Source organism: Oryza glaberrima, chromosome 9 (assembly GCF_000147395.1).
Source record: "Oryza glaberrima chromosome 9, OglaRS2, whole genome shotgun sequence".
In the NCBI taxonomy this organism is placed as follows: Eukaryota; Viridiplantae; Streptophyta; class Magnoliopsida; order Poales; family Poaceae; genus Oryza; species Oryza glaberrima.
Window position 1 is genome coordinate 16,103,568 of NC_068334.1, and position 129,387 is coordinate 16,232,954.

General features: G+C 43.7%; 10 protein-coding genes across 11 annotated transcripts; 5 read left to right on the forward strand and 5 right to left on the reverse strand.

The window, feature by feature from the left end:
- Positions 1 to 2,568: 2,568 nt before the first annotated feature.
- On the reverse strand, positions 2,569 to 4,607 carry LOC127784013 (heat stress transcription factor B-4c). Its single transcript, XM_052311186.1, has 2 exons — positions 4,129 to 4,607; positions 2,569 to 4,040 (listed from the first exon to the last, which is right to left on the reverse strand). The coding sequence occupies exons 1-2, from the start codon at positions 4,378 to 4,380 to the stop codon at positions 3,108 to 3,110; spliced, it is 1,185 nt and encodes a 394-aa protein (XP_052167146.1). The 5' UTR covers positions 4,381 to 4,607; the 3' UTR covers positions 2,569 to 3,107.
- A 17,340-nt stretch (positions 4,608 to 21,947) lies between these two features.
- On the forward strand, positions 21,948 to 23,197 carry LOC127784904 (transcription factor HEC2-like). Its single transcript, XM_052312317.1, has one exon. It carries the CDS (start codon positions 22,119 to 22,121, stop codon positions 22,827 to 22,829), a length of 711 nt encoding a protein of 236 aa, XP_052168277.1. The 5' UTR covers positions 21,948 to 22,118; the 3' UTR covers positions 22,830 to 23,197.
- Positions 23,198 to 31,045: 7,848 nt separating this feature from the next.
- LOC127784767 (uncharacterized) lies at positions 31,046 to 32,860 on the forward strand. The gene has a single exon (XM_052312136.1). The coding sequence runs from the start codon at positions 31,137 to 31,139 to the stop codon at positions 32,661 to 32,663; it is 1,527 nt and encodes a 508-aa protein (XP_052168096.1). The 5' UTR covers positions 31,046 to 31,136; the 3' UTR covers positions 32,664 to 32,860.
- Positions 32,861 to 35,222: 2,362 nt separating this feature from the next.
- Positions 35,223 to 36,835, reverse strand: LOC127784768 (2-hydroxyisoflavanone dehydratase-like). Its single transcript, XM_052312137.1, has one exon. It carries the CDS (start codon positions 36,663 to 36,665, stop codon positions 35,703 to 35,705), a length of 963 nt encoding a protein of 320 aa, XP_052168097.1. The 5' UTR covers positions 36,666 to 36,835; the 3' UTR covers positions 35,223 to 35,702.
- Positions 36,836 to 51,331: 14,496 nt separating this feature from the next.
- On the reverse strand, positions 51,332 to 52,520 carry LOC127784906 (tuliposide A-converting enzyme b1, amyloplastic-like). Its single transcript, XM_052312319.1, has one exon. The coding sequence runs from the start codon at positions 52,409 to 52,411 to the stop codon at positions 51,452 to 51,454; it is 960 nt and encodes a 319-aa protein (XP_052168279.1). The 5' UTR covers positions 52,412 to 52,520; the 3' UTR covers positions 51,332 to 51,451.
- A 9,710-nt stretch (positions 52,521 to 62,230) lies between these two features.
- Positions 62,231 to 67,940, forward strand: LOC127783982 (uncharacterized). Of its 2 annotated transcripts, none has more exons than XM_052311149.1 (8): positions 62,231 to 62,660; positions 63,256 to 63,337; positions 63,445 to 63,570; positions 63,652 to 64,437; positions 64,749 to 65,100; positions 65,473 to 65,554; positions 65,763 to 65,991; positions 66,918 to 67,940. In XM_052311149.1, the coding sequence occupies exons 1-7, from the start codon at positions 62,433 to 62,435 to the stop codon at positions 65,967 to 65,969; spliced, it is 1,863 nt and encodes a 620-aa protein (XP_052167109.1). In that variant the 5' UTR covers positions 62,231 to 62,432; the 3' UTR covers positions 65,970 to 65,991; positions 66,918 to 67,940. The 2 variants fall into 2 exon arrangements, with proteins under 2 accessions (XP_052167109.1, XP_052167108.1); XM_052311148.1 differs by having other exon boundaries at positions 62,234 to 62,660; positions 65,763 to 65,987; positions 66,918 to 67,936.
- Positions 67,941 to 69,324: 1,384 nt separating this feature from the next.
- LOC127783983 (bZIP transcription factor TRAB1-like) lies at positions 69,325 to 73,354 on the forward strand. The gene is made up of 4 exons (XM_052311150.1): positions 69,325 to 70,461; positions 70,755 to 70,826; positions 71,668 to 71,697; positions 72,736 to 73,354. The coding sequence occupies exons 1-4, from the start codon at positions 69,511 to 69,513 to the stop codon at positions 72,811 to 72,813; spliced, it is 1,131 nt and encodes a 376-aa protein (XP_052167110.1). The 5' UTR covers positions 69,325 to 69,510; the 3' UTR covers positions 72,814 to 73,354.
- Positions 73,355 to 81,059: 7,705 nt separating this feature from the next.
- Positions 81,060 to 82,559, reverse strand: LOC127784185 (uncharacterized). The gene has a single exon (XM_052311377.1). It carries the CDS (start codon positions 82,436 to 82,438, stop codon positions 81,248 to 81,250), a length of 1,191 nt encoding a protein of 396 aa, XP_052167337.1. The 5' UTR covers positions 82,439 to 82,559; the 3' UTR covers positions 81,060 to 81,247.
- Positions 82,560 to 95,429: 12,870 nt separating this feature from the next.
- Positions 95,430 to 102,970, forward strand: LOC127784792 (heat stress transcription factor B-1). Its single transcript, XM_052312168.1, has 2 exons — positions 95,430 to 96,111; positions 101,986 to 102,970. Exons 1-2 carry the CDS (start codon positions 95,845 to 95,847, stop codon positions 102,625 to 102,627), a joined length of 909 nt encoding a protein of 302 aa, XP_052168128.1. The 5' UTR covers positions 95,430 to 95,844; the 3' UTR covers positions 102,628 to 102,970.
- A 10,927-nt stretch (positions 102,971 to 113,897) lies between these two features.
- LOC127783664 (abscisic acid 8'-hydroxylase 3) lies at positions 113,898 to 117,322 on the reverse strand. Its single transcript, XM_052310858.1, has 8 exons — positions 116,935 to 117,322; positions 116,427 to 116,745; positions 116,173 to 116,325; positions 115,688 to 116,029; positions 115,478 to 115,556; positions 115,229 to 115,335; positions 114,574 to 114,692; positions 113,898 to 114,264 (listed from the first exon to the last, which is right to left on the reverse strand). Exons 1-8 carry the CDS (start codon positions 117,156 to 117,158, stop codon positions 114,105 to 114,107), a joined length of 1,503 nt encoding a protein of 500 aa, XP_052166818.1. The 5' UTR covers positions 117,159 to 117,322; the 3' UTR covers positions 113,898 to 114,104.
- Positions 117,323 to 129,387: the final 12,065 nt, after the last annotated feature.

The following is a 129,387-nucleotide window of genomic DNA, read 5'->3' on the forward strand; positions in this document are numbered from 1 at the left end:
TTTATTTCAAATATATCAACTTTATGTACTTACTCTCTAAAGTAATTATAATTATTTTTTAATCTCAAACTTAGTTTCAGTTCAAACTTAAAAAATAACTATATTTCGGGTATATTTTGGGATAGACGAGTAATCTATTGTTGAATTCCAAAGCCACACGGAAGACCCTCGTGCCGCTCAGCCCTAGGGTGGCACGGGCGGCGACCAGGCGAGCGCCGCCGCCAACCACTTCTCTTCCCCACCGCCTCGCCGCCGCCCGAGCGGCCACCCAGCAAAGCTGGGCTGGCGCAAGGACGGCGGCGGCAGGGCTCCTTGCCTCCTCTCGCGAGCGCGATGGCTCGGGGCGCTGCCAAGACGGAGGGAGGACTCCAGGTGGTGGTCGTCGTCGGCCAGCTCCGACGTCGGCCCCCTCTTGGCCGGATCTGGCGTCCCAGCCGGTGGATCCAGGCGGAGGAGACCGGCAGCGTGCGGAGAGGAGGTCGATGGTGCGACGGGAATGCCGATGGCGCGACAGGAAGGCCGGCGGCGCCCGGGGAGGTGGTCGCCGGGGTTGTGGTCGGCGGCATGCAAGGAGGAGGCCGTCCGCGCCCTGGGAGAAGGTCGACCATGACGGGAAGGCCAGCGGCGCGCGGGGAGGCGGTCGCCGGTGTTGTGGCAGCGACCAGGCGACCGCGCCACCGCCAACTTCTCCCCCTCCTCCCCTCCACCTCGCTGAAGCTCGGCCTCCTCTCACAGGTGTGGTGGCCTGGGAGGAGGCGCGGCGCCCAACGAGAAGTGCGGAGGTGGCCGACGTGGGTAGTGGGAAAGAAGGCCGGCAGTGTGCAAGGCCACGACAGGTGGCGCACGAGGACGTTGGCGGCATGCAGGTGGCGCGAGGCCATGGGGAACGCGGAGGCGACAACGCGCAAAGGGGGGCACGATGCCGCCCCACACGGCGACTTGTGGGACGACTGCCCTCCCACGCGACGACGATGCGCAGCGGGGCGAGCCTGCCTGAGCTGTGTGTGGTGGGCTAGCCTTGGCGGCTAGAGGGACGACGTGGTTGTCCGACGACGTACGTTGTGTGGGTGGGTTGTGTGGTTTTGGATGAAATCGCTGGTGAAAGCCTTGGATAGCCTTTGGTTGGCTTGACGACGGCCGCCCTTAGGCGTGCGTCGTTCCCCTCCTTAGAGGTGTCGTTATGGCATTTTTTCTCCCTCACTACCAAGAACCCTGCCTGTGCAACGATGGTCGTTAGTGGACTCTCGCGTCGAACCTCTGTAAGCCTAGTTGTTCAGCGAGGCCTTCGTCTCCTGGGATTCGTTCTTGGATGTGGCGAGCGTCCAGCTTTCTTCGTTTTCTACTAGGTGAAGTCAGAGCTGCTTCGTTGGGTGCGATGAAGCTCGGCAACAATAACACATTGCAGTTTTTGAGGAGTGTTGATGTTAGCTGTGTACAAGAAGTGGTGCTCTGGCGGCTTGGGCTGATGTTCAAAGTGGACAATCGGTGTCTTGCTCGTTTCTGCGATGTCTTTGGCAATGATGATCTGATAGCCGTGGAGTTGGAGCTGCTGTGTCGCTAGTCGACAAGCTCGGCAACGATAACACTTGCCTCATGAAGTCGAAGCCTTTGTATCGCTTACAACAAGCTTTTTGTCGATGGCTGCTTTGGGCTCCGCCTTTGTCCTTTTTTCTTGGTCTTGGTAGCTTAGGTTAGCTAAGTGTGTTGTAGTTGTGGTTTTCGCATAAATTTTTCTAATTAACTGTGCATTGTAAGGTTTGGTTCTGTTTTTTTTTAAAATGAGATACCTTCTTCTTTATATAAAACGTCGGCAACGGCCTGACCATTCAAAAAAAAAAAAACATTACTCCGGCCGGTGACCGTCCTGAACAAAAACACAGAACGCTTGAAGGAATGTGTACACTTCGGCCGGTGACCGTAGAGAAACCGGCGTGGAGAAGAGAAGGGTGGAACTAGACATGTGGGACCGAGGCCTGCATGCTGCGGACCGGGGGAATCTGGCAGAACTATCACGTTCCGAGGGAACGGAAGGTGGTCAGAGTCCGGACTACTCCCCTCTTGGATTTACGCGAATATCCGTGGGAAACCAAAAAAACCCAACCCGCTCTGGTGAGGTTGGCTTGGCTTGCTGCCGCTATCCACGGCAGCACAGCGCTCGCCCGCGAGGTACGACTAGCTGCAGAAGAAACAGCGCCCAATGCCCACACATGATGAGCGTTGCAGAAGCAGAGAGAGATCGAGAGAGAGAGAGAGAGAGAAGAGATCAGAAGATCTCTTGCCCGTTCTCTACGCTTTCGGCTCCGGATTAGACCTCTGATGAGCATATCTCGTCCACAGCTCTCCTAATCATGACGCTGCGCCGTTCTCGGTTCTCCCGATCGGACAGATAGTCTACATTACCGTAGCTTCCTCTTCTTTCACTTGTCTACTCGTAGCTGCCTGGTATACCTACGAGTAGTCCAGTAGGAGTACAGTACTAGTACTGCTCCAGCTACTGTTACGTGTACAGCATCCCGGAAACAAAGACTGTGCCGGGCTCGCTGGTTCGCTCCATCCCGGCCGATCTCTTCCCTTGCATGTGAGCAAAAGGACCTGCATAGCTGTAACTGCCTTTCACATCTTTGACCCTGAGAGATCACGCACGAGAGGTGGCAACAAGCAGCAGGAGTAGTACTACTACTACAAAAGAAGAACGGGGAAAGAGATCACACGCGAGCGAAAGGCTTCCCTTTCCGGACTTGTCGTCCAAAAGATCGTTGGATTCTTGAAGCATTATCACGGTCCAGGGGTCAGCCTCTCGGCTGCTGCTACGCACCGTACTATACTCCAGTACCGAGTATGTACGTTATGTGGTGGCAGTGGCGACGCTGCGTTACATCTGTACAGAAAACCTGATTTGCTTGTTCGATTAGTTGGGCACACGGTGGCTTGCACCAAGGTTTAACCCACTTGGGCTTTTGCACCGCTGCGGAATTAGAACCCTAACCTTGACCGCGAGAACAGAAGAGGTGAGCTAACTAGGAAGCTAAACGCGTCGGATTAGAACAGCAAAATGGTCGTCGTCGTTGCATGGAGTCGCGTTGGCGTTTGCATGCGTGCTGACTTGACTAGCTGGTGCTTGTTGGAGAAGAGGCGGCTGACAGCTGCTGCTGCGACGACGACGACGGCGCGACGGTCAGGCTTAGGTCGTCGCACTCCAGCACGAGGCGAGGCTTCGTGGCCGGCGACGTGGGCGGGTGCTCCTCCGGCGAAGACGCTCTCTTGCTGCCGGCGCCGCACGGGGCGGCGCTTAGGTGCACGCCGAAGAGCTTGGTCGGCGCCGATGACCGAGCGGCGCTGCTGCTGCCTGCCTCCCCGCCGCTCTTCTCGCCGGCTAGATGCTGCTGCTGCGGCGGAGGGGAAGGCTCCTCGGCGATGGTGAGCGAGCTGCTCGACGTTGTGCTCCCGCCTGAGTTGTTGAGCACGTTGGCGGCGGCGGGCTTCTTGCGCGCCTGCATGCCGAGGCCCTGCAGGAACGCGGCCGCCGCCGGGCTCGGCGCCACGGGACGAACGTGGTTCTGCACGAAGTAGATGATGTCGTTGTACAGCTTGCGCATGTGCGCAAGCTCCTGCAGCAGCGCCGTGTTGCTCCGCCGCAGGCGCTCGTTCTCCTCCATCAGCACCGCGGCGGTGGCGGCGCGCCCGGCGCCGCCGGCCTCCGCCGACGACGGCGACGGCGCGGGCCCGCCTAGCGCGAGCAGGCGCGTCGCGACCGGCAAGTTCGGCTCCCGCCAATGCGGCTGCGGGAACGGCATGCCGATGCCATGCGCCGCCACAACCCCGTCGTCGCCGACGAACGCGTGGTGGTGCTGAGCCGCCGCGACGCCGGGGTGGTGGAACAGAGGGAAGTGCGGCGGCGCGAAGAACGGCGGCGGAGACGGCGACGCCGTCGATGCGGACGACGTCTTCCTGCGGTGGATCTCGGTGAGCAGCTGCTTCTCCCCCTTCCTGAAGAACTCGTTCGCGAACTCCCACCTCTCCGGCACGACCTTCCTGAACCCCTGCATTGCAACGACGTCGTTACTTACACGCATCAAAACGCACGAGAGAACAGAACTACAGAAGGTGGCGGCATGGCGCTTTGCTTACGTAGGTGTTGAGCTGGCGGACGAACGACGAGAAGTTGTTGTGCTTGAAGTAGTTGGGGAGGATGTCGCGCGCGAACTCCGGCGGCCGCCACACGACGAAGGTGGACACCCGGTCGTCCCCCCACGAGACGATGTGGTCAGTGGCCGGGTCATCCACCAGCTGATACGTCTTGGTCAAGAACGGCGCCGGCACCGCCTTCTGCGCCGCCGCCGCCGCCGCCTCGCAGTCCGACCAGCTCCCGCACCGCTCCATCTACCAAGAAGATCTACGAGCTCGCTACCACTACACTACTCCACTACAGTATCAACCGGAGAGACGAGGAGTCGGCCAAGCCGCCAAGGTTTCTCGGGGTTTACGAGTGGCCGGGGTGGAGTGAGTGAGAGTGACTCCTATTTTAACCGGGAGGAGAGCGTGGCCGGGTGGGTGGTGAATACGGTGGAATCGGGGGCGAGGTGTGTGGGGTGTGGCCTTGTGGGATGGATGTGCCCGCCTCGGGGAGCGTGTGGGCGGTGGGGGTGGTGGGAGGGAATATGTGTCGCTCTGTCTGTCTGGGTGTTTTGGAGAGAGGGATTGGAAGTTTTGAGATTCAACTTTCAAGGTAGACCCGTGACGCTTGCGCCAGCATGCAGCGTCGCCTCCGCAAACAAAAAACCATCCGATGCATCCAGTGATCCACCAGCCCAGCAGCACCCGCTCTTCTCTCCTCTCCTCTACCTGCACTGCCCGGCTGTTTTCTGGACTTTCTCGGCGATCTTTTGCGGCCTCTTTTAACCTTTTCTTCGCCACTTTCTCCTCTTTTCACCCGGAACGTTTTTACGGACTCGTAGTAACAGCGTGAGAAACGGTGAAGTGAAGGGGATCGATCTTTACCGGTCCACGCCCCGGCTCCTCGTGCAATTCAGGAAAGGTCCCTGCCGGACAAGCCCTGCTACAGTTTTGGAAGCATCTCAAATCCGATTTCTTTTTTCCGTTACAGAGAAACGAGAGGGAAGCCGTGCCAGCCATCCCTATTGGCCGGTCAATGCATCTTGCACTGTTCTGCAGTTCAACAAGAATAATACGGAGATACTACACCGTGACTAGAATTAGATCAAGTTTAATAGTATAGCCAACTACTAACTTCAATTCATTTATAACTAATTTAATAGCCAATTCATACAATAGTTGCTTACTATACTATTAATATGTGGTCCCACTTATCATACACACATTGCGTCTTGGAGTTTGTGCTGCAGGTGGCTATAGATCTGTAGCCCGCTGCTCTTCTCTCTCATCGTTTATATTATTAAAATATGTTTATAGCTGACTAAATAGCCTACTATTGTACCTGCTCTTATTCTGCGACGCGTGACCTCAACTTGCATTGAGATGACAGAAATCATCGTTCGAGAGGAGATATTTGGAGCGGTTAATCAAGATCACTCATCGTGAGGTATGAAAGGCACATAGAGAGTGAATTTTAAACTCTCGAGGGGATGTCCTATAGCCGACGCTTTTAACCAAAGAAAGAAACAATCTTTCAACAGACAAAAATAATATAATGTTGATTACTAGGAGTAAAGATGAAAAAAAATATGCAATATGCATGCTTTACTGCTATATCTTTACTAGGAGTGTAAGGGCATGTTTAATTTGATGCGAAAAAAAAACTTACCAAATTTTGGCAACTTACCAAAATTTTGGTAGGAATTCTTATATAGTTACCAAAATTTGGCAGCAAACTAAATGTAGCCACTTTTTTTGGCAACTTTACCAAAATTTGGTAAGGTTGAAAATGGCATCAAAGTGAATAGGCCCTAAGTTTTCATCCATCAATAAAGCACCAGTTAATTAATTTAGATTATTACAAAGATTATTAATTTAGTTATAAGGATAAATTAAATATTTTAATAAATAAATTTAACAAATGATTTAAAACAATTGGTCTTAGCAAAGCAGTAGCAAATGAAAGAATTTTGAGAAAACATATTTTTTTCAAACCATGGAATAAATAATATTTATTCATTCTCAACTTATTCACTGGTTTACTGAAACGATTTTTTTTTAAATCTAGATAATAACACCCTCAACTCAATAGCGAGTTTGTACATGTTTTCTCATTTGAAAAAACTAGTAATAGTACTTCCTAAGCCAATTATCAAAAATAATTTGGACATTATAGGATGGAGGGATATTAAAAACAAGAAACACATATCCAGGTAAAATGAGTAAAGTAGCGCACAATAAAAAAACATACTACTATTGAATTCTCTCGTGTGCTACTTTAGTTAGTCGTCTAAATTTCTATAATGTTATCTATTCATAGGCAACATATTACGTACTTGCCAAACACAGAAATGATAGCCACATGCACAATACGTCTACCCACACTACTATAAACTCAATCACCGGAAGTCCTTTTCGCTGTTGTCGTTGCCGAGCCCTTTTCACAGCTCCTCTGGTTGCTACCGCCCCTCTCCCTTCACTGTCATAGATGAGCTCGGAGCTCACCTTGGGTGGGGTAAAGAAGGAAGGGAGGGAGGGAGGGCAGAGGCAGGTAATACCGTCGGTCCATGACCCTCCACGACGATGGGTGGTAGCCTTCACGAAGGGATTGAGGAGGGAGAGAGAGGATCTAGGAGGGACTTAGTCGCCGCCAAATGGGGAGGGTTTTTTTGGGCGATTGAATTTTTACGGACGGCGCACTTTAGCTAATTTTTACAAGCAAACCATTTTTACGGGATGATTTTAATTTTTAATTGACCCGCTTAAAAAAATAAAACCACAGTGCTTGAAAGAAATCGTTTGTAGTGGGGTGCCAACAGCCTCACTCAAGAATGGCCACCTGAAATGAGAGGTGGCTCCCCACAATAGCCATGCGTTATTCCTATCCATTGACGAAAATACAACGTTTCGCGTCGCATACCGTAAGAACGAGCTGATCTAAGCTAGAGACATAGATATACTCCATCTCACTAGCGCTGGTTTCTTTTTGTTTAGCAACAAACATCGTATAATGATCGAGCCCAAGACAAAACCAGATGTCTTCTACGATCCCGTTTCTACACATATGTATAGCGTGCCTCCGGTGCATATATATCGATCGATCCATCATCCTGGATGCATCTTATTGGTCACAGCTAGCTGTCGCGCCCAGGGCTCGGTGAGCCTCGAGTGTACGCATGACGCATCTCGCGCATGCATCACCCGATCTCTCGCCGCGCGCGTATGGGATTCATTAACGCGAAACGGCACGGGCAAGTGCAACGCCAGCGTGCGCAGGCTGCAGCCAAGGCAAAGCCCGCGGCACTAAGACGCACCTGGCGCACGCCATAAATACGTGTTTCCGTTTGTGGGGGTCTGGGCGCGCTCCTTTCAGTTTCAGCCGTGACGAACCGCGCGAGCGCACCGGCCGGCCGGCCTGCGCTCTCGCACGCGACTGGATATGTGGGTGTATATCGCACACTACTACGATCTTAGGCATGCGCGGGTGGCAGCAGAACGCAGCTAGCTGGCCGTGGGCGCGCGAGCGTTTATGGTCGGCCCCTGCCGTGTTCTCGTGCCGGGATTCAGCAGGGGCGCGGGCGCCGCAGCGGGTGTCTTTTTCGTTGTTCGCTCTGCTGGCTTTGGCCACGTAGCGCGCCGGGCGTAATCCGCAGGCGATATATGGACGCCTCACGCCTCCTTTCCCTGTTCACACTGGTCAGGATCCTTATTTGGATATTTGTGGGACGTACATATTCAAATGTTGCAAAAACGATTATCCTATTGTTTGCTAATTCGTTATTTGGCTCTACAAAATATCACATAATCTTTTATTTGCCACCACTCTTGGTCCACGTATTAGTAAGACAATGATCGTACCCTGGTATTTCATCTATCTTTTTAATATTGACGCATAGCGTGATGTTTGATTATTTGTTTTATTTAAAAGTCATAAATATTATTTATTTTGTTGTAACTTGTTTAATTATCAAATAAACTCTAATATTACCTTATAATTTTTTTTTGCATATTTACACTAATTAAATGTTCGAATAAGACGAACATTTATATGAAAAATCAAAGGTGTTATATATAAAATCACGAGGAACGAAAATTCCATTAATTTCTATATGTGAACGTTCACCCAAGGAACGAAAATTCCATTAATTGAGCGCTCGTCAATGGGTGCGCCTAGTGCACAACCAATCTCACGCGGCTGAGTCCACGCGAGTACGCGACAGTGCCTTGCCTCTCGCTGAGTATATAGTCCATCTATTGTTTGCCAGTTGGTTTCAATCGAATTTTAAATAAATAATTTCAAAAAAGAAAAAAATAACTAAATAAAAAATTATTGTACATAGAAATATTGTATATGTATAAACTTTATACATAAATATATGCATTGAAAATTTATTTATATAAAGTTTATTTATGTATATGAACTTTTAATCCAAATCCAAATCTAATTTAGTTGTATAAACTATTAACTTATCAAAAAATGGAAAAAATGTGGCGCAAAAAAAGGAAATGTGATTCAAAACGTGAGGGATAGGCATGCGAATAAGTCTTTTTGCTTGACAATAAGCCCAAATGGCCATCCAAGGTCATATATGATACATGGATCCGCCTTTGTTGCCTCATGCTAAAGCTTCGACAATAGTCCACAAGCGTCAAAAGTCTAAGAATACTCTTATAGGCGAAGAATTGAAATTGATACCTATCGGGTCATATATTTTTCCCCCTCTGCATGTCCACAATTTTACTACAACAAATCGAGTCTAATGAAAGAAGCACCCAAGCCGAGAGCTATGCGTGTAACAGTTGTGCATGTGACCAAAAGTGAAACAAAAACATTTAAGAGTAGGACTCAACTCGCTTATGTACACCTTGAATGCTACAATTCATGCATACCTCATCCGTTCCAAAACATAACATATTACAATCTAGAATCGGATGGGAATTTAGGGATGGCAGTCGGCACGGGTAGTGACTACCCATACCCGTGCCCGTGAGGTAATTCATGCCCGCGGGCATACCCGTTACTACATGAGTACATGACGGGCAAGGAACACTACCCATGCCCGTTGCTCGTGGGCGCCATGTACCCGCGGGTATGCCCGTTTACCCGTCACAAACTCATAGTTCAACATTTCAACCATAAATCTCCACAAGCAAAGAGACATTATCACAATTTAAAGAAAGTGTACAGTTGTACCAAGTTCAACAATACAAGCGTTACAAGTACATCAATACTTGATGGTGGCATTTATACTAATTTGATTGAGGGACCACATTGTCAGTTGATTTTTGCGGGTAAACGGGCGAAGCAGGCATATGTAGTGACTACCCATGCCCGAGCCCGTATGCCCGTTGGGTATAGGTTTTGACCCAATAAAAACCCATGGGGTACTAAATAGAGAACAAACCCAACTCTATTAGGGTTTTTACCCATGGGTAAACGGGCAAACGGGTTAAATTGCCATCCCTAGATGGGATATATCCTAAATTTATGAATCTGAATAGCAAGTCTATCCACATTAATGGGTGTGTTTGCAAGAGCAAGTTCTCAACACTCCCCTCTCTTTTTTTTCGTGCGCACGCTTTTCAAACTGCTAAACGGTGGATTTTTTACAAAAAGTTTCTATACAAAAGTTGTTTAAAAAAATCATATTGATCCATTTTTGAAAAAAAAAGCTAATACTCAATTAATTATACGCTAATGGACCGCTCCGTTTTTCGTGCATAGGAGATGGGTTCCCAACACCCACCTTCAAACACAGAGTACTAGGATAAGTCACAATCAGGTTTTAAATTGTTATATTATATTAGATGGGGCGATTAAAATTTATGAGACATTTATCAACTCGATAAATATGAATTTTCAACTCTAAATTTAGAGTTGATTTTTAGGTTTTTTTTCTACAAAATTTATTATTCAGACTTTGTTTTTATAGATCATTAAAAACACGTATATAACATTAAAAATTTTATTTGAAAATTATTTTCCGTTCGTGAATAGACGAAACGATGGGTCGTACGAATGACAACGCCACCTCCTGTCATCCAGCTTTTCCAAACGTACTAGTACGTCGGTTACAGGCCACAGCAAATTCACTGAGGAGACTGACATCAGACATTAACATCTGAAACGATTTTATAAGCATGGCGACACGTCTAGAACTTCGCGTTCCACTGCAGCCCCTGCAAACTGTTTTTCTCCGTGAATGTGCTGAATGGCGTTAATGTCGATCAGATAGCAAAATGACCTTGTTGGACATCACGTACACTTTGCATAAAAAACACTAATTAGTCCGCTACTAGTGATTAGAGTACTAAAATAACTTGTCCATGCACGTAGTAGCGCCTGATGAAGAAGAGAAGCATCTGCAGTAGTAGATCGCACATGCATATGTTAGCTAGGGTATACTCCCTCCATCTCAAAAAAAGATAAACTATGGATTCTTGTGCCAACGTTTGACTGTCCGTCTTATATAAAATTTTTTTATAGTTAGTATTTTCATTGTTGTTAGATGAAAAAACATAATTAATATTTTATACGTGACTTATCTTTTTAATTTTTTTATAATTTTTTTAAATAAGACGGACGGTTAAACGTTGGACACGTACACCAGGGTTTGTCTTTTTTTTTTTTTTTTGACTGAGGGAGTACAGGCAGTACAAAAAGCAATGGTAAACGTGCCACGGGAACGAATCTTTGCTTATTAGAAGTTCTTTAGTTAGCAGTAGCACAAGCGGAGGGGAATATAGCCATCGATCGCCGCGACCGAGTCGACAAAGCATGGTTTAAAATGCATGGAAAGCTTCGCTAAGACCGAGAAGAAACAAAAAGAATACAAGAAACTTCTGCAAAGCGGCGAGTTTTCTATGGCAAAGCTACTCCGGCAGCCGAGTGAGATCCAGTGGCGACGTGGTGGGGGCTGGCCGTGTGCGCGCGAAAGGCTGCCCCCGGCTCGCAATATTCTACGCCTCGCCTCGTCGCGGCGGAGGGTAGGGATCGGGAGGCGACCGGGGAAAACGACGGGAGCCGGGCGCCGGGGCACGGGACGGGACGGGCGCGTGAGGCAGCGTACATGTGGATGCATGCAGATTGCAGATGCGTCGCGTGGGCATGCACGGGGCATGGGTGGTGGTGGCTGGGCTGCTGCTTTGGCTACTAGCTGCAGGGCATGCATGCCCCCTCTCTTCTTCAAAGGTTCCTTCCCTTGTCCATTTCCTCCACTGGCCAGTCCCCCCCACCCTTCCCCTTTCCCGAGAATAGATCCAGAAGCTAAAGCACGTACTGTTTATATACTGTACTCCCTATACTACCTAAAAAACTAAAAATGCCACGATACTACTACCATGCATGCAGCGAGACCCGTATGTATGACCTTATCCGTACTGTACGCGCACGTATATACGCGGTGCGTACGTACATGTAGCTGGTCAGAGGCGTCACGTGGCGAGTATGGCTTGGCTCGCCGGGCCCGGCGGGAGAGGGTGGCTGGACCACGCCGTCCGGCCGGCAAGCGGCAAGCTCGCCCTGCATCCGCATGCCCCCTGCTGTCCTGCGGCGACGACGACGTAGCCCCCGTCGCTGCTGCGCCTGTGCGCCGTGGACCGGGGTCTGGTCGGATCTGGCCGGCCCGGCCGGTTTTGGGGGGTTTCGAACGGTGTCACGCGTGGACCACCGTTTGTGTGTGCGGATAGATCGATCGATCGGTCCATGCATCGCGGCAGGCACTATGATGATCGCTACGAGTCAGATTAGGCCTGACAGGAATATGTTGGTCGCTAGCTAGAGCTACCCTCTATCGCCAAGTTTTTATCACGGTCACACGTACGTTTTTACCATGTTAGGACCGCGGGTATGTGTGTTCGCTGGCCGCCGGCCCGTCCGGCCGATCCATCGAATGCGTGGGGGTGAGCACGTACGGTTTCTGGGCAAAGTACGGATCGGATCCGGTTGCGATGATGAACTGAACTGATAATATGCTTCCGGCCGGGCACACCGAGTTCAGTTGGAATGTTGGATTATTTTGCGTACTCTTTAGATAATTTGACAATGATTATAGGAATCGCCCACGGAAAGGCGAAGATGATTGGAGTTCGCAGGAATATAATGCTGCTTCGGCATATACCGTGTGCCCCGCTCTAACTAATTGCTGCGGTTTGCTTCATTGATTTGATCATCACTCGATTTTGTGCCTCTCTGAAATGGCATGCTCTCTCCGTACGGGTCGCTGATTATGGGACACGCTGTTCATATGGATCTTGCAAGGCAGATCAAGGTGTGAAAAGTCATGCATGTAGTTTAGTGGTTGTAATGACCTAAATAACATCTTAATGTTATAAGTTTAAATTTTCACAATAGTGATATTTAGTTTTTTTAGAGTGAATTTTTGCACCTACTAATACTAGAGGTATTTTTTACCTCTTAATACCAGAGGTACCGGGAGATATTGAATTTTGTCCTAGAAAATATGGTAACTTCTGGTATCTCCTCAAGAACTCAAAATAAGGCTGAGTTTAGTTCCAAACTTTTTCTTCAAACTTTCAACTTTTCCATCACATCAAAACTTTCCTACACACACAAACTTCCAACTTTTCCGTCACATCGTTCTAATTTTAACCAAACTTTTAATTTTGACGTGAACTAAACACACCCTTAACTCTAAGAGCAAATATATACCTGCATGCTCCCATCGTTTGCATATGAATGAAAATTTGAAGTGGATTTACTGAGAGGAAAGATACTACTACTACAAGAATACAGCAAGTTTGAAACTGTTTTCGTACAAAGTACAAACGCATTTTCAATTTTCTCTGACTCTCTCGAGTCACCAGGAGTACTGGACTACGATGTACGAGTAGTACGCACCAAAATGCTCAGATAGTCAGGTCCCATATTTTACCAAGTTACCCTAGTCTGACTGGTCTGCCTCATACGACATATATGCACGTTGAATTGAATGATTGAAATTATGAGGGCCAACTGCTCGATAGGGGAACAAATCTACCCTTAGCTAGAAGCTGAGAATTACTTCAGCTCAGAATCATCAAGATATGTTGCAGGGACCAATCACTACGAAGAACAGTCGACTTCCACAGCTCCGGACTCACACAGCATCTGACACAAGATTCCCTGTGGCTTTTCAATGCAAGTTTTCAGTGAGCAATTATCAGCCAAAACTGTGACTACTTGTCATTAAAATTACTGGAAAAAGGAGCTGTTCTTTGTTTAGCATAGATCTCGAGGGAAATGGTATACCCTGGAATGCACAAGCAGGGAAAAAGCCTGGATAAAGTGTAGCCCTACGCACACATGAAAAGTAGCAGGAAGGAGTCTTTTCTTCTAATCTGTCCCTGATGCAGCTCCTGAATGCTTTTCCTAGAGAAACAAAATGAAGGAAATAATGACAGGAGAATTGACTTGCACTTATTCTATAAAAGCAGTGACTTTTTACCTTGTGGCATCGGTACTTTGGTCTTCAAGACAAAAAAGTATATAGATAACGTATCTCCAAAATGTTTAAAAGATCTTGGGGCGCCAAGTAAACAGGAACTTCCCCACTTTTTTTCCCCTTTAACCTGACTTTCAACTATCAGTACAAACCTTTATTCCTGCGCCCCACCTTCCACATTGTATTTTCAGCGTAAATCTTGCATGGAATTATCAACTAGCTTTCCATCATTTCCAAATGGTTGCCACTGAGCTGAACAGAAGTTGTTATTGATAGAGGTGGTGATACTTTCCATATGATAATGATATAGGAGTATTCATCTGCAACCAATATGGAAGAAGACAGACAAGAATACCTATTTTGTCAGAACGAATTTGGAGTGTTGAGACACTAGTCCAAAGATTCTTGTCGCAGAACAGCACCAAATCAGGGATCCTAGAAGCAATAGCTGCGGACAAGACTTTCAGCTCTCTCGTTATTTTAGGTAGAAAGTGCACGTCTAGTCTACAAGAGAAGTGATACTAGTAGCATGGTTCCATTTACTCTCAACCAGAAAATGCATTTTCTTTTATCAGCTATCTTCAGAGTATATACTGGTAACAGCTAGCAGTCAGGAATTCAAGATATCTGACTGTCTGATCTATGTCCAATGAGCTACTCCACCAATACACCATCCATCTATCTATCTTCCTTGCCACCATCCAAATTAGCAGGTACATCCAAATCATAGTAGTTCATACTCCTACATGATTGTCCAATAATACTTGCCACTGCCACTGCTTCATTTTGCGCTTAATTTGAGCAAAGCTACCCAGGAAAATGAGCTGAAAGTGAAACTGAACGGTAGAAGAACTGAAACTTGGGCTGTGTTTATTTCCTGAAAAAAGTTGAAAGTTTGGAGAAAGTTCCTAGTTTGGAAAAAAAGTTGAGAGTTTATGTGTGTAGAAAAATTTTGGATGTGATGTGATGGAAAGTTGGGAATTTAAGGGTGAACTAAACACACACGGCCTTGAGGGAGCTTTTTTTCAACAGACATCATCTTCAACGCAAGGACGGACGGGGCGCACGCATCCGTGGACCGTGGGGGCAGGCTGCCACACAAAAGCTGTTGCTCATCACATGCCACTCGCTCGCCGCTGCCTCCCCTATCCATCCATCCATCCAACCATCCATGAGACCATCCATGATCCATCCGTGTAGTACGCACGCAGCCGCAGAGCAGAGGGAGGAGGTGTTCCTTTCCTCCTTTTCTCGCTTCTCTTTTCTTCTCTCTTTCTTCCTCTCCGGCCCGCAGCGTCTCGATCGCTCGCCTCGCCCCCGCTACTTTTGTTCTCTTCTCTTCTTTTCATTCTGCTCCATCAAAAGGAGCTCTCTTTTTCTATCTCCTCTCTACCCCACACCAACCTAAAGCCTGCAAGCTAGCGCAACACATGCGAGCAGGCAGTCAGGCTCAGGCAGGCAGGTTTAATGGTTGCAATCAGCGCCCAAAGCAAGCAAAGCGAAGCAATCTCTGGTGCAGGCGCTGCCGCTAGCTCCCCCCCATCTCTTCGATCTCCTAGCTGAGCTGATCAGATCAGCTGATACTGCTAGCTTCCTCGCCATGATTGTGCAGTGCTGCTTACACGTGAGGCCTCCACAGGGCACCGGCGCTGATTGGAGGCCCGAAAGCAAGCATGAGAGATGAGAGACGTACTGTATATGATTACGGTACTGAGTCTCCGGGCAGCCGGTATATAAAGACTCATTTTTGAGTTTGGGTTACTTTACGTTTTTAAGCAGTGAGTTATAGTTCAAAATATCTTGACCGTTTTTAGACGTGTTAGGATTTTAACGCTTTACAAAGCACTTGTATTTTCATGTACGTATGTATGGGCTTGTTAGGGTATAGTACCAAAGTCTTGGTAAATTATGGTACTACTCCCTCCATTTCACAATATAAATCATTCTAGCATTTCCCACATTCATATTGATGTTAATGAATCTAGACATATATATCTATTTAGATTCATTAACATCAATATGAATGTGAGAAATGCTAAAATGACTTACATTATGAAACGGAGGAAGTACCAATTTTTGGGTAAGGTAGAGTTCATACCATATACGATTTGCTACCAATATAGGAGTATTTGCTATATTGAAGAACGTCCTAGAGTGGCATTACCAATGCTTTAGCTCTATGTCCCCTATCCAAATCAATCACTGAATCACACTACTATTTAAGTTACCAAATAGTTAGTAGGGTATATTTTGGCACCAATCCAAAATGATCCTATATGAACTAGAATAAGGATGAGCCGAAATTCATCTGCGTTAGCAGGGCCCCTATATTGGGACATTGCTATTGTGATAGCCTAAATCCTTAACATCTTCTGAATTCTAGGGCTTATTTGGTTTGGAGTCAATTTTTGCCCTACCAAAATCTTGGTAGTGTCAAAACATTGGCAAATTTTGGCACTACCAAATTGGGTAGTATTCAATTTGAACTATTGTGGGTAAAATTTAGTAGCAAACCAAATATACACTTGCTACTATTGAAGTTACCAAAATTTTGGTAGGGTAATAAATTGGTACCAAACTAAACAAGCCCCTAGTTATCTTTTTATGGGCCTTTTTTTTTCTCGACGAGTGATCGAAACTGCACAGGCTATGTTTTATATGGGCCTTATCAAACAATTGACCCAGAAGGACTCAGAGAGAGTAGGCCCACCTAGGGTAAGAAGAGAACTACAGCCCCAGGCCTCACACATGGATGGCCCTCAATAACAGCCCATCCAATTCATACAGGTGGATGGCCCGGGATTGAGGTCCAAACAAGGCCCCCTATAGATTTCGTTGTAAAGACTGTCAAGCACACGCACAAAGCATACACGCATCACATCGAAATGGGACTATCTATATCTATACATTTAACGACAAAATTATGTAACTAGAATACAATACAACTCATATGTAACTTCTAAAAATCACACGGTAACATACTATTTCCGCGATCAGCAAGCATCTCGAGATGGAAACCCCTCATCTGTACACATGTTGTGATTTATTTTCCTTACCCGCTTGCTCGAATCTTAAAACAATTCTAACAGTTCAAAATTATGTGAAAGTTACATACAATATAACCTTAATTATATATAAGTTACTATGTAATTACACTATAATTATGTTGTATTATTTGATAAGTTTTTTGAAGAAAAAGTATTAACAATGTATAGCAAAACCATATTGAAACTTTGCATAGGCTAAGGAAAAGATTGGCTAGTTGCTAACAAATAGTTACTACTTAGGGCTAGTTTGGTTTGAGATCTAAATTAGGCTTATCAATATTTGGCAATTTCAATAGTGTTTAGTGTCTATTTGGTTTGAAGCCAAATTTTGGCATGCCTAAGAAAATAGATCATTTCAATAGTGAACTTAGGCTATTTTGGCTTCAATCCAAACACAACTTTGCCTTACCAAAATTAGTCATGCCAAAACTTGCCAAAATTTGGCACTGACAAAATTTAGTAAGGCCTATTTAGGCCACAAACCAAATCAACCCTTACTCAAACCTTATCGGTTGATCTAATATTTGACTGTAAGCCATACAGTTTATTAAAAAAATAATTTCAGAGTAAAAGTTTATATATGTGTTCTTAACAATTTAAAAAATAATAAAAAAAAGTAAACTGTCATGAAAAAGAAATCAAAATCAAGCACTTTAAAATTAAAATTTTGGTAGCAAGCTGTAGTGCAAAAGATGGGAGCCTCAATAGGAGAACTCCAGCTTGACACATGGCCAGGGTAAAAAGTCATTATTAGGTCATATAATACATTCATTTTTTATATGACCCAAACGAATATATGTCCATATTTATTTTAGGTTCGTTTTTTATGTGTTGGAGGGAGTTGTTTCTAACATACTAGCTATAGCATATAATGCAGTCTACGATCATCAATTGTTTAGCAAGATAGTGCTAGCATCTCGATCTGGACACCGTCCATTTGTACACTATAGACCAGTCCGGCATTAAACTCTTGTAGGTCAAGTTATTTTCCCGATGGTCACCAAATCACCATTCCTGATTTGATAGGCACGCTGTAGCAAACAAAGAAAACGAAGGATGGCAGTGCAAGCCGGAGCTAAAAAATCAACCTTTGGCACCAACGCGGCAATGCAGCTAGGCAATCTTAATCCTCTTAATTTACTTGACTAATTCAGCCAGCAGCATCAGTACAAAATTTAGCAGAGGACACACCAGTATCTTTTCCGGCTGCACTTTAACTCTGCGGATTTGCGGTGGGCCGTAAGCTTGATCTGATTCTTTCCGGCAAGAGCACGGAAGCCTGTCTGTACTCCCGTAGATCGCCGCCACGTGGTGCTGTTGCTCGCGGTCGGATCGTGGGCGAGCAGGCCAGGGTCATTTATAGAGGTACCGAACGCCAACCGACCAACTGAGGCCGTTGACCGTGTTGAGAGCTGATGGCGACTTGCCTGTCTCAGAAACCCGTGTGTGCATGCTTTGCTTGTTGTCGGTCCATTGTGTTTCTACTACCCACCTTTGACTGAATCAAAGGTGTATATATAACTAGTGCAGTAAAACAGATGGCAAGAAATTAGTTGTTTTAATTTAGAGGCTTGGATTTTCTTTCATTAAACAAGATCGATTGTATTAAAAAAAGGAGAATGAAAATCTTTGTCCAAGAAGAAAGACAAAGATGAGGTGGATTTGCTAGATATCATTCGACGGAAAATTGAGGATGAGAACTTAGTGATTTTGAAATGTTGAGACTGACTTGATGACTTGTGCACTAGGCTTCTACTCCCACTCTGGTGACCCCTGTAACTTTAATGATCTCTCCAATAGTAAGGATGTGGTAACGAGTAGCGACCACCTTGTTAGTTTCTAGGCTCAGGCTTGGGCTGTGAAAGAGGGCAGGGCATCAAGAAGGTAGTAGTTAAGTGGATGTGTATTATTGCAAACAATGACGAAACTAGAACAAAAATTATTAGGGTCCTATAGTCGATAATTATGTAATTATCGACAAGTATACTAATTAACATGATATAAATTAGCTAGAATTGAATAATATACCTAGTGTGCTGAGACCTCGAGAGAGTGTATGTAGGAACGGGTTGCAAATAAAGAAGGACGATATAGGCCCGGATTAAAGAAAATGATAGGGCTGGTAGTAATGGAGATAGAGGACTAAAGGGATGAGGTTAGCAGTATTAGAGCTAGCCGGTTGGGCTTGATGCCAGTGAGGTGAAGTGGGATAGCGCAACGAGAATGGTAGGAAGTGGCATAGGATTAAGTTGGCGAGTTGCACTAGTCGGGATGAAGGCTAGCTAGTGGAGATTAGTACACTACTAGATAACTGATCTTTCGACGTGGTACCCAAAATCACAAATATCTTGGTTAGATTAAAAACCGGTACTAAAGATGCTTTAGTACCGGTTCTAAAAGTCCAAGTCCCTAGAAACATACTAAAGATGGAGGATCAACTGGTACTAAAGATAGTGGTTCTTTAGTCCGGGTTGGTGTTATCAACCGGTACTAAAAATGCATTTTTTGTACCTGTTGGTAATACCAACCGTGACTAAGGATATTTTTAGTACTGGTTGGTGCCTCTAGGGTTAGTTCAAAAGGAAAGCATCTCTATTTAAGTTAGATGTGTGTAGTTGGTGGGATGGTTTCGCGCGTGAGGGTTGAGTGAGAGATCTTAAGTTTGAATCCTACATTCTACATATTTTTTTTACTTGCTATGCATCTTTAGTACCAGTTCTCTCAACCGATACTAGTAAAGGGGGTTGTAAACCGGGACTAAAAATCTTTTCCCCTATAATGTATTGAGATGAGGGTAGCTCTCATGTGTTGGACTCTAATTTGATGGTATAAAAGTCGTAAGATTTTGAGGGAATTATTACAAATGCAGTAGTTTCATTGAGAGGGGAATATTTGCAGTATGCTAACCTGGTTTCAATCGAGCTCGCTACCACTCTCTCTTTCTCTTGTTGTGCCTTCACCCTTTGTTTTTCAGGCAAGCTCCACCTCCTCGCTCTACTTTGCTTTCTCTTTCTTACTTACCACAACTCTGACATCTCCTTTTTCCCATGCAACGATCAACATTTGGAGGTGAGTATGAACAACGTCACCAGGTAAGGAGGAGGGAGTGTATGTAGTGGAGGCTTGATCATACTACATTACCATGGTTGATTGCTAATTAGGCTTAAAATATTTGATTATTAGCATGGGTCCTCCAAAGAATGGAGGGGTTTAGATGTACTACCTTTAGGTTCAATGTGTTGGTTGATCTCGGGAGTCTTGTGATGATGTGGTCCACCCTGCTCACCTATGCATGTACATTGCCAACCACCCGTGCCACAATCGGAGGCGTACCGATTTCTATTTGGAACATGTCCCCGAGTCCACATCGCTATATAAAACCAGGAAGTCCGGTCTTGTGCAAAAGGTATAGCCCTCCCCCGATAAACCATAATGGTCCCGACGCTAAGAAGTGTTGGAAGGACCTAAAGGAGCATTCCTGGCCTGAGTAGGTGACTCCTGGAGGGACGCTGACATCCACAAAATAATCACTGGCAACAATGACTGTGCCATCAAACTGACCTCGTACATATGACTACTGCTATCACTGCATTGACATAACAAAAGGAGAAATTTTGATTGGGCATCAAGGACATTCATGGCTTCTTCCTGATCCTATCAATTTATCACCTCATTCCACATTATAATAAGATGGTTATAATTAGATTTGAGTATTACATCATCTAGCATTAGGCCCTAACACGACGGATCTAATTACTCTTGGCACTATAGGGTAGGGTTTTCTTACTATTTCTACATTAACCAAGCCTAGCTATAGCCGAGGTACAACAATAACAAGGGCTCAACAACCTCACTAAGTTAAAAATATAATAATAACAAATATATTTTGATATTCTTTTTTTCTTTTTAACACTTCTTGTTGCGATGTAAATAGCTTACCATCGGGGTATGGTTACCCCTCCTCCAATAAGGTAAACCCTACTTATAGAAGATTTAGATGTTCCTTTGAGGGCCCATGATATCCATGGTATCTTCTTCATTTGTCTTAAAATATAATTATTTTTAGCTACAGATCTAAGGAAAGATAGTAATATTTGAAACATAGGGAATAGTGTTTTTCTTAGACGCATGGGACGGGGGGGGGGGGGGGGGGGGGTAGGGGACAATCCTTCAATACACGAGAGAGACGGTTTTCATGGGCCAGCAATACCGAGGACGTCAACAACAATTTGTTGCACATCATTGAATGGATACACTAATTCGAAAAGTAGGTCGTACTATATGTATTAACTTGGAGTATAATCAAATGAAACGATTTCACATTAGTCGATCTTTAGAAAAAAAAACTATATAGGAGTATTTCATATGGAAGAAAGTGTTGATCAAACAGATTGAAGAGCTTCTGATCACTGTTACACTGTGATCCAATCAGTGGGTGATAATTGACCATCTAAGAGCAGAACTTGGGCTTTATGCACCCAAAAAAAAAAACTCCATTTCGTACCAGCAACAAAGGCTGGTAAAACTTTCCTCTTTCATATCAATCAAATCGATAATCTTTGAGCAATTCTCTGTTTTACCTCGAGCTTGATGACACAGCACCACCAAACCAATCGACATGGCTGGCTAGATAAACGCGTTGTTTGTGGAAAAAGAGCAGAACGGTTCAGCGAACACAAGCCCAAAGAGAATCCATCAATCCGATTCGGAGCTAGGCTATGCCCCACTGTCCTCCTTTTCGAAGCCAGCTATGCTCCACTTCAGATACGTGGACAGCAACGTGTGCAAGGACACGTGTCAGGCTATCGTGAACGGATAATTCCTCGCGGCTAATATTTAACGAGCTAGGAGATGTTGTCGTTGATCTCTGCGGAATAGGTTGGATTAGGTTCAGTGCCAAGAAAAAGGTTTAATTTAAACAACAAGTTAAAACAACTACTAGTCGGCATTCGTTGTGTGGTATCTTGTGATGTCAGACTGATCGGTTTCCCTTGAGACATTTTATTTAGATGTCATTTTCATGAAAACTAAAAGATGGAAAGCGAGGTCCTATCACTCTGTCTCAACAACAAGCTCTGTGTGCTGCAGTGTCATTCCAGGAAGGAGCAGAAAGGCAAAGGATAATGAGGGAAATTTAAAATTAGAAAAAAAAAAGAGAGACAAGAGATTGTGCCAAAAAGAAAGGAAACAAAAGGAAAAGAGATTGAGAGTGCTAGCTGATGCTACAGGCCTACAGCCTCCAGAGGAAGCAGCATTTACACTGCCCCAGTAGTCCACTCAAAACTAAAACGGTCAAGGCTCCTTGCTTATAAATAGCCTTCCCCCCTTGCAGTTTGACAACAGCACATACCATTGCAAGAAACCCTTCACATCTTACTGAAACAGCTACTACTCCTGCTAGCTAGCTCAAGCTCAAGCTCAATCTCAAGCTCTTTCCACTAAGCTCCGTGTGTCTAGCTCATCAATACCTGGCTAGCTAGCTAGTTGCTTGATCGATATATATCCTAGCTAAGTGATGGACTTCGACTTGTTCAATTCCTACCCGGAATCGCAGCTTGACCTGATGAGCACGATGCTTCAGCTGGAGCAGCTCACTGCGCTCAGTGACCAGTCGCTGTTCATGGCGGCGCCGACGTCGCCGCCGGTATCACCCATGGGGACCCCTTCTCCCCAGTTCTCACCACCGCCGCAGATGTCGGTCACCACCACCACCGCCGGTGGCGGTTACCAGGATCAGTATAACTCCATGCCGGCAACGTACGGCGCCGGTGCGGGCGTGCACCAGCTGGACTTCGCGATGTCGTCACCGGGCTCCGACTCCGGCGCGCCGCAGGGCTCGTCGTCGTCGTCCTCGTCGGAGGCGATGCGGGAGATGATCTTCCACATCGCGGCGCTGCAGCCGGTGGAGATCGACCCGGAGGCCGTGCGGCCGCCGAAGCGGCGCAACGTGCGCATCTCCAAGGACCCGCAGAGCGTGGCGGCGCGGCTGCGGCGGGAGCGCATCAGCGAGCGCATCCGCATCCTGCAGCGGCTCGTCCCGGGCGGCACCAAGATGGACACCGCCTCCATGCTCGACGAGGCCATCCACTACGTCAAGTTCCTCAAGTCCCAGGTGCAGTCCCTCGAGCGCGCCGCCGCCGCCACCGGCGCCGCCGCCCACCGCGCCGCCGCATTCGGCGCCGCCTACCCAGCTGCCTTACCCATGCAGCACCACGCTCCGTGGTAGCTGCACGCTACTAGCTCCCACATGGATAGATGGTGATGAGACAATCGTTTCCCATTACTATCGCGTCTCACATGCTTGTCGCCGTCGTCGTCGTCGATCGATCAATCACCACTCTGCTGCTGCAGCATGCATGATCACATGCATGTGTAAATTAGTAGTACAAGATGTAGGAGACTACCTGATTACTAGTACCATTTATTATTGCTGTTGTTACCGCATGCTAGCTCGTACGTACGTGGCTGCTCCGAGCTTTTGTTGGACTCGCAGCCCGTACGTGCATGCGCGTTTCATTCGACCGTAGGCTTGTACTGTACTGTACACATTTCCTTCTATTCTACCCCCCTGTTCAATGCAGTACGTTTCCCGTACCTCATCACAGTGTCATCTATCTTCAGTTACGTTTCGTTCTCATGCATCAAATTCTCACGAGAACAAAGCAGGACACACACGTACACACAGTACGTCCTTGCCGGCGTACGGCACAACCGACCTTGCAATTAAAACGGCCAATTAAGTTGACCGCTCACCAATGGCAGTGTGGACGACTGCACGCACAGATCGTACTTGCCGTGCCTTTGCCTCTCAACAATCTGCATTTCCTGCATCCCAGTACTCTTTGATCCTCCTCGTCACGTCCATGCATGGCCATCGGCTTGGCTGGCTACCTCGTCGTACCATGCGTACTCGATCTGTTGCTCCGTACGTAACACTGCCTGTCACAGAACACGTGCCGGTTCACACAATCACACTGAGCCAGCAGTAATGAGTCGGTAGTAATAGGATTTTCTGTGGTATAGCAATGGCTCGGTAGTGATAGGCTTTTCTGTGGTATATGTACGTACACCTGCAACGGTAAATAGCTTGCAAGAAGAGCTCGTAGCCGCAGCACTTCAGACCGGCCGAGCGGCCGAATCATACCGGCCGCGCGGCAGGTGCGCAACCGTTTGTGTCGGGGCGCATCGGTTTCCTGCATGTGGCAGTGTCGTCCATGCAGCAGTGCGCCACCGGCCAAGAATACGCGGAAACAGTGGCCAGTGGGGCGCCCGCTCGCCTAGCTAGCTCGATCGGCAAAGGAGAAGATCGATCGAGCTAGGTAGTTGTTGTTGTTGTTCCGAAACCGTTGCAGAATTATGATCGATCTGGAGGCCGCATGCAGTGGGTTGGTGTCGTTGGTCCAGTGGTCCATCGTAGATCGGCGTTCTCTGCGCCGTTGGATCGTAGCATATTATTGATGCGAAAAACATACACTAGTCTGGAAGATCTACTTAACTTCTGTGTAAGTCCAAAATTTTGCTTTTAGTTTCGTGAGCGTGCCAGTTGATTTGATCCTGCAATCAACAAGAATAAAAGGCAAGAAACCTGGTTCATATCTTCGAATCTAACTCTTTGTCGAATCCATTTTGATTTCAATACCGAATCTGGTTCATATCTTATTAAATTTAGTCGTTAACACATATGTATGTTATTATGGTCCTTCCATGGACCGGGCATTCCTAGAAGCATCACATATTATGATATATCTGTCGCCGCTGATCGTACAGCTAGTGGGATTTGTGAATGATCAATAATTGATGATCTTGTTTGTTTGTAGTAGTACGTACTTTGTACTGATTTGTTTATGACCTAACAAAGTTTCAACTTTGCATTCATTAAGTCAACCAAAACTGATCGATTAACTATTTCTGGGTGCACCAGAACAAAATTCTACTAGAAGAGAAGCTATTGAGGCAAAGAAATTAGCAACTACTACTAGTTAGAAGGCAGAGGTTTGGTTTACAAAACAGAGACGGTTTTCCAGAGCATTATCGTTTCCGTTAACATTACCGAACACATAAATTAAGGATATGCAGATCTGTAGATTCAGTCAGCAGCAAACCATGCATGCTCCAGGACCACCAGATACGAAATCTCATCCAGAAACTGTAATCTCATCCATGAATTCCCCTATCTATAGCTAGCCGCTTTCTCTTCCATGTCGTTTTCACGACACATACTGTAGTTTTTTCCGCGCGAAAGCACCAACAGAGGACAGGCCGACCATCCTATATATCTCGCCTTTCAACTGACGACGTTGAAATCTCCTCTGATAAATTAGACTGAACTCGGTACACACTTCACGCGTACAGGACACGTACAGGATCACACGCGAAGCAGAAAGGTTTACAGTGGTTAATTAACGTGAAAAGCTAATAGTTGAACCTGAAAAAGTAGATAAGTAAAGTTAACCTGTCGTTTTATATAGCACAGCATTGATCGGTTCGGTCCAAGAATAAAGCTGCCGGCTCGCTGATTCGGATTTCATTCACGTACGATGAACAAAAGTGGCACTAGCAAAGCTCACTGATTAACGAAAACGCTCGCTGCAGATCTAGACATATCCGCATCTTTCCGATCGATTGATCGAGTAATGCGTACGTCCATGGTTCACGGCCACGAGCCGATTGGGATCGAATTTGCTCCATGACCCACGCAAGATATCTCACCGGCCGGCCGTCGTGAATCCTGTGTACGCAGCGGCGGGGGGAATAGATATGCTCGCTGAGATCGTCGTAGTCAGCGCATCAACCTGTCGGCAACAGCGGCAGATCGGCAAAATCAACAACTCCCAATTAACCTCGCGCTCGATCGCTCATGGCTTCAGCTGATCGACAGCAACCGCTCGCCGCGACGGATCGAACTGACCGGTCGAGGTCAAGATTAATTAATCGAAACCGGTACAAAAAAACGGCCGCAGATCGGCACACGGTCACCGGCCGTCGCCCGGTCGCCGCCACGTGCCTGGGCGCGGCCGCTGGATGTGCGCCACGTTCGGCGGCGCGGCCGGTGGGCCGTCGCGCTCCGTCGCCGTCGGCGTCGCCACGCGTCGCGCCGCGGGAGGGTCGGGCCGGGAATAGGATTCGCGGGAGATCTCTTCGCGCGATCGAGTCAGGTCAGGTGCATGCATGATCGGTGCATCCCTCCTGGGCGAAATGAATTGGCGCGAGCTGAGGAGGAGGAGATCAGCAGCAGGAGGAGGCCGTGTTGGAGCGGCGACTAACAACAGCAACAGCGACGTCGCCGTCATCGTCACGCGCGCGCCAATGGGATGTCAGCACCAGGCCGGCTCGGCAATAGGCCTATAGCTGGACGGCGCCATATCTCGCCGTACTCCCAACTGAAGTGCGGATCGGCTTGGCTATCTACTCGATTTTGATTAGCACATTTTCTAAATTGTTTAAATGACGTATTTTGTATTTTGTATAAATTTTTTTATATCGAAGATGTTTTATAAAATTATACTTTCTTCGTATTTTAATGAATGACGTCGTTGATTGTTTTATCAATGTTTAACATTCATCTTATTTACAAATATAAAAAAAATATTTAAAACAACACTTAATGATAAATCAAATCACTGTAAAATAAATAATAATAACATATATTTTTAAATAAAATAAATAGTCAAACATTGGTAAAAAAAATCAACGGTGTCATACATTAAAATATAAAGGGAGTAATAATTAATACTCAAGTAGTTATATGTTATGTTTTTGGTTTCGCATGCAAGTATGTAACTAATCAGTTGTTTCTTGTCTTTATTTAGAACAGGCCATGAACCTCCTGAATCTGATTGTGATCTCGCTCTCGGTGTCCCCGGCCCGCGGCTGATCCTTCCTCGCTGGTTCGAACTTTTGGACGCTGGTTTTATTTTCTTATGGTTTCCGTTAATTGTTTAGATTTTCTTTGCCTTTAATTTGTCGAGTCCTCTCCGGACAATTCATCCAGCCAATGGGGCTGCGGCACGCGTCCGTGAAAAACCCGTCCTCTTGAAAAGGAAACGTAACTTTATGTCTTTTTGGTTCATATATCCTCATACCCTGATTATGTCTCCCTACCTATATGCATAATTGCATATCCGTCCGGACTCTGTTTCTTAATGTTGGTGCACTTCTTCTTTTTTTCTTTTTTTTTTCTGACATTGGGCTGGTTTAAGTCGTTGAGGGTACAATGAATAAATCTTCTTTTTAGATTTGGCACATAAAGACTTTCAAAAGAGTTATCTAGCAATCTTCCATGCATGGATGTTGTTTACCGTTAAAGCAACACAGAGTCTAAAATCTCTTCAAAACAAAAATCTAAAATTCATATTACGCATACACAATTTCGTTTTTTTAAGAAAAAGTCAGATATTTATCACTGGTCTTCATCTTTTTAAGATTGTATTAGGGGGCATATCATGTATTCGTGGGTGTTCCGTGTGTGAGTGTGCGTTTTTCATTCCGTTAAGTCACAAAACAAATCATTTTTCTCTCAAAATCAAATTACTTTTCTTTATAGAAATTGTACAATAGTTTAATAGTTTATGTTTACACGAAACGATCGAATAAAATCGTTATTGGTCCAAGCAAGGCCAGGAGAAGGACATAGAGAGAAACTCACGACAAGGAACAAACATGTCAAATCAAGCTCTGGTGGTGTGCTCGCGACGGCTGTCTGATTTGGAATATGTGGTGGTTTAGAAATTGAGAGAGGGATAACATGTGGGGAATTGTATACATCGGCTAGCTTAAGCACATATAGTTTTCTGATCCAAATAATGCCTCCCCTTTTAAGTGCCCTTTCATGATCATTTTTGTGGGGGCCCCTGGCCCTGATTTGGGCCTGTGCACCAACCCTTCGTTTGAAGTGTTTTAAGAGAGGAAGGCTGGTGGATGCTGCTGCGTCCAAGAAAGAAATATGTTGGGCAGGATGCATGCACCTTAACCACTTCCTCTTGGAAATGGACCTGTAGAAGAGCACAAGGGAGCATGACGTCTTAGTCCTGTAGCTCTGTAGCCTGTAGGACAGACCAGCGACATGGTCAAATGTAATGCTCATAACTACTAATTAATCACCACGGTAAAAAAAAGGAAGAAAATAAGGGGGTGTTGGGAACTAGAGACTAAATTTAGTCCCTCTCAGGGACTTATGCTTTTGCGAGAGGGACTAAAGTTTAGCCCCACTTTAGTTCCTCCAACCAAACACCACCTAAGGCATCAATGTGTTTATGACACGACCAAACATTCTTGTCGGACATAATATATCTTTCGAAGGATATCTCATTAAAGTCAATGAGAAATTATGTTTTGAACATGTATTTGTACTGCATGTGGACGTTCGGAGTAATACATGCAGTATGCATATATCTCAAATCCAGCTGGCAACGTCATATCTGAATATAATCCAATCATCTTCACGGCTTATGCGCTAGGTGACCACACCACAGGTTACTATCTCGATCGTGAACATTATTCTTTTCCCAGAACCATATCGATCATGACGATCTGGTTAGGATCATTCCGGCCAGTTTCTGATCATTTCCTCATCACCAATGATGCATCATGCATGAACCAAATCCGACGCAACTCCACTAACCTAGAAAATTAACACAATCCCTGGATGTAGTAAAGAAGGAAAAGACTATATATAGCCTTATCGGTTTGCCCTATATCATATCAGTCGCTGCCAAAACTTAAATTTAAAATTTTAATATCGATATTAATTTTAGATAATTTTTCAAGTAGTATCTTTTTCAACATTAATTAGCTTTTAAGTCGCTAAAGATAAATATATTTTTTTTCTTAATTTTTTTAAGTAGCTACTCCATCCATATTAATAATATTTATCGTTTTAGATAAGGACATGATCTTCAAAAAATAACTTTGACTACTATTTTGTATTACAATATGTATAAAACTATCAACAAATATATGATTTTATTAAAACTTTTTTAAGACTAATATATACATATGGTCTCCATATTTGTATAACAAATATTTTAGATGATATTTACAGTTAAAGTTTTTAAAGTTTAACTAAAATCTAATTCGAAACAACAAGTATTATTAATCTGAAGGGGTAATAAGTCATTTGACATATAATCCGCTCTTGGCCGTACTAACAGATACCGAAGCAGATCATCTTCTTCTTAAAAAAAAGAAGAAGCAATTCATCTAGGAGTAGGGCAGGATTTATTCACGTTGCGAACGCAGTCATGTGGTGTGCACCAGCGTACCCGGATGTGCCTGCCTCGGGACACAAATTTATTTTCTGCCGGGCTACAGGGGCTCGCGCCGGGGCGGGTGCAGTGTTGCTGCCCGACCAAGCGAGAGGGCCACATGCATGGGCCGGCCAAGCTAGCTAGTTTGCTCGCTCGATCGCTCTATCCCTATAGCCTGGGGCCTGGGCGCGCGGCGGCCGGCGGCTAAGTGCTCTCCGCGTCTCCGCCGGCCGGCCCCCCCTGCTCCGTACGTAAGTACCCGCGACGACGACGACAGCAAGCCGACGACGACGAGAGACAAGCAACGAGGGGTTGCAGCGCAGGCGGTGGCAGCCTGCATCGCATTGCTGCAGCGGCCGGCGCATGCAGGAGAGTACGTACGTAGGGCCGGGCGTCGCGGCGTACTACGTACTAACGTTGTTTTGAGCTCGATCCGGTTGTTGGGAACTTAGGTGCGGGGCATTCATTGCCGAAACATGCGTGATGCAGGCGGGAAGCTGCAGTGCGATGCGGTGCAGTACGCAGAGTGACCGGTACTACCGACGGTTGGGCTTGGGGGTGGTCGTACTTGTACGGTCATGTCTGGCAGACGCGGCTAGCTATGGGCGGCGGCTAACCTGGCCATCCTGACTTCTGTGCTTTGGCGGTTTGGCCACGGCGTCACGCTATAATGTTTGTTTGGCTCAGGGGAGGAAGGAATAGCGTTCAGAGTAGATGTGATTTGAATTTCTCTTGTGTGGCTCCAAACTCTAACACGTAAAACTTAGGAGCAGTTTAAGAACTGATAGCTTGTGGAACAAAATGATTCCTCTCCTTCTTTGTTTTTTTATATGTGAGCTCATGTACATATGCATACACTCACCCATGTAAACATAAACATTCACACCCTATCATACAAACACACATCCGATAAACTGAACCGAAATATCTTACAATTGACTAAGTTAATGCAGACAATTGTTAATTGGATTATTCATGCCACGCTTTGGAATGTGTGATTTCTCTAAAAAAATAGTATTTCTTATATTTCTTTTTTATTATATTTTTGGCTTTATAGTAATACATGCAATATTCAATTAATCTACTGGATAATTAGATAATCCAGTTCTGTTGAGTCCCTCGGCCGAATAGGTTTCTTGAAATGAAATTGCTAAAACAGGCATGTCCAAGTTCGAGGCCCATCATTACATTGTGTTCTCTCCTTAAAGCCCACCCGCACAAAATCACTCTGACAGATCGATACATGCTTCACACACATTTCAGCCCAACTTCAGCCATCAAACATATGAGAAAAAGTTCATTTTGACTTCTTCAACTGTCAGCTGAGTTTGTTCTGCATCCTCAACTATAAAATCAGATATATAATCTTACCCAAATATTAAAACCGGATCAAATTGCCTCCTTCAGGGTTATAACCTAGCTTGGTAGCCACATACTCCCCTTCGTAGGCTAGCGCCATCTTGTGCAGATATGGTGCGCACAGCAGCTGCGATGGCATGGCCGGCTGTCGTGGATTTGATTGCTCGAGAACGCTAGGAGTCAACGCGAACTTGTTGCCGAGCGCCACCTCCACTAAGTTAGAACTCTCCCACTCGTCGTCCTTGCCCTAGGCCTCCACCCCGCTGCACTGCGCCATCGACGCCTCTCCTGTCTATGAGGTTGCATCTGCCTCTTGCTCCTTTTTCATCGATCGTTGCCCCTGCAGACCAATAGAGGGGGGAGAGAGAGAGAGAGAGAGAGAAGAAAAAGTGGTCATTAACATGTGGATCTCATGTGGGTGTTACTATATTAATTAATTTGTTTAGCTGATATTAATACCGGATAGATGCCACGTTAGACGAAGACAAAATCAATTTGATTAGTCAAAAAATAACAAAATCAATTTGACGGGTAGGCACCACGTAGGATAAAATCGTCCTCTAAACTACTAGAGGAGTCAAATTGAATCGGTTTGAATAGATGAGGGACTCATATACCTGATTTCACGATTGAGAAACATGGATAAGATTCGGCCAATAATTGAGGGTGTTAAAATGAGCTGTTTACAATATATGAACTAGCTGCCTCCTCTATCGGCCTATGCTAAGGTCCATAACTACCCCTTGCCTTCTTTCGGCCCATCAAGCCCAATAACGCACACATACCGCCGATCCAAATTCCAAACCGACTTCGCCTCCGAGAAGCCCTCACCTCCACACTTCTTCCCCCACGCGTGACGCGTCCAACCCGATCTCTATTCTCTAGCTTCCCCAAATCCCCAATCCGACCTAAGCCGGCGATCCGCCGCCATGGGTCGCACGGAGGGCCGCCTCGCGTCCGTGGTGCACCTCCCCGGCCGCTCCAGGGTCTCCGCCTCGCCCTCCCCTCGCCGCCGCCGCTCCCCGTCCCGGTCGCCCTCCCCGCGCCGCAACCGCCGCCGCGACCGGTCGCCTAGCCCCTACCGCAGCCGCAGGGACCGGTCCCCTAGCCCCTACCGCGACCGCCGCCGCCAGTGGTCCCCCTACCACCGCGACCGCGGCCGCGACGTGGAGAGGGAGTGGGCTCGGGACCGAGACCACCCTGCGCCCCGTCGCGGCGCGGGGGGCGGCGCCTGGTCCGCCTCCGACGATGACGACGACGAGCAGCTCAAGGGTCTCACCTACTTCGAGTACCGCCGCGTCAAGAGGGAGAAGCTCCGCAAGAGCATGAAGCGGTGCATCTGGAACATCACGCCCAGCCCTCCTCGCCGCGAAGGTGAGGATGAGGATTATGGCTACAGCGACGAGGAGGAGGAGGAGGAGGAGAAAAAGGAATCGCCAAAGAAGGTGGCCTCCTCGGATAAGAGCGAAGAGGAGGATAGCAAGGGTTCGTCGGAATCCGACTCCGGTGAGTCTGATAGCTTGTCCGATTCCAGCAAATCAGATGATACCCGGAGGAAGAAGAAAGGGCGTAAGGGTAGTCACCGTAGCAGCAAGCGTAGCCGCCACCGCCGCCGCCACCATTCATCTGATACAGAGGGTGACGACAACAGCAAGGCTGAGGAGGATTCGGAGGGCTCTTATGATTCCGAGGACTCTATGGATAGGAGGAAGAAGAAGAGATCGCGGAGGCACAAGAAGTCTAAGAGGAGGGGAAGGAGCTCCAGGAGGAAGAAGAGGAAGAGCAATGATACAGCTTCTGAGGGAAGCTCTGAGGAGGAGGCGGTGGCAGCGGCTTCAGGATCAAGCCCTAGCCCCTTGAGGGACAGTAAGAAGAAGAGCCGGAGCTCACGGAGGAAGAGGAGCAAGCAGTCTGATTCGGAAGATCAGGCCCCATCCGATGCCGACCCTGGTGTTAAGGAAATCGATGAGACAAATGAGCCAGAGATTGACCCAGAAGCAATCAAATTCAAGGAAATGCTCGAGGCCCAAAAGAAGGCTGCTTTGGAGAATGAGATGCCGGTTGGGCCAATGCCTCTTCCTCGTGCTGAAGGTCATATTAGCTATGGTGGTGCACTGAGACCTGGAGAAGGTGATGCTATTGCACAGTACGTACAGCAAGGGAAACGTATCCCACGACGTGGTGAGGTTGGTCTATCTGCAGAGGAGATTCAGAAGTTCGAGGATTTGGGCTATGTGATGAGTGGGAGTAGGCACCAGAGGATGAATGCTATCCGTATAAGGAAGGAAAACCAGGTTTACAGTGCAGAGGATAAGAGGGCGCTTGCTATGTTTAATTATGAGGAGAAGTCGAAGCGAGAGCACAAGGTCATGGCTGATTTGCAGCGCTTAGTGCAAAGAACCATTGGAAATGATGTAGGACCGTCCCATGATCCATTTGCTACAGCGGATGGCTGAGTAAGGATTTATAGCTGTTATACAATGAATGATCACCACTATTTCCTTTTCTTTTTATGATCCCTATAGTATAGGTCATGATCTCTAAGATGCCAGTTAGTGCTGTGGATATCTTCACAGACATTGCACTTGAACCGTACTATTAGAACTTATTTGTAATTTCTGTTTTGTGTTGAGTATTGACTACTTGTGATGCTTATCCTACTTGTTCTGTTTGTTCTTGTCTTTTGCTTCTATGTTTGTCGAGCTACTTGAGTGCTTGATTTGCAAATGATTCTCATTGGAATGCTTGCAGATATTAGTTTTACCAATATTCTTCAGACATTTGGTTGAGAATTGAGATTGATTAAATAGATTTTGGATCCATGTTTTACCGTATGCAAATCTAGTTTTTAGCCTTAACTTCATTTCTAATGAACCATTAACAAAAACAACCACATTCCAACATTCAATTCTTGCGGACATAAACCTGCTGATAGGGAAATTCAGGGATGTACTGTAGATAGTTGCTTTATCTAAGATGATCATAGTCCTGTTGTCCGTAGTCCATACTATCTTTTAAACTGGCTCCAGCTTCATTAGAGTTTTGGATTCGAATGTAGTGTGTGATCTTAATCTGGTGATCTCACTTTCACCCACTGGAAAGAGGAACTGGATTATAGTACTTGCATGCTTCTACATTTGAAAGTACCAAGTACTCTATGACACAAAGCTAACTTGCCATGTAGCTCGCTTTCAACTATTTCTGGGCACTCCAGTTTTTACTTAGGGAAGTTCCTGACTGTTGTCAAATGATAGTTTTATGGGCATCTCAGCAGTCAGCAATTGTATCAAATAATTGTGGAAATGTACCCTTTACAGTTCTACATGACTACTAGTAGCACTTTTTATTGCTACATATGACCCTTTTCAAATGACTGAGCAGCACATTTACTTGGTGGAAATATATAGTCATCAGTCTGATTTCAATCATTCAGCTAACATATAGCATCATGCACTTGCAAGGTTGGTTTCAAACTTTAGACACATGCTGATGTTTGCGGTTATTTAGGGGAAGTTCCTGATTGTTGTCAAATGATAAGAGTATCCTTTGGTGATGCACTTTGATAGCGAGCCTGAAAAGTTTGTTTGGAAAAAGGTAGACCATTACGTTCGTCATACTCCCTCCGTTTTTTAAAAAGTTGACGCCGTTGACTTTTTCTTATATGTTTGACCATTCATCTTATTCAAAAAATTTACGTAATTATAATTTATTTTGTTATGAGATATTTTATCACTCATAGTACTTTAAGTGTGATTTATATCTTATATATTTGCATAAAATTTTTGAATAAAACGAATGGTTAAACATGTGAGGAAAAGTCAATGGCGTCATCTATTAAAAGACGGAGTTAGTAGTTCGTTGTTTGCATAAGTGAAACGCTTCTGTGAACAGCCTGAACAGGTTTTCTTCCAGACGGAAAGCAGGTACTAGTAAAGAAAACACGTTTTGAACAGTGACACGGTCTTTAAAACATAGATCCTATAAAAATATTTATTGGAAAGTGATATATGTATATTTATTGGAAAGTATTTTTCAAGACAAATCTTTTCATATAATTTTTACATTTTCAAACTCAACAATTTACAATTTGAGAGTTATTTATGATTTATATTCCCAAGGTTTGACTTAAACATTATCCTAAACGACTTCCTTTACGAGTATAGAGGGAGTAGTCATTTTCTTTTAGAACAGGACGACTCTACGGTTCGGGCGCCTGATCGATTTGGAGAAAAATCGGACGCTGATGTCAGCACGACGTCAGCGCATGGTTTACGTGCAAAACTACTTTAAACTGATTTTTTTTCTTAAATTACTTATCCAAATCATGATCCAATTGCACCATTAAATTCGTTGCAATTAAATCTTCAAAACAAGACCACACATGGATATATTCCGACTAAAAGTTTTTTTAAGCTTATTATTGAATTATTTTTAAATGTTGCACGATGTTTCACCAGGTATATCGAAATTGTTTCGCTAAGTAAATCGAAAATGTTTCACTTGTTTAAATCGGATGTTTTTCACCTTATATAAAAACAATGTTTTAGCAAATAGCGAAAGAATGTTTCAGACCACACATAGATATATTCCGACTAAAAGTTTTTTAAGCTTATTATTGAATTATTTTTAAATGTTGCACGATGTTCCAACAGGTATATCGGAATTGTTTCACTAAGTAGATCGAAAATGTTTCACTCGTTTAAATCGGGTGTTGTTTCACCTTATATAAAAACAATGTTTCAGCAAATAGCGAAAGAATGTTTCAGTACACTGCAACATTTGATCCATACATAGTGAAATATTGTAAGTACACTAGATGAAACATTTTTCGGTGGAACAAAAAAAATAAAACAAATTTCCTTAATAGGGGGTTTTCCAAAATATGTGGTTTTTTTTGTTGCAATGGAATATTTCAGTTCACTGCAACATTTTGAGTACTCTAGGTGAAACATTTTTGGTGAAAAAAAATAAATCAAATTCCCTTAACATAGGCTTTCCAAAATATGCAAAATATGTGATTGATTTGTTGTAGGTGGGGGGCAGAAACTGTGGTGGGGCCAACGACATGCACCGCGCACGGGGGACGGGGGGAGCGCCCGATTTTTCCTCCCCCGTCCGGGCGACCGGATTCTATCATTATCGTTTAGAACAAAGTGATCGCAAGGCTCACTTCGGGATAAACTATTCACCATTTTGACATCTTAGAGCAAGTATAATAGTGAGCTATAAGCTTACTATAAGCTTATGTGGAGTAGAGAGGTAACAAAAAATCAAAGGTGTTGGCTCTCATGCAAGAGCTAGCTTATCACAAGCTCCAAGACAAAAATAATAAATGTATAAGTGAGAGATAGAGATAGGAAAAGAAAAATTGTAGCCAACCTTGCAGCTAATCTATTATATGTGTTGGCTTTAAGACGGGCTAATAGTAGATAGTGAGCTCTACTATTATCTTGCTCTTAGAAACACGAGGCAAATTATCCAGCTGGAAGCACAGTTTAATGGCCAGCAATGAAAGCAGCCACTCGTTCCATGAGCTTGCTGGCCTCGTGGCTGCCGGGCTTGTCGACGAAGAAGTGGTGGCCCTCACCCTCCGACTCGAACCAGTCCACCTCGCGTCCCCACCCGCTGGCCTTGACTGCGTCGTAGTACGCCCGATCCCTTGTCCTCCTCGGATCCAACCCCGCCGCGCAGACCAGCATCCTCTCGCACGCCAGCTTTGTCAGGCTCGGCGCGCCGGCGGCCATCGGGTTCATCCGCGGATCGTCCAGCCCGCCGTTCGCGCCGGGGAAGATGACCGCCCATCTCTTCTTGACGCCGCCCCAGAACTCCTCCGGCTCAACCTCCATCCTCGTCTCGCCGCAGAAGGAAGGGTGGAGCAAGATCGTGCCCTCTATGCGTGGCGCCGGTACGACGGCGTCCAGGCCGCGCACGCCCACGGCGATGGTCATGTTGTGGGCTATGTTCCCGCCGGCGCTGGCGCCGGACAAGAAGACTCGGCCGGTGTCACCGTGCGCGGACAACCAAGGGTCGGCGCCGGACACCGCCCAGCTGAGCGCCGCCCATGAGTCGTCGTAGGCTGCCGGGAGCAGGTGCTCGGGCGCGAGGCGGTAGTTGACGGAGACGGCGACGACGCGGGCGCTTGCGACGACAGAGTTGGTGTAGCGGTGGACAGGAGGCCAGCTCGCTGACCCGACGACGAAGTAGCCAGCATGGAAGAAGAGGAGGATCGGGAGCTTCTTACCGTCGTCGTCGGTAGCTGGCTGGATGCACGGTGGTAGGTAGAGGCGCGCGGACACGCCGGTGACAGCGTCGATGACGACGTCCTTGGACGTGACGCCGGTCTCGTCGTCGTAGCCGGCAGGCACACTCTCCATGCCGCCGGCACGGTCGGCGTGGCCATCTTTGTATAGCCGGAAGCCACCGAGGTCGATGAGGATCTCGGCGCTGCTGGAATCCATCGCACTGCTCCTGGTAAAGCTTACTCCCAAATCGAAGCAATTAGAGCGCGGTTGTGTGGTGCAGACAAATACCACGACATGAGGCCGCGAGGGACCGTATATATGCAGCAATACGTACGTGTATCTTGCGATAATAAGAGGTTTTTACACTTCCCTATCGGAATAAATATGCCAGTCTGGCACACAGTGTATCCAAGTCGTCGTTCCATACTGCTCCAAAAACTCCCGCACTTTCAAAATAAGTCAACCTCGTATTAAAATGTGACACGTCTTAATACAACGTTCTATTAGATTCGTTATCACATCTTAGTACGAGATTAGTTAATTTTAGTACGAAAGTAGTAGTATTGTAAGTGGTCCGTACAAAGCACAACAAACCATCACATACGACTTAATCAGGGGTTTCCACTTCAAATAAAAAAAAGGGGATGCTACTTACCGGAATACTGTTCAAAAAAAGGACGATTCTGACATCGATAAGGCATTGCTCTGAGCAACTGTCACCCACCACCTGCGCGCATTGTAGCAAAACCAGCGCTAAAAAACGAGAACGACGACCAACGCTCGCCAAACGCCGGCTTCCCGATTCCTCGCTTCCTCCCGCCGGCGCGCGCGCCATCCGTCGGCTTCTCCAGATCATGGCGAATCCTTCTAGGAAGCGCACGATTCCTCGCTTCCTTCCACCGGCGCGAGCATCCTGGTGAAACCTCCTCGTAATCGCGCGCCTCCGCGCTCAATTCCTCGCTTCCTTCCAGCGGCACCTCGCCGTCCGTCGGCTTCTCTGCTTCCCGATGAAACATCCTTTGAATCGTGTTTTGTAAGGATATGATCTTGCAATCAAAACAATTCAAGATTTGGTAGAAAAGCTTGCATCAATGAACTTGATGCCAATGGGAGGACAACATGCTGAGAAGGCGAAGTCTAAGGATCGAGGCGATAGGCAGGAAAAATCTGTGAATAAGAGTAACACCATCAAGACACTGAGTATCATGGCTGCTATCATGATGCCTGCGGGTTTCATAGATGATACTTTAGTAGAATCATGTGATACCTAAGAGGTATCATGATCCTTCTCGGTATCATGAAACCTTAAGGTTTTACGCATGATCCCTTACTAGGTATATATCATCTTGTGTGATACCTGGAGGTTTCATACATGATACCCCAAGTATCATTATGTGTGATACCTATGAAGTACCACCTGATACTCGTCAATATCAGAGTGATACCTACTTAGATATCAGGTGATCCCTACTTGGTATCAGGAGCTGGGCACAGATACGTCTGCGGCGGCGCTCGCTTCCTGCGCCGTCCACGTCGGAGATCGTCGCTGGCGGCCGCGTTCTCCGCCGTCCACACCCCATGCCGAAGCTCGTCGCTGGTGGCCACGTCCTTTGCCATCGATGGCCCACGCCGCGCTGGGACCTTGTCACCAACCTGTAATGCCCTTCGTTGTCCACGTCTCACACTACGCCACAGCTCATTGCCGGTGGCCACGTCCTCCACTGCCCATGCCCCACGTCGGAGCTTATCGCCGGCGGCTGCGTCCTCCGCCGTCTACACCCCCACGCCACGCCGAAGCTCATCGCCGGCGACCGCGTCCTCCACCATCCACATCCCACACCACGCCACAGCTCGTCGCCGGTGGCCACATCCTCCACTGTCCACGCCCGAGCTCATCGCCGGCGGCCGTGTCCTCCACCATCCACGCCGGGAGCTCGTCTTCAGCCGCCACGTCCTGCGCCGTCCACGCCCCATGCCACTTTGGAGCTCGTCGCCGACCGATCTGCAGCGCGTGCTCTTGTGGATAAGAGAGAGCAGGAGAGAGAATCGATGGATTAGTATTGGTTGGTCATTGGCCTATCCCGTTCATGACGGTTGGGATGGGGATCCCATCTAATTGCATTTCTAAAAAAAACCGACTTAATCAGGAGTCGATCGAGGACGGCATTTTCTGTTCTTTTGTGAAAGCTTAATTTATCACCTGCCCTGATTAAGCGATCGATTAGCGATCGTAGTTCCTTATATATGCCGCTTAATTCTCAATTTCATTCGTTCGAAAAATAATAATTCTCAATCTTCTACAGGACCAAACTGAGACGGCCCTTTACCTTGCTTCTTGAAGATGAATCAGACAAGCGAGGGCTTGTGGTTGCGAAGGATTATGTGTCGTCTGCATCAAGATTAATCGTGTGCCGGTGCCTTACCCATACAACCCATATATTCTGATTTTTACAACACTGAAATTCTATATGGCTATATTTTAAAAAATATATAGAGAACAAAAGATGCCCCAGTAAGACTAAACATAAAGTATCTTGGTCCTGCGTCTTGTCTAAACTAGTTTTGCTTTTTTATTTTCATTGTTTTTTCTTTGGTTCAATACTTCATCAAGTGAACCATTAGCACATTTCCCTGGTGGAGTAGCATCCATGTTCTGCATTGATAAGGTGGCGAGAAGAATTTGCACGCTGTTTTGCAACAAAGTGAACTGTTACTCCCATTACAGTTTGTTATCTGCACTAGTGAAACTTTGACGTGGACATGCTATCGCCTGCTGAGTGTGTCTTATTGACCTTGCTCTAAGGTCAGTGAGAGGCGAAATAAAGTCGAGAGATCTTTCTCTCCGAAGCGATACGCCAGTGCTTTCATACTACCAGTAGAAAATAATCCAAACAGTTCGTTATTAAAGGTAAATCAGTAATTTACTAATACAATGATTAGAGGTAAATTTTTCATTTATGTTTATCCTTGGCTAGATCAATACGTAGTCATCCATTGTGCTGGCATCATTCATATTTCATCGAAAAAGCCAAAAGTAAAGAAGAAGACAAAGTTTAGCCACTGCTAAATATCGATTATACCCCCCGCACTTTTTTTTTTTGACAATAATGTCCCTCCACGTTTCTACTACCGCTAACTAACTAGGGTGGTAGCATAAATAGATCTGAACCCTTTGATCAAATAAGATTAACGGTTTTGATTGCTTTATACTACCAGTAGAAAGCACCGTAGTGGGGCTCTTCTCTCTGCTGTTGGAAGGAAGTGTCGGAGATGCCCCATGAGAAAAGCAGCAGCGAGGTCTTCTTGGCGGGATCCAACACCTGGCGATACCTGGGATCTGTTTTCGGATTTTTTTTATTTTTAATTTTTTTTATTAAAAGTTTTACAAAAATAATTTTCCATTTTTTTTTTAAAAATCGCCATCCCAGAGGGCGGCGAAAGTGACGTGGCAGACGGCCGTTCGCTCTCGGGCGACGGCCGTCAATGAAATTTGCAGGCGGCGCCCTTGCCGCCCTCCGCTAGGGCGATTTTGTACTGTGCGGGGGGCCGCCTACAAATGGGCGGCGAGGGGGGCATGGAATTTTGCAGGCGGCCCCCTTGCCGCCCTGGGGGAGGGCGATTTTTGCCTCCCCCCTATAAAGCCCAGTCCCCCCTCTCTGAAATTTCATTATATTCACTAAAAATCCAAAAAAAAAAACGAAAGAGAGAGAGGGGAGGGCAGCAGAAGGGGAGCGGCGAAGCCCTGCTGGTTCGCTCACTTCATCACAGGTTTGCTCCCATACATCTTTTGCATTTGTACTAATATGTTATGTTTGAGTATATATGTTGCGTTTTAGTTTTAGTTCCATATATTTTAGCAGATCTGTAGCACACAGCACATATGTGTAGATCCAGAGCATGGAATATAATAGTATGAATTGAGACATAGACAGTAGTGTTAATTGTAAGATGTAGTTTAGTTTGATCTGGAGAATGTAACCTACTTTTAGAATTTTGGAGAACAATATTGTAGAGAATGTAACTTAGGGCGTAGTACAGAAATGCGAGGTTAACGTAGTTATTGTTTTCATCAGGCACAATGTTAAATAAGGTCACATTTCAGATAGTTCACGGTGAAGGAAATATTAGATTTGGTCCAGATGGTGTTGATCTGTCAGATTTTGTAATGACATCTAGGGGCATCGATAGGCCTGCAGAGAGAACATTTCAGTCAATTTATAGTTGGTTGTTGAGAGGATTTAGAATAGACCAAGAAGTCTACACAATGTCAATATCAGTTGTAGTGAGTTGTGCAACAAAAGGTTATTTTTGGGAACTAATGCCGATGGACAGCACTGCTGCTTGGAGACGGTATGTGGAAATGGCTTTTGAACGGTCATGGCCCCTCGTTATATTTGTGTCGGTACAAGAGAAAGATATAAATGTTTCAATGCAAACCGAAGATGTAGAGGGTCCTAGCAATGCAGGGGATGTTGTTGGACCATCGATGCAAAATGAGGAAAATCAACCAAGGGAGGAGCAGACCATGGGCATGGCGGATGAGGGGGAGAGAGTCGGTATAATTGTTGATAACATGGAGAGGGAAGATTCGGATAATGAGCAAGCGGACGACGACGCATCATCCGATGAGGAAGGTGATGTAATGGCCACTGATTGGGCAAATGAGGACTTCTCTGGACTTGTTATATCAGAGGGTGATCATGTAACCTGGGAGTATAAGGAGAACGAGGTAATTGAGGGTGCAAGGTATGCTCATAAGGATGAGATGAAGGAGGCGATGAAGCATTGGGCAGTTTCCTTGCAGAGAGAGTTTAGGGTGGTCAAGTTAACAAATTATGTGTATGAAGTGAGGTGCATGAAGGAAGATTGTCTGTGGCGTGTCCATGCTTATAAGGGTAAATGGAATGATTATTGGAAAGTTAGCATTGTGACCGAGCACAAGTGCTACTTACAAGGGGTGGAGAAGTATCACCGAAACATCACTTCAGCTTTTGTTGCAAGTGAGATGTACAGCAGTGTTGTTGGTAACATTGGCTTTGAACCAAAATCAATTATTAGGCACATCGAGAACAAATTTAAGTACACCATAAGCTATGCAAAGGCCTGGAGAGCCAAACAAAAGATTATTGAGATGAGGTATGGCACATTTGAAGCTTCTTATGATAATTTGCCTCGTTTGTTAGCCACCATTGCCCAGAGGAATAATAATACTTACTATGACCTACATACATTTACATTGGTTGATGATCGAACAAAGAGTGTGCTGCAAAGAGCCTTTTTCTCATTGGGTGCTTGCATCAATGCTTTTGTGCATTGTCGACCTGTTCTATGCATAGATGGAACTTTTTTGACAGGTAAATCAATTGGGTGTGATGGGAACAACCAGGTTCTACCTATGGCTTTTGCATTTGTAGAGAGTGAGAACACTGAAAGCTGGTACTGGTTCCTAGAGAGAGTGCACATTGCAGTGGTGCGTATGAGGCCCAACGTTTGCCTTATACATGATCGTCATGCGGGCATGTTGCGGGCTATTGACTACTTGCAGAACGGTTGGGATGAGAAGGGACTTCCAGCTAAGTGGCCTGATGTTCGGAGTCGGTGGTGCATGCGTCACATGGGTGCAAATTTCTACAAGCAATTCAAGAACAAGCATCTTATGGAGCTCTTTAAGAGGCTCTGTGCACAGAACCAAGAGAAGAAATTTAATGAGTTGTGGGACAAGTTGGATGAGTTGACAACGAAGCAAACAGACGAGCAATCTCGCAGACCACAAATTGAAGGTGACGAGCCTCCCATACCTCTTGGTGCATTACATGATGACCCACCAACAATAAGAAGGAGGTCGGGGTCGTCCATCAGAAATTTCACTCAGTGGATTGAGAATGAGCCTAAGGAGAAGTGGTTTCTATTGTTCGACACCGATGGATCTCGGTATGGCATAATGACAACCAATTTGGCAGAGGTGTACAACTGGGTAATGCGAGGAGTTCGGGTACTTCCATTGGTTGCTATTGTTGAATTCATCCTTCATGGCACGCAAGCCTACTTTAGGGATCGATACAAGAAAATTGGTCCATCCATGGCAGATAACAACATAGTGTTTGGCAACGTAGTGACAAAGTACATGGAAGATAAAATCAAAAAGGCACGGAGACATAGAGTTGTTGCTCAAGGCACACAAGTGCATCGGTATGAAATAATGTGTGTTGATAGGAGCAGGCGTGGTATCTATCGCAAGCAAGCCGTGCAGGAATGTGTCTTGAAGGCGGATGGTGGATGTACCTGCAGTTGTATGAAGCCAAAGCTTCATCACCTTCCTTGCTCACACGTTCTTGCTGCTGCCGGTGATTGTGGCATATCTCCCAATGTGTACGTCTCAAATTATTTCAGGAAAGAAGCAATCTTTCATACATGGAGTGAGGAGATATATGGGTTCGGGATCTCAGGATCTTACACAACGCTGAGTGCCCAAGTTTTTTATATTCCAGATCCATCTAAGTTAAGGGTGAAAAAGGGTCGACGCCAAACTAGACGCATCAGAAATGATATGGATGAGTCAGAAGCAGGTGGGAGGACTTTACGCTGCAGCAAGTGTGATCTGCGCGGCCATACTTACAAGAAATGCCCGAAGAATGCAGAAGTTCCAAGCGGCGCAGATGCTAGTCCATCTGGACAGTCAAGTGATGGTAGGCGACCACCTGGTGAAGGAACAACAAGCAGGCGCGCAAGGCCAAGGCGTCGTCGCGCAGCAGGCGATTCCATGGTGTAACAATGCTATCGATTTAGGAAATAAAATGCTATTGTGATGTGATGAGTGTTCGGACTAAATACTTCTATTGTGTAATTTCAATTGAATGTTGTTGTAATGAGTACCTCCGACTATTGTTGTACTAGTAGTATTGCGAACTATTCGTTGTTGTATCATAATGTTATCGTGATGAGTGTTCGGACTAAGTACTCATATCGTGTAACTGCAGTTATTGTTGTAATCAGAAATATTCGGTATTGTGACTCTTTTGTTTGTTTGTACTCTTGTTTAATATGTGTTAGTAATTCGCTTATGAACATTTATTACTTATGTTGAACTAATTATTTCTATGTTTCTGATCAATCTATTTGCTGCAGGTATGGCGTACGACACACCGGCGCTGTTGAACCGTGGGATTGACAGGAACCACCGCTCGTTCCTGTCAGCAGTCGAGGGTGCACAGCTCGGCACCTTCCGTCCACGCACGTCGCGCGAGTGGTTGCGTGTCGACCCCCGTCACGTTCCTTGGTACGCGTATGTTCACATTTCAACTCAACTTTGCTTTGTGTTGTACTTATGTTTAATGTTTGCTCTATACAGGTTGCGTGCGGCAGGCCTTCTACCACTTTGTAGGCTTGTTGAGGCGGCGGCGGACGACCGTGACCCAGCGAAGCGGTGGGATGCAGACCGGTCACTCTTTGCCGCTCTGGTAGACAGCTGGAGACCTGAGACGCACACGTTCCACCTTCCCTGTGGGGAGATGGCTCCGACACTACAGGACGTGTCGTACCTGCTCGGGCTACCGCTGGCCGGAGCACCAGTTGGTCCCGTGGACGGTGTTTTTGGGTGGAAGGAGGATATCACTGCGCGCTTCGAGCAGGTGATGCGCCTTCCACACCTAGGACCGGCCAACACCCTTCCTCCGTACTCTACCGTCGGGCCTAGCAAGGCTTGGTTGCTCCAGTTCACTGTAAGTAAATAAGTTGTTATTATCATACATGCTTATTTGCGGTCAACAGAGTGTTTTGTACTAAAATTTCATTCTTAATTGTAGGCGGACCTTCTGCACCCTGACTCTGATGATTACTCGGTCCGACGCTCCCTTGAGGCGTACCTGTTGTGGTTGTTCGGGTGGGTGATGTTCACTAGCACCCACGGGCACGCTGTGGACTGCCGGCTGGTCCACTACGCACGGTCCATCGCGGATGCTCAGCCACAGGACGTGCCGCAGTGGAGCTGGGGTTCTGCCGTGCTAGCAGCCACGTACCGTGCCCTCTGTGAGGCGTGCACGAAGACTGACGCGGGAGCGATCATCGCTGGTTGCCCTATGTTGCTTCAGCTTTGGGCAGCCGAGAGGTTTGCCATAGGTCGACCAGTGGTGGACAGCGCACCCTACGGGGTTGGTCGCAACGCGCAGTGGCCAGAGGACGGTCCCACGATGGGGACTTACTGGTGTCGACGTGGGGTTAGTGCAACTTCACTGCGTTATAAGTTTATCAGTCGTCTTCTTTTTTTATCATCACATAACATGTCTAATTCCGATCATGTTTATTGCAGCGTCGTTACGCTCACGTCCAGGTGAGACGAGGTTACCCGGACTTCGTGTTTGAGTTTGACCGTCTCCAGCTGAGCGACGTCATCTGGGAGCCGTACACAGAAGAGGCCGTCGCTGCGAGAGCACCGCTAGGACTTTCGTCCTTGTGCACACGCGACCAGGCTTACTGGCTCACCATCCTGCCGATGGTGTTCGACATTTTCGTTGAGCCTCACTGCCCGGAGCGTGTGATGAGACAGTTCGGACTTAGGCAGGTATTTCCGGGCAACGTGCAGCCGACCGTCCTCCCTGCCGACCACTCGTGAGTTCGGATTGTTCATTTCAAAAATTTTATGGTAATTACTTCATCGAGCCATATAATTTACCTCTCTTCACAGGTTGACTCGACGGGGACAGCTAGCAGGCGCACTTTGGGCTCCACGTGTACAGCAGTACGTTGACGACTGGGTGTTAGCTACAGAGGAGGTGATCAACGAGCTCTTCCCACACACGGAGGAGAACTACCGTGACTACCTTCGCTGGTACCTTCCTCGCACTCGTGCGCGTGTGACCTTCACTCCAGACGCCCTAGAGCCGCACGCTGCCACTGTCACAGACGCGTATCCCACGCACCGTGACCGAGACTACTTCGTGGGGGTACGTCGAATTTGTATTAGTTTTTACAATTATTTCATTTGTCTTGCATAATATAGGACAATTACTGAATTTTTTATTTCCATCTTGCATAGGCCGATGCCGCACGGGATATCAGTGCCGATATCACCGCAGTCCAAGTGAGGTTGAACAGAGGTTTGCACTTGACTGACGTTGAGCAGAGGGTGACCTTCGACCGGATGCAGGAGAAGATGCGTGCGGTCATGCGCGTCTTCTCTTGTCGCAGCGCCGTGGACGTCGTCCCTCCAGCTGGTCCGGTACAACCACGGCCTCGCGCGCCTACCGTCGGAGCAGGACCTCGACCTACGGCACCTGTTTCGCACGGTACTGCTCAGCCCAGAGGTTTCTTAAGTTTTGTTTCTGTTTTTGTACGAAAACATCACCCCGTCGTAACTTGATGTTCCATCCTCGCAGGACCTCGTTTGCCTTCGAGCGCCCCTAGCTTCGGAGCAGTGCGACCTACAGCACCGGTTTCGCACGGTACATTTCAGCCCAGAGGTTAGTTCATTTTTGTTTCAGCTTTTGCACGAATATGTCACCATGTTTTAACTGCACGTTTCCTCATCGCAGGACCTCGTCTGCCTTCGAGCGCGTTCGCAGCCACGACCGGCGCTTCCGTGATCTCCGCAGGGGCATTCGCCAGCACTTCCGGCGCGTTCGCCAGCTCTTCCTCTCACGGAGCGTCGATCCCTCGCCCACACGGTACTTTAATTTTTATTAATACTATTAAATACCTGTATGAAACTGATGGTCCTTGTCCAGCAGGATTTGCAGCCGGGATCTTCGGTACTGGGGCCTCTTCGTCTCACGCCGGTAGGACTGGTCCTACTAGCCAGTTCTACGACGACGACTTGCACGGTGCACACCACCACGACGTACTAGGCTCCTCTCAGCTTGGAGGAGCTCCAGAGGCGCACACTCAGGAGCAGCCAGAGGTCACACCTGTACAGGCAGGACGGGTTGGCCGTGCCATACCCCCGGACCGACTCACGTACTCCCAGGGGCACGTTAGGGCGCAGGGTAGGAGGGACAGGGGTAAGAGGCCTCGTCAGTAGTGTTCTACCTCTTCAGTCCTTATGTGACCGTTTCTTTTGGCTTACAAACTTGTAAAGCAGTACTACTTTTGCTATTACTACTGCAGTACTACTTGTGTTTGTCTCGTCTACATAGTTCTTATCATTCATATGGTGCTAGAACAACTTATGCTCACGACAACACACTTTCGGCGCTTCACGGTAGTGTCAGATCCAGTAGCGCGCACAGTCCGCAACAGCACACATGAAAAGCGGCAGCTCGAGTAGTCACTATCAACTTTCGGCACTGCCTGCTGATATAAAGTGAATCATGCCCGCTCGTGCTCGTCTTGTCACATCTAATGAATAATGTATCTCATTGAGTTCACATATATTGCACTGAAAACGACGTTATATAATTGACAATCTGAAGGCAACCTCTTCATATCTTCTTTCCCACTAGCACACAACTAACGAAAATGAAAGCGTCATTCCTTGAGCGTCTCAACTGGCGAAGCGATCCTTTTGCTGGTTGGTTTCCACCATGGTGTGACCGTCCTTTGTGCGATTGTGGGGATGGATGCATACTCAAGTCTTCCCTCATGATACAAACTCGGGGCAGGAGATTCTTCCAATGCGCGAACTTTGATTAGGTATGCTTCATCTATTCGAAGTTCAAATGGATAAAAAAACTAACTTCTTCGTACACAATTGTAACATCTTACGCAGACATATCGTCCAATGTGCAACTTCATTGAGTGGGTAGACATAGAGAACCCACAAAACGACGGAACACGTGCATACCCACGTAGTGAAACAAGATCAGACTACCTAAGGCGGAAGGATGAGCATGAACGTCGAATTGCTGCTGAGGCTTTAGAATGGTAGGTAAATCCCCTAGGACTCCCCACGTGGCGTGAGCGTCCGGAGTGTCGTTGTGGTGACCGTTGTCAGGTCATAAGGTCCGTAAGGCACCGAACTCGAGGACAAAGGTGTTTCGTGTGTCCAAACATTGTCGACGATGATTTCGTGATAATTACAATTATTCTTTTCATCACTCCTCAGTACTATCATTAACTTAACTATCCCAAAATGGATGTACATAGGAGGATGTAAGGAAATGTCAATTCATACAATGGATTGACACAGTCAGAGTTACTTCAAGTGGCGGGCCGATAACGCAACCTGAACCGACCATACAGTTCATTCATCCTTGGATGGAGTACGAACGTCGGGTGGAAATTGCAAGCTTAGACTGGAGGAACAATCCATTAGGGTTACCTAAATGGTCCGAGCGTCCAAAGTGTGGGTGCAGAGATCGCTGCCAGGTGGCTACATCCTTTGCTGAACAAACATTTGGAAGGAGATATTTTGCCTGCCCCAATGTAGACAACGATTTCGTTGTATGTTGAACCGTTTACAAAATCCGCTATGATTTGCACAAAATTACTACCCAAACTGAATAACATTACTATTTTTACAGGGCAATCCAAGGATGTGTGGATTTACTTGATGCATCGACAATGTCACTCCATCATATCATGGCCAAAAGATAACAGAGTCAGAAACACAAGTAGAGTATCAACGATTGAAGGACCATGAGAATGCAATGCATTCTGACCGACCTAGAAGGGGCCGATAGGTTACTGCATGCTTGATTCGTCGAGATCGACAAATTTGTACCGTGTATCGATGGCACTTCTTATCTATCTTATCATTACAATGTTTAATTATGGTGGTGAATTTTTGTATGCGTAAGACTAAGGGCCTATTTGGATTGCTACCAAAAACATGCCCTACCAATATTTTGGTAATTTGAATAGTACTTGTGTTTGATTTCGATTGAAGCCTATTCATTGGTAATACCTAATCTACATTTGAGATTATGTAGAACATTCTTCACTACAATTTTACATTTTGGCAGCAAACCAAATATGATCAAATGCAATTTTACCTTACCAAAGATTTGGTAGTGCCAAAACTTGCTTATATTTTGGCACTAACAAAATATTTGTACGGTGACATTCCAAATAGGCCCTAAAAATAATAAAATTGTATTTTACCAGTCTTGGAGATTTTAATCTTGTATAGTTTTCAATATAAAAAGATTTGATAACTATTGATATTTATAAAAAAATATATTTCTCAAATAAAGCATAGTATATAATCGCCCTCCCCCAGGGCGGTAAAGGGGCGCCTGCAAAATTCCAGGCCCCCCGCCGCCTCGTTGACGGCCGTCGCCCGAGAGCGAACAGCCGTCTGCCACGTCACTTTCGCCGCCCTCTGGGATGGCGATTTTTAAAAATCGCCCTCCCAGAGGGCGGTAGGCGACTACTTCTGTCAATTTTCAAAATGGAAAATTATTTTTGTAAAAATTTTAATAAAAAAAATTAAAAATAAAAAAAATTCATCTGTTTTCAGCGACCAAAACGGTGACAACGACATGGCCAGCGTGCAGGCTTCCTTGTGCATTGTTCAATGATGGCAACATACACGTGTGGTGCTCCGGTGATACGTCGTCATCGTTATCGCATGCCAGATATACCACTGATGCGTTGTCGCACTAGGGTCGCCGAATTCCGGTGTTCCTCGAAAGGTAGCAATGGGTAATGGCTGTGGCATGTCCTGTCTCGTCACCGTGCCTCTTGGCAGGTGGTGCGTGGTGGCATGGCGAGGCAGGAGAGCGCTAGGGTGGTGGTGGGCAAGCGAGGCAAGAGGTCGTTGGTGATTCTGTTGGTGACGTGCATTTGCATAGAAATCGGTGACACCTTTAAACGCTACTTACCTTATTGGGGGCAATGTCACGACGCCCCCTCGCTTTACCGTGTCTCAAGTGAAATCTCCAAGTGAAAATGTTGTTACAGATGTTCGGAATAGCGACAATGACGTTCTAGCCATCTTCTTGAAGACATTGTATTGGAGGTTCCTTGGCAGTGTGTTTATTGTATCAGGTTTGCTGGCAATGGTTTTGGCAAGTTCTGGACGAATGACTTATTTACAACTCATTTACTCTTTGATATAATATTCCCCTTTCCTTTGGTTTGACGTCAATCGGTAGCGGTGATGGGAGCAAAATTCAATCAACAAGTATCAGCCACCGATTTCGAAGATCTCGCTATCCCACTTTCCTGGTTTAAGGAAGATAAGAACAACATACAACTCTTATAACCTATTGAGAGAAATAACAGTTATATGTAGTCCGAACAATCAACCATAGATGAAAATCCATGTTTTTACAGTGGTGTTCTAGGGCTGTGTTTAGTTCATGTGCCAAATTTTTTTTTTAAGTATATGGACACACATTTGAAGTATTAAACGTAGACTAATAACAAAACAAATTACATATTCCGCCTGTAAACTGCGAGACAAATTTATTAAGCCTAATTAACCTTTCATTAGCAAATATTTACTGTAGTATCACATTGTTAAATTATGGTGTAATTAGGCTCAAAAGATTCGTCTCACAATTTACAGTCGGACTGTGCAATTGGTTTTTTTTTCATCCACATTTGATGCTCTATACATGTATCCAAACATTTGATGTGACGGAAAAGTTGAAAGTTTGAAGAAAAAAGTTGGAACCTAAACACGACCTAGGTAGTTTTCTTTGTTTTTAATCAAGCAGTAATTTTATACTCCCTTCATTCCATAATATAAGGGATTTTGAGTTTTTGCTTGCAATGTTTGATCACTCGTCTTATTCAAATTTTTTTGAAATTATTAATTATTTTATTTGTGACTTACTTTATTATCTACAGTACTTTAAGCACAACTTTTCGTTTTTTACATTTACAAAAAAAATTTTGAATAAGACGAGTGGTCAAACGTTGCAAGTAAAAACTGAAAATCCCTTATATTATGGGACGGAGGGAGTAATTCGTAATCATTCGTCGTACAACCTTTATAATAATCAGGTGTAAGGTATTTGATGTATATGTCTCAATTAATTTCATTATTAAAAGAACCCGTGAAACACATGCCTGAACAGCATAAACAAGTTTCCATCAAGATGGCTAGCGTCGTCCTCCTCGTCGTCTTCTTCTTTTAATACTCCCTCATTCTCTAAATATTTGATGCCGTTGACTTTTTTAAACATGTTTGACCGTTCGTCTTATTCAAAAACTTTTGTCAAATGTGTAAAACTATATGTATACATAAAAGTATATTTAACAATAAATCAAATGATAGGAAAAGAATTAACAATTACTTAAATTTTTTGAATAAGACGAATGGTCAAACATTTTTAAAAAAATCAACGGCGTCAAACATTTTGGGATGGATGTAGTATTATGCTGGCATCATCTACTAGACTGATTATGTAGTCATTTGATGGAACATAGTGATGACCACTACCACCGAAGAGGAAACTCTCTTCTGGAGTAATCCCCAAAGAATGTCTTCAGAAATCAGACATCGTCTCAATAGTTATAAAAAAATCTTAACAATTTTAACAGTATTTATACATGATACATGTACAACTCCATAAGTTTCTAACTCTTATAGTTCTTGGACTCAACTCACACGTGAGAAATAATAAAACAAATCCAGCATAAGAATAGTGCCGGTACTATTACTATTTACATCTGGATTTATCTTTATTATTCCTCAAGATGTAGACCAAATTTGAAGTTGATTCTTACTAGAGTGATAAATGTCACTATACCCTGCACTACCATTCTTTTCTATTTTGTTACAACTATTTCCATTGGTTTGGACAGCAAATGTATACAGGGGAAGAATATCCCGGCAAGATAATCCATTTCCGACCACTTCGTTAAACAAGGCAGGGGTGCGCCGGCACAAATGGTATGTTTGGAGAAGATTTAACTATTTGCCACTTTTAAGATATAGTTATTAAAGATTTATCACTTGATCTATAACATATAAACTCTCACGTATCTATGACATATGATTTCACTGGTAAATTTTTTATCACCACTCGTAAAAATTGTAAATAGTTAATTATTCGTGAACACGATGCAGGGAAGTACGGATGACCAATATAGCGATAATATTTCTCTTGAGAGTACAGTTAATGGCCAGCAAGGAAAGCAATCACTCGATCCATGAGCTTGACGGCCTCGCTGCTGCCGTACTTGCGGACGAAGAAGGCGTGGCCCTCGCCTTCTGACTCGAACCAATCCACCTCTCCGCCCCACCCACTTCGCTTCACGGCGTCGTAGTACGCACGTTCCCTTGGTCTTATCGGGTCCTCCGACGCCGCGCAGACCAGCATCCTCTCGCACGCCAGCTTCGTCAGGCTCGGCGCGCCGGCCGCCATGGGGTTCATCCGCGGATCGTCCAGCCCGCCCTTCGCGTCGGGGAAGATGATCGACCACCTCTTCTTGACGCTTTCCCAGAATTCCTCCGGCTCCCCTTCCATCCTCGTCTCGCCGCAGAACGAAGGGTGGAGCAAGATTGTGCCCTCTATGCGCGCCGGTACCGCGGCGTCCAGGCCACGCACGCCCACGGCGATGGTCATGTTGTGGGCTATGTTCCCGCCAGCGCTGACGCCGGCCAAGAAGACTCGGCCGGTGTCGCCGTGCTCGGACAGCCATGGGTCGGCCCCGGACAACGCCCAGTTGAGCGCCGCCCAGGAGTCGTCGTACGCCGCCGGGAGCAGGTGCTCGGGAGCGAGGCGGTAGTCGACGGAGACAGCGATTAAACGGGCCCTGGCGACGATATCGTTGATGTTGCGGTGGCGCTTAGGGCAGCTAGCTGACCCGACGACGAAGTAGCCGCCGTGGAAGAAGACGAGGATGGGGAGCTTCGTCTTGCCGTCGTCATCGGTAGCAGCCTGGATGGGTGGTAGGTAGAGGCGCACGAAGACGCCGGTGACAACGTCGATGACGACGTCTTTGGAGGTGACGCCGGTGTCGGCGTCGAAGCCGGCGGGCACGGTCTCCATGTCGCCGGTACGGTCGGCGTGGCCATCCTTGTATAATCGGAAGCTACCGGCGTCGACGAGGATCTCGCTGCTGCTCGAATCCATTGCGCAGCTCCCTTCAAGAAAGGTAGTAGCTCCCAAATCGAGCAACGAGAGAGTGGTTTTGTGTGGGGCAGGGCAAATTAATTAGCACCGCATCCCACATTTATTCTTGAGCGGCAACCATATTCTCAACTATAATAATGCTATCATATAGACAACAATAGAAAAATAAGACTCACATACTAGTAATTATATTGATAGTGACATTATGATAGAGGATCACGTATGGTTATACCAACCATCTAAATCGTTGTTTGCAACTTCCCACTTAGAATTATATTGGTACTGTAGTACTCATCTGTTTATATATATATATATATATATATATATATATATATATATATATATATATATATATATATATATATATATATATATATATATATATATATATATATATATATATATATATGGTGTTCTTTATTTTGAAATACTAGCAAAATACTCATGCTTTGTTATGGGTAAAAGAAAATATATTATAATATGTCATAGACAAAATATATTTTCATCAAATATCAGTATCACTTGTTCGCTTATTTAAATATATATAGCATTCACTTATTTGAAACAAATACTTTGTTTGAAAGAAATAATGAACTTTTCCATAATATCAGAAAATATCAGGGGCTAATATATAAAAACTGAAAAAAAATGGTGGGGTGACAGTGGCAGATTCATTGCTCCCATCACCAATGTCTTTTAAAATAGTATAGATAACATCTAATCAAGTGTCTTAGTGAAAGTATTGTTTATTTTGTTGTGATTTTTTATTAAATGTATTTCAAGCATAACTTATATTTTTAAAATTTTGAAAGAAGACAGCTGATCAAACATCATATAAAAACTAGCATTTTCATATATTTTAAAAAATAAAGTATATTGTTAAAATAGTAAGAAGATAAAAAAAAAGTACACCCATTGAGACTTGCAAGTATTAATCTTTACTATGTTGACATGAGATGATAATATTAATATTCTCCATGTGGCTCGACTGATTAACAAGGACAAGCAACATAATTCAGTTCTTTTTTCTTGAGGATGATGACAGCATTTATTAGTCCGCTAACAAATATTGCCTTCGGCAGTTCGGCCCATGGGCCGCTTCTTATTTAAGTGAGAAATCCGAGACAACACGCAACTCACAACACCCCTTTACAGGTGGTCTAAAATAATACCCGCCGGTGAAAATATAATAATGTGTATGAGAGTATCTATCCATCTTTCGAAAGATTTTTATGATCATATCATACAGATTTTTAATATTTGGATTAAAATTCAATAGACACAGTAAAAAACAAAAAGCAACTAAGAAACATCATAATGGACACTAATTACCATATCTTCAAGAAAAAGACCAAATCCAATAAGAAAAAAAATCTTTCGAGTGAGATATAGCAAAATTGAATGTGTATAGTTGGTTATTGACTACATGTGAAAATCTATTTTATAATCAAGTGTCTTATTATTTTCACATATAGTCCACCTAATGAAAAGAGTTGCAAATAAGAACGTGTCAACCGGACCAACAACATCACAACCTTAATCTCCCTCCCTCCCTCCCCAAATTCACTCTCTTCCATTTCTCCCCTTCAGCTCCCTCCCCCCTCAGCTCAATCCCTCTCTCTACGATGATAATCGGGGCCAAGGTGGTGATGGTGGTAGCAGCAACTAGATCCCAAACTCGACCTCTCTCAACAGCGACGACCAAGCGAAGGTAAGGGGTGGCAAATGACAAGGAGGATCCTGACAACGGTGGCGGACCTTGGCCGGGGCCGCCAAATCTGGTGGCAGTGGGCCTCGGTGGCAAGGGTGAAGGGGAAGGGCGGCCTCATCTTGCCGGAGCTTGGGAAGGTGACGATGATGGTGACCACTCGGGGGTGTCTACAACTGCAGGGAGGTCTACAGCTTGGTGGCTCACATGGCGTTAACTATGGCAGCTTACGGGCATAGATCTAACAGCAACAAGCCTTAGGACCTCGGGCGCGCCAGATCCAGCGACGTTGGGTTGAGAGGGCTGTGGATGTCGATGATGGGGTCTGCTGCTCGGCGATGGCGTCAACAACGATGGCAACAAACTTGTGTACTTCTAGGCGTTCTCACTGCTATAGCATTGACCCATGCATTGATTTAGGGCTAGTCGTTGACACTGAAATTGTTAGAACCATGCAAATTTTGAGTTGTTCTCGTAGAATTTGTGATTATGGATTTTGGGTAAGTTGAATTTGATGTGAATCGGATTAATGCTACTTATCTAGTTGGACGCTCAATTTTATGAATATTAATTTTTATTTTTTTTCTCCTTCTTTCCCCAGTCGGTTGGCTTAATGCTACCGTATGTGGAAACCGATTTTCACACGGGAGTGTGGAACCTAGTGTGGAAACTGACGATTTTCAAAAAGCCTTTGGTTAGAGGCGGGCAGTCCACCAGCCAATATTTCTCCTGTGTTGTGTCAACAATGTGCCTCAGTTTCTCTTGAAGATCTCACAACAATGAACCTAGTGCGGAAATTGACCTTCTCCTTTAGGCTTGCATAGATCTTCCGATGTTTGACCGACCATGATTTGAAAAGATCAACAAGTTTATTTGGTAATGCAATATCCTCCTGTGAGTATCCGACAACGGAGAAATCTATTCTAATTGGTGTGCCGAATATTATTCCCTCAAAGCTTTATTTACATTTTACAGTTTTATGTTGTACTGTCTTGATTGTGTGTAGGAGACTACTTTGTCTATTACTTTAACTAGCTGGATGGCCCGTGCAATTACGCGACTAGCATCCATATAAAATTATCTGTTTTTAATATGATTTTACTTAACATTTATTAAATAGTTATCTCTTTATGTTAAGACTTTGAAAGACCAAAGCTTATCATCCATGTGTTTCAAATTTTAAAGTTTTTAAAAGTCACTCCTTCTTATTTATTGGTTCGATCACCCACTGTTTTTATTCATTTTCCTTGGAACTTTTAAAAATTGATCTTATAATTTTTAGAGTTTATTGTCTCATTGGGTTTAGTTTTTATAATTTTTAGAAGTCCCATCAAACGCTGCCACTATACTCCTCTACAACCCATCCGTCGTCCCATCTCTTTATTGTCATTGGAATTTTAATAATCGAACATAATTATTGTTTAGGTTTATTTTTTACTTTCTAGAAGTCCCACCAAACAGAGTAGCTTTGTCACCGTACTTTTTTACGGCTCGCCCTCTACCTCATCTCTTTATTGTCATTAAGATTTTAAAATCGAACATGATTATCATTAGGGTTTATTTTTTTAGTTTTTAGAAGTCCCGAATCTTTAAAAATCGGACCTTATAGTTTTTATAGTTTATTGTCTCGATGGGTTTCATTTTTATAATTTTTAGAAATCTCGTCAAACGCTGCCACTATACTTCTCTATGGTCCGCCTGTTGTCTCCTCTCTTTAGTTTCTTCATCTAAAATAAAAGAATTTTGTGAGGGTTCATTTTTTTTTTTTTACTTTCTAGAAGTCCCACCAAACCGTTAATGGCTTTGCCACTGTACTCTTTTACGGCTCGCCCGCTGCATGTACTCTTCTACGACTCGCCCGTTGCCTCCCCTCTTTAATGTCATTGAAACTTAATCAAACATAATTATCATTGGGGTTTATTTTTTACTTTTTAGAAATCCTTCCAACCACTATGAGCGTATTGCTTAACGACATGTCAGTCATCTCTCCTTTTAATCATTATTGGGATTCTATTTAAGATTTTGTTAATAGTTTTTAAATGTCCCATCAACAATCACCCCTCAGCTCCTTTACAAATATGTTGTTTCTCTCGTCTTTAGTGTCATTTGTCATATGTGTTCTAGATGGAATTTTTGTTTGAAAATTTCATATTTTCATTCCAATAATTTTATATAAATTATATTCCTACTTAAAATCTTATAATTATTTTTCTATTTTCGGAATTTCTTTTATTTTTATTCGGGATTTTAATTAATCTTTTCATGTGTTCTAGTCTATATTTTTTTATTACGAATTTAAGTTTTTTATAAATTGTATTCCTAGTTGAACTCTTATTTTATTTTTCTAATTTCAGAATTTATTTATTTAATATTTTGAATTTTACTTAATCTCGTATTGTGTTCTATATGGACAATTCTTTCTATATTTCTTATTTTTTTATTTCTAATTTTAGTTGTTTCAAAATTGTATTCTTATTTGAACTCTCTTTTTTTATTTTTTCTAATTTCGGATTTTATTTTATTTTTATTCCGAATTTTAATTAATCTCATATTGTGTTCTTATATGGACTCTTCTTTCAATATTTCTTATTTTTAATTTCAAATTTTAGTTACTTTTAAGTTGTATTTCTATTTGGATTTTTCTTTTCTTTTTTTCCTAATTTGGATTTTATTTTATTTTTTATTTCGAATTTTAATTAATCCCGTATTTGGTTCTTATATGAACTCTTATTTCAATGTTGCTTATTTTTAATTTCGAATTTTAGATATTTCTGAATTTATTCCTACATGGACTCTATTTTTCTTTTTTTGATAATGTGGGAATTTCTAGCCTCCACAACGAATGTGGTGCATTCTTTCAAGGCTATTTTAATGATATAACTAGTTGTGTGGCCCGCGCAATTATGCGGCTAGCACCCAAACAAAATCATATATTTTTTGTATGATTTTATTTAAAATTTATTTAATAGCTATCTCGTTGTTTTAAGACTTTGAAAGACCAAACCTTATCATCCCCGTGTTTCTAATTATATAGTTTTTAAAAGTCACATTAGTTGCTACACCTTACTTCTGTCATCTCCTTCTTTATTTGCTTGCTCGATCTACTACTATTTCTATTTATTCTCCTTGGAACCTTTAAAAATTGGATCTTATAATTTTTAGAGTTTATTGTCTTGTTGGGTTTCTTTTTGTAATTTCTAGAAGTCCCGTCAAACGTTGCCATTATACTCCTCTACGACCCATCCACTGTCTTTTCTCTTTATTGTCATTGTGATTTTAAAAATCGAACATAATTATAGTTCGGGTTCATTTTTTACTTTCTAGAAGTCCCACCAAATCATTAGCGGCTTTGCCAGTATACTCCTCTATGGCTCGCCCGCTGCCACCCTTCTTTGTTGTCATTGAGATTTTAAAATCGAACATGATTATCATTGGGTTTTTTTAGTTTTTAGAAGTTCCGAACCTTTAAAAATTGGACCTTATAGATTTTAGAGTTTATTGTCTTGTTGGGCTTCATTTTTTATAATTTTTAGAAGTCCCGTCAAATGATGCCACCATACTCTTCTACGGCCCATCCGTCGTCTACGCTTTATTGTCATTGGGATTCTAAAAATCGAACATAACTATCGTTGGAATTCATTTTTTATTTTCTAGAAGTCCCGCCAACCGTAGGCGGCTCTGCAACTATACTCCTATACACCCCGCCCACTGCTTCTCCTTTTTATTGTCATTGAGATTTTAAAAATCGAATACGATTATCAATGACGTTTACTTTTTTACTTTCTAGAAGTCCCGGCAACCGCCTTGCCCGTTTGCTTCACGGCCTACCTGTCGTCTCTCCTTTTAATCGTTATTAGGATTATTTTTGGTGTTTTATTAACAGTTTTTATATGTCATATCAACCGTCATCACTCTACTCCTTTTATAGGCATGTTACTTAATTTATCTCGTCATGTGTTCTTATATGGACTCTTCTTTCAATATTTCTTATTTTCAATTCCGAATTTCAGTTACTTTTAAGTTGTATTTCTATTTGAACTTTTCTTTTCTTTTCTTTTCTTTTTTCTAATTTTGGATTTTATTTTATTTTTTATTTCGAATTTTAATAATCTCGTATTTGGTTCATATATGGACTCTTATTTCAATGTTGCTTATTTTTAATTTCGAATTTTAGATATTTCTGAATTGTATTCCTACATGGACTCTATTTTTCTTTTTCTGATAATGTGGGAATTTCTAGCTTCCACAGCGAATGTGGTGCATTTTTTCAAGGCTATTTTAATAATATAATAGATAGGTAGATAGATAGATAGATAGATAGATAGATAGATAGATAGATAGGGGTAAGTTTATAGATTGACATAATATTAGAGTTTTGATATTTATAGTATCAATAATGATACCTTGTGCAGCACAGGTTGATGACTAGTTTGGCTAATTCTTTCTACCCAAAGCAGTGTGTCTTCAATTGGAGAAAATATGTAGTGGAAACTTATTTAATTCGTATAGTTTGTAAAATCAAAGGTGTTTTTATTATTATTCTGTGATGAACAATTGGGCATTGGAGATTATTGGTTTTGTTATTTGGAATTTATTCACGAAGTGGTTTTGGAGATGATTGGATTTACAGGTGAATCGCAGGTTCGTTATTTCATGTGACCGGTCAGACCGGGCAGTGTGTGCCGGTCAGACCGGCGTGTATCGCGCGGTCAGACCGGCGCAGCCCGCGGTCTGACCGGCCGACGCTGTGTCGGTTTCGGTTTCGGGTTGTTTGTTTGGATATCCGTGAATATTTCATGATTATGACTTCTAGATGGACACTATACGTATGTAATACTGTTGTTTGCTACTAATGAGTCAAGTTGGTGATAGCTTGGTCTCGAAATATGGTTTCTTTGTTTATTTCATGTGTAGGTGACTTGATGCCTCGGGAGAGTATTTGCGGTGATGGACCGGGAGTCGGCATGGGGATAAGACGACGTCTGTGGTGGTCAGAGATCATGCGGGATACTTAGGCTAGAGTTGATGCACGTGGTTGATGGAGATTCCATATGGCATACGATGGAGGTATTGTGTGCGTATGGGATGCGGAGTCGAATTTTGAAGGAGCCCAAATTTGGTATGATTGGTTATGCAAAGTTTGTTTCTTGTACTAGAGGATTTCCTAAGGTGTTTAGGACTCATAGTATGAGTTTGGTTCGTGGCTTTAGGCTGCCTACCTCGGGTATAAATAGAGGGGGAGCGTGAGGCTTCCCGGTATCGCTTTACAGAGCAATTGAGTGAGTTTTGAGTTAGGTTTCGAGTTTAGTCGAAATTTTTGTAAGGAGTGCTGTTAGTGCACTTTGTAAACACGAGAATCAATAAAGTCGTCATCTACTTTAAGAGTTCTTCGATTTGTGTTTTACCGGGTTTCGGCGGTCTAACCGGCGATCTACCGATGGCAAGCAGCGGTCAGACCGGCGGGAGCACAGTGGTCAGACCGGCAGTGGCGACAGGCGTGGCAGGCATCTCGGCGGTTCGACCGATCGATCTACATCGGTCAGACCGACATTCATCAGGTGGTCAGACCGACGTTCATTAGGCAGTCAGACCGGCGCATACACTTCGGTCAGACCGCGATCTCCGTCGAATTCGAGGGTAACTTTTATTTCCGTTAAAAGTTTTCCGTTTTTTGGTATACCAACCATTCACCCCCCCTCTAGTTGGCTTAGTTCTTGTGTTTCGATCCTACATAGTTTCTTTTTTGTCAAACATCCAATCTATTATATTATTAAAGGAATAGAAAAAGGAGCCTCCACGTTCGCTCTCATGGCCTAGAAATTCTCACATTAATCGGAGAAAAAGAAAAAGTAGTGTCCATATAGAAATACAATTTAGAAATAGTTGAAATTCGGAATTAAAAAATAAGGAATATTAGAAGAGGAGACTAGAGTCCATATAGAAATACAATTTAGAAATAGTTGAAATTCGGAATTAAAAATAAGGAATATTAGAAGAGGAGACTAGAGTCCATATAGAAATACAATTAGGAAATAACTGAAATTCAGAATTAAAAAATAAGGAATATTAGAACAGGAGACTAGAGTCCATATAGAAATACAATTAGGAAATAACTGAAATTCGGAATTAAAAATAAGGAATATTAGAAGTAGAGTATATAATCCATATAGATATACAATTAGGAAATAACTGAAATTCGGAATTAAAAATAAGGAATATTAGAAGTAGAGTATAGAGTCCATATAGAAATACAATTAAGAAAAGAATAGAAAATCAGAATTAAAAAATAAGGAATATTAGAAGTAGAGTATAGAGTCTATATAGAAATACAATTAAGAAAGAAATAGAAATTCGGAATTAAAAAATAAAGAATATTAGAAGTAGAGTATAGAGTTTATATAGGAATTTAAAACTAACTAAAATTCAGAATAAACATAATAAAATTAAAAGTAGAGTTTAGAGTCCGTATAAAAATACAATTTACAAATAACTAAAATTCGAGATTAAGAAAAACATAGGAAGAAGAGTTTATAAAGTCAATATAGGAATGCAATTTAGAAGTAACTGAAATTCGAAATTAAATATTATGAATATTGAAAGATGAGTTTAGAGTCCACATAGAAATACAATTAGAAATAATAAAAATTCAGAAATAAAAATAAATAATATTGAAAGAAGAGTATAGAGTCTATATAGAAATACAATTTACAAAAAAATCAGAATTAAAAAAAAGAAACATTAAAAGACGAGTCTAGAGTCTATATAGGAATATATGTAATTTAAAAATAATTAAAAATTGATGTTAAAAATAATTAATAACTAACATGTATATAAAGTACAATATGAATATTGCCTATTAGTAGTTTCATAAAGTTATTGCAAAATTTAAAATTATGTTGTCATTTTAATATATTTGAATAATATATTGAGAAAACATGTATGTTATTATATGAGAGAAAATATAATGATGCTAGCCTATATTTGAATCTGACTGAACTAATATCTAGCTTCATCCACATAAACAAGCCCCCGGACTTTGCGGCAATAATACGTCCGAGCCTTGCTGTCAGGTGGTTCTCGTCCAATTGGATAAAGTTAGACGATTTAGATGTAAGCATACGAGATGATTTCGACCCGCGGGAAGTTCCTGTATCCCCATTTCTCTTCTCTGTGATCTTGATAACCAGTTCTTTTGATCTAACGACCCACACTATGTGCTTTCAGGACCTTGATTTCGCAAAGCCTGCTGATTGCCGAGCATCCTACTGATACAGTGTGTAGGATCACCTGAAATCCTGCAGTTGCTACCACCTTTTGTCGTTGTTATTTACTTATTCCCATGTGAACCTGCTTCTGTATAATTGCCCGGTAGGAACGGTCCTCCCTTGATGCTCCAACCAACGACAGATGCCCATGATATAATACTGATCTCATATCCAAGTTTAATTTCATCATGGCATGATCAAGTTCAATGAACCGTAACCATTCTATGCTTGTGGCAATGCAGCATCATAGCTGGCTGTCGGTTGCCGCTAACAAATCTAACTGTAACCACACGCTTCGACAGTTCGACCTGCCGGCCCGGCCGCCGAATCCCGTGAAAAACTTCAGCGTTTTACCGTCAGCGTGCACCCCCGTCACGGCATTCTTGATCTGCCAGCCAAACATATGCAGAATGAATTGATCTCGGCAGGCTGCAGTGACGGGTTGCTGTCGTTCCAGCTGCAGCTGGCCCGGGGAGGCGCCGGACGATGGGACCAATCCAAACCTGAATGGTTGAATCCACCGCATGGCATTCGTTCGTCGTCTTGCCGCCAGCACAGTGATGATCTTGTTTAATTAACTCAGCTTCTAGTTCATATGACTCTTGCTAATAGTAATAGCCTCTTGAACTAGCTTAGGCATGGTGATTAACTGATTGAAATGACCAGTGTTTTGGTTTAACTGATGCAGGCTTCAGTATCAGATCAGATGAACAGGACGGGAAGCGCCGACCAAAACGATCGGAGTTATCCGGAGACGCCACGTCAGCTAGTAGTCCTGCTACTGCAGCGCCGCTCACGTTGATGATGAGCAGCTGGGCTGCGGAGCTCGGTGACTGGCTCGCGTCAGACAGACTCCCTCCTCTCCTCGAGATGCTGTACTTGCCATCGGTCCATCACCCTTCCATGCCGCCACGTTGCGATCCCCTCGGCCACTTCTATTAAACGCCAGCGTACTCCTCATCACGCCTCCAAACCCGCCGCTTTGATTGTACTTGTGCTTTGCTGTTAAAAGAGCTCGCCGGCGTGAGTGGTGGCGGGTAGAAGTTATATGGAGAGAATGCGGTGTGTTGGTGGTGGTGACACCCCGTTGGGGTTTCGGGGCGTCGTGGAGGAGGAGCTAGAGGAGGAGGTGGCGGCGGTGTCAGCTTCGGGGAGGCCAATGCAGCGGCAGCGGCGGCGGAGGCGGCGGTGGGGAGAGGAGGCCGACGATGGCTGCTCGGCGAGCTCCACTGGCGGCGGCGGGAGCAGCGGCTGCGGCTCCTTCGGCTGTGACTCGGTTCGTCTTGCTCCCTGCATCGCTAGTACTACTTTTTTTTGTTGATTTCCTTTAGCATTAGTCATGGGCGATTTCTTTCTTTTTCTTGGGCACCAAACTCTGCAATTTGCGCCATGAGGAAGAAAAAGATTGTTAATTTTGAGATGCTATTCACCTCAGTTAAGGAAAAGATTTAACTTTACAGGGTGGTTGTTGCCACTTGCCAATGTGCCACGCAGATCTCAGTAGCAGATAGCTTTTCTCAGGTGACAGCAAGTTCGCAACAACGCGTTTAGATGCGATAGTATAATCAAGAAACACCATGCTAAGCAAACTGCAAAATCTTTATAAATAACTAGCGAAATGCCTAGTTGGTAATTCTAGCAATTGAGACAAAGCAGGAGGGCCCAGACCTTTTTAAGACATTAGGAATCAATGCATCATCGTCACCATCTTGGATCCTTAGCAAGAGGAGAAAGGAGGGTGCTTTTTTCCTTGACATGAGAAAATGGGGGCTCTGTTGCCTGTTGGATTCTCTTCACCTTTGTTCTCTGTTTGAGAATTAGTAGGTACTAGCTTTTATGATCAGTGAGGCTAAGCTGATGGTTGGTTGCAGCCTTTGGCTGGGTTCGTGCGTGCTGATGGCGACCCGGACACAGATCTGGAGACAGATGGGGTGGCCACTCCATCCTCCAATGGTGAGCACAATGCTGTTCACAGCTCACAGTTTGTATTCTTGCCAGTGTTCTTGCTCGGTTGGAGCGCAACTTTACAGCCCTTAAAAGGAGTTCTGTTCTCGCTGAAGCCTCTGCAGCATTCGCCGAGCCACACGACGAGGAGGAGGGGGACGAGGTGTTGTGTGGGGTGGTGGAAGGGGACTGGGCACAGCTGCAAGAACCAACCAAGAGTCCGGCAGACCGTGCCACCGGAGGTACGAATTCTGAAACTTTGCATGGAAAAAATTAGATGGTACCCGGTTGTTCATTTTGTATGCTTGTGTGGTGCTCGACAGAATGCCTGTACCAGCGGCGCCGGTCAGAAGCTGTTCTTTTGCAGGGTAGGAAGGGGTTGAAGCAACGGCCAGCCTCTCTGGACTTTGGCAGCGGCAGCCCCGGGTTCAATGGAGCCCCTCTTTCTCCGGGCTTTGTGGTTGGGGGTGTGGGTTTGATGAACAAGGGTCTTGTGTCATCATCATTCATCAGATCAGACGTTTTTCCTAGTCCCAGGACACCAAACTATCAGCGGCATCGTTCATCAGTATTTGGTTACCAAAAGGGGTGGAGCTCTGAGAGAGTACCGCTTGCTTCCAAAGGTAACAGGAGGTACCCAGGCAGCAGCATGGCATTTCCCTTCAGCAATGGGAGGACATTGCCCTCCAAATGGGAGGATGCAGAGAGATGGATCTTCAGTCCGAATTCGAGTGATGTGCTCGAGAAGACTTCATTTGCTCCTGCTCGGCGACCAAAGTCCAAAAGTGGTCCATTAGGGCCTCCTGGAAAATTTGGTGGACAATACTCATCTGTGTCATTGCTTGACAATGGGAGAGTTGGACATTTGACAGCAAACTCGCCTTTCTTGGCTGGAGTACTGATACCAGAACATTATTGTGGAGAGAAAGATAACATTGGGAGGTATATGAGCAGAACAGCTGGTGAGGAGGCCAGCATTGGCACTGGAGGCAAGTCTTGTCTGGCAAATGGTGGGTCTCATGCTACTCAATATAACAGAGTTCGTCGACGACTGGATACTGCAATTGAGTCATCACCTTCATTGCCTAGCACCCAAGCGTCTGTACAAGGTATTATAAATTATTCTCGTTTGCAATTCATTCCTTTTCTGCCTGCCTTTCAGTTTTGAGTTGATCCATAATTGTTCTGAAGGCAGCCTGGTGTTTTGAGGTATCCTCTCTATTTGCCAAAGCATCTCAATACTGTGGAGTTTCTCATGGCCTTGCCACTGTAAATGATGTTTTTTTTGTCAATTAGTGTTTTGATAGCTGGTTTTATCCTTGGATCGTCAACATAACATCATAGAAAGTTAGTCTTATTCTGTACACAACAGATCAAGTCAGTCTTATGTTTGTACCTTCTTGTTTGGTTTCTGATTCAGATGAACAGGTTGGAATCACAGAAGATTCAGCCTCCATTATCACCCCTATAATTTTGCGGAAGGATGCGGCAACTCAAACAAGCCCAAATCTAAGTCGGTCATCTTCGCCCAGTGTCAGTACTCCATTTATCCATTTGCTTACGACACACCAAGTCAGAGAAAAGGAGAATTGTTTCTCTGATGTTATCAGGGATGTGCACATGGACGATCGAGTGACTCTTACCAGGTGGTCCAAGAAACATGTTACACGAGCATCTAGCAAGAACTCAACAAATGTTATAGATGTGAAGAAAAAGACAGTGGAGTCTAAGTCTTCTTCCTGGGAATTAACAGAAGCAAAATCCATATCAAAGTAAGAGACCACCAATTGTTTTGGTCCTTCAGATGAGTTTGAGTAGCATTTTCTTCGGACATAACTTTATTATGTTGAACCACTAAATTACTAACAGAAGCAAAATCCATATCAAAGTAAGAGACCACCAATTGTTTTGGTCCTTCAGATGAGTTTGAGTAGTATTTTCTTCAGACATAACTTTGTTACGTTGAACCACTAAATTACTACTATAAGACTTGAAAGATTAATTTAGGGAAAGAATGCTGCATGTCTTTCTTATCTGTTATAGTACGCAAGTTATCCAATGCTTTTAATATTTTCCAAAAACTTGCAACTTAAATTTACACCATCAAGCCATGAAATGCTAATCACTCCATGCAATGTTAAAAGGGTTGAGCGAGAGCAAGAAAAAATTACTGCTTGGGAACACCTCCAAAAAGCCAAGGCTGAGGCAGCAATCCAAAAGTTAGTGGTATGTGTGCTCTTTTCTTTACTTCTTTACTTCTAACAGATTTATAGGTCTGTTTTATCGGACTTATTTATGTTGTTGTAAAGAGCCTATATACTGTATACACGACCAAAATTCTCAAAAGTTAAATTAACGCTCATGTAAATCACTGGATTCTTTTCCACTGATGTACATTTGACCTTACACTATACGCATGCTTTTGTTATGTCAGATGAAAATCGAGAAAAAGAGATCATCTTCACTGGACAAGATTTGGAACACCCTCAGGTCTGCACAAAGAAGAGCACAGGTAATGCGTGAAACTGCAGCAGCAAACCAGGATGAGCAATCTTCCGGGAAGGCTAAAAGGACATCACACCTTAACAAGAACGGCCAGATCAGCTCTCTGAGTGGCTGCTTCACTTGCCATGCCTTCTAGTGTCATGTAGTTTAAGAAGTGAGTAAGTTACATTCTGACTCCTGTGATACTTTAAATGTTTTTTGATGAATTCTCCAGTGTTTCCTGTTTTAATAACATTATACCTGTTAGGATTTTTTTCACAGTACACCAAAATTGTTTAGATAGTTCATTTAACACTGGTCCAACGCTTGATAATACTATTACCTCCTACAGGATCTAACTGTTAACATTACAGCAGTATCATTATTGAGATCTAACAGTTGCAACTGGGAGAATTATGTAAAGAATAAATTCCCCAGTACCCTCTTCTGAGTATCATCGAGGGGAACAATTACATTTATTTTAGAGCACCGATGATGCGTGCATATTATTTTAGTTTATTTCACCTACCTTGATGTAGATACTTTTTTTTGTAACTGCATACCATTCACTCAAATAACTTTTCAGAATTATGTTATGCTCTATGACATATTCCATGTTTCAAACCAATTATTCAGATTACGTAGATCCTAAAGGTATACCTGTATTCATAAAATTCTTCGATGCAACTAGCGGATTGACCTTTAGTGGAGGGGTACCAGCTTAGGTTGTACAGTCAGCATTATCCTACTAAATTGCCTCAAATTTATTTAGGTCCTTCTTAAATAAGTAATCATACACATCTGTCTTCTAATTAACATTGATAGAATTCTTGTTAGTATGCTGAAGACGTGAACAGTTTGCTACTGTTTACCTTGTAATGTTTTGAGGAAAATCGACAATATTATGATAACAAAAAGGGGTCAATTATTAGCATGCGTACTAATATATTTCCTGTAATCTGTGGCTGTCTGATACCACATGTTTACCCTTTTACTGTTGATGCCCCACAACTTCCATATCGGCTCAATAATTAGGCAACATTTCAGTGAACCAAATATTCCATGCATGCTTATGTTTGTACATCAAAACTTTTGTCATGTTCAGGGAACAGGACTTAAAGTAATTCTTCGTGTTATCAACATGCTCGTGTTGACTTAGTGAAGTTCAGAGATTTACAGAATAAAGATGATCCAGCAGATGGAAATTATCCCCCCTTGAATTTTGACAAGATGCTGCTGCAACAATGGGGGACCATGCATTATCATGATATAGATTTCTACAGTTCTGCTTTGTGTTAGTTTCGATTCTGCCATGGGGGGACAAGAGAAAATGGTGCCACGAAGGAAAGGTGAAATTCTTCTGCATACATCCCATGTGCCTGATTGATATCTTAGCACAATGATAATTGATAAGGTCCTCCTCTATCATTCATTACCCATTACCAACATTCTAGATGCTATGAGTTTGTGTGCGATGAAAACAAAGCAGATATGTATCATTTGCACCACAATTCCAACGGATAGATAAGAAGGGAATGTTTCAGTCAGAGGGAATACAGTGCCTTACTGTGATTCATGCTGGAAAACTCTACTGGATTGTGAAAGGGAACCAGGTGGAATGCAATAGATTTAGCTAGCGTATGCTACATTTGCATGCACAGTTACAATAGCATGTGTTGGAGAAAAATATAGGAATACAGGAAAATAGAGATTCTGTTTGAATTTCATGGCAATTTGACAAGCTCTTCGCAGAACAACTCTCCCATTTCTGTAATGAGCTGTTTCTTGTAATTCCTATTGCAACACATAGGCGTTACTGAATGTTGATAAATGATATTGCCATCGCAATTTTTTTTTAGAAAAATAATCGCTATCGCTGCTCCAACTTCAAAATAAAAGTACTCCGGGATTCTTTAGATCACTCTGAATGTTATGCATAACATTTCAGCATCTTCTTTTCTTTTTCTCGTTCACAAATATAGATGGCATACTTTACAATATCCTGTGGACCTTTTTGCCTGCACGGATAAGATACTTTGACGTGACCTAATCCGCTGTCTGGCGTGCCTCTCTACGTGATCGTCGGATCAATCTTGCCCTCCTTTTCTTCTTGATTATGTGATCGTCTAACCAAATTCTCCAATGCGTCTCATCAAACTATCAGGGGACCTATCTGTAAATATAACAGACTAGACATGTTATATGAAAACTTTTCTTTTGGTACAACTTGGTTCTCCAATCACACTCATCATGGCATAGTGGCATTCAGCTGAAACCATGGTCATACAAATCTTAAAATTTTGCTTCTTAATTACCCCTTGCAGTATCAAAATTTTGGTTATTAATTTTAAGAGTAAATTTTATATAACCCAAGGACTACGGTCCAATTTCTGCAAAATCATAAAGATTTTTACCCAACATTTAACTCAGGTTTTGTGACCTCGAAGTTTTAGAAAACCACGTTATTTACTATTTCTTTTACTTTGATCTACTATCCATCGCATAAATATATAAATGTTACAACTATCTAAGTAGAATATCTATTATTTTAATAAATAGTAAGTCAAACTGATTAAGAGTACGGTTTGTGAATATCAAGTAACAAACACCAAAGTTTATGTGGTTTTGTGTAGCCTGAACAATAATAGTTGGGGTTTTAAAAAATATACTCTCATTCTAAATCTAGTGGGTGATGTCATATGCCTAAGTTTATAGGATGCATGTCATCTGCAGTACTGCTCACTGACAGGGCCCACATGTCCCCTCGAGTCTACATGTCAGTGAGAAGTACTACACATGCAATACTGAAGGGGTCTCAATTAAAGTTTATATATCCAGCTCGATTGCTTGGCTGAACCAATACAAATAAATTTTTGGCATCAATTGGATGTGCTAGCTGCCGCTGCCGCCTACGGCCATTTTCAATTGTCGTAGCCTTTTATAGCAGCAAGCACAACCAAGCATATCGTCTTTATATGACTTCTTTGAAATACATGAATTTCACCTGATTTTCATAAGAATTGATTTTGTAAAATTTCTTTAGAAAATCCACGATTCCAAAAGGTGGCTAAGGTGTATGAAATCATCGTCTTTCTATTGAGAGGAAACAGCATCGAGTGTAGTGTAGTTTAGCACATACTCCACCCTAACATCTTTTCTGATCACACCATAATTTTTTTAATTTATGTCGCACAATACCCGGCCCACGATGAGCCACCAACTACCCCCCTGCTCCCAACAGATGACGCTGGCTGTTGGGCCCCACATCCCTCCTGGGCTCCGATGATATTTTTGTCCGGAAGCCGCCGTCCGAGCAACTGACGGAAGCCAACGCCACCACGCGTCGCGCGCCCATTGGCCGGGTGGTCGCAGTCGCCGCCTCCCTCGCGCGCCACGTACCAGGCAGCGGACGCAGCCGCACTCCGCGCTCCACCACCAGGAGGATCCTCTGCGCCACGCCGCGCGCGCACGCACGCACGCACGCACCGCAGGCCGCAGCATCATCATCACTCGCAATCCGCAGTCCGCACCACCACGCCAACGGATCGCACTCGCGAGGCGCAGGCAGCCTCTCGCTCCTCCCACCACTCTCTCTACTACTAGTGCTTTTCCCAAGAAACGCATGTGACTCGTGGCGATCCTGAGCTTCTTTGGGCGTCGAATTCCTGTGGTGCGCGGCCGGCGTGGTGCGTTGCTTGATGCTGACGGATAGGTGGGGAGGGAGGAGGGAGGCGATGGAGTTCGGGAACGGCGGGTCCTCCTCGTCGGAGCGCAGGGCGGCGGCGGAGGGGGCGACGCTGGCGAGACAGGGGTCGGTGTATTCGCTGACGTTCGACGAGTTCCAGAGCGCGCTCGCTGGTGGCGGCGGCGGCGGCGGTGGTGGAAGCGGGTTCGGGAAGGACTTCGGCTCCATGAACATGGACGAGCTGCTCCGGAGCATCTGGACCGCGGAGGAGAGCCAGGCCATGGCCTCCGCCTCTGGCTCCGCCGCGGGGGTGGGCGTGGCCGTGGGGGCGCCGCCGACGTCGCTGCAGCGCCAGGGCTCGCTCACCCTGCCCCGCACGCTCAGCGCCAAGACGGTGGACGAGGTATGGCGCAACCTTGTGCGCGACGAGCCACCGCCGGTGGGGGCGGCGGATGGCGGCGATATGCCACCCCAGCGGCAGTCGACCCTCGGGGAGATGACCCTGGAGGAGTTCTTGGTCAGAGCCGGCGTGGTCCGAGAAAATCCACCCGCTGCGCCGCCCCCCGTTCCCCCGCCAATGCCGCCGCGGCCAGTCCCGGTGGTCCCCAAGACCACTGCCTTCTTGGGAAACTTCCCCGGTGCCAACGATGCCGGCGCGGCGGCGCTGGGCTTTGCGCCGCTCGGCATGGGGGATCCAGCCTTGGGCAATGGCCTGATGCCCAGGGCAGTGCCAGTGGGCTTGCCTGGCGCCGCCGTCGCTATGCAAACAGCGGTGAACCAGTTTGATTCTGGCGATAAGGGGAACAGCGACCTGTCATCGCCGACGGAGCCAATGCCTTATTCCTTCGAAGGGTTGGTGAGGGGGAGAAGGAACGGTGGCGGAGTGGAGAAAGTGGTGGAGAGGAGGCAGAGGAGGATGATCAAGAACAGGGAGTCCGCGGCGAGGTCCCGCGCGCGCAAGCAGGTCTTAAACTCTAAATTCTTTGTACTGATTATGCATCTATTGCTATTGGAACCATTCTGTGAGAGTGCCAAGTTGTTGAGCCTACCTCAAAATAAGATGATAGAAATACTATTGGCAGTAACTTAGTTTACTGGAGTTTCCCATGACATGCTAATCTTAGCAACTATAATCAAACTTTGTGTTATATGAGCAGAGCTATTGGCTAGTTTGTTCATCCCTGTTATGGATTTTGTTTAAAAGCAGATAATTTCATCAAATTTCCTGTCTTGCTAACAATTTCCTTATTGGAAAAGGCTTACACAATGGAATTGGAAGCTGAAGTTCAGAAACTCAAGGAGATGAACAAGGAATTGGAGAGGAAACAGGTTTCTTTCTGAAAAACTCTGTTGTAGAATGTTGAATGGACTATTAGCACATGATTAATTAAGTTTTAATTATTACAAACTTGACAAATGGATATATTTGATATTTTAAAATAACTTCTATATAGAAAGTTTTCCCACGGAACACACCGTTTAGCAGTTTGAAAAGCGTGCTAACGGAAACTGAGGTAAAATTTGTATAGTCTCCTTTCAGTATAAAGAACAAGGCCTACTTTTAGTATAGTCTCCTTAAGAAGGATTTATACTGCTGTTCTAAAACTCGTAGCTTCAGTTCTTAAACCCCAGTATTAGCTGCTTTGCTTCTCTGTTCATGTTCATGACATCAGAGGGTTCAAACAGGGTTCACTATGACTTGCTCTTTCGAAGTAATGCATATGTTTCTCAGAAACAAAGCCCAATGTATCCAACATTGAGTTTCTCTTTTAGAATAATCTTCCAATGTTGCTGCAGTAATAGTTTCAATTCCTTGTCTAGGAAGAAAATTTTTTTCATATCTGACATGATGCCAACAGCCCTGTTGCCTACGTACACAAAACGCATATTACCCAGCTTGCACTTCTTATAAATGATTGGTGAACATGTCGGTAAATTAGGGCTCAAGTATCATACTTGAAGTTTATCATTTTTATAGACTTTTTTTTTATTCCAGTCTATGCGGAAAGCATGCAATCAACCATCTATTATTACAAAATTTTAGGGCTTTATCCATAGGCTACCGACCAATGCTAGCAAATAGCACTCGTTTACAGAATTCAAAGTTTGGATATGCTCATAGCGTACTCCTTTGAGAGTCCTGATATTTTCTTTTTCTTCCATCTTGCAGGCAGATATCATGGAAATGCAGAAAAATGAGGTAATTGCTTTCGTCGTTTGTTTATGTCAAATGTGTGCCCTTGACACTTTTCTCTGTTTTTACAGTTACAACTATAATAAATGTCAAGATAACGCTATGTGCTGTCTGCTTAATTTTTTACTATGTTTTTAGCTTAATTTCATTTCACTTTCTGTTGTTCGCATAATTTAGTCTGAGGTTGGAATGCTGGATGTGCATTTGTGGGACAAATGCTTCAATACTTACAAGTTACAACACAAATATTTCGCACATGTAAACTTTGCATTCTCTTTCAGGTTATTGCCTACAGATGCTATCTTCCAGTTCGTTTGTTGAATTGTTGTCCATTCTTTTTGTTTCAAAACATTTATTTTTAGGTGTTATGCTTCTTGTATTCATTACATGAAGAAAAATCTAGGTCATTTGCTGCTTTCAGTTAAAACCCTTGCTTCTCATTGTATGCACAAGTATTTTTACATGCTAGCTTATTCGTGTTCTAATTTTCTCATTAGTAGACTACTTTTTATCTCGTGTGTTTTTCATGGCACTATATGATGGATTTTTTTTGACATAATATATGATGGAATTTTTATTAATTCTTCTATCTCTAATCAAACCATCTCAAATTAATTTGGTAATTTGTGGAATCCAGTCCTTTTTCCTTATTTTGGTGTGGATTGTGCTCATTTCTAAGAACAGAGTAGTTGTGTAGCTGCAGAATTTCTTTATTTCTGGTATATTTACATATGGTTAGCTAAATTTCATGAAAAACATTTTCTGATTTTCAGTACTCTCTGAAAACTACTATTATGGTACAATGTTATTTGCAGTTTTTCTCGAGCCAATATCTCCCAAGAACTGGAGAAAAAATTACTTAGTGATTAGCATTATTATCCAAATCATAGGGTTTTGAGCGTCGACTCTTGCAAAATTCAACTTCCAGTACCATACCATTTCATTCAGTATTCAGCGAACCTGCTTGTCAGAAAAAAGTGTGGAACGGGTATTTTATCGTATTTTACCTGTGTAACTGCTTAAATTTTGTTTCACTGCTTATAGGTAGAAGAAATGATAAAGGATCCATTTGGAAGAAGGAAGAGACTTTGCTTGCGAAGAACACTGACTGGTCCCTGGTGATGACGAGTGGTCGATGGCATGCAAATTCCCACCTTCATCAGCGACTGTGCATAATTTAATCTGTTGTAAACCAATGGTGGACGAACTTGTGCTTGATTAATCTTCTAGTTTCATTTTTCCTGCTAGCTGATTCTGAGAAGGCTTCCAAAACTGACATGTAGATTATGTGTAGACGAATGAAGCTGTCAGAACAACTTCCTGTAATCCTTGAGAAAACTTGTATAGTGTTGTCTAGGTTTGTATCATGCTAGTCTTTCTATCTAGTGTCCCACCCTAGAGACCAGACATCTTGGATGAGTTCAGAGGTCGATTTAAGCAAGTCATGGGGACCAAGAATCATACTGCAACCTGCCTGATGACTAGCTAAGCTAGGTAGTATGTAGCAATATCTGATATCTGTACCTGCTTCCTGAAGTATTTATTGTTATCTAGTGTATCTGATATCTAGCGTGTAAACTGTAAAGGAGTATAAGCAGACCTAGTTCTCAAGAAAAAAAAGTATAAGCAGACCTACTAATTGCTTATAAGCCTGTTACTTGTATCTCGCTGGCCTTGCACTCTTTCCGTTGGCACGTTTTTTAAATTATAAACGGTGTGTTTTGTGTAAAAACTTTCTGTATAGAAGGACCTCTAAAATACTAAATAAATTCATTTTTCGAATTTAAAATAATTAAAACTCAATTGATTATGTACTAATAGATTTCTTGTTTTGCGTGCCTGTATCATATCCGTTCTTGGGTGTGTCATGGTCTCAATAAAGGGAATATAAATCCCCGTCGTTGGACGATTCCACGTCTCTTCATATCGTCAAACCGGACCCACGTGTCATACTCACGGAATGGACCCAATCAGACACAGCCAGGAAGGACCTCATTTGCTAGCCGAGAAATAGATTTGGAATATCGTGGAATTGTGGGAGACGGGAAGAGATTTGGGAATTATTACTGACATGTGGGCCTATTGATTTTATTTATTTTTTTCTATTGATTGTATTGCCACGTTAGATAAAATCACTCTACAAACCGATGAGGGAGTTACTTTACACTGGCTGATAATTGAGGGAGACTTTGCTCTGTTTAATGAGCTTAAGATTCAAAAAGCAACCGGTTAATAGCCAGCTTCTAAGAATCTGAAAAAAAAAATAGGTTTCCTAGCTTCTAACTTCTAACTTTTTTTGGATTCTCTAACTACATCTTTTTAGGCCTTTCACAGTGCTCCACCTGGACCGGTGCTATGGGACGGCACATTGGATTTTTGCTGCCGTGGCGCTCGAACCCGTGTCTCAAGTAGGAACCTCGTCTCCATGTTGAGCGACGCAGGACTTCGTCAAAACGATGTCGCGAGCAGAGGAGAAGACTGGAGGCGCGCGCGCTGTGGGCGTCATGGCTTCGCCCACGCGTGCCCTCGCAGCGAAATCCCCGATACGCCCTCCAAATCCACTCCCACCACAGCAAAATCCAGGGCGGCCTCGCCATCTCATCGGACGGCACCGCAGCTGCCACCGGGGTGCCCGACGAGCAGGGAGGCGCCTAGCACACTTCCAGCTACATCAACCCAAATCAAAATCAAAACCAAATCAGAACAATGCAACAAATCAAAGAACACAAATCGAGGGCAAGGAAACAAAAATCGAACACAAATCAACAAATCTGAACACACCACCAACACACATACCACGTCACCGGCGAGCTCCCAAGAAACAAAAATGGCGGCGGCAGCGAGATAGATGGACAGACGCGTCGCCGGAGGCAGAAGCGGTCGAAGCAAGGGAGTGGGGGAGGGAGAGGGGAGGGGCGGCAGACAGATCCTTCGCCGTCGCTGTCGCCACAACGACCTCTATGGCGACGATGGCCTCCTGTGCCGCGGAGGTGTAGAAGCCATCCGCTCCTGCCGCCGACCGCCCGTCGGCGCCGTCTTGTCCACTCCTGCCGCTCCCACCGTCGGCGCGGGCAGAGCGGGCGGCGCGGTCGACGGCGAGGCGAGGCGCACGGCGGCGGTGTCCCCGGCGTCTCGTCCACTCCCACCGCTCCCACCGTCGACGGCGCGCCGTCCATTACAGCTGCCCCCACAGCTTCCGAGTCCGAGCGGGAGGAGGAGCGAGCGGCGCGGTCGACGGCGAGGCGAGGCGCACGGCGGCGGTGTCCCCGGCGTCCGCCGCGAGGGAGGAGAGGGAGGAGAGCACGACGAGGGAGGAGAGGGAGGAGAAGGCGAGGCGAAGGAGGAGACGTACTGAGGGTGAGGGGTAGGTGAGGAAAATAAATTTGGGTGCGCTACCCGTGTCCTCGCGTAGGGTATCGTCCACTGTGGGCTTCGTTTCCTTCACCTATGTCTCTATCCAATTAAGCCACATATATATGGGTGCTTCCACTGTGGGGTGAGTGTCTTTGAGCTGTGACTTTGGGCTAGAGGTATGGGCCCCATTGCTTGCACTGCTATTGCCATTACAATCTAGATGAAAAGCTAGACAATTTAGAGGAACTTTTGATTCTAGAGTAACTGCAGCTAACAGGAGCTCTTCAAACCCTTTTATTTCTATTTTTGCAGTTGAGGTAAGTAAGGACTCGGGCTATAATTGAGGGAGAAAATGAACTTTCTGCCTACCAAGACCCTGTAAGCCCAGCCTGGCGCTGCTTTCAAGATGAAAAGCATCAAGAAGCTTTAGGAATAAGTTTATTTTAGGTCTCTCTTCTTGAAACGCAATGTCGTGGGCAGCGGTGACTAGCGACAGTGTAGAGAAAGGCGTCGACGTCGGCGGAGGAGGAGGGATGGGGATCGGACAATGGCTCTGGTGGCCCAACCAACTGGTCAGGGGAGCAAGACGTCACATCGTGACATCTGCTTTCCCCTTATCCTCTCCGACCATAGCTACCACCTCGCGTCGCGTGATGACACCTGAATTGATCCTCCCTCGTGATCTCCACTTCCCGCTCACTCACCACCACCGCGGGACAAGCTACTCCGGCAGGCATGGTGACGTGACCCGCTGCAACTACGTACGCGCACTGCACCCCACCCACCCCTCCTCTCATCGCATTGGGCCAGGCCAGCCGGCGCAGGGTAGCACCGACGTGCTCGCCGGCTCCGCATCATTGCTGCTGTCATCGGCCATTTGCTGCGACAGCTTGCCCCGCCAGAGGTGTGTGATGACGACAAAGGCGAAGGCACGGGTGTTGGGGCTACGGCCTGTCCTCACCGCTCAACACCCGGCGAGATAGGGAGAGAGAGAGGTGATGAGGCCCTAACATATGATGCCCATGCTGACTCAATGTAGTTGACTCGGGTCAAATTACTTGTCGGTCAAAACCACCTGTTAAACTGTTATGGGACTTGCATCGCACAGGTTTTGACATTTAAAGAACCCGTTGTATTTGATATTTTGGTAAGGACGAAAATTAAATTTGCTGTCAAGTTAAGGGACCTATAATGAACTTATTCGTAGCTTTATAACGGGGTCCATCGCGACCGTACGACGGCCCATCACTTCCATCCTCCATCCCCAATCCTTCCGCAATGTCCAATCTTTACTGGAACTGAACATTTCGTCGCACCGCACAATTGGTGCGCTGCGAGAGCTCATGGAAATGCTCAGATGTGACGCCGATCTGCAGGGACAGGACAGGAGTAAACTATGACGCGACGTACCGATCTTTACACAGATATTTTAGCTCTGGCCGTAATTGTACTACTGCAGCATGCATTGTCACCCAGATACTGACAGAGCGTCCCTGCGTCCGTTCGCCCCGGCAACACCCTTTTGGCACACCAACCCAGAGCTGTGCGTGGCGTGATTTGTACGGTTTTCTCTCGTTAATCAGTACGACCCCTACATACTGTCATACTGTGATGGATTAGTTAACTTAGCTAGTGCACCGGAAGATCTCTCAACCACATGCTTAAAATCTTTGTTGCAGCGGCAATCAATTAAGCATGTAGACTTGCAGATAAGTTTCTCTCCTTGCGCATGTATGGAGTGCACGTAATTGGGCCACTACGGCCTCAGACCAAAACGTGAACGATGACGGCCTACGAAGTAGCTGCATGGAGCGGGGCCACAGCAAGATTCGGATCAAGATGCTGCTTAGGACGGCCAGGACGACTGAATAACGGCAGAGAGACGGACACTTTATATTCTTTCGTTGCCTAACAGCAGTTGGTCCCATCACTGTGACTATATATTTGACAGCCGTTCGTGACTTCGTGCTATAGTACGGATGTTTGGACAGATGAAACAACAGTATCCCCCTCGGATTCTAGCAGCAACGAGCCAACGACGGACGGAACGCCGCTTGTCAACGAGCAAGAGACAAGGGGCTCTGCGTTAATTCAGGCTAGCTAGTCTTGGAGATCAGCGAAACGGGGGCCCATGGTGAAGAGCGTGCTGTACGCAGTTTACATGGTTCGAGAGATTCGCCGTGTCCTGATCCTTGTAAACAAAACACCCTCGCCAATCGTAACAGTACTCTAAAAACAAGCGACCTAACCGGACTCTAAAACCGATCTTTTAGTATGACTAGTGTGAAAAATTAATCGTACTGCAGTTCATACTTTCGGAGCGGATATATTTCATGGGGGGTCCTTCAATTCAGACGTTGAACAGTTCAACTAGGTTGACGAAGAGGCTAAATAGGAGTTCTTTTTTTTTTCAGTTTATGCAAAAGTGTTCCGCTGGATCGTCCCGCTTTGATGACATTTCGATTGGTTCGATATCTCCGAGTGGGGGCTTCAGGCAAATGATCATCATCACCATCTAATAATGTCTTCATCTCACGTACTGAACCACAGCCAGACAAATCCAGCACCGGCGAACCTGCCTTGCACGGCAGCCTTGGGCACGGAGCCCTCCCAACCAAAAGAGACCAACCAGGTGGATCCGCCCCCAAAAGCTCATACACAGCCGAGCTGTGACCGAATCATATCACACACACCTGCTGCCACACACGGACGCTGTCCTGCCTGGTCACCGGTGGTGAGTGGCTACCCATCTGCAGCCACACGAGGCCCCTCCATCATTTGGCCGGCACGTGCACGCCCTGGCATGCAGGCTGCAGCTCAGGGAAACGGAACAGCGCGAGGCGAAAGCGAAATTAAAACCACAGGCGTCCGTACGGCGGCGAAGCAGAGCGGAGGCTTCGCCTTTTCGGTACGCGACGTGCGTGCGTGCGTGCAGCGGCAGGCGAAGCAGAGGCAGCCGTTTTCCGCTGGCTCCGCCTGTCGCGTTGCCGTGTCGTGTCCTCGAGCCGCGCGCGGCCACCGTATCGGCGCCGCACGCCGCGCCGAGATCGTGTCCCCTCCTCGGTGTTGTCGAGCCACCCTCGCGCGCGCTTTCCAGCGGCACGGCGTCGTCACCAACCGGTCATCAGGATCGGATCGGAAGCTCCCGCTGCCGGTGAGAGCGACGGTCGAGTTGCGTCCGCCCGTGCGATGGGGTCAGGATCCCAGCGACGATCGCGTGGCCGGCGTACCAAGGTGCACACGCGCTTTACAGCGCCGCCGAGGCGTACGTGCTCGTGACACGAAATTATATGATCCGCGCCCGTACAAATCACGGTGGTTCGTTAGCAAAAGCAGACTTGCCTTGCCGAGCCGGCACCCGGCAGGAGCAATATTGCCGGCACGGGTGATCTGGTACTGTCCGGCCGGTGCTTCATGACCGCAGGCTGATGCGTACAATTCCAGATTTCCCAGCCCGATTGATAACATCAACAACTGACAGAAAACTCCCATCAAGGCGATTAAGCACGGGCGTTACTACTAAGATCAGATCGATCGATGGGGATTAATTAACTGCAGGAATTATTTCGTGGTCCATCTGGGACAGTTAAATTCTTTCGCATAGAGCTGGTACACAGTACCCCTGGCGATCAAGCGGGAGGCGTACTTGCCATTTTGCCAACTGCTGCAGCAGTGCAGCCTCACGCACGGACGCGTACATGCGCATCGGATGCTTCTAATAACCGAGCCGCGAACGCCGCGAATCAATGCGTTCGTGCTAGCAACCGTACTGCCGTGTGCCGCGTCGCATGGAGTGAGTTTGTGTTGACACTTGACACTCGCTACAGCTGTGGCCGTGCAGCTCGATCGGCGTGCGGCGTACGTGGTCCTGTGGATCGCCACCGTGACGGCTATAATTTCGCACGTCTCGTGCAGGGTTAATTTGTACGTGTCCGCGGCTGGCCGCGAAGAATCCCAAGGACTGTAGTAGTGGTGGCAATTGTAGTATTGTACTCTGTTTGGCGTGTGCTTCACACAGAGTCATGGACTTGAAGCGAAACTGCCAAATTGCCGCATTATTTACAGCCGGATTATACTGCTTCGAGACCCTCGATCATCTTGTCTCTGGTGTTAAGAAAACCAAGCACGTTAATACTTCAATTTAAGAACTAGTACTAGTGTAGTAGTAGTACTACTAATACTGAAGGACCACAAGAGAATGTGGTTTCTGAATGGACTTTGAGATAAACTAGTACTGCAAGATTTGTCATTTGTCACTTGCTGCTGGAGTCGGAATAGTGGCCCGTTCTGATTAGGTCCACCAAACTATTAATCGATCCGCGTCCGTCGTAGCAGTGGTTGCAGCTAGCGATGCGTTTCTTTCTTGGGCAACAGCAGGTGCTGGTGGACAAGCTAGTCAAGTGTCCAGGGCGACGACAGGGGTAATTAGTCCTGATCCTGTCTGCAGAAAGGCACACGAAGTCTATTTATTAAAACCATGTCCCATAGTAAGATGAGAAGATCGCATCTCCACGGGCAAGAAAATTCGTCACAGGTTCTTGGGCGAGGTCGGATCAATCGCAGATCTCACCAGTTTCTGGGCAGCGCGAGCATTTGAGTATACTATAATTAAGGAGACAAGGAACCAACGGACCATCTGTTTCATGAACGTGTGTTGATTACGGTTGCCAGCTAGGAGTAGCAGCAGCAGCAGCAAACAGGAGTGTAAGATCTGAGATGCAACCACGAAAGTGAAAGACCTTGACAGGACGACAACGACGTCTAAAAATGTTTCGCCACATTAGACCCTGCAACAACGGTAAACTCGCATGATTATCTTTTTTGTGGGGTGTGATGTACTGGTTCTGAGTGAATTCTACTGGAGGCGGCTGTGTGTCCGCAGCTGGTGTCAAAGTCCTGTACATATTTCATGGCTTTCCAGAGAGAGTTAGTTCAGCATCACACAGGACGTCAGTCGTCAGGACCACATCGACGTGCATGTCGGGCAGGCGCACGGGAATGGCCGAGCGCCAACCGCGACGCAAGCCATGCCCGCTTTTACCTCCCGGCGCGCGGTGACCACGCCGGCGCATTGATGGGTGGATGGATCCCAAAGCTAGCTGCCGGTCACAAGCAAAGCGGCAAGAGGGCGCGCGAGGCGCCAGCCTAGCTTGCTCGCGTACGACGCCGACGCCTCTCCACAGGGTAAAGTGAAGTCACAGCAGCAGCACAGGCTCCCCGCCACCGCTAGCGCGCGCGTGAGCTGCTTCAACTTGCACCGGTGGTGGACCGTGGATCAGGCAGCGGACAAAGCCTCTCTTTTTGGCGAGCACGTACACCGTGGCGCAAGGAAAGGAAAGGAAAGGGACACCATCCCTCACACACAACCGAGGGCGTGCGTGCGATGCTTGCATGGCCATGGGGCCAACTGCCCCTAGCCAATGTTCGTTTCCCTTCTGCTTAAGAAAAGTTGGTGTGTGTTATAGTACAGCCTAAATTAAGAGCCACGAAGCTTAATTAGTTCGCAAAGCCATGGGGGGCAACTTAAGGAAAGGGATAGCAGAGAATGTTAGGAGTAGTATCGATTCATTGATTGAGAGGCGATTGCCGATTGGGATATGCTCAGTACTCAAGGAAAACATGCTGCAGTATGAAACGTGGCTCAAACTCCTCCCCGTTTGGTCAACTAAATCCAAGGGATTAAACCGCAGTGGTCACTAACGTTCTGAACTCTGAAGCATAAGAATCTTCTAACATCGCCGTTTGGATTTGAGGAAGGTTCGCCAATTGCAGGATCCGGCAATTCTTTTCGACATACTGTCTCGCAAGAGTAGCAGCATGCCAGCATACATGAATCAGCACCCACCCACCGAGACCGCTAAAGATTGGACAACACTAACGGTATCCAAGTAACCAACACATGCACACCCAAAAGAGAGAGATATCCATGGAGAAAAGTGAGAGGAGAAGGTGTGTTCAACTAAGTGTTAATTTAATCCGGCAATATGCAGTTTTCATTTCTGGGAGACCGTGTCTTACAATTAACGGTTCATTGTGCACATGAACACATCTTAATTTACTTGTGTATTCATGCACACGAACATGGGCTAGTTTACTTTTCACTTGACATAAGTGTTGTTTAATTCCTCCTATGCGGGGAAAAAAACGCAGAGACGAGGAAGAAACGGCAGGGCCCCACATGTTCGCCCGGTGCCCGGTGAGGTCACGGCCTCGCCACCGCTTGCGCGAGGCGCTGGACCTTGGCGGCGATCTCCGGCGGTATCTGCACGGCTGGCCGCGGCTGCTCCTTTCGCCGACGGAGGTCAAGCCCGAACGCATCCGAGACGTCCTCGGAGGTCCACCCTGCTCGCCGGAGTGAGTCCGAGCACCGGTCCGTTTTTAGGAACAGCGCGTCGAGCACCGCGTCGGCGTCGGCTGGGGGTGCCTCCTCGCCGTCGAACAGTCCGGAGGCGGTGACCTCGACCATCTCGTCGACCTCTCTGTCCCTCCAGCCACCTTTCTTGAGCACCGATCCGAGCTTGTCGAGGTAGTTGTCGACCCAGAGCGGGGTCGACCTCGGAGGTGGCGAAGGGCAGCCTGAGGAGGACGACGATGAGGAGGCGGTGGAGGCTTCCGAGGATGATGAGTCGCGGCGGCGTCGGTCGGAGGCCGCGTCGCTCCAGAACTCGATCCAGCGCGGCGCCTGGCCGCCGCAGACGGCGTCGAGGCTGCGTCGCGTGTGCGGCGTGCAAATGCCGGAGGAGGGCGTCGCCGACGGGGAGGACACGTCCAGCGGCTGGAACGAGGACTCGCGGGTGAAGAAATGGAGGATGTCGAGGCCGCAGCAGAGCACGCGGTCGTCGGTGATGAAGAACACGGGGTTCCCGGCGAGACAGGGGCGGCAGGGAAGGTAGCACCGGTCGAACAGCGGCACGAGCAGCGGCGCGCGCCTGATGGCGGACCGCGCTAACCGCCGCGCTCGGTCGGGGTCCGACGGCCTCCGCCCCCAGCACCGCGGCCACAGCGCACCCTTCGCGATCTGCAGCGACGCCGCCGCGATGGGCAGGTCGAACGCCGCGCGGAGCCCCGCCCGGCCGCGCCAGTCCGGGAACCCAGCCCCCGACGGGAGCCCCATCGCCAGCACGGCGCGGAGGTCAGGCGGGAACGTGAACCCCATCTCCGCCTCCACGCGGGCGAACTCCGCGTCGGAGAGCCCGGGAAGAACGACCACCCCGGTCTTCCGAAGATGCGACAGCACGGCCGCCGCCACGCCGTCAAAAGAGTGCAACCCGTGGCGCGGCGACGCCGACGCCGACGGTGGCCCCGCGGCGGCGCGCGTGGACAGGCGTCGCAGCCCCGCCGCGTGCGCCGCCGGGTGGGCGAGCCCGGCCATCCTGCTGTCCACGTCCACCATTACAGCCGCCTCAACGGCGCTCTTCGTAACCTCCCTCTGCTTGACAACGAGAGAGAGGAGTCGTCTCTGTGAGAGGCGAAGAAAACGGCGGCGTTGCTCGCTGCTCGGAGAGAGAGGGAGGGAGAGAGACGGGGAGATGGGCGGAGAGGTGGGGCGAGGCGAGCGTTATATAGCAGGAAGCCGTGGCCGCGCGTCGGGCGGAGGGGGATCAGGGGAGGGAGCGAGCGTACGACAAATCTGGGCCCTACGCCCGTGGGCTTTGGCCCCACTGCAGCTCATGCGGGCGCTGGGCCGCCGAAGGCGACGCGAGGCAACCGTGCGGCTCCAGTTTGGCTCGCTCTGCCGCGCTTTTGCCATGTAAAAACGGCCTTTGTTTATTTTCACAGCCGTAAATTTTTATTTTTTTTCTTAAAAAACACGATATAAAAGCTTATAACATAGTGTACTCACCCCTTATAAATACACACGCACATCGTACCTATATGAATATCTCCAGAAGACTGGGTTACTATATCTTAATTCATTAAGTCTCCACGGACGTCCTTTTATTGATGGGTATATCGTCCATTACTGTAAAAAAAATAATTAGCCATAAATACAAATACCCGTGTCAAGTTTAAGACTTAAACCTGAATGGGCTGATTCCACTTTAAGAAACCTAATCAATTGAGTCACATTCAATTGGCACAGCTGGAAATTGTTAGGCATAAATTCTAAACTTCCAGCTGTTTACATGCACAACGAATTCCTCCTTCCATCCGGGTCAATCATCCTGAAAAATCAGAAAATTTTGCTGGCCGATGATTAGAGAACTGTAGACCGAATGACTCTAGGCTACTATGGCCGATGATGGAGTATCATCATTTACATATCGATTGTGACGAGGAGCGGGGGCCAAGGACACCTGTGTTCATAAATCAAAAACCCAGAAACCAGAGTCCTGTACATGTGGATCAGTGGATAGGACTTCATGATCGATGTGCCAAGTTCAGGGCAAGGGGAATGCTTGCTAAGTTGGCAGCAGTGGTGGCATCTTAAAAAAATTCAATCATGCTGCAATGGAAATAGAAAAATCCACCTGCTTGCCATGATTTTGGTCTCCCAGGGACTACGCACCGGTTGATGGGTTCACTAGAGCGGGGTGCATACAACGCTGGCCACCGCATTATTTTTGCAGGTTTGGGATCCCTACCCACTGTACGGTCATGTGTACATTGTACGTACGTACGCCATTGAGAATTTTGAGATTGCTCGCAGTTTCTTGGAAATGTTGACTTGAGATGTTGTCATTTGGGAAGTCCTGATATGCCTAGTGGGTGGGTACAGGCGTACATCCGTACGTTAATTTGGACTTATGGCTTGCTAATTCTCTCCCTGATATCCCTGCGGCCGGTGGTGGAGAAGGGAACCTCGCGCGTCGCTGGTTGAGGAGAGGAGAGGGGGGTGCAGCGGGCACGTTCTGGCCATCCTACCAGGCTTGTTTTACTTTGTTTTGGTCGAATTTAGTTTAATACAGATACGCAAGTTTGAGCTAATGGGTACATATATAATGAAAATAGTTAAGCTATAGCTAAACTTTTTTTTAACCGAGTTCCTTGACACATGTAGCTCCGTTCTTGTTTGTTATTCCCATGATCCCTTCACACGGATTTAGATTAGGAGACGTAGTGCGGACTAGACGTCCTTCCTTTGGCAAGCAACTGGTTTGCACTCAGTAAGATCTAGCATCCACGTAACAAGAGGTGGCCAGATCTGACTGTCATGAGCTCGAGAGAAGGATGGGTTGTTCCCCCACAGCGACGAGTCCCCGACGATTGGTAACGTCCTCCCCTTATAAGGTGTCTAGATCCGACCTACATGAGCTTGGAGGTGGCCATATTTGGCTGCCACGAGGTCAGGGACCCGCTCGACATTCACGCCGCTCACTCCGCTTCCCTTCCTCAATCTCCACCTCGCCATGGGCCATTGACCGTCGTGTGCCCAGGGACGGCCAGATCCACGAGTTAGGGGAGATTGGGGTGGGGGGGGGGGAGGAGGTTGCGCTTGACGGCGAACTTTACTCATGACAAACAACAATGGTAATGGGTGCCTTCCTTTTGACGTTCTCATTGTGCTCTTGTATTTTTGTTACAAATTTCACTAGAACGGATACCCTCATCTCAATCGGGCAGTAAGCCCCATCTCAATCGGGCATGGCGTCCGTCACAGGCTAGAAGTCACTGATGTGAAGAGCTATCTCAATCGGGCAAACGGCCGTCACGGATGATTCTATCTCAATCGGGCCCTAAGTAAAGCCCGTCATCGATAGCTTTGACCCAGACGACCAGTCAAACTATAGCCCGTCACAGATGACCTATCTCAATCGGGCCACAACTAGCGCCCGTCACAGATGACCCTTATCTGTGACGGGCATTAACTATAGCCCGTCACAGATGAGTCATCTGTGACGGGCATTAACTTATGCTAGAGTTAATGCCCGTCACAAATGAGTATATTCCAAAAATAAATAAATTTTATTTTTTGGCTAGCCCTCACTCGTGTGCACCCACGCATCATCTGTGACGGGCATTAACTTATGCTAGAGTTAATGCCCGTCACAAATGAGTATATCCCAAAAATAAATAAATTTTATTTTTTGGTTAGCCCTCACTCGTGTGCACCCACGCAGGAAGTTCAAACTTCCCGGTCGGTCACCCATCCCAAAATTGCTCCAGACCAAGCACACTTAACGTCAAAATTCTTTAGATATTGGCTTCCAAAAATGTAACCGTAACATGTTGGTTTGAGTATTCTATTAATCCTATTATGTCCTAGGCAAGGATATCAAATTGGGGTTATTAAATGATTTCAAATGGAAAAGTCACCAAAACCAAAGTTGTAGAACTCATCGAGATGCAAAATTTTTATTTTGGTCATTTCTCCATCTGACTCTATTTAAACAATTTGAAATTTGAAATTCAAAGTTTGAAAAGTTCAAATAGAATTTTAGATCAGTGAACGACTTCAACTGAAAAAGTCATCAACAACAAAGTTGTATAACTCATCAAAATCTATAACTTTTATTTTGGTCACTTTTCTATATAACATTTTTTGAACCGTTTGAATTTGAATTTGAAAATATAACAACTTCAAACAACATTTTCAAATACTAAATGATATCAACTGAAAAAGTCATCAACAACAAAATTGAATAACTCATCAAGATCTAAAACTTTTATTTTGGTCATTTCTTCATACGATAAAGTGATAGTAACATTGTTCACAAAATTGACATCTCTTATCTGGTTTTTTATAAACTATAACACATATATGTAAAATTTATAAATAATATTACTAACATTTCGTCAGATGAAGAAATAGCAAAAATAAAAGTTTTAGATCTTGATGAGTTATTCAACTTTGTTGTTGATGACTTTTTCAATTGAAATCATTTAGTATTTGAAAATGTTGTTTGAAGTTGTCATATTTTTAAATTCAAATTCAAACTGTTCAAAAAAATGTTATATTGAAAAATGACCAAACTAAAAGTTGTAAATATTGATAAGTTATACAACTTTGTTGTTGACATTTTTTCCATTTGAAATCATTTACTACCCGTAAAATTATTTTGCTATAGTCAACTTACAAATATAAACATTTCATATGAAAAATGAAAAAATAGTCATCGGTGACGGGTTTTAGTTAATGCCCGATAGAGATTAAGTATATAGCCCGTCACTGATGAGTCATCTGTGACGGGTCTAGTTGTTATCTCAAACGGGCCTCAAGTTGGTACACGTCACAGATGATGGTCATTTGTGACGGACCACAACTTGAGGCCTGTTTGAGATATGGAATGTTATCTCAAACGGGCCTAAAGTTGTGGCCCGTCACAGATGATGGTCATCTGTGACGGGCCACAACTTTAGGCCCGTTTGAGATATGGAATGTTATCTCAATCGGGCTTAAAGTTGTGGCCCATCACTGATAGGTGTCATCCGTGACGGGCTTAAGTTTTATACCCATCTAATATGTCTGTGCGACCATATCTCAATCGGGCACTTTTCAGCCCGATTGAGATGACTTCCTTGTGACGGCCCGCTATTTCTAAGTATATTAGAGCCTGTCACAGATAGAAGGATATGTACTAGTGTTTATGGGTGTTGATTTTGTTCTTGGATGTTCATTGATTTTGTTCGTGCATGTTGATTATGTGGATATCGATCGATCTAGGGGGACGATGGAGGCCAATGCATTGAACTGTTTTTTCTATTTGTGAAATCTCAAAAATGCCTGATGACTCCTCCTGAGAGGTTCCAATGGATGCTCTGTACTAGTGATTGTGTTGCAAAACTGGTTAGCGCTTGCCAATGGTACCCAAAGCCGTATGAACAAGTGTTCGGAGTAGAAGAGATATGCTTTTTTTTTTTTTTTTTGAACAGACGTAGAAGAGATATGCTGGCCTGCTAGGTCACCTGCCGCGGTCATCTCATCAAATCGAAGTGACCACCAACCTAGCCTGATTCACCACGGCTGCACAAAACTTAGTGCTCGCCAGTGACGACCGTTTTCACAAGAGACAAGAAATCTATTGTCTTTTGCCATTGGATGCATTCCGGTGGGGTCAGGCTAATCTAAACCCAACCAAATTGACGTGAGGTCGCGAAATCTTCGCGGTCGCCGCATTCCTACTCGATCTGGGGATGCCTGGCGAGTCACTCGTGCCCCAATTCTGTGGCCCATCAGTCTATCACCCATGCAGTGACATTCCTTGGAGATTACTTGTTGCAATTGCCTCCAGAACCATTATTAGTATAGACATCTTGCTATCTCGTGTAATCTTAGAAAGACCGACTTCCGTTTTTTTCCGCATGTCCTTTGCTACGATGCCGTCAGAGAACAAGTTCTTTTTCTAAACATACTAGACAAACAAGTGATTATGACAAATCAAGGGATAAACACTAGTACCAAAAAGATCTAATAAACGTTTTATAAATGGGCTCAAATCACTGTGCTTCTGGCTGGCTTGATGTTTGAAGTCTCCCTCTTTGTCTCATGTTATCCAGTTAATATCATTATGATCAGTGGCGGATTTAACGTGGGGGCGGGGGTCCTGAGACCCCACTACTATCACTGAAACCATGGAGACCCCCTAAGTCCCCACTAAAAATTATTTGCATAGATCCATAAGATATAATGGCTGAAGGCTTTTCTAGTTTATTTAACTCCACTATTATTTTGTTCTGGATCCGTCCCTAACTATGATGCTTTAGTTGTAGGTTGATGTCACGGCGTGTGAAATGGCTAGTGGTGTAGTACTGCCTAGTAGCAACACGGCTCTCAAAATCGTAACTTAATTGACAATTGGAAACCCCATCAATTAGCGCTCGACAGTGACACTGTGACAAGGCCAGACTGCGGCTGCTATATGCATGTGAAAAACGGCAGTGCGGGGTGCAGACTCACTGCAGCAAAAGACAGTGTCATGCTTTGCTTATTACTGCTACTGTACACACTGATTCTTGCTGTGGAAAGATACTCTATTTACTTCTGGTAACCACGTTCCTTAATGATGAGTGTTGCTGGAACATACCGAGTGCACACTGACATTGTTGGAATTAATGAATGGGTCTTAGCCTACTTAAAGATTAATTTTTTGGAAAATCACAAAAGCCCACCTCATGGGATGGCATGCATGTGGAGTTTAGTACCACCTTGCTTATTCTAGGAGAGGGGAACCTTCTTAAAAGGGAGGATGTCCTCCTAGCCATTTGAAGCATGTGTGGTGGAGAGAAGAGGGGAAACACGCGCGCGCTCGCTCGCCTCGCCGGGCAGGGCAGGCGGCGCGCGTGCACGCCGTACGCGTCGAATGGTCCGAAAAATTGGCTCCTCACCCTTACGCAGATGCAGCCTCATTTTGCAGTTTTGTTTTGCTGCAAATTCGGATTCGTTTTTGTTTTGGAAACGTTCCGAAAAATCCGGTGCGTGCAAACGGCATGGAGTCCGGATAAGTTACGCGCGACTTATCCGGTTCGGTTACGCGCAGTAGAGATCGTGCGGACGCCCTGATCAAGCGACCCTTCTCTATATAAATCAACCCGCCGTCTTCACGCAACACACGCGAAATCAATCTAGGGTTTGCCTCCTACTCTGTACTGCGCCGTCGCTCGTAGACTACTCCATCTCGCTCGCCGGCGTGCACCGGCGATCGGGAGAGCAGGTCTCCGGAACCTCTGCCTTCGACGTCCTGCACCGGGAGAAGGCGGCAATAAGGTTTTTGGGAAGCGCTTCGCGCGACTGCTCCCTGTTCGTTCGCGACGGCTCGCCTTCCTCTTCGCTTGCGTGTTTCGTGCCTTCGTAGACACCTGCGAAAAGTTTCGACCAAGCAGCCGGTCTTTCCGTCACCTCGGTACGTGTTCAATATGTTGCGCATATTTGATCTGTTCATATTATACTGTGTAGTTTACATGTGTAGATCTAATGATGCGTTCATGCTAGTTTTTATCTGTAATATCATGATTTATTTATGGAATAGATTAAATCATTATATGCCTATAATCAACAGACATTAAGGACTACTCTGTGCGCGGTGTAACCGTGTAAAAGCGAGCAGTAGAAAGCAGTGAGGTACTTAATCCACATTAGTACATTGCTATTAGTACGTAGTAGCTTCTCATTAGTGTATAGTACACTGTACCCTGTAAGGGCCTTTGAATCCTATAAAATTCATAGGATTTAAATCATATAGAAAATTTTTCTATTTGGCTCTTTGATTCAAAGGATTGAAGCTTTCCAAATCCTATGAAATTCCTATGGAATGGCACATTGCATGTGGATTTTGGAGGAAATTTAGCAAGAGCTCAAACCTCTTGGAAAATTTCCTTTGAGTTTATCTCTCTCATCCGATTCCTGCGTTTTTCTTGCGCTCCAATCAAACGACATTCTTATGTTTTTTCCGTGTTTTGCAATCCTCTATTTTACACTTTAATTCCTATCAGAATCCTGTGTTTTTTCTATTCCTCCGTTTTTTTACCCTGCGATTCAGAGGGACCCTAAGAGCAAGGATAGTAATGGGCTATAAGCAAACTATATGCTTATGTGGAAGAGAGAGATAAAAAAAAGTGGGTAGTGTTGGCTCTCATGTAAGAGCCAGCTCCACACAAGCTCCAAGAAATTTGTATTAAATTCATAGAGTGAGAAAGAGAGATAATGGAAAAAATAAAGTTAACCTTATAGCTAACCTATTATACAAGTTAGCTCCAACATTAACTTATAGCAAGCAGTGAGCTTTGCTATTAAACTTGCTCTAAGAGTGAGCAGTGGTAATTCCCAGCTTTTGTAATCCTTGTCATCAGGCAAAACTGACAGCTTCCTTGCACTATAAAATTATTACTGACGGCAGCGTGCAGTTACTGTATGCGCACACCCGCAAGTACCGAGCAGTTTACAGGCGAATGGCGAATTCTTTGGACTGAAACCTGCAGCTAGCGTCTAGCGAGGTGGGCAGGTGAGGGTTAAAAAAAAAAACGAAAAACGGAGAGGCGCCTCGCTACGGGTTCGTGCGGGCGAATACGGCAGCGTGCTGACCCGCGAGAAGGGAAGGCTATAGACGGGCACGTGCCGTCATGTGCGGTGCAGCCGTGCTGTCCGTGCAGATCCGTTGGTGCCGTGTGAATTGGATTCACGTTTCAGATCGATCGACCATCTTCTGTTCACTGCTCACGTAGTCGTAGGCTCGTATCATAGACGTTTTTCATTTTTGACCTAAAGGGTCATTTGACGTGAGCTATAACTTATATACGAGGCAAAACTTTTGCCTTCTTTTTAAAAAGAAAAACTTATATGCGGTTGTCGTACGTGACTAACTGACTGTGTAGAGTATATAGTACAGTATATGGTACTCCATCTTGGACCACGCTGATTTATCTTTTCATCGTAGGATTATTGCTATCGTATACATGAGTGCATGGTGTCCTCGGGCTGTTGGCAGTTGAGACGTACTAGCATGGATAGACTCATGATTGTGAGCAAAGAATGCTCAATATAGTGCACGCTTGTTTAGTACTTGAGCCCGACTAAACAGTTTGAGCTCCTACCTAAAATAGAAGCAAAACTGAGTAGAGCGCTCTATTAAATTAATTGGAGAGTTGAAGTTGGGTTTAGACTGCTGTACAACTTCACTTCAGACCCTCCTAAAGCTAAATTTAGAAGTTGGAGTTCTACCAAATAAGCTCTATGTTTATGGATATATTGCTGACTTGAACTATTCCGTGATAGAGAACAGCTGATCTTGATAGTTCAAGAGTGGTGAGAACAGCTGATCTTGATAGTTCAAGAGTGGTGAGAAATACTGATTGTGTGAGAAATTTAGAAAGAGAGACACCAAAAGAACCTTTAAGGAGACCTTGGGCGCGGCGTCTTTGCAAAGATAAAAAGAGGACATGAGGACGTGGACACTTGCAAGGGCAAAATGTCTTCTCAAGTTTATGGCCACATACTCCCTTTGTCCCAAAAAAAGATATCTTTTATTGGATGGAGGGAGTATGCAGCAAACATGTTTTCTTTTTCCCTTAGAGCCTCTAGGAGATGCAATTATATATATATATATATATATATATATATATATATATATATATATATATATATATATATATATATATATATATATATATATATGTATGTATGTATATAGTGGATTCTAAACCCCCAGATGACATCCCATATTATTTATATGTCACCCAAATTAGTTTTAAGAAATAATAAATAAATAAAGATATGGATTAATATGAGATATATCACTCTACAAATATGCACGCAAGTTAAAATCAAATTTTAAAAGTTGAAAAAAAAACTATAGCCAGATAACATATATGCATAGTCAATTTTGTTTTTTCATTATAACATGTAGAAGTTAAATTTGATCATGCATGTTTGTAGAGTGGTCTATTACATATTGATCTATCTTATTAATTTGTTTTTAGTTTTTTCATAATTATATGAGTGATACGCAAACAACCCTGAGACATTCCTCGATAGTTTAGAATAAACGTCCTGAATAGTTTCCCAATAAAATGTGCAGTCTTTGTCGTTTTGTTAAAAAAAAACAGCTGAACAGGTTGGTTGCTGCCTTTTATCAACGTTTCGGGGGCACGCCTAATGCCCAGCGATCACCCGTCCGTCCCCCTACCCCTCTCTCTCCCCTCTTCCTCCTCTCCTTCTTCTCTTCTTACTACAGTAAACCATAAATTTTTTTTTGAAAAAACAAAAAGTTAGAAAAATTTATGTATAGAAATACTATATATAAAAAATTTGAATCGGGTATGTAAACTTTTGAGTTATAAACTTTGAGTCTATAAACTTTAGGTGTATAAACTTTAGATGTATAGAAATACTATATATAGAAAATATTTGAATTCAAATTTAAATTTAAACGGATATATAAACTTTTGACTTATAAACTTTTGGTCTTTAAACTTTAGATGCGTAAACTTGAGGTGTATAAACTTTAGGTGCATAAATTTATTAAAATAGAAAAGTAATGCGGTGCCAAAAAAAGAAAACTAGGTGGAGGGAGGGGGGCACCCGATCGCTACCCCATCGGCTGGGCGATCGATCGCCCATTAGAGGTTTCGATGTTTCGCACCATCAGCTAATGCAGTATTGGGCTTTATGGACCACTGCGGTTGTGCAAATTGAGCCCAATAATTTATAAGCCCGGTAGACCATTGGACCTAACCTTTTCGGTTGTTTTAGTCGGTTTCAGAATCAAAGCCTGCAACGTCACGAACTCCCAATCTGGTTTGGGCTGTATTATCCAACTTGCTTGTGCTAGTAATTTGGCTGGGGAATAAGTACACCCAAGGTCCCTCAACTTGTCATCAAGTTACAAAATCGTCCCCCAACCGCAAAACTAGATATCCGGCGTCCCTTAACTAATCAAAACCAATCACAATAGGTTCTTCGGTGGTTTTGACCCCGGTTTTGTCTTACGTGACGACTGAGTCAACGTGGGACCCACGTGGGCCCCATATGTCAGGCTGCCACGTCATCTCTCTCCCTTCCTCCTCCTCTCTCTCACTCTTAATTAACTATTGTTTTACTGCTTTCAACTTATGATTTATAAATACTGCTTTTACTGCAAATGTCCTATGAGCCAATTTTTTGATTATCCTTGCATCATACCTTCCCCTTGGTATGACTTGTTGAGTACATCGGTTGTACTCAGTCTTGCTTTATTTTTTCCAATCCCCCAGAAGTAGAGAATTTATCGGATGGTGAGTTCTATGAAGATTAGGCTTTTGCCAGACGTCGAGGTTTTGCCTGTGGATTATGGAGGAAGCTTCGGTTTGCTGAGAAGATTAAATTTAGATGGTCTTTAGTTTTTCTGTTGCTTTTCTGAGTTTATTTTATATTTTTGTAAGACGTGGAATTGTATCAGATTATCGTCTGTGTACTCTGGTTGATGTCTGGACAGAGGTTTAATACACAGATAGCCGGTGATTCGGGTTGTCGAATCCCTGGGCGCGACAGGTCCTGTATTTATACTGCAGATTATCTTGGTCTCCAAGTAGAACTCGGAGATATTTCCCTATGTACGAGATCACATATCCCCTATCTCCTCCGAATAGGTCTCTAACACCTTCCATTTGAGGAGACGGTTTCCTTACGCATTGACCTTTTTCTTAATTTGTATGTAATGACCGTATTCGTATACTTCACAAGTCCAAAGATATGATTTATTCGTAACACTAACAGAGCTATATATACCTGGTTGCCCACGTTGATAGATTTCTTTTTTGTTTTTAGATAATACGTTGATAGATTTCTATCCCTATGTTATGTAAACTACATTCTTTTCATATTCAGTATTTCTGAAAGAGGTGTATTTAAATAAGACCTTAATTAATTGTTCATGACTGATCCAAATTCTCGAATCTAAAATTCAGCAAAGCCTTAACCCAGCCACAAACACACACACAAAAAGCTATACGTGTCTGTGTCTCTGTTAAAAAGGAAGAAGCTCAGCACTAATATATAATATGAACTGGTCAGCAATCAGCACAGGCAGGATATGGACGACATCTTTCCAGCTAAGGTGTTAGACCGTCAGAGAGATTAAGCAACAATCAGAACCTTCTCCATCAGACCATCACCCTTTGTGTCGCATCGGCGTCCGCGGATGAAATCAGCAAAGTTGCAGCTGGCTATGGCATTTATTAAGGCCCTGCTTAGTTCCAAACAAAACTTTTCCAAAAATATCATATCAAATCTTTAGATATATATATATGGAGTATAAAATATAGATAAAAATTAAAACTAATTGCACAGTTTGCATATAAATCACGAGACGAATCTTTTGAGCCTAATTACGCCATGATTAGCTATAAGTGCTACAGTAATCCACATGTGATAATGACTGATTAATTAGACTCAAAAGATTCGTCTCGTGGTTTTCAGGCGAGTTATGTAATTAGTTTTTTCATTCGTGTCCGAAAATCCCTTCCAACATCCGGTCAAACGTCCGATGTGATACCCAAAAATTTTCATTTCAGCCCTAACTAAGCTCCGATCTTTCTCTCCGCCCAGCCCCGGAGCCAGTTTGCCACACAATGCAGACGCAAACATGTAACTGACCGGAGAAATGAAGTGGATTTTGGCACAAAAGTCAGGTTTCTACCACGCACCCATCGGTCAGCAGGAACTCCCTCTTAGACGGCCTCATTTTTCTCCAGCCTTTTGTTCAGGTTGGTGAGGCGTTTACTTGCAAACACCGAGTTGGACAAGCAACCAACCCCAAAAGCCAAAGGGCAGGGAAAAAAAAGAAAGAAAGAAAAACGCTAGTCCAAAATCACACGGGGTCCGGGTCTATCGTTGGATTGACGATTGGCTTGCGTCGTTCGCCGTCTGCTCCGGGGGGTGTCACGTTGAGTAGGACGCAATGCAACTAGTTATACTAGAAAGGGGATCATGCAGTGCAGCCAGTGATGTGTGAGCATCGGGTGGAACATATGTATCCATGGGAGATGGGACAGTGGGATCAAGAAAATGAGGTAATGTACTTATGCCTAATTATGATGTAGAATCATCTTCTTGTTGGTGTGATTCGTGTGAAGAGCGATAGAAACAACTCCGCGGGACTATGGGAGTTGGTGTAACAGTACGTGCTGTACCGGAGACATGCTAGCTCCAGAATGACATCAAGGGGGAAAACCGGTACTTTGTTATCAAAGCTTTCATATTGGACGCAGTGATCCCCGGCCCGTTTCAGGAGCAGATATCTATATAGTACTACACAGTATACATGACTACTACGACTACGAGTAGTATACTACGAGTAGTCGTTGAAGTAACATGGTTAAAGTAGCAATTACGAGAAAAAAGAAAAGGTTGCTGCTACTGTACGTGCTGGGAGCCGGGGAGGCCGTCCTTGATAGCCAGATGATTCCCGTTAATAAGATTGCAGCAGGGCTTGTACATGAATATTCCCAAGTACATATGGTCTACGTACGCCGTCGAGTTGGGTGGGAAGAGGAAGGCGTATCATCTCGATTAGCTCGTGTTGGTCGATGTGGACGACTTTGGACAAATCGGCAACGGATGGAAACAAGCGAGCCATTAAAGCAAAACCCGCTTTCTCGCCCTTCCTTTTTCCACGCGCCTTTGGTTTTACTTTCTTTCGCATCTCGCCCCGGCCCCGCCCGGGATGACAAGGACGCATCGTAGATTACGGCGACGAGAGAGAAAAATTCCGCTCCCCTCAAGTTTTCTGGAAGCGGCGAAGAAGAAGAAGAACCGGAGAGCGGTGACGCGGACGTGCCTGCCCAACGCAAATTCCGTCGGTCCTCCCTACGCCCGTTCCACCGCACACCGTAACGGGAGCCCCGTATTATTCCTCGCCGATTCGTGCGGTGATTTGGACCCGGTGCACGGTGGGAGCGTGGTGCGGCGCCACACGACTCCCTTTGGGGAGGAAGCTTCTTATTTGGACCGGACGGGGGCCTGACCCACGCAGACGTAAACGCCAGGAGGGCCAACCCGCCGCTGGCTCGCTTTATATCCCGCGTGAGCTCCACACCGAGCGAAGCGGAGGTCCGGAGGAGGAAGCGGCGAGAGAAGCTCAGCTAGGCAGGGCGACGGGCAGAAACGCGACCACGGCAACAAACCCCGCCGCGCGCGCCCACTGTGCCGGTTACATGGGAGTAGAGGCGGGCGGCGGCTGCGGTGGGAGGGCGGTAGTCACCGGATTCTACGTCTGGGGCTGGGAGTTCCTCACCGCCCTCCTGCTCTTCTCGGCCACCACCTCCTACTAGCTATACACACCCATCTCACCATAACACACATACATAGATAGATAGATACATACATACATACACACAAACATAAGTAGCTAGGTAGAGAAAGAGATCATAGCGTTAGGTGATCGATCGATGGCTGCTGCTGAGGCGGCGGCGGCGGTGGGGAAGCAGCAGCAGAAGGGCGGCGGGGGAAGGGGAGGAGGCGGCGGTGGGCCGGCGCCGTTCCTGACGAAGACGCACCAGATGGTGGAGGAGAGCGCGACGGATGAGGTGATCTCGTGGGGAAAGGAGGGGCGGTCGTTCGTGGTGTGGAAGCCGGTGGAGTTCGCCCGCGACCTCCTCCCGCTCCACTTCAAGCACTGCAACTTCTCCTCCTTCGTCCGCCAGCTCAACACCTACGTACGTACACATTACACACACTCGATCTCTTGCTCCATCTCGATACTCGATCTCCTAACTTTGTTGATTTGATCATCATATCATCATCCTGCACTGCATGCGTACGTCGAATAATTCCTGTATCTGCGTTCTGTATTCAACTGCAGGACGCCTTGAACGGCGTCCTTTTGGGTTAGATGACGATGTACTTGCAGGGTTGACGTTTCTTGTCTGTGGGCGAGCTTTCGCTGTCGTGGCCGAGCTGTGTTCATTACGTTTCCATAGTTGTCTACACGTATGTACGCTGGTGTTTTCTGACTTATATATAAGGGAAATTTGGAACTATGCCATTATAATTTTACAAAATTTGAGATATGCCATCGGTATCTCAATGACATGTGGGTCAAGATGGCATATCTCAAATTTTGTAAAATTATAATGGCATGGTTCCAATTTTCCCTATATATAACTCGCCTTACCATGTTGCCGTTTATAGCATTTGGCTATCTTTTTAGTTCTTCTTGGCGAAATCATATCCTACTCTAGCTTGCTTGTGATATCGGTTTTGTTAGGGAAACAAGTAACATGTGGTTACTGAATACTCCATTTGAGGCTTTAAGCTCACCAAAAGCTTGAGCCTACAAGGATACGGAGTAAAGGCTAGCTCGTCAATTTGTTGGTTCATCTATCCCGTTCTAGAATCTAGCAGAAACTGAAATAGCCAAATGTGTATGCATGACCACCTGTTGCTAGCTGCACATGTTTCTTTGGTCATTGTGGGGCCATGGAGTTAGCTTGTTAAGCAGTTCAGAACTTTCCATTTGTGCCGTTCGGTCATATATGCCCCTCAACAAAATTAATTAGCTAGTGAATAATTAGTTGAATGAAACATCTGGAGCTAGCCAACCAATTAAGCTAGCTGAGCTAATTTGTTAGGCAAATTAATCTTGATTCGCTTCTGGACTGCCGGAAGAGGAAGAAGAAGCTAGCTAGGCAGACTCCAATCGGTCTGTACACTGTAGTCGACCTAAAGCGTAGAAAAGGAGGTTTCTTGTCGTGTTACACGATCATAAACTGAATATCTGAACTGACCTTTGAGGCAAAAATGGACAACAGGGTTAGATACGTGTGTCAGGGAGTGTGCGCCATTCGGAAGTCAATTGATCTCTCCACTTCGTTTTAGTTTTCCACGCAAAGCATGCTTATCGGTTTTAAACGACGGATTCAACCTGCCTTAAGAAAGATAATTGGGGGCAGAAAGAGACAATAGAATGATAGAAACGATTGAAAAGAGAGATGCACCTACTGCTAGCTGACGTGTTCATCATCTTTTTTTTTCCATTTCTCCCTTTTGACAAAAACCTCACGTCTGTTGTGTAGTCAATTCGTCAGAAGTTAATTCCACTTTACTGATGATCTTGCATCAGAAAACAAGAAGATCACATAGCTATAAACCACAACTCTGAAATTATAAATAGCAGGTGGAACCACAAATCTGAAACGGCAGAGGTCATCTTCTTCCATTGAAAAAAAAAAGGAAAAAAAAAAAAGATGAAGTGCGATGAAGACAACCATGTACGTAAGCAAGTGTACTCCATTGCTGAATGCTTCAAAGAGGAAACTCTAGCATCATGCATCTGAGCATCTCGAAGATGACCATTTCCAATTACTATTAGCTAGCTCGTTGTGAAAGGGCATATAGTCTAGTGGTTGCAGTGACCTAAATAGCACCCTAAGGTATTGAGTTCAAATCTCTATAGGAGTGAATTTTAGATTGGGTTATTTGAGGGCTAGCACCCCAAAGTTCTGATTTCAAATCTCGATAGTAGCAAATTTCAGATTGGGTTATTTGAGGGCTAGCACCTCAAGGTTCTGAGTTCAAATCTCTATAGAAGCGAATTTCAGATTAGATTAGTTGATGACTAAGTTTCCATATTTAATAGGCTAAGTTCCTAATTAAAAATATATTTGATAGGCTAAGTTCCTAATTAAAAAGAGGTTGTATATATTCGGTTGAATATAGAGGGCTGGTAAAAAAATGCCTCGTCTACTAGAAGGGTGTTCATATCTGAACTGGCAAAAGGAAAGGACACGTCGCGACTAGCAAATTGCGACGGGAGCAAAGTAGCAAACAGTTCCATGAAAGCAAAGTTAATTAGGTAACTGATATATAGTAGCTTGCAGATCAGGCATAATTCAGGCCGGCCGTCGATTGACACGCCAAGTGTACTAGTGGCGACAAAGCATGATTTCTGGTGCATCTCTATGATTATATACGGGACAGGAATCTCGGTGGAAATTTCTGGGATGGATTGACTTTTCCGGGCTCTTCGTCTATGATCGTCTAGAAATGTTGGCACTTGTTGTACCGTACTCAACCTGCACATGCAAAGCATCCAGCGCACCTAATCTTTGTTTGCCTTTACTCGTGTTCGTGCTTAATTTGTGGGGTAGAAAGTTTCTTCAGCGAACATGTCGTGTGTGGTTTCTCCTGTGCCTGATCACAACATCACAGGATCTTGGACCTTTGGTGCATGCATACTGACATGCATGTTCATCAGTACTATAGTTATAGTTGTCAAAGCGTCACGCTAATAACAACAAGCTATTTATATCTTCAAAAGAAAAAAAAAAACAAGATCAGCTATCTAGCTCAGTTCTCAGTACTGGTTCTTCAATTGCTGCAACTGGAGTAGATGAGAATACTCCAAAGTGTGAACGTCTAATAGTATTGATTAGCAGCGACGTCTGACAGAGATGTATATCAAGTATCCTGACGTCTGGTATATTGAATTCAATGGAACAGTTGAGTTACTCTTTCCGTTGTGATTGATTCTGCACATCTTGTGGTGTTGTTCGAATTTGACTTCTAGTAGAAATTTGATCTTAGGATCTGTCAGTGAGACAGTGATATATCCATCATGTTTTTTTTAGATGACATCCTTCATGTTTTAGCACCCAACATTCATGATATTTGCTTCCCTTTGATATACTGTTCTTCAAGCGTTAATCCTTGAATATACTCCCTCCGTTTCATATTATAAATCGTTTAACTTTTTTCTAATCAAACTTTATTAAGTTTGACCTAGTTTATAGAAAAATTTGATAGTATTATCAGCACAAAACAAATATATTATCAAAATATATTCAAGATTTAATGAGTATTAAGATGGTTTTTTTTTTCCGATCAAACATTTAATTTAGTTTAGTAAGTTAGATGCATGGAAACTACAAATATAACTAATTGGAAAAAACAAAAATATAAAATAAGTCTAACGTTTTTGGATGGAGAGAGTAGATAATATAAATGCTGCAGAATGACTGCAGAGAGTGGAAGTTGTCACCTATGGCCTCGTTTAGACGGGCCTTAAATCTGTCCATCTACGTATATGGCCGAGTGTTTGAACTAAACTAGTTGGGTGGCCCGCGCAATTACGCGGCTAGTATCCATACAAAATTATCTTCTTTTATATATGATTTTACTTAAAATTTGTTAAATAACTATCTCGTTGTCTTAGGAATTTAAAAGACCGAACCTTAAAATCTCCATGTTTCTAATTTTGTAGTTTTAAAAAGTCACACCACTCACTACCTCTTACCTCTTTTTCACCCCCTTTATTTGTTTGCTTAATCTACTACAGCTTCTATTTATCCTCCTTGGAACTTTAAAATTGAACCTTATAAATTTTACAGTTAATTAAATCGTTGGTTTTCATTTTTTAATTTTTAGAAGTCTCGTCAAATGCCGCTACTTTACTCCTCTACGGCCCGTCCACCACTTCCTCTCTTTATTGTTATTGAGATTTTAACAATCGAACATAATTATCGCCAGTGTTCATTTTTAACTTTCTAGAAGTCCCGCCAAACCGTCAGCAGCATTGCCATTATACTCCTGTACGGCCCGTCCTATGCCTTTCCTTTTAATTATCGTTGAGATTTTAAAAATTGAACGTGATTATCATTATGGTTTATTTTTTACTTTCTAGAAGTCCCGCCGATCACTCTGATTGTGCTTCTTAACGGGTTGCCCGCCATCTCTCCTCTTAATCGCCATTGGAATTTTATTTGGGGTTTTGTTTATACTTTTTACGCCCATTGCCTTCCCTCTTTTTTATTACTGAGATTATACAAATCAAATATGATTTTCATTGGAGTTTATTTTTTACTTTCTAGAAGTCCCACCAACCCCCGTGATCGTGCTGTTACAATGGCCTGTCCATTGTCCCTCGTCTTAATTGTCATTGGATTCTATTTTGGGTTTTGTTTATAGTTTTTAGATATCCCATCAACCACTGCCACCCTACTCTTTTACAGTCTCGTTGCTTCTCCCCTCTTTATTTTCATTTGCCATCGTTGTGTTTTTAGATGGATTGTGTTTTATTTCCATATTTTTTATTCAGATATTATGTTGTTTATAAATTTTATTCCTACTTGAACTCCTTTAATTGTTTTTAATTTTTTAGAATTTAATTTATTTTTTATTCCAAAATTTAATTAAACTCGTGCTCTAGATGATCTCTTCTTTCAGTATTGCTTATTTTTTATTCCGAATTTTAGTTATTTTAAATTGTATGTCCATATGAACTCTTATTTTTATTTTCTAACTTTAGAATTTAGTTTGGTGATGGATTGCTCTTTCAATATTCCTTTTTGTTAATTTCGAATTTGAGTTATTTCTAAATTGTAATCCTACTTATAATATCTTTTTTTGTAATTTCAGAATTTATTTTATTTTATTTTTCATTCCAACATTTAATTAATCTTGTGTTGTGTTTTGAATGGCCTCTTCTTTCAATATCCTAACTTATTATTCCAAATTGATAATTCTAGGCTTATAGAGTTCTGAACTGCATGTTTTCAAAGTATGGTACATGGATGGATTGTTAATTTGGTTAGGACATGGTATTTCTTAGTACTCTCAGTTTTTTTTAACTAACTAATATCATATAAAAATATAGGAGTATTTTTTAATAAAAATATTGACATATATAGGCTTTCTAGCATTTATGATTAGAAACTTGAGAGGAAAGAGAACCCATCTATATATGTGTATTTGAAAATTAGCATGTGTTAGTCAATAAAAACTTATTGTAATTATATTAGAGAATAGGATTACTGCTAAAAGTTTTAGCTTTTCATTTGAATCCGGTGTCATGGAGGACTTGTCCTGTCCTGTTGCTAGACCTTCATAGCTAGGATTCCAAAAAAAAAACGTGTCATGTTGTTGTGTGGCTTTGCTGAGTTGGGAGTCCGACTGCAAACATGACTATGAGAAGGACATGTATACTGCGTAGTATTTTTTTTTTTATTTATATACCTATACAATCAATCTTAACCGTTATAATATAGATCCACTATGAGAATATATTTTTCTTTTTATTTCAAATTTTAATTAATCTCGTATTGGATTTATAGATGGACTCTTATTTCAATTTTGCTTATTTTTAATTCCGAATTTCAATTATTCTTAGATTGTACTTCTATTTGGACTCTTCATTTCTTTTTCTTCGATTAACGTGGTAATTTCTAGGCCTCTACGGCGAACGTGGTGCTTCCTTTTTGAGCTGTCTTAATAATATAATAGATAGATAGATAGATTCTCGGTCCACAGACATAGATGGGCCGGATTAAACTGTTTTGCACGTAGTTGTCTATGAACAAAGAATATCCCAAATCTAAGCATTTATGCCAAATCTTCATTGTTGATTGTACATTTGTACTTGTGCATTCACCGAATTAACGATGTGTGATAACAAACACGTTCTTAGTGTCTTTCTGCCAAAAACATGTCCTTATTGTCTTGTGTTGATTAGGACAGAAGCATGTTACGATTGCCCCTCAATACGTTCACACGATCTGACCGGGGCTAACGAGAGATGGCGACTATTCATGCAGGGTTTCCGGAAGGTGGTGCCCGATCGGTGGGAGTTCGCCAACGGCAACTTCCGGCGAGGCGAGCAAGGCCTCCTCTCCGGCATCCGCCGCCGCAAGGCGACGACGCCTCAGTCCTCCAAATCCTGCGGCAGCGGCGTCAACGTCGCGTTCCCTCCGCCGCTGCCCCCTCTGCCCCCGGCGCCGTCGGCGACCACGTCCAGCGGCAACGACCGCAGCTCCTCCTCCGCGTCCTCGCCGCCGCGGGCGGACATCACCAGCGAGAACGAGCAGCTCAGGAAGGACAACCAAACGCTGACGACGGAGCTGGCGCGGGCTCGGCGACACTGCGAGGAGCTTCTGGGCTTCCTGTCGCGCTTCCTCGACGTCCGGCAGCTCGATCTCCGGCTGCTCATGCAGGAAGACATGCGAGCGGCGGCCGGCGGCGTCGGCGGCGAGCAGCGCGAGCAAGAGCACGCCCGGGAGGAGAAGTGCGTGAAGCTGTTCGGCGTGCTCCTCGACGACACCCATGGCGCCGCCACGAGGAAGAGGGCGCGGTGCGAGGAGGCGGCGGCCAGCGAGCGGCCGATCAAGATGATCAGGATCGGCGAGCCTTGGGTCAGCGTTCCATCGTCGGGGCCGGCGCGGTGTGGCGGCGACAACTGAAGTCCAAACTTGTGCATGCCACGGCCATGACCTGATCGACCAGGCGAACGGCAAGCAGAAGGCATGCATGGTGAGGTTGGTGGCAAGAATGGTCCGATCAACCAAGTCATTAGGTAAAACGAGACGAATTAAGCACGCCAAATACGTGCGGCCCTGTGTTAATCACGGGTTGCTACCATGCTAGTAGTAAGGTAGGAACAGTAGGAGGAGTCAAGGCTGACCGAAGCGAAGCAGCCGGCTCTTGTGTCTGGACGTTGTTTCAGTTAACACTGAAAGCTTCACCTTGCTATGGATTATACATTTTTTAGATAATGGAATATAATATCCCGGTCTTTAATTAAAAGAGCTACAGTTAATTATTACATAGTAGTTTTCATGAACATAGTATAAATCTAAATGAATAGAACACACTGAAGAGAAAAACAAAGAAACCAGCCTAACGTAAGGAGATCACAATTATTAAAGTTTATTTGTAAATCTCCAACCATAATTGGCAAATAGTTGCATAACCGTGGTCTCCAACTTTCAGCATGCAACTTTCAGAAACTCTTCATCTTCATCACACCTTTGTAGCTGTGCCCAAAACCGAAGCCAATGAGTTGCCCTGAAAATGACCTGCATATAGGAAAATGATGGTGATTTGTCAAAAACCATATCGTTCCTACTCAGCCATATTACCCAATAAATGGTAGAAGCTCCAACAAAGATCAGTTTACTCATTTTCTTATCAACTCCCATAAGCCACCCATTAAAAATATGAGATATGCTAACTGGAAGATTAAAACCAAAAGAGAACTGAACTGCTCTCCATAGAAACTTCGCAAAATGACAATCCATAAAGAGATGTTGAATAGACTCATTCTTCAAACAAAAAGAATGTCTCAAGCTGCCATTCCAGTTACACCTTGCCAAATTATCCTTAGTTAACACAACCCCTTTAAGCAGGTAACACATGAAAATTTTAATCTTAAGTGGCAACTTAAGCTTCCAAATACACTTGTTTCTCTCGATATAGCCATTATTAATTAAAGCTAGGTACATAGACCTCACCGAGAACAAGCCATTCTAATGGAAATTCCATCTAAAACTATCAGACGAATCATTCAACTGAATATGTACTATAGAGGCACACAACTCATGCCAACAAACAAGATTCTGACCAACTAAAGCTCTCCTGAAAGAAACATTAAGCGGAACAGATCCCATAACAGTGGCAATAGAAGATGTTTTCCTCCGAACAATTGCATACAAAGATGGATATTTATCCTTAAAAGCCAAGTTACCAATCCATCTATCTTCCCAAAATCTAATTTGTTCCCTATTATTGACAATCCAAGAACCTATATTTAAGAAAGTACTTTTGACATTCATAAGACCAGACCAAAAATAGGAATCACCTTGTTTCTTGTCAACTTGGGTTATAGATTTATTATAAAAACATTTCCTCTTCAATAAATCATGCCAAACCCCTTCCTCATTAATTAACTTAAACAACCATTTACTTAAAATACATTTATTTTGTATCTCCAAATTATGAATCCCAAGACTCCCTGGTCCTTGGGTTGACAAACAACATCCCACCTAGTGAGCCTGTATTTTTTCTTATGGTCATCCCCTTGCCAAAAAAACTGCGATCTGTAATAATCAATTTTACGAAGAACCCCTTTCGGCACCTCAAAAAAAGATATCATAAACATGGCTAAACTTGAAAGAACAGAATTAATCAACACCAGTCTACCACCAACAGATAAATGCTTGCCTTTCCAACTACTAAGCTTTTTCTCAATTCTCTCTTCAATAAGTTTTCAATCTTTATTAGAAAGCTTCCTAAAATGCATCGGAATTCCAAGGTATTTAAAAGGAAAGGTACCTAACTTACAACCAAAAATATCAAAATATTGTTCATAACATTCCTTTGCCTGACCAAAGCAAAATAATTTACTCTTGTGAAAATTTATTTTTAGGCCAGATAACTTTTTAAATACCGATAAAATCAGTTTCAAATTCTTTGCCTGTTGCAAGTCATGCTCCAAAAAGATGATAGTATCATCTGCGTATTGCAAGATAGACAAACCATCATCAACAAGATGAGGAATAACCCCATTCAAGAGTCCCGCCTCTTTAGCCCTCTTAATGAATAGAGTAAGCATGCTAGCTACTATATTAAAAAGAATAGGAGATAAAGGATCCCCTTGCCTAAGACCTTTGTAAGTTTGAAAACAATTACCAATTTGATCGTTAACTTTTATACCAACATGACCACCTTGAACAAAAGAAGCTATCCATTCACACCATCTAGGAGAAAAGCCTTTCATTCTCAAAGTTTGTTGTACAAAACGCCATTTAACTTTATCATAAGCTTTATCAAAATCAATCTTAAAAATTACACCACTTTTATCTTTGCGATGTAATTCATGTAAAGTCTCATGTAAAATAACCACCCCTTCCATAATATTTCTCCCAGGAATGAACGCTGTTTGAGTAGGACTAATTACCTTTTGAGCGACATCCATTATTCTATTTGTAGCAACTTTGGTAAAAAAAACTTAAAGCTAACATTAAGCAGGCATATAGGTCTATACTGTTGAATCTTTAAAGCCTCAGCACACTTAGGCAAAAGAATGATAGTACCAAAGTTAAGCGAATATAAAGGCAAACTCCCAGAATGAAAGTCCTTAAATAGTTCTAAAAGGTCAAATTTAATGACATCCCAGAAAACTTGTAAAACTTAGCATGAAATCCATTTGGACCTGGAGCTTTGTTATGTTCCATTTGGAAAATAGCATCCTTAACCTCATTTTCAGAAAATTCCTTAGTTAAGGCTTCATTCTCTAAATATGAAACTTGAGGAATGTCAGCAACATAATTCTCATCAAACTGAAGGTCAGACTCATCAGGAGGGCCAAAAAAACCTTTATAATAAGTGGTAATATGCGACTTTAAATTGGCATCACCACTTATTAAATGATCACCCTCATGTAGTTGATAAATTCTAGTTTTCCTATGTTTTCCATTTGCCACTAAATGAAAATACTTTGTATTAGAGTCACCCTCCAAAATATCCTTAGTCTTAGCCCGCTGATACCATTTAATTTCTTCTTCCCTTAAAATGACAGATAACCTACTCCTGAAAAACCATCTAATATCAACTTCCTCTTGAGACCGGAGAACAGTCTCTGCCTTTTTATCCAGCGCCTCTAACTTATCTAATATCTGCTTTTTCTCTTTTTTGTATAAACCATTGGTATGTTTAGCCCATCCCCTAAGATGTTGTCTTAGGCGACGAATTTTCGCTTGCCAACGCTCCATAGGAGTATTGCCCTCATCAACCCCAGACCAAACTTCTTTTACCATATCAACAAATCCATCACGTAACAGCCAACCAAGTTCAACTATGTTGATCGTTACTAAAAGAGGAAGATTTTGTATTTAGGAGCAAAGGAGTATGGTCTGAAATATCTCTATTGAGAGCAACAACAGAGGATAAAGGGTATTTTTGCTCCCATTCCGTCGACACTAAAACTCTATCCAGTTTCTCATAGGTTGGGTGTGCCAGATTATTTGCCCAAGTAAAATTCCTACCAGTCATTTGTATCTCCCTAAGGCACAACCCATCAATAATAGCATTAAACAAGAAGGGCCATCTATCATCATAATTATTATTATTTTTTTCATTAGGACTACGAATAATGTTAAAATCACCACCAATAAGAATTGGTAAGGTCTCATGACTGCACATGTTAACTAATTCTACAAGGAATTGGTCCTTAGACTCATTTTGTGCAGGTCCATACACCAACACTAAGGCCCACTTAAAATTATCAGTTTTATTTCGCAAATGAAACTTAATATAAAAATCCCCCTCATCAATCAAACCAATGTCAGAATTTAATAAATTAATACCCAACAGAAGACCACCAGATCTGCCTCTAGGAGGTTTACAATGCCACAAAAAATCTTTACCAGCACAAAGATTATTAAGAGCAGCTGTAGAAAATTCTTTCTTAACAGTCTCAGATAAAGCAATAAAATCAAGTTGATGTTCTTTGGTTAAATCAGAAACAAACTTATGTTTTTTCGGGTCCTTGAACCCATCACAATTCAAAAAGATTCCTTTCATTTAAAACTAATTTTATTATTCTTCTTCTTTTTTTTACCCTTCTTACCATTAGAAATACTATTAGTAGAAGGTACCATGGAATCCAAAGTGGACTGAATATTATCACTATTCCCACTTAAATCCATCACCTCCTCCATAATTTCACCACATAAATGTTGTAGTAGAGTATTATCATCGAACTGATCGTCTAACTCACCTTCAACAATTACATCAGGAAACAATTACATGGTAACTTGAAAATTTATCGTGAAAAATACAAACTGGATTGTTTTCCCAATTTTTTTTTAGTTAAGTGCACCCCCTTCCCCAAAGAAAATCATGACACCTTTTCTTTTCACATTCTGTGTTCCACATGTTACATGTCAAATGAAATCAGTCGGCCAGGTTAGTAAGGGCAAGTACTATAATATCTCATATGTTGCCCCTAAGAATGCCACATTGGATTAGGTGATGAGGTGGAGGAGAGAAGTGGAGAGAGAGAAGATGAACCACCCCTAAATCAAGAGGCAACCTCCACACAAATTTCAAGAAGTGTGTGAGAGTATTAGAGATATTGGTATTTGTGTGTTAGAGGTGATACATTGTATGGGTTGTCTCTTAGTTCATGAGTGAATAAAATAGATAAATTTGGAGGTGGTAGTCACATTTACCATAGCACTTGTCCTAAGTTCTAATCTTGAGATCTGCGTGGAGATTGATGATTTTAGAATTTATGGACAAATTAAGTCGCAATCACTTGTTCTCATTCAAACATGAGTTCATTCAAAGGTATGACGTGGTGTATTGGCGTTGGTGTGGAATGTAACAGTCACAAAAAGTTAGCTCCATCGTCAGCGTAGTGTTCAAACAGGTGTTGGTGGCGTTGGTCTAGAGTCATGTTTGGTTGGCTGCTAAAGTTTATGACGTCAAATATTAGATATGACATACTCCCTCAGTTTCAAAATATTTGACACCGTTGACTTTTCAGTACGTGTTTGACCATTCGTCTTATTCAAAAAATTTAAGTAATTATTTATTATTTTCATATCATTTGATTCGTTGTTAAATATACTTTCATGTACACATATAGTTTTACATATTTCAAAAACTTTTTTGAATAAGACGAACGGTCAAACGTATGCTAAAAAGTCAACGGTGTCAAACATTTTGAAACGGAGAGAGTAATTTGTTAGCCAAGCTCTATAGTTAACGCTAGATCGCTAGCCACAGTTTCTTACTTTATTACTCCCTTTAAATTAATAATACTTGTTGTTTTGAAAAAAAATAAACTACTTTAACCATTGTCTTCTGCTAGGGGTGTGAAAGCATAGTTGGTTAGGGTGTGGTCTCAACTCTCAACAATCAATTGTTGCCGGTTTGATTCCCATGGATCTTTCGCTTTGTCTTTCCTTTTTCTTCCAATATTTTTATTTTCGAAACACATCCATTATGTTTAGCAAATATGATAATTATTTGTCTACTTTATTTTTCTATAGCTTATCACTTTTATAATTTAAAATTTTACATATTTTTCGTTGATCTTGTTGGAATAACTTGCTCCAATAATTTTAGCAAGGACCCCATTCCTCTAGGGTTCTTGATAATGAACAGTGGAGAGGATAAGAGGATGAGAGTTGAGATGGCAGCAAATATGGATAGAAAATATATATATATATATATATATATATATATATATATATATATATATATATATATATATATATATATATATATATATATATATATCATGGGGATCCTCCCCCTTTGCCATAAGGAGCAAGAAATTACATTATTATCTTTGGCCATCATATGCAAGCGGCATTCCCTAAAGGCGTTTTAGTTCTCTGACAGTATTATTTCCAAAAAGTCTTGAATACTCATACTGAAAATCTTGCGTCCACCAGCCACTGCCTGTCTGAGTTGGCACTCTAGTTGGTACTAGGTGACTTAGGGCCTTTTCGGCATAGCTCCAGCTCTAGCTCCACCTCTTCTAAAGCTGGAGCCCAACCAAAAAATTTCAGCTCTATCTAGAATGAAAGCGAAACTGGTGGAGCGCTCTCACAAAATGAACTTCAGTTAGCTGGCCAGTGGTCTTCGCGAGGGGCGGCGCCATGCCCTGTTAGAAATCCGCTTGGCACTGTGACCGATCACCCACATGCATATCTCTACTAGGGTAAAAGCACACAGTCGTTCTCCTTCCATCTCCATCTCTCACGCATGTACACTCTACGCGATTAAACACCAGATTCTATTGCTTTATCCTTAATCACCTTTTTAGTCCATGTTTAATTATATAGGCTTGGTCCGTTATAACGTACGAGTATGTTATTAGTATGCAACAAATGCGGAAGTGCTAATGGGCGATCGATCGCCCGGCGACAAGGGTAGTGATCGATCCCCCTTCCCCTCCCTCCCTCCACCTGGTTTCCTTTTTTGGCACCGCATTACTTTCCTATTTTAGTAAATTTATGCACCTAAAGTTTATACACCTCAAGTTTACACATCTAAATTTTATACACCTCAAGTTTACACATCTAAAATTTAGAGACCAAAAGTTTATAAGTCAAAAGTTTATATATCCGATTTAAATTTGAATTTGAATTCAAATATTATATATATATATAGTATTTCTATAAATCTAAAGTTTATAGACCTGAAGTTTATAGACCCAAAGTTTATAAGTCAAAAGTTTACATACCCGATTCAAATTTGAATTTGAATTCAAATATTTTCAATATATAGTATTTTTATGCATCTAAAGATTATACACCTAAAGTTTATAGACCCAAAGTTTATAAGTCAGAAGTTTACATACTCGATTCAAATTTGAATTTGAATTATATCCGTTCAAATTTGAATTTGAATTCAAATATTTTCTATATATAGTATTTCTATACATCTAAAGTGTTTATACACCTAAAGTTTATAGACCCAATGTTTATAAGTCAAAAGTTTACGTACCCGATTCAAATTTGAATTTAAATTCAAATATTAGTTTATAGACCCAAAGTTTATAGGTCAAAAGTTTACATATCCGTTTCAAATTTGAATTTGAATTCAAATATTAGTTTATAGACCAAAGTTTATAAGTAAAAAGTTTACCTACCCATTTCAAATATGAATTTTAATTCAAATTTGTATGGTGTAGTAGTAAGAAAAGAAGGGGGTAAAGTAGTAAGGGGAGGGGCGGGTGATCGCTTGGGAGGGGAGGGAGCGATCACCCGTCCGTTAGGAGTATCCCAGCAAATGCACCAACAAAGAAAAAACCGTGTCCTTGCCAGTCGCATCTTACCCGGCATCAGAGCCTTAAAGGCCAGCTAATTCTCAATGGGCCATGCACCCATGCCACGCAGGCCCGTCGATGGCTATGTGCCAAGTAGGCGACCGCACAGCGCCTCTGTTTTTTTTGGCCCCCATATAAACAATGAAGGTTCACTTCCAATTGCCCAGCTATAGCATGGAACAACCAAATAGACTAATAGGCAAATCAATCAATAAGACCAAGCCAGGATGGGGCGCTGCAAGTCTGCAAGGCTCTGCTATTACCTACTTTTTGCATGGCTGTCGTGCGATCCTAATTCTGTGCTGCGCCAACTGCCGGGATGTCGTAACGTGATCTCAATTCCACGCGCAACGACTAACGAGGCGGCGACACAACTTGATGCTTTCAACTTCGAGGCTCCGAGCAGCATCGACGATCGCGACGACCTTGCAGCTCTGCCTTCGGCTGGGCTCCTGGGTCCAGCCTTCTTCCTCCTTGTTTGCTCGTCGTCCTCGACTCAACCCTCGATGGTTCGACTCGGACTGGTAAGGTTAGCCTGGATGATAGATCGTAAATATGTAATATGCATCAAATTGTCGTGAGTTCATGACTGTAATCTATCTATCTATCTATCTATCTATCTATCTATCTATTATTCTATTATATTATTAAGACAGCTCGAAACGAAGGCACCACGTTCACCGTGGGGGCTAGAAATTCCCACATTAATCGGAGAAAAAGAAAAGAAGAGTCAAAATAGAAATACAATTAAAAATAGCTGAAATTCGGAATTAAAAATATGCAATATGGAAAGAGGAGTCCATATAGGAACCCAATACGTGATTAATCAAAATTCAAAATAAAAATAAAATAAAATCCAAAATTATAAAAGGAAAGGAGAATAGAAATACAATTTAAAAATAGCTGAAATTTGGAATTAAAAATAAGCAATATTGAAAGAAGTTTCCATATAAGAACCCAATACGAGATTAATCAAAATTCAAAATAAAAATAAAATAAAATCCAAAATTAGAAAAGGAAATAAGAGTCCAAGTAGGAATACAATTAAAAAATAGCTGAAATTCGGAATTAAAAATAAGGAATATTAAAAGAAGAGTCCATATAAGAACTCAATACGAGATTAAGTAAAATTTGGAATAAAAATAAATAAATCTAAAATTAAAAAAAGAAAATAAAAGAAGAGTTCAAGTAGTAATACAATTTAAAATTAGCTGAAATTCAGAATTAAAAATAAGCATACTGAAAAAAGAATCCATATAAGAACCCAATACGAGATTAATTAAAATTTAGAATAAAACATAAAATAATATCCAAAGTTAGAAAACAATAAAAGAGAGTTCAAGTAGGAATACAATTTTGAAACAACTGAAATTGAAAATAAAAAATAAAAACATTAAAATAACACAATACGGTATTTTTAAATAATTTTTTTAAAAAAAATTCTAAAATTAGAACAAGAAAAATAAGATTTCAATTAGGAATACAATTTATAAATAACAAAAATTTTTGATAAAAATAAAGATTATTAAAATAAAAGACCATCTAAAACACATGACGAGATATATTAAGTAACATGCCTATAAAGAGTGGTGGCGGTCGATATGACATATAAAAATTATTAATAAAACACCAAATAGAATCCTAATGACGATTAAAAGGAGAGACGTCAGGGAGGCCGTGAAGCAAACGAGTAAAGCGGTTGCCGGGACTTCTAGAAAGTAAAAAAAAAACAATTTTTAGAATCACAATGACAATAAAGAGTAGGTGGCGGACGGGCTGTAAATCAGGGACATAGTGACATCGTTTGATGGTACTTCTAAAAATTATTAAAAATAAAACTATAAGTCCAATTTTTAAAGGTGCGGAACTTCTGAAAAGTAAAAAAACCAATGATAATCATGTTCGATTTTAAAATCAAAATGAAATAAAGAAGGGAGGCAGCGGGCGAGCCGTAGAGGATTACAATGGCAAAGCCGCTAACGGTTTGGCGGGACTTCTAAAAAGTAAAAATGAACTTAAACGATAATTATGTTCGATTTTGAAATTCTCAATGACAATAAAGAGATAAGACAGTGGACGTGTCGTAGAGGAGTATAATAGCAACGTTTGACGGGACATCTAGAAATTATAAAAATAAAACCCAACATGACAATAAACTCTAAAAACTATAAAATCCAATTTTTAAAGGTTCCAATAAGAATGAATAGAAATAGTGGTAAATCGAGCAAGCAAATAAAGAAGGAGATGAGACATAAGGGGTAGCAACTGGTGTGACTTTTAAAGCCTATATAATTAGAAACACGATGATGATAAGGTTTGGTCTTTTAAAGTCTTAAGACAATGAGATAGCTATTTAATAAATTTGAAGTAAAATCATACTTAAAAAAATATATGATTTTGTTTGGGTGCTAGCCGCGCAATTGCGCAGGCCACCCAGCTAGTTTATAATTTAAATGATCGATTATATCAAATTATCGTTTTGATTAAAATTACTGCTCTTATTTGTTTGTGAAACATAAAGGCATATATTTCGAAATATCATACATTATAACACATATTACATATATATAATTGAGTGAAAATATATTTTATTTATTTTATATATGATTTTTTAAAAAAATTATATGATCTCAATTTGCATTTTACCCTGGGCCCAAATTTAATTCCTGGAGACGGCCCTGATGCCACGAAACCGATGCCCTCTCTAAGCCAGGCACACGTGAGCAAACGAAGCCGCCCGTGCATGCGCAACGAAACAACGAAACATCATATCATGCCACCACCGTCTCTACGTGTCGGCCTCCGCGCGCGGCGTGCCCCCACACTCGGACGTGACGAGGCACGGTTCGCCCGGCGCCCCCATGTGCGTCGGAGAGAGCTAACTCAGCCGGCCGGTTATGCGCGCGGACCACCATGGCACCATCGCGCGGCGAGGAGTAAGGAGACAGCCAGCTCGATCGATCTCCGCGAGTACGCCTACTACGTACTACTGTACTAGCTAGCGTGGTACTAGTAGTAGGCCAACGAGCGACGTCGCGTCGTACGGGCTCGTCTGCCGGTGCGACGACGTGCGCGGGACGGGGACGGACGGGGGAATGTGGCTGAAAGGGGGAAGCCGAACCACCTCGCGCTCGCTGCCTGCCGTGCCGGGCCCGTGCGGGCGTCCGACGTGTGCGGCCGATGGTATGATACTTCGATCGGAACAGGTAGTGCGTACAGAGCCGTACAATCTCGGTCGGTCACGCGCTCACGCGTCGTGAGCTGGACTCCAACGGCCGGCTTGTGTGGCCTTGTGCCGGGCGCCAACTCACTCGACAGCAGTGGCGAGCGGCGTCGTAATAAACGTACGTGTACGTACCGTCCGAACTGGGGGCCGGGCCTGTGGGGATCGGTGATCTTTTGGTTGGTGACGGATCGCGCGCTCCGCGGGGCGCGTGGCGCGTGGGCGCCGATCGATCGAGCGCGAGCCAGGCTGCCACCGTCAGCGTCTTGGGCTCGATCGTGGCGTTGGTGGGGGACGCGACGCGAGGGAGTTGGGAACCAGCCAACGGACGGACGGGCTCGTTCGATCCCCTTCGCCTGTTAATCCGTTGCATCTCGTGCGCTGCGCGTCTCTGCGCCTTGCGCGCGTTGCGTGCGACGGTGCGAGCTGCTTTGTCTGACCGATCGGGAGGATTATGGCAAGAACTCATTGTGTGAGCCTACTATATATGAGTTCAGGCCGGCTCTCGCATCAGTTTTTTTTTAAGCCCGGCCTGAAACCGGGGCCAACCCGGGGGTCTGCACCCAGGTGTACCGTGTACGGGGAAAACGCATATGGCAACACGCGTTGGTGCCTTGGTGTAATGAAAGGGAGCCGAAATGCAGCAGCATTAACTGCTGAAGCCATTTAATTTGGGTCAATGTCAATGATATTACTCATTATCATTTGTTTTTCCTCCGAGAACCCATTCTCATCATCATTACCTTCTTATGATCAAGTTAAAAAAGAAGAAAACTCCATTTTTTCTCCCCGGACTTCCCTTGAGGAGATAGAAGGGCAATGAAAGAAAGAAAAATATCTCCCTAGCTAGCTTATCTACATTAAACGCCTAATCAAACCATTGCTACGCCAGTGTCGTCCTTATCACCGTTCTGGCAACCATCTGTTTCCACACTGACACTATCATCCCTCCATAATTTCGCGAGAAGGCCATGCTTGGGCACAGGGAATGGGCTGTACTCAACCTCGTCGCTGGAACCAACAATCTCCCACCTGCAAATCAAGAACGCGGACGTCAATCAGCACACCGTTCCACAACGAAATTTGAGGAACCAACTCGTCTCCAATGACATGCATGTGACTGCTCATATGTGGTACTAGGATGCTGAGTAGGCGCTGTGCGATCTGAGCAGTGAATGACCCCACAGGTTGGAGCATGCGTGTACTAGCAGCTGTGGTATGTGTATGCGGAATCTGGCAGCTGGGAGGAAGGGGCCAATGGAGTGGCAGCAGCCATGGCACGGTGTGGTCCACAACGACAAGCGGAGAATATATGGCGAATCTGTGTGGAGGGGCACGCACCTGTAGCCAGTGACCAGGTGGTGGATGAGGACGAGCATCTCGAGCTTGGCCAGCTCGTTCCCGGGGCACGCGTGCACGCCGTTCCCAAATGGCATGAAGGTGTTCGGCCTCGGCGACATCTGCATAGACATTGTTCCACACACAACCAGAAAAAAGAGAAGGTTCAGAAAAAAGAAGTTTCACTCGTGGTACTTCAGTTTTGAGGCTCTATCTATCTGCAGATTGGTAGCACCACTAGTATTTGCTGCGGCTGCTATGCAAAGATAAATTAAGTCATTTACAAATGTTCTAGATAAGGGTTTGACTCAGCAGCAAGTTGATTAATGGTTGGTTGGATTTCCATGGTATACATCTGATCCGAGTGTGAATTCTGGCCTATTTGTGGGCTTGTCGAATGGTCGAAAACCCTGACATATTCTGACGAGAAAAGGTACAAATTATTTCTGAAACTGAATATACCTATTCGCACCTGACGTATTACAACTATGTCTTATTATAATTTCATTCCACGAACAGTATCACAAAGAGCTGCCATTGACTAGAGAGGAGGGAATTTAATGCTATCGAAAGGAACAGTGTTCAGTTTGTTCAGAGATGCATGCATCGACATCAAAAGCACTGCGGCGAGGATCGATCGATCGATCGAGGCCCATACCTTGAATCTAGAAGGGTCGAACTTCTGTGGATCCTGGAAGTAGTCCGGGTTGTGATGGATGTTCCTGAAGAGCGGCATCACCTTCCATCCCTTGGGGATAAGGAACCCTACACGCCAAGGAAAAAAACACGGTCCCGTCAGCAAAACTAAAAAAAAAAAATCTACACTGTTTTTTTCACACGATGCATGGAGTAACGGACGTGGCTCCCCTACGGCCACGTTGTAGCGTAGGGCTGCGCACGTGCGTACCTTTGTACTCCACGTCAGCCACGGCCTCCCTGAACGTGAACGAGATGATGCTGGCCATCCTTAAGCTCTCCAAAATCACCTGAACCGACGGATGGGAGGGAGATGGCAACAAAGGAATTAGCAGATGGCGCCGTCAGTAATTTAACCGCAAAAATACACGGGAATCGAATGAAAACTCGGGAAATGGGTGTATTTTTCGCGCATACGTACCTTGTGGGTTAGGGCCATGCTCCGCGTCTGCGCCCACGTCAGCGGCAGCCGGCCGCCGTCGTTGGCGGCGCGGATCGCCGCCTGCTCCGCCCTGACGGCCTCGAGCAGCTTGGGATGGTCGTGGAGGTACTTGACGATCCAGGTGAGCACGCTGGCCGTCGTGTCCTGCGCCGCGAACAGCACGCCGATGATGTTGTCGGCGACCTGCTCGTCGGTGAGGAGCGCGCCGTCGTCGCCCGCCCGCGACTGCATGAGGCAGCCGAGGAGGTCGCTGCCGGGCTCCCCCCGCGCCCGCCGCTCCCGCATGATGTCGCTCAGCACGCCGTGCAGCCGCCGCCTCGCCTGCAGATTTAGTAAGATGCAGAAAGGAACTCGATCGGTTATCACCTACTGTTGCTGCAAACAGGACGTACAAGAACGACGTGAGGAAGGCACTAGAATATGCTACTGCTCGTGCCATCTAGTGCCTGGCTTCTGCTGCGTACCTGGATCGCCTTGTAGTACAGCGTCCCGGGGAAGCTGTTGGGGAAGGAGTTGTAGCCCTTCTCCACGATGGCGTAGTTCTGCCTCAGCTCCGCTTTCCGCCGCTCGTCCAGCCGCCCGCCGAAGATGGTCACGATGCCGACATCGAACGAGAGCTGAAAGGAACAAAAAAACAAACACGTTACATGCATCCTCGTGGCGAGCAGCACTGCTTTTCCGGCACATTCCTCTTCATGCTCTGGCTGGCAATACTTACCCTCTTCATGGCGTGGAAGGTGCTGGAGACGTTGCCGTCCCAGGAGGCGAGCGTGGAGCGGACGGCGGCCTCGACGTCCGGCACGAGCGCGCGCAGGGCGTCGGGGCCGAGAGGGCCCTGGACGAGCTTGCGAAGGCGGAGGTGGTAGTCGCCCTGGTGGAAGAAGAGCGCCGACGGGCCGATCATCCGCTCCTTGCTCCGCGGGTACGTCGGCTTGAACAGGTGCGCCTGCGTCACCAGCACGAACCGCGCCGCCTCCGGGCTCGCCAGCATCACGCACGGGCAACCCAGAATGTGCGTCTTGAAGATCTCGCCGTACCTGCACGCACACACAAGCCATACATCAGCAATAACGCCAAAAGCTACAAGCCCACAACTATGGCATGCAGTATTTGTGTTAGCAGCTTGGCATTATCTTGCCATCCATGTCCTTCAAAAGCATGCGTCCATGCTTTCAGGTTGCAGAGATTAGCAGCATGTTTGGGTTGTTAATTAATTGGCAACTAACCTCTTCTGTTTGGAGGCGAAGAAGACGTTGGGGTCTTGGGAGTAGAGCTGAAGGGTCTCGCCGATGTAAGGCCAACCCATGGAGCCCGGCGGCAGCCTGACGGCTTTCTCATGGCCGTAGCCATGGAGTTTCCTCCTCTGCCGGCTCGTGTAGTGGACATAGCACATAAAAGCAAGAGAAATGAAGAAGGAGATGACGATGACGATGACGAAGGAGGCTGCCATCCAAATGACCCTGGAGAATTAAGGATCACTTGGACACCACAGCTGTTTTGAGAGTTCTGAACCAGCTGTCTTCTTCTTGCTAGCTAGTCGTGTGTTATTGTCTTTGCGCTATATATGCTGTTGCTAGGAGAGAGGGAGAGAGGGAGGAGAAAAATCTTCGAGGGATCTTTCGAATGGTGGTGGGCGTGGGAAGGCCTTGCGTGGTATTTATAGAGGCAGAGCGCGAGAGAGAAAGTGAGAGGCCAGTTTGGAAGCTCATATGGTGTCCGCGAGCTAGGGAGGGGAGGGAGTAAGGCCCTGTTTTTTTCAGCTTAGGATTATTATAATATAGATTATTGAGTCAGATTAGTATAAGTTAGATTGTTATAATCTGTAGTAGAATAAGCTGTTAGTTGTTTCTTTCCTAGATTATTACATCCTAAATTATTGGGTTTGCAAGTCTAAAGAGAAAGTGGGGTGGCATGATGGGTAATTTTTTACCCAATAATCTGGAAAAGGCTCATCTAAATGAGCTTATCAGATTATAATAAGCCCTCTTTATTTAGGCTTATAAGCCAACTTATAAGTCGAAAAGTCTAAGCCTAAACAAACAAGCAGCTTTTCCGTTTGGCTTTTTTTGATGCCATAAGCCACTCTAACACTATTAAGCCAAAAGCTAGGTTGGAGAAGCTTTTTTGGCTTATGTGAGGTAGATGTATGACTCAACTACTAAACTTAGGACATTAAATCCACTGGCTTATAAATCATATAAGCCAATAAGCTGACTTAAAAGTCTGGGCCAATAAACCTAAGCCTAAACAAAGAGGGCCTAAGCTGAGCTCCAGATTATAATAAGCTACTTCAATAAGTTGTCTGTTTCTTTCAGTTTACTCCTAATAATCTGGATTATAATAATTCTAAGCTGAAAGAAACAGGACCTAAATGTACATACATCAAGGAAGTTTCAACTTATCCTGTGGATTTCTAATGATAGCATATATATATCGTGGTATTTATTTCTTATCAAGATTTTCTTAAGAGGGTGAAACGTACATGCAGCAAAATAAGTTCAGTATACCACTATACCCTGTTGATTTGCTACCCTGCGCTGATTAGTTTCAATCGTGTATTGGCCAATCTGGTCGTAAGAATAGCATTGCATTGCATTTATTATGTTCTTATCATGTGTTTTTTGGGGATGAAACGTACATGCAGCAAGATAAGTTCATCTTATCCAGTTTTATCGTCGTTCTGTACATATTAAAATGTAGTTTAATACAGTATAGTTTACTCCTACTTATACTTTAAGTATGTGCCACATCATCTAAAAGTATACATAGAGATAGGACATACTAGGACTACTAGAATACAGTGGCGGAGCCAGGATAAAAATATAACGGGGCTAAACCAAAATGACCAACAACAACTAAGAGAGATTTAGGATTAGGTTAGGAATTTTTGGGCCTTCTTAGCGTTTTGGGCCTTCTAACAACCTCAAACAAAATCTATATTAGTCCCTCATCTATAAATATATAGATTAGAATTTTATGGGGGGTATTATGAGGGCTCTAATGGTCTATTAGAGGGTACGGGGGTCTAAAGACACCTCCGCCCCCACGCTGTCTCCACCTCTACTAGAATACAATAATACAATAGTAGTTACACTCTTCCATTCCCTCAGCCATGGACGAAGCTACAAGTATCCAGGGATGCCTAGGGACCCGGTACATAATTCTTTTTAGTTATAGTTTATCTATTTTCATCATATATACGTCTCCTCAATTTAAACTTAGACATCCGTATCAAGCTAAAATCGATTCAAAGTAGAGTAAAATATGTGAGTGGAACCCCTCTATTTTGTTTTAGCTTTGTCATCGTCCTCAGTGTACGTAGGTAACCACCGTATTTAATGCTTTATCCCATAATCACATTTATATAGCACATCCCTACTTATATAGGTCTGACACGTTACAAATAAGGCTCGGTTATTGGTACTTTGAAAGGGGAGTCTTCCGTCCACCCCCTCCCAGTCCTTCACATCATGCACAGTGTGCAACCATCACACTCGCAAGAAAACAAACCAATAATGTTCCTTACCCGTTCCCAATCACACCTCATTTCCAATTACATGGTCCAAAAAAAAATAATCTCCATTGAAAGAGACAAGTATATTATTATCCATTGCAACACACAGACATGTTACTACTATTAAAACAAATAAATTGGTAGTAAAGATATACACACGTGTGTGTATCCCACCAAGTAAAATAGAATTGTCCTTCGAATGTAGATAAAAGGATGCACACACTCTTTCTTATGCATAATTTGTTAACTCACTACAAGAAAACAGAATGTCCTTGGCGGCCATACATTTTCTTTAGCGGTATTTACTTAGCGATCAGCCGATGGAATAATTAACTTGGCGGTTTTCGACCGCCAAGTACATTCCGTTTTCTTGTAGTGACTTGGGAATAATGTTTACAATATACCCAAGTTAACAGGTCTTTATTTTGCGAATATAGAAAAGAAAAGGATAGCCCGTAGTACATAGGAGAAATTGTGTTAAAGTATCTCTTAGGGGGAAATTGCTTAATACTTAAAGAATTGAGACGTACAGTTCGCTCTCCATTAATATATAAGCCATATGTAAAAATTTAATGATTTTCAGTGATGTTTGACGTAATAGTAAGGCTTTGTTTAAGGAAGTTTAAGATTATAAGAAACATTTGATGACTATTTAGTCTTTGAGAATTTGGAAAACCAAAGTTCCGAACCTTTTGTTTCTAATTCATTTTCTATATTTTATAGCTACATATTTATAGAATTTAGACGAAAACCTGAATTGTTTGGTACTAGGAGATTTTAGAATAAGCAGCGTGTGTCATATCAGAGAGTGGTTGGTTTCACTGTCATATATATCCGTCGTTACATGCACTGGTTGAAGCTATTGTCAGCGCGTAGACCCTATCGTTTTCACAGTGGCAAAAGTAAAACATTCAAGAAACTACGAGCGGGTTCGTTTCAACAGTTGGAGAGTAGAATTTGGAGGCCATCCTACTGCTTCGAGAAAATTATAGGTTTGGAACATCTGATGTTTATTGATTGTTCACTACTCCTAATACACATGTTGCTCTATACCAGTCTACTAGGAGAAGACAAGCAATGCTTTTCCGATCGTGATACTTGCTTCTCGACATGCCTGCTTTCCTGACTATGAAGATAGCAATATCTAGAGTTCTGTTAAGAAAAAAGATCAGTAATATCTAGAGCCAATACGTAGTTACGTACTCTGCTCCATATCTGATCATGGATTATGTCTCAGATCTGTATGTTTCTTCTTATTATTATTATCGATGTGTTCTGGTATTCTCCGGCATCACAATTCAGAAGCTAGTCTGTACTCATTTACTAGTCATCTCTATAGTCTGTAGAATTCGCTGTTATATTCCTTAGCAGAATTCTTTGATTATTAATTATCTACCAATTCGTAGTTTTCTTCGCGTTGTGAAGCATAGAGAATACAGAGTAAAACATGTTCTACACTTCTACATGATCTGTATTCCTGCATGTTTCTTCAGTATAACGTGTCTACATGCATCACCACATGATAAAAAACGGGATCATTTATGATCGGTTTCTATCTCAAATAATTTCTGAAAAAACGGCATTCATTCAGGATCGATTGGAACCTCACAATATCTATCTCACTTATTTACATCCTCATTATTCAAGCTTGATTCGTCTAAATAATGTTTTGCTTCACGTGAATGAAGCTTTAATTCTGAAAAGCGAAATATGTGGGGAAGGGTGATGAGAACAACAGAGCAAATCGGAGCATTTAATCCTCCAAATCCAGCCACTTCCAAATTAACCTGGACTGAGCTGAGTTCTAGACCATATATATATCGCGCTCTCGTCATTAGTCACGAAACTACTGTTCGTGGAGTCATCTTAGACCAACTGAACGTTTCTTGCAAACTCGACCAACTGAACAAGCTAGTTTAATCAAGAAGCCTACCATGGAAAGAGTAAAATATAGATAGATCAAGATCAATCTCGGGACCCAATTAAGCTTGGCTAATAGTGCTCCCTTTTTCTCCGGAAAGCTCAGTGCACAGCACCTGCGATTTCGACGCGGCATGGCCGTGAGATCTGCCGTGCCGGCCGCCTCACGCTGACGACACCATCTCTTGAGCTCGATGTGGCTCTTTCGTGCCATTACGCAAGTACTGATCGTCCCTGTAGCGAGATAATTACCATGGCGCCTTGATTTGTCTCCCGCTTCGTCCTGGGCCAGTGGTTCCACGGCCGGTCGCTGTCGCGTAGATCCGCTCGCCGCTCGGTCGGACAGTTTGAGGTTGCTCTAGAACCGGCCGTGCCTGCTCGATCGCGAGCTCCGTGCGTCACGGTGTTAATTGCGGATTGCGCGGGGCCTCTGCATTGGCGGGCTCCCGACCACACGTCGCGGGACCGCGCGCGGGTGAACGCGAAGACGCCCTGGTCGTCATGCCATGGCACTATGGCAGGCAGGCGTTGCGGGTGATCGGGCAACCGCGATCGAACCAGGTGAGGCGGCGAGCGCGCGTATCACATGGACGCGATCGCGACCACACGGGAAGCCGTCGCCATCAGCCGCTGCATGGAGCGCGCGCGCGCAGCGTTATCCCCAGCGCAACTTGCAGCTAGCGTACGTGGCGGCCGGGGCGAGCCGGGAACAAGTGGTGGCCGCGGGCGAAGCGGTGCACCGACCGAGCCGCGCGGGTTCGCGTCGTGCGCGTCACGTACGCTGCGCGCGACACTACGGGATGGACCCACGGGAGAGCGGCGCCAATATGATGTCGGTGGCTGGACAGCCGGATGATGGGCATCTTCCCCGGCCCCGTCGCCGTCCGCGTGTTTCCCTCTGAGCGCCGGCCGTCGCTGTCAAGGCGGAGCAGAGCTAGGCGGCGTACAAGATGGCTCCGAAATTTCTCTTTTCGCGCACGCGGGCTTGTGGCTCCGCAGGTGATGCCCGATGCAAGTTGCCAATGGCGATCGAGCGTGATGGGGATTGATCGGTTTAGGATCAGGCGCTCCGCATCAATCATCCGCACCGACTTTTGTGCAAGTTGGTACGATCGAACTACTTCCGCCTGTCGTGTTTAGGGAGAGAAGGTCCAGGTGAAAATAGTTGGAACTGTTTCGTGCAGGTAGCCTCTTGTGCGTGTACGTACTTGCTTATTAGCTTGCCAATCGTATGGACTACGGATCAAGTTAAGTTGTGTGACGTACAGCTCATTCAAACTTTGCCCACATTTTATACACATGGATGAAAAATTATATTCATGGTTTAGTTCAACTCTTCTTAGAACACTTTGACCTGGTGACCAATAAGCTACGGTCTGTGTTGGAGACATGTCATGAGTGCCTTCGTTCGAACCCGCCGAAACCATTGGAAACCTGAAAAAACGACCGGAAGCCATGTCGATGGAAGGCGAAGCCCATGGCGAAGCTTGAAGGCGAGGCGCATGGTGAAGCTTGGAGGCAAAGCCCGTGGCATAGCATGAAGGCAAAGCCCATGGCGAAGCATAATGGTGAAGCCTGCTGGCAGAGGGGGATGTAGCCTCCCTTGGATTCGGCCCAAGAAGGTTGTTCATCACCTTTGTGGGCCGGGCCGAGGAGGCTGTTAGAAGGCCCACGACTCAATAGACATCGGTTACTCCTGTAGTTGTCACCATCATAAGGGCATCTATCTATCTATCTATCTATCTATCTATCTATCTATTATATTATATTATTAAAGCAGCTTTGAAAGGAGGCGCCACGTTCGCTGTGGGGCTAGAAATTCCCACATTAATCGGACAAAAAGAAAAAAAGAGTCCAAGTAGAAATACAATCTAAAAATAGCTGAAATTCGGAATTAAAAATAAGCAATATTGAAGGAAGTTTCCATATAAGAACCCAATACGAGATTAATTAAAATTTGAAATAAAAATAAAATAAAATCTAAAATTAGAAAAAAAGAGAGTCCAAGTAGAAATACAATTTAAAAATAGCTGAAATTCGGAATTAAAAATAAGGAATATTGAAAAAAGTTTTCATATAAGAACCCAATACGAGATTAATCAAAATTCGAAATAAAAATAAAATAAAATCCAAAATTAGAAAAGAAAAGGATAGTCCAAGTAGGAATACAATTTTAAAATAGTTGAAATTTAGAATTAAAAATAAGGAATATTAAAAGAAGAGTCCGTATAAAAACCTAATACGAGATTAAATAAAATTGGGAATAAAAATAAAAATAAAATCCGAAATTAGCAAAAAAAATAAAAGAAGAGCTCAAGTAGGAATACAGTTTAAAATTAGCTGAAATTCAGAATTAAAAACAAGCAATATTGAAAGAAGAATCCATATAAAAACCCGATACGAGATTAATTAAAATTCAGAATAAAAAATAAAATAATATCCAAAATTAGATAAAGTAAAAGAGATTTCAAGTAGGAATACAATTTTGAAACAACTGAAATTGAAAATAAAAAATAAAAATATTAAAAGAACATAATACGATATTAATTAAAATTTTTTCAAAAAAATCTGAAATTAGAAAAAAGAAAAATAAGATTCCAATTAGGAATACAATTTATAAATAACTAAAATTTGTGATAAAAATAAAGACTATTGAAAGAAAAGACCATCTAAAACACATGACAAGATAAATTAAGTAACAGGCATATAAAGGAGTAGAGTGGTGGCAGTTGATATGACATAAAAAAATTGTTAATGAAACACCAAATAGAATCCTAATGACGATTAAAAGGAGGGGCGACAGGGAGGCCGTAAAGCAAACGATCAAGGCAATTGCCGGGACTTCTAGAAAGTAAAAAAAAAATAAACCCCATTGATAATCATATTCGACTTTTAAAATCTCAATGACAATAAAAAGGAGCAGCAGCGGGCGGGGTGTATAGGAGTATAGTTGCAGAGCTGCCGACGGTTGACGGGACTTCTAGAAAATAAAAAATGAATTCCAACGATAGTTATGTTCGATTTTTAGAATCCCAATGACAATAAAGAGTAGGCGGCGGATGGGCCATAGAGGAGCATAGTGGCATCGTTTGACAAGACTTCTAAAAATTATAAAAAAAATGAAATCCAACAAGACAATAAAGTCTAAAAACTACAAGGTTTAATTTTTGAAGGTTCGGAACTTCTAAAAAGTAAAAAAAAACAATGATAGTCATATTCGATTTTAAAATCTCAATGACAATAAAGAAGGGAGGCAGCGGGCGAGTCGTAGAGAAGTACAATGGCAAAGTCACTAATGGTTTGGCGGCACTTCTAGAAAGTAAAAAATGAACCCAAACGATAATTATGTTCGATTTTTAAAATCTCAATGACAATAAAGAGAAGAGACAGTAGACGGGTCATAGAGGAGTATAATGGCAACGTTTGACGGGACGTCTAGAAATTATAAAAACGAAACTCAACGTGAAAATAAACTCTAAAACCTATAAGATCCAATGTTTGAAGTTTTTAAGGAGAATGAATAGAAATAGTGGTAGATCGAGCAAGCAAATAAAGAAGGAGATGACATAAGGGGTAGTATCTGGTGTGACTTTTAAAAAACTATATAGTTAGAAACATGGGGATGATAAGGTTTGGTCTTTCAAACTCTTAAGACAATGAGATAGCTATTTAATAAATTTTTAGTAAAATCATAAAAAAATATATAATTTTGTTTGGGTGCTAGCCGCGCAATTGCGCGGGCCACCCAGCTTGTTATATTATTAAGACAGCTCGAAAAGGAGGCACCACGTTCGCTGTGGAGGCTAGAAATTCCCACATTAATTGGAGAAAAAGAAAAAAAAAGAAAAAGAGAGTCCAAGTAGAAATACAATCTAAAAATAGCTGAAATTCGGAATTAAAAATCAGCAATATTGAAAGAAGTTTTCATATAAGAACCCAATACGAAATTAATCAAAATTCAAAATAAAAATGAAATAAAATCCAAAATTAGAAAAGGAAAGAAGAGTCCAAGTAGGAATACAATTTAAAAATAGATGAAATTCGAAATTAAAAATAAGCAATATTGAAAGAAGTTTCCATATAAGAGCCCAATACGAGATTAATCAAAATTCAAAATAAAAATAAAAAAAATCCAAAAGTAGAAAAGGAAATGAGAGTCCAAGTAGGAATACAATTTAAAAATAGCTGAAATTTGGAATTAAAAATAATCAATATTGAAAGAAGTTTCCATATAAGAAGCGCCAATACGAGATTAATTAAAATTTGAAATAAAAATAAAATAAAATCCAAAATTAGAAAAGGAAAAGAGAGTTCAAGTAGGAATACAATTTAAAAATAGCCGAAATTCGGAATTAAAAATAAAGAATATTAAAAGAAGAGTTGAACCCAATACGAGATTAATTAAAATTTGAAATAAAAATAAAAATAAATCCCAAATTAGCAAAAGAAAATAAAAGAAGAGTTAAGTAGGAATACAATTTAATTAAAAATAAGCAATATTGAAAGAACAATCCATATAAGAACCCAATACGAGATTAGTTAAAATTTTGAATAAAAAATAAAATAATATCCAAAATTAGAAAAATTAAAAGAGAGTTCAGGTAGGAATACAATTTTGAAACGACTGAAATTGAAAATAAAAAATACAAATATTAAAAGAACACAATACGGTATTAACTAATTTTAAAAAGAGTAAATTTCACAAAACTGCAGATACTATGACCAAATTATCACAAAACTACAGATTTAACTCGGTGTATCACAAAACTACACATTTAACACCAAATTTATCAGAAAACTACACATTTAAGATGAAGTGTCACCAAACTACATATTTAGTAACTAAATTATCACAAAACTACAGGTTTAGAATCAATTTAATCACAAAGTATTGATGTTTATAGCTCCACCATAACAATGGTGCTAGGGATTTAAACTCCAAAAGTTATAGTTTTGTGATAAGTTCAATATTAAATATGCATTTTTATGATACTTAATCTAGAATCTGTATTTTTGTGATAAATTTGGTGCTAAATATGTAGTTTTATGATACAACTCCTTAAATCTGTAGTTTTGTGATAACTTGGTCAAAACACCTATAGTTTTGTGAAATTTACTCAAAAAATAAATTCTAAAATTAGAAAAAGAAAAATAATACTTCAATTAGGAATACAATTTATAAATAACTAAAATTTGTGGTAAAAATAAAGACTATTAAAAGAAAAGACCATCTAAAACACTATGACGAGATAAATTAAGTAACAGGTCTATAAAGGAGTAGAGTGGTGGCGGTTGATATGACATATAAAAAATATTAATAAAACACCAAATAGAATCCTAACGACGATTAAAAGGAGGGACGTCAGGCAGGCCGTGAAGCAAACAAGTAAGGCAGTTGCTGGGACTTCTAGAAAGTAAAAAAAATAACCCCATTGATAATCATATTCGATTTTTAAAATCTCAATGACAATAAAAAGGAGAAGCAGAGCCGCCGACGGTTGACGGGACTTCTAGAAAATAAAAAATGAATTCCAACGATAGTTATGTTAGATTTTTAGAATCACAATGACAATAAAGAGTATGCGACGGATGGGTTGTAGAGGGGTATAGTGGCATCGTTTGATGGGACTTCTAAAAATTATAAAAAATAAAACTGCAAGTCCAATTTTTAAAGGTTCGGAACTTCCAAAAAGTAAAAAAACCCAATGATAATCATGTTCGATTTCAAAATCTCAATGACAATAAAGAAGTGAGGCAGCGGGCGAGCCGTAGAGAAGTATAATGGCAAAGCCGCTGATGGTTTAGCCGGACTTCTAGAAAGTAAAAATGAACCCAAACGATAATTATGTTCGATTTTTAAAATCTCAATGACAATAAAGAGAAGAAATAGTGGACGAGCCGTAGAGGAGTATAATAGCAACGTTTGACGGGACATCTAGAAATTATAAAAACGAAACCCATCGTGACAATAAACTCTAAAAACTATAAAATCCAATTTTTAAAGGTTCCAAGAAGAATGAATAGAAATAGTGGTAGATCGAGCAAGCAAATAAAAAAGAAGATGATGTAAGGAGTAGCAACTGGTGTGAATTTTTAAAACTATATAGTTAGAAACACGAGGATGATAAGGTTTGGTCTTTTAAAGTCTTAAGACAATGAGATAGCTATTTAATAAATTTTAAGTAAAATCATACTTAAAAAAATATATGATTTTGTTTGGGTGCTAGCCGCGCAATTGCGCGGGCCATCTAGCTGGTTCATGTAAAATTCCCTGCAAACAATAAACCCTAGAGGGTAACAGGTTGTACTAGGGCTATTTTATAGCCCCCCTAGGGCCATATAATGGGTGATGTCGAAAATTTTATGAAGTCAATACTACTTTATTGTTCAAACACACCCAACTCAATCTCTCGTCCTGCGATGTGACGCAGTTGTCCTTCGACAACCGTCTGCATGCGTGCAGACTTGGTAATCTGCCACATCACACCCAACACGCTGGTCGGGTCAAGGAAAAATGTGGTGAGGATCCTCTGCACTGCAGTATTGCCCTTATCAGTGACGATCCATGCCAAGTAAGAACGGTCATCGGTATTAAACATGATGTGACTACGGTGAAATCGAAACTGCTGGCACGCACATGACTACAGGCCCCGATGATGCACCACGAGTGAGAAACGCTTAGGAGTCTTTCGGCTAGCTCCACAAGATGGTGGGCTAGACGATCTGGGTTCGAAGCCTTATCCTTCCTAATTATTTGATATTAGGTCATTGTCTAATTTTTGCGGTTTTTATGGTGCACCACGAGTGATCCCATAGCGCACTGGTGGAGATAAGAATCTTCTACTTTTAAAGTCACATTATTTTATCACTGATATGTAAGCTTGATGAATCCTATACCCACATGTAAATAGGCACGATGATTTTGATAATAGATCATCGTAATCCTCAGTGAAGTGTCAATGTGTCATTGGCATCGTACGATGTGTTTGTGGTAGTATTGTTGGTGCTTGGCTCAATTTTGCTTGAGGGACTTGGTAGTTCACTTTAGTGAGTTGAGAGAGCTGATATAAGTTAAAGTCCATAAGTTGAACACTCATAATTTCCTGAGAGATGGGATGTTTGTGAAATAAGTAAATACTAGTATTGACAAGATACCATACACATGTTTATAAGCTTAGTCCCTGTCATATTGGATTTTTGACACTAATTTAGAGTATTAACATAGACTACTTACAAAACTAATTGCATAAATGAGAGCTAATCCGCGAGACAAATTTTTTAAGCCTAATTAATCTGTAATTAGAGAATGTTTACTGTAGCATCACATAGGCTAATCGTGGATTAGTTAGGCTCAATAGATTCATCTCATGAATTAGTCCAGGGTTATGAAATGGGTTTTGTCTTTAGTCTACGTTTAATACTTCTAATAGTGTCCAAACATCCGATATGACAGGGATTAAAATTTTAGCCCCATCCAAACACCCCCTTAGGATGGTCTGTTTGATTGTCCGACCTAGCCAATAGTCCAGGAGATTTTTGTTGATCGACTGAACTTGCTAATTGAAAAAAAAAAAAAAAAAAAAAAAAGATCGGTTAAGACATTTACAATATCATGACATGGCGACCGACCTCGCGTGTTCACATCAGAGCCAAAGCCGCCACCTTGACTGGGAGAGATGTCTTGCGGGGGCACGTGTGCTCGGTAAAAGGCATTTGAGTCTCAATGTAGGAGATGCTCTGTACTTGGATAGCCATATTCAATCTACTGTGCATTGAGAAAGGGTGTCCTCGATGGCGGTTCCAACCTATGTGACATTTTCTCTTTATATCACACCATAATATTTTTATAGTGTAAATATCCTTATAGGCACGGACAATCTTACTCATGATCTTGTCCAAAACCAAGCAAAATAAGCTTCACATCTTCTCTTTTTCCATTAACCTTTATATTCCACTATACCAAGTGAGCAAGTCATATAACATGCCCTGAAGAGGAGGAATCTGGCATAGGCTCGATTCAAGCGATGCACCGAGCACATCCACCTCGAGTCGTCCACAAAATCAATCCACAACAATCACAGAATCGACATCTCATATACTCAACATATAAGATGTGGATATCATACAGAATCGTCATCGTCCAAAAACATCCATGAACAAAACCGACAAAAAAAACATATACAGGTTAAAAATAAAAGGGTATAGAGGAGGACGCAGAAGGAGAGAAGGTCGACGCCGCTGCAGC

Bases quoted from the DNA above. Each gene is read 5' to 3' on its own strand.
- LOC127784904 (XM_052312317.1), top strand. From the start codon at position 22,119: ATGGACTTCGACTTGTTCAATTCCTACCCGGAATCGCAGCTTGACCTG.
- LOC127783983 (XM_052311150.1), top strand. From the start codon at position 69,511: ATGCTGACGGATAGGTGGGGAGGGAGGAGGGAGGCGATGGAGTTCGGG. The intron at 70,827-71,667 runs GTTTCTTTCTGA...TCCATCTTGCAG, and splicing joins AGGAATTGGAGAGGAAACAG to GCAGATATCATGGAAATGCA. The intron at 71,698-72,735 runs GTAATTGCTTTC...CACTGCTTATAG, and splicing joins TGGAAATGCAGAAAAATGAG to GTAGAAGAAATGATAAAGGA.
- LOC127784013 (XM_052311186.1), bottom strand. From the start codon at position 4,380: ATGGAGCGGTGCGGGAGCTGGTCGGACTGCGAGGCGGCGGCGGCGGCG. The intron at 4,041-4,128 runs GTAAGCAAAGCG...GTTGCAATGCAG, and splicing joins TCCGCCAGCTCAACACCTAC to GGGTTCAGGAAGGTCGTGCC.
- LOC127784185 (XM_052311377.1), bottom strand. From the start codon at position 82,438: ATGGTGGACGTGGACAGCAGGATGGCCGGGCTCGCCCACCCGGCGGCG.
- LOC127783664 (XM_052310858.1), bottom strand. From the start codon at position 117,158: ATGGCAGCCTCCTTCGTCATCGTCATCGTCATCTCCTTCTTCATTTCT. The intron at 116,030-116,172 runs GTACGCAGCAGA...CTAAATCTGCAG, and splicing joins TGTACTACAAGGCGATCCAG to GCGAGGCGGCGGCTGCACGG. The intron at 115,557-115,687 runs GTACGTATGCGC...CCGTCGGTTCAG, and splicing joins GCATGGCCCTAACCCACAAG to GTGATTTTGGAGAGCTTAAG.
- LOC127783982 (XM_052311149.1), top strand. From the start codon at position 62,433: ATGGAGAGAATGCGGTGTGTTGGTGGTGGTGACACCCCGTTGGGGTTT. The intron at 63,338-63,444 runs GTGAGCACAATG...TTCTCGCTGAAG, and splicing joins GGCCACTCCATCCTCCAATG to CCTCTGCAGCATTCGCCGAG. The intron at 65,555-65,762 runs GTATGTGTGCTC...TTGTTATGTCAG, and splicing joins CAGCAATCCAAAAGTTAGTG to ATGAAAATCGAGAAAAAGAG.
- LOC127784767 (XM_052312136.1), top strand. From the start codon at position 31,137: ATGGGTCGCACGGAGGGCCGCCTCGCGTCCGTGGTGCACCTCCCCGGC.
- LOC127784768 (XM_052312137.1), bottom strand. From the start codon at position 36,665: ATGGATTCCAGCAGCGCCGAGATCCTCATCGACCTCGGTGGCTTCCGG.
- LOC127784792 (XM_052312168.1), top strand. From the start codon at position 95,845: ATGGCTGCTGCTGAGGCGGCGGCGGCGGTGGGGAAGCAGCAGCAGAAG. The intron at 96,112-101,985 runs GTACGTACACAT...CTATTCATGCAG, and splicing joins TCCGCCAGCTCAACACCTAC to GGTTTCCGGAAGGTGGTGCC.
- LOC127784906 (XM_052312319.1), bottom strand. From the start codon at position 52,411: ATGGATTCGAGCAGCAGCGAGATCCTCGTCGACGCCGGTAGCTTCCGA.